Genomic DNA, 144,179 nt, shown 5'->3' with positions numbered 1-144,179 from the left:
TCCTGCATTCATTACCTATGAAGAGGAGGAATGAATTTTGCCTTACAGAGTTTTGATGACGATAACATGATAACACAGGATATTTCTGGTGCAAGAATGCACCAAACACCACAACTTCTCCTCAAGCAATAACTCAGCATTAGGGACATAAGCTTCCCCTTACTACTATGTCGTGCCTCTGTCAGTGGTCATATAAATAAGCTGCCTTCTCAGGTGGACACTGTACCATGACTTGAAAGAGACTTTGTCTCTTTTACATACAGCCAGTGTGCATGCAGCCAGAAGTAAAGCACACTGACATTTTTATATTTAACCAAATGGAAAGGATACACTTAAATATGCTGTCTTAGAAAATACCTTGACTAGACCTGGAAGAGTCAAAAATGAGACAGTTGACATACCCAAGGTCGCATGACCTACTTGTCTCTTTTCCCCCCTGCCCTTGATATTTCCTTTCTTCCTCCCAAATAGCCCCTCACCTTCTTTCATGTCTGCAAACTTCTGTGCAACCTCAAACAGGCAGTTGTAGGAGTTGAACAAGTGCAGAGAAAGTATGTCCTTTCTTTCCTTGTTTTTTTCATTTGTTGATTTGGGTTTGTTTTTGTGTTGTTGAGGATCCAGCATAGGCTTTTGTGTGTACTGGGCAAATGCTGTACCTCTGAGCTATATGCCCAGCCCTAACCCACTCTCCGGAGTGAAAGAACACTGAGTTTAAGCACTAGATCTTTAGTGGTTTACCACTGGCTGCAGGCTAGCTAATTTCTTGAAAGTTTATTTAAATACTGGAGTTATAAATTGTGAGACTCTAATGAACCAACGTGAACTCATTTACATTTATGACAAAGAAGATGGCAAAATGGAATTAAAGGTGTAAAGTTCTTTTTAAGGATGTGCCTGTGAGAGAGGAAACCAGTGGGGGTTGGGAAGAGCAGGACAAGCATCAGAAGGCAATGCAAACCTGAGACCAGTGAAGGTACAGGAAAAGAGATGGAGTGAAAGCTCCCCAGGCTACTGTTTGGTCTACTGAAGGTGTGGCAGGACCCTGGGAAGCTCTCCAGTCTCAGCTGGCCTGCAAAGGAGCTATGGTTCTAGGTCTCTGGGTACTGTTGACCTAGGGTCCCACTGCACTAAGTCATTGTTGGAGGGAAGACTGGGACCGTGGCATAAATGTGGTAGCAGGTCTGGGTAATAGCTAGCACCCAAGATCAGCTGTGTTTCTGGTTTGTAAGGGGCATTCTTACAGTCCCTTCTACATGTGAAATGGTTTCTCACACACAGTGATAACTGGATGACACAAATCTGAAATGACAGTTCATATCTGACCCAAACTTTCAAGGCAGAGGTGTTACCCCACAGAGATCTTCATTCTGATATAGAAAAAAAGAAGTGCTAAGTACAAGAAGAGGATTATGGGAAATGTCTAGGAATATTAGAAAAGACCCAATTATTAGAGAAAAAATATGCCAGGTCCCTAGGACCCATCCTGTTATGTATCTTGGAGCAATTACCCCAAGCTGCTTTGACCTGTTGAGCAGAACTAGTAACAAAGGAAGATGGCAGTTCCAGACACAGAGGACCATTCCAGGCCTGCCCTCCTCCTCTTGTTTTAGATGGTCTCCTTGGCTTAGATTAGGAGTTTACTGAAGCACCTGTCCCAAGGGTCAGCATTCAGGTGTTGGTACTACATATCTAACCTTGGAAAGAGTCTGTACCCTGTTACAGAGAGTGCTGCAGGGGAAAGCTTACTCATGATGCCGTGATACTGGGATTTCATAAACCAGACATGTAATTGGGCAGGGAAAGGCTCCTGGAATCTTTCACAGATCTGTCCATTCATTGACCTGTTCTTAGCACCCTTCCTTGAGATGTTTCCTGTCTAACAAGGTTATCTGATGCTTAGCATCCATTTTCAAGTTTCTATGTGTGTATTTAAAAAAAAAAAACTATTTGAGAACCTGTTCTTTGCTGGGTGTTGTGTTGGGTGTCAACGTCATGAAAATATTAGAAAGACTTTAGTTGAGGCTCCTCTAAGAGCCAAACAGACACAGAGTGTGGTTGCAAGTCTCTTAGCTGTGTGGGTGGGTGCGGGTGGTACAAAGAAACAGAGAAATGAGTCAGAGAAGGGAGAGCAACCAGTAATATGTGCTTCTTCTGTAGGAGGAAGTCTTTAGTCCTTTAACAAAGGGTCAGCTAATAAATATTTTGGGCCTGTAGGCCCTATGGCTTCATTGGAAGGCTCATTAGAAATTTTTTTCTGGCTTCTTTTTATCTTCTGGTGGTGGCCATTATTGTTGGACTGTAGTAGCATTATTCCTTTTATATTCATTCTCAACCCATATATGACTCAACCCATAATCCGGGCCAGTCACTACACCAGAAGCAGGGATTGTTAGATGATTGGGGAGCAAATCATGAATTCATTGGGTATTTCAGAAAAAAAAAAAAGACAGATAAAGAAAATGAAATACAACCACCTTCGGCATTTTAAGTTGGTGAAATGCATTTTCTCTTGGTTCCCCTGGTTTCCACTTTTACTTTTCTTTTTTTTCTCCCCCCCCCACCATCATTTATTGATCTCTGAAGCTAGTGGGATGAGGTTTGTTTAAAAATAGTGGCAATCGTTACTTCTAGACAAGGACAACTTCCTCTTTCAGGCTTTAACTTCTTCATCTGTGAAGAATATTTCAGCAGGACACGTTGGTGGATTTTAAATGTAGAATGTACTGGAATCATCTGAGGAGATTTTCACAACTGCTAAGGGGTGGGAGATGTCCAAACATCCTGATTCAGTTGTTCTGAGTTGGATTTTTCTATTTATTTAATACAAACTGCTGTCTAGATTATTCTATTACAAATCTACATCAAAGACTATTGTTGAAAATCGCTGTGGAGCACCTGTTCTGCTATTCTGGTCTCAAGTCCGCTGTACACCTTATCCCCAGGTTCAATACTGCTGTGTCCTGAATGTTTATATTTTCATAAACTTTACATGTTGAAATTAGTTGAATTAGTTCCCAGTGGGGAGATTTGGAAGTGAGCTTTTGGGGAGGTGATTTGGTCATGAAGACAGAGCCCTTTTGAAGAGAACTGGAGCCCTCCTGAATAGACATGAGAAAACCTGCTTCTCTCTCTGTTCTTAATGGGGGGGATATTAAGAGAGCCCATATAAGACAAGGGTCATGCTAACAACCTTGAGCTTCTGGGATTCAATAACTAGCTGAGAGAAATTGTCATCGTTCATCTTATCTTGTTTTGTAGTATCTGTTATGCCATTTAAAGGTGACAGAAGCATGATTTCTTTTGTTTTTATTTTATTTTCTCTTCTTTATTACAGTTATTACTCTTCCTAAGAATTAAGCCTTTACGGCTCTTCCCACTTGTCTTCACATTATTTCTCATTTAACCTCCAAGAGTTTAAGTTTCTCCACCTATTAAGTGGTTAGTAGAAGGGGGTGTGACTCATTAGATTATTATAAAATGGATACAATTGCATAAAACGTCGCTTATAAATTGCTGAGTATTCTACTCGGCAGGTAGTGTCTAATCCGTGTTTGTCATCCTGGATTTTCCTCTAATTCTGAGCCTTGGAGGCGACAAGAGCAGAAGCTAAAGGCCATCAGCACCTACTGCGCCAGACCTTAGTGCTCAATGGCACGTGTGGCATCTCACTTCATGTTTGCAACAAAAGTGGGCTAGGAATCAGGACCTCACTAGGCGTTAGAGATGAAGAAACTGTGCCCCGGGATGTTAATGGCTTTCCAAAGATTTCACCATGGAACACGGAAGGAGTTAAAATCGAGTCATATTCCTTCCATCAACAGTGCCTTTACCTGAATGCTGGTGGGATAAAATGAACAAAAATGATCAGCTCATGACAGGGGGAAGAGTTCATAGAGGATCAGCTCATGACAGGGGGAAGAGTTCATAGAGGATCAGCTCAAGGCATGTGCTTGCATGTTTGTGTGGATGCATATCTTCATACATACTCACTGGGGGACAGCTGCACCTGCACTGTATTTCATGGTAAGCATCCTCTGTGAAGTTGTAGTGGGTACAGTTGGTGCTATGGCAATAGATGAGAATCTTTGTATCTTCTATATGGGTCCTGGGAATCTGTTTGTCTATCCACCTGCAGTCCTCCTGAGGTGTCTTCATCGCTCTGAAAGACGTTGCAATTATCTATCAGTAAGCCAGTTTTTTTATTTCTTTGTTGTGAATCTAAGACTGATTTTTCCAAAGCTAAGAACTCAGACTTCGGCAAGATGGCTCAGTGGGTAAAGGTGCCTGCCACAAAGCATGTGACAACATGGTTTTGCTCTCTGCGACCTATATTGTGGAAAGCAAGAACTGACTCTTGTAAACTGCACTTTGACCTCGACTTTGAGGACCACATATTAAAATTGTAAATTTTTGGAAAATATTAACTCAGACATCAGTACTTCCTGTGCACCTGGATTAGGACCCCTCACTCACCTTCCTGTCACTGCAACCTTGGTATTTTGCCTCTTTGAGTCTTAGTGTCTCCATCTGGTGAGTGTGTAGGGCATTGTTAGGCTGTTATGATCTGGTTAATTGTGCTCCTAAGCTATTTCCCAATCAAATGCAGAGATCACACAGAGATTTGAGGAAGGAACTCAAAACTGGCACAAATGCACAGCCAGACCTTTATTTGGACATAGAAGTGATTTTTAGAGTGTTCATTTTCTTTGCTGATTCTATCCATCAAAGGGAGCTTCCTTTTTATTGACTCTACAGTAAATGAATCTTAGTTATCTCATAGCTGCTATCTACAAGCATGGCCTCTAGCCTTCCTGGGAGGAATAAACAAACAAACAAAGAACCTCTAAACAAAATCATAACAACCAACCCTGGACATTCTTAGGATACCAGGAAGAATGAAGATTCCTCAAAGATGTTTACACCTGAATCCTCAGAACTTATGTGTCTGTGAAGCCCTATGGCAATAGCGATCTGAGATGAGGTTTCTGAGAGAATTCTGGCTGAAAGTCAACTGGCTTTAAGACAGAGAGAAACTTGTACTGTCTCTGTGGACCAATACTATGGCAGAGGTATTGGGAAGAGCTAGCAGAAGTCAGAGAAGCAGGGACAGCAGCACCACATATCTGGATCTGATATTTGCGGACTTGGAGATGGAGGTAGAAGCCCTGTGGCAGAAAGGATAGCATCCAGGGCACAGGGTTTCCATCAGAGCATCCCAGAAATGACAAGCCCAGTTTTAGCCTATCAGATTTATCCATGTTGTACGTCTAACCCATAGCACTATACCACAATATGCTCGCTGTTTAAAGCCACTAAGCTTGTGACAGTTTGCCACGGCAGTGATAGGAAACCATTGAGCTGACATTTCCCAAGGAGGTGGGGTGTAGGAATATCCACAGAGCTTGAGCAGGGGTGTGGATCGTGTGAAAGCAACTGGCATGACTTGTGCAAGCAAGCATGAAAAACACAGCGAAAGTAGGAGCAGAGGCAAGCCATAGTTTCTTAAACAAGACAAAGTGAACCACTGCTCAGGGGAGTCACTGTGGAAAGTGGAGAAGAGCCCATGGGCCAAAGTGATCTGCTTTACAAACCTGAGTCCAGATTCTATTCTGAAATCCCCGCCAGGTGGCTTTTCCATTCTGATTTTCAATTTCTTCATCCATAAAATCCCAAGAAGAGCCTGAAGTGTTCAGTTAGGCAGAACTTCACTGCTTATTCTTAAGTTTACTTGTCAGCTGACTATGGAGCTGTTCTGAATCAATGATAATGATGTGGAGGTGTGGATGCTGAATGTGTACTCATTGGTGTCAAGGTCAACATTCCAAGGTCTGAATAATTAGTACCCCCACCTCTTCCTGGCTTCTCATCTCAGTGGAGAACCATTCACATTTGCCCAGTTGCCAAGCTTGAGACCTTGAGTCAACAATTCCAAAGGGGCCATCATTTCCTTTACATCTTTCTAACTGACCTCTGCACTTCATGCTCAGATCCCTGTTATGTTTTCTATTAATAGGAGAATAAAGGGTACCATAGTGTTTTATTTATTTGTTTGTTTGTTTGCTTGTTTGCTTATGCACAACTCTCTTCTAACATAGTTTCTACCAAGGGGTTGCATGATGGTTCTAGAATCTTAATGTAGCTTTTTGACTTCAAATCTTTCTGTTCCTTTTTTGCTGACCATGAGCAGTAGACATTGGCTGGACTGTGTCCTGATAAGAGACTCAGAATCATCTCAGAATGACTGAATTCTGAGATGGGTGTTTAGGAGGATATTAAGGTTAAATGAGGTTATTGGGGCAAGGTCCTGACATGATGGATTTGTAGGCAGAGACACCAGTAAGTTCCTTTCTTCTGTTACATGAAGCTATTAGTCTAAGAAGGTTCATGTCTATAAAACAAGAAAAGAGCCTTCCCAGAAACTAACTCTGGCAGACCAAGATTGCATAATTCTAGGCTCCAGGAACTTGAAGAAATATTTTTTTTTGTTGGTACCTGTTGTATTTTTGTATGCCAACCCAAGTGGACGAACACAATGAGATAAAGCTTTGAAAGCCCTTTAATTTTGAGGTGTCCACACCCCAGTGTTTTGACCACCTGTTGCAAGTCCTGACCCACTGTGTTTTGTGAGTTGCACGTTCTCCCTTCTCCTAGGAATGGCCTGCATTTGCTTTTGTTTTCCCTCCGTAGTTCATGATCCCTACTGATTGTGATGAAATCTTCATATTGTGTTACACTAGAACTTGATAGAAGCCAGTTTCACCACAATAAAATATAATACTTCTTTATCCTTTCTGTTTCCCACTCAACAAGTCAAGAGGGACAGAGAGATTCTGTCTTCCTTCTTGCAACGCTGTGGACCTTCAGATCTTAAGTATACTCCAGAGGTCTATGTGTGAAGGGTCTTGTCTCTACTTCATGCTCCTGAGAAGTGGGAGACACTTTAAGAGCTGAGGTCTAGTGGAAAAAACATTAGGCCATTGGGTCTATGTCCTTGAAGGGGATAACAGAAAGCAGGTCTTGTTCTTCCTGTCTCTTGTTGTCTGGCCATGATATGACCAGTTTGGCCATTCTGTGGGGATAGCTGCCTTGCCACAGGCCCAAAACAACAGGACTAATTGATCATGGACAGAACCTCTACAACAATGAACCAAAATAAATCCATACTTCTTTGGGGGTCTGGAGATTTTTCACCCAGGTCCTTCTATGCTGGTTAAGCACTCCACTACTAAGCTCCATCCTGAGATCACTTGTACTCTTCATAAATTCTCTCAGGTATTTGTTAAAACAAACAATCCAACTGCCATGCATCTTTACTATGTCTGTGGGACATGAATCTGGATCCTTGCAGGCTTTAAAGAAATGTGTGTTTCATGCAGGAGCTGGTGAATGCATTGTTCCTGAGACAGTTTCCCTTTGCTTATGATAAATCCCAACTCCTCACATGACCCGATTTTACATCAGCTGCTTTAATTCTATCTCTTCTTGTTACTAGTCATAGGAGTTGTTGTCTACTCCAAGCCACTCCCTACCTCAGAAACTATGTGCATTTGCTCCTCTCCACCGGAAACGTGTCTTCCATTCTGATAAACCTCAAGCAGTGAGTAGCCCCCCCCATCATTTTGATTTGTGACCAATTGTTTCCCCATGCCAGGCATTCTTAACTCTAGCTAAGACTGCTCCCTCTGTCCTTTATTCACAGGCCATTTCTGTTTGCTTCTAAATATTTCCTCTGGTAAGGGGTAGCATCCCTGTGCAGTGACAGAACTGTAGTTGGGCTTTCAGGCTGTGCACTGTGGTCACTGAGAATAGGGAAGGGAGTTTGTTTGCTTGTTTGTTTTGTTTTCAGCCCTCTGTCTCTAGGGCTTCCAACTGTGCCTTACACAAAGCAAGCACTCATAATAACACCACATGATAGTAGGTAATTGATGGCTGCAGATGCAAATCAGTAGCAATTTTAGCTACGTTTCCCCCTTGCATCGTTTCACTCACTAAAAGTTATCTAACACCAGATCTGTAATGATCAGACCTCAGCTCCCAGTAGCCCAGTGGCTTAACGCTATAGGCCTAGTTATGTCCACACTGCCATAAAGGCTTTAATGTTCAAGGTGTAGAGAAAGAAGTTTAAAACCAAAGGCTATTCATATGATCCGAAGCCTTGCAGCTCTCACAGGGGACAGAACCCCATGAAGCTCCTCTGGTGGTATTAAGGTTTTAGTATGATTTGTTCCCTCGAAGTTCAAATATTTGAATGCTGATACCCGGGTTTTGGAGCTGTTGGTGTGGTTATGGACCCTTTCGGATGTGTGTCCTAGCTGGTGAAGTGAGACACTAAGGGCAGGTTATAGTACCTGTGGAGTTTCTGTCCCTCAGCCAATCCTACCTGTTCTGTGGCTGCAGTTGCGATTTGAACCAGCTTCTGCCTTGTGCTCCTGCCACCACAGGCTGAATTCCTTCAGTCTTGCTGGACTGAAATGAATGTCTCCCAAATCATGAACCTAAATAAACCTTTCCCCTCCTAATTTATGTTTTGTCCGGTACTTTTATCTCAGCAATGAGAAGATGATCCTCTTGCACAAGCAAGGAGACCACAACAGTGTGGAGAACAGAGGTTTCCCAGCCTTGTGTGAAGGCAGAGTCCGGGTAAGAGGAAAGGACTGTGAGAGAAGAACAGCACTCCAGCAGTGTTAGATCCTGAGCATAGAGCACAGTGGATAATGGCCTTGGTTCTAGGTGCCATCTTAAGTTTGACTGACTTCACCCCTCACTTGCAGAGTGATCCCAGGTGAGCGGGTCAACTTTCTTGTGCTTTAGTTTTCTCCTCTGTTAAAATGGATATTAGAAATAGTATATTTTCTATCAGTTTGTTATGAGGGCTAAATGGGTTAAAACACACAGTGATCTTAAAAGAGCATTTGGCAAGCAGGAGGTGTGGGGAACACATCGTGGTACTCGTGGTTGCCACTGTCACTGCTCATAGTCCACATAATCACTTACTGGCTTCTTCTTTATTGAGGCAGAAGCTTGTACTCGCTGGATGGTTTGAAGGTGGCTGGAAGGTCTCTTTCCTTGTAGGCACTATCAGGAAGGGATTTGTGTTCCAAGAACCCAGTTTTCCCCAGATCGTAACTGCTGTGACCGTGGGTAGTTCTGATGGCTTGTGGATCTCAGTGTCTGGCTCTGAGCCAGATTCTCTCACATCTGCCCTAACAATGCTCACACTTTGTGTAAGGTGCCTGCCTTTTTGTTTTCTTTCCCTATGGATTTGGAACTTCATTGGGTGACTACATATTGCATTCTCTTATAGGTCCCCTCAGGATCACTTTTAGTTGGGTGTGGACAAGAAAAAAGGAATTAGTATCTAAACAATAGAAAAATTATGCCAAGAAAGGCACAAAAATCCAATTATTTTCTGGGGTGGCCCTGCCACAATAAATTGGTGTTCCCTACATGAGCACAACTATGGCACTCAGGAAGTGTATAAGCAGTTCTTTCTATCTATAGTAGAGCTGTTACAAACTGTGACTCCCAAGTGACTCACATTAGTGGGGATCTCATGTGCACAGAACCCAAAAGTATGGCATAAAGCAGAAAGGAATCAGGAGCCAGGATGTCTAGATTGGAGAGACAGATACAGTGGATTCCTAGACCAGACAGACCAACTAGTACAGGAGAAAAACTGTGGATGAGATTTGTGTCACAGTGAATAGACTAATGTGTCTAACCCGATTGTCTAAGACATGTTGTAAGCTCTGCTAGGAGAATCTGTATAGCAAAGGCTGCTTTAAGGGCTGGAAAACAAGGGAAAGACAGGCCAGGAGGGATCAGTAGGTCTTGGTCAATCCAAAAGGGCAGAACAATAAAATCTGCAACAGGATAGACACTCTTCTCTGTAAAGCCTGCTAATGTTTTTATGAGTGATAATGAGAAATAAATGGTAGACCACATTTACTTGCTTAATACTTGGGAAATATATAATTTTGTTAAAGCCACTCATTTAATGGAATAATTTTTATAAATATTTCATCCTACAGTGTGAGTTCAGAAGATTTCTACTAACCTGAGACACAGATTGAATGATTCTTACAAGAGCATTTGTTTAGAACAGGGTAGATCCCATGTAGCTTTGGCCACATAACAGGTAGGCAGTATGTGTCAAGCCAACCACGCAGACCATATTTAAGGATATTCTTCCCAGTGTTACTTTAAAATATGATATTACTTAATTGTTGTAAATAATTATAAACCAATTAAGGATCTTTTCTTGGAAAAGATACATAGACAAATGCCCACACTTCACTGGAAATGCTACCCTGTAGTAAGGAGGCCACTTGTTCATTTCCTGGGTTCCCAGACTTCCAAAATAACCACACAGAAACTGTATTAATTAAATCACTGCTTGGCCTATTAGCTCTAACTTCTTATTGGCTTGCTTTTACATCTTAATTTAACCCATTTCCATTATTTTATATTTCACCATGAGGCTCATGGCCTACCAGCAAGGTTCCGGCATGTCTGTCTACTTTGGTAGCTCCATGGCTTCTCCCTGACTCTACCTACTTTTTCCCAGCATTCAGTTTAGTTTTCCCTGCCTTGCTCTATTATACTCTATCATGGGCTCAAGACAATTTCTTTATTAACCAATGGTATTCACAGCATACAGAGGTAAATTTCACATCATTGCCCACAAGGACTTCTATTTTTTTATGGTATTTATTTACTTTTTAATAGAAGGGAAAAGCCACCTATCAATTAGGATGAGTACTGTCTTCCTTCATCTTATCCTGTCTTTCCCCTTGTCTCCTCCTTTCCCGCAGATTCCTTCCTTTTTTCTTTTCCCTACTCACTAGTTCCTGTTTTCTTCCCTCCCTCCTCCATCCCTTCTTCCCCATCTTCCTCCCCCATCCCTTCCTCTGTCCCTTTCTTCATCCCTTCCTCTTAAAAATACAATGTAATTTGATTACCAGGAAAGTCAACTCTGAAAAAATGATCTAATGGACTGATGTTTAGCAAAGGTTTCCTTGTGCTAGAGACATCTAGAAATGGGAAACTGACTAGGAAAGAGTCAAGGGAGAAGTTCTATAATATAGGCTCGATCGTCTCATCCAATCTCATAGGGGTTCAAGAGCTAGACCACACCTTCAGAGCTGTTCTGAATTAAGCCAAGAAAGCTAAGATTATTTTTTTTATCTAATATTGCATCATTGGGTGTACTGGGTGGTTTTCTGCATCAATTTGACACAAGCTAGAGTCATCAGAGGAAGGAGCCTCAGTTGAAGAAATGCCTCCTTGAGATCCAGCTATAAGGCATTTTCTCATTTAGTCACCAATGGAAGGGCAACCCACGGTGGGTGGTGCCATCCTTGGGCTGGTGGTTTTGGGTAGGCAAAAAAGGCCATGAGAAGCGAAAAACAGCGCGTCTCCATGGCCTTTACATCAGCTTCTGCCTCAGGGATCCTTTCCTATCTGAGTTCTTGTCCTGAGTTCCTTCAATGATGAACAGCAATGCTGAAGTGTAAGCCAAATTAACCCTTTTTTCCTCCCCTACTTGTTTTATTGGTCATGGTGTTTCATTTAAGCAACAGAAAAGAAGATGCTGGGTTTAGGCTTTCTAGAAAGTAGTGAAACCTTGGGTGTCCTTGGGATATCTTTGCAACTAAAGAGTCCTGGAAGGGCTTACAGCCATGGACTTCTGCCCTCCACACTCCTGGGCTTTGACAAGGACACAGGCACTGAGAGTCATGTGGTTAGTACATGTATTCAACTCATGGGAACTTTGTGGAATATCTATAGGAGAGACAGCCAACACTCTTATCCTAGACAGATAGGAAGGAGAAGATGAAAGAACTAGGATCGAGAGGCTCACTACAGAGCTGTTGTGAGAGTCTAGAAATACAACAGCATAGAGGGACTATAAGGGAGGGAAAGTTCAGAGGCTGCTCCACAAAAATGAGCAAAGAAGCAAATTTTTGCTCAGTGCGTGGGAGCCCCGAAGTGGCCAGAAGCTGACTCTCCAAATGTCTTACAGTGTGCACTTGAATAGTTTTCTGCACTAGAAAATTCTCCCGGAAGTGTGCCAGTTAGGAGCTGAAACACAGAGAACATGTCATTTTTTTTTCTTTTCTTGCATTTTTAGATAAGCACTTGGGTGGCTTTGTATAAGTGTAGGGTAACAGAAGTTTGTGATTTTGGACTCTCACTAGTTGTTTTTCTTCTTTTCTTTCTTTCTTTCTTTTTTATTTTGCCATAGAATTACTTTTTTGTAATGAATTCATGAATATAAACATTATGTATCGCACAGCAAGATTAAGGTAGTTACTTAAACAAAAAGATGCCCACTTCCAAACTCTATATTAATCTCAGTCTATACAGTTAGAGTAGTCAACAGTTATTCTGATTATTAATACTTGAATCTAGTCAAGTTTTAAAATTTTATTTTATGTATATGAGTGTTTTACCTGCATGTATGTCTGTGTACCACATGCTTGCTTGTTACCCAGAGAGATCAGAAGTGGTAATCAGATGTCCTGGGACTAGAATTATAAATAATTTTGACTGCTATGCGGGTGCTGGCAATCAAGCCCTGATTCTCTGTGAGAAAAATACGTGTTTTAACTTTCTAGCCCTCTAGTCAAAATTTTAAGACCTGTGTGAGTACAGTTTCCTTATCTATAAAATGTATGCTGTGTTACCCACTGTTCTTAGAACTTTACAATATTATGAAGCATATCACAAGGTTAAGGAAGGTTGACTGGGTATGAACAGTGCTGAGTAAAGTGCCTAAGCAAGATAGACTTTGTTTGGCAAAGTCGGTTTCTTTCTGATGGGAGAGGAAACTAGATCAAACATTCTAGATTGTTTCATTGAATACAGGTTTGAACGAGACGTAGGTGAGAAAATGCTTTGGATACTTTCATGTGTAAAACAGTGGTTTTAAACATGTTCCTGGTTTTCAGGTAAAGTAAGTCCTGAAACATTCACCTGTCTGCTTAGACTTAGCATGCTGAAATCAGCATGGAGTGAAATTCCATGCCTGAGAGCCCCAGAAAATAACTCCACAAGTTAGAAGTTCTGCACCAGCCATCACAGTCCAGCCCCATACAGAAGATCCACCATGATGTGGTGTTCAGGCTGATGACAGTGTGTGAAGGAGGAAAGAACATAAGTGGCAAAACTCATCCTGTTTAATAGCATTGCATTTGGGGAAACCAAAGGTGGTCTGGTGGTGTATGGATGTCCATAGACACACGGTACCAACACTGGAGTCTTGTCTCTACAGAGGACTTCAAGACACACCTCTGTAAAATATACCAAGTTTTGACCGTTTAACTCTTCAGACACTGACACTGGAAGCCCTGCCTATACAAAAGACTCTAAGCAAGACCTCTCTGTGAAACATACAAAGTAGGGTGACTGTGGTTCAACCATTTCATTTCATGGGCATCATAAGCAGAGAGCCTACCCAGAGTTTGAATTTATGGGCTTAAATCTATATCTCAAAGACTAGCAGTTCCTTAGTGGGGAAATATGACAATCAAAAAAGAATAAAAGGTAAGTTAAATGTTCATAAAATTTTTTAGTGTTAGCCTGCCCATTGGAACACATGCACACACACACAGAGAGAATATGTATGTATATATAAACATATACGTATATATAAACATATACAATATATATTAAGTTTATGAAATAAAGGTGAAACATGAAGAAAGCCTATAGTTTATAGTTAAATAAATTTGGGATTATTTTCATAATCCATACTGTTCGGTTACATGAAATAACAACTAATTGAATTTAGGAGTCTTTTATATAATAAAGTATGTGGGGTACTAGATATTCCAGAGGTGAAAATGGCCTTTGTTGTAAGGTCCCTGGATGAGATGTTCTTCCCAGACAATGATTGCCAAGGATCATAAGCAAGCATAGATTGTATGTGGAGCAGAGACCATGCTTGGAGCTAGGTCTTACCTTTCTCATGGAGGAGTGTGCTGAAGCCAAAGGTCAAGTTTGTCCACTTATCTGACAGTAAGTTGGATGCTTTTGATTTAATAAAATGAATACAAGGCCTCATGCCAGCAGCAAGTTGTGTCAGCTCTTGACTCTGTAAGAAACTGGACTGTGTTGTGTAGGGTCATTTAATTGCCTTCCGAGTGTTTTTTCCAATTCTCTTTTGCAAAAGGACTAATTTTCTCAGATTCCATAGAACGCCAAAAGAGCAAAGACCAAGGAGTGAGTGGAACAGCAGGTAAAACAAAATAGAGCTCAGAAAAGCACATAACCAGCTCTGGCCTCCCAGCAGAGCACAGAGCTTGTACCTACCTGTAGTAGCTGCCCAAGACAGTGTTTGCTGTCCATCTTTCTGCCTTTTCCCTCAGATAGGAATTCAATGTGGAATTTGGAGCCATGTGATGGTACAGCTTCACTTTGTTCTGTCCTTTAGAAGCAGAGAAATATTGACGTGTTTAATATATCTGGATAGGGTTTTCAAAAGTTGTGTTTAATCAGAAGGCTGTAACTGCTCTGCACACAACAGCTATGTTACTTTCCTGTGTGTTGCTTCCAACACTCCACGGTCAATTATCTCAGTTCATCTAAAACTGATCTGTGTTTGTGGGAACCTGGCAGAAGTTTAATCCATGGATGGCCCAATTATGAGACTTGCTTAACGATGAAGTTCAATAATCTTACTATGTTTACTAGCAATGCTGCCGTGACTATATGGACACACAGTTCCACAACGGTGCAGAGATTGTCTGTAGGACAAATTGTTCACAGACAAATTCCATGAGTTGAAATGCTTATCTAGTTATAATTTTGACAAATGTTATGAACTACCCTGGCTGTCTAACCAGCACTGTTTAAGAGGCGCAGTTTCTTCCTGGTTTCTGTCTGTCCAGGCTAATCAATACTCAGTGACATATTGCTTAATTATTCAGATGTCTGTGTGAGCCAAGAGTGTGTTTTTCTGTTTTGCTGATATTCACTGGATGAGAATGTTTTAAAGGTTAATGGCCAAAAAAGATCAAGAACCCTGTTGAAACATCAAATGGATTTGACTGTAGTCTTAATATCGGCCTATAGGAAGCCCAGGAATCATGAGAGACTTTGTTGAACAAACACAGCTAGTCACAAGACTTTACTGCCTTCATCTGCTCAATTAGAATTCTTATTCTAAATTCCATATTCTTGGCATTCATATTATTACTAATGTATTCAAGACACCTGGCACATAGTGGTTTCCCTGTCAAGGTTCAGTTTTAATGTTAAAGGAACTTTTAAAATCTTACAATGTAGCAGGTAAATAGACTCTTTTGGATCTATCCAGAAGATTGATTTAAATAAAGTTTGATCGATGAGAGAGTTGCTTTTTTAATTAATTTGTTTTATTTTATATGTATTAATGTTTGGCCTGCAAGCATGTATGTATGTGGGAATTGGATTCTCTGGAAAAAGAGGTGCAGACAACTGTGAGCTGCCATGTGAATGCTAGGAATTGAATCTCGGTCCTCTGGAAGAATAACCAGTTTTCTTAACCAGTGAGCCACCACTCCAACCCCTTGATGAGAGAGTTTTAAGGAGGAGTGCTGGAAAATGGGGGAGAAACTATGACTGCTGATTGGTCCTGGTGGTATTTCCATGTCTGAGGTGAGCTGATTGTATTTAGGGTTATTTCCAGAATTAATGTTTCTATACACAGATCAGACTTTGGGTATGATCCCAAGCATGCAGCCCCTAAAAGGAGCATCACCCATGGTGCTCTCGGACAATCCATGTCTTATCATCTCCTTATTCTGAAATGTGGTCATTTCCTCACCTCCTGATATTTCTACTTATGACTTATAAATAAAACGGATCTCAAACAGAGATTATTTTTTCTATTATCAAGTCTCTTACAATGCTAAACATGAAACAATTTATACTAAATGAACCAACACTTTTTCCTAACCCTCGACCCCTGTCAACCAGTTTGTGATTCTTTAAAAATAAGTGTTCTTATTTTTGAGCACTAAAACCTGAAGAAATGATATGCATGGGAGTCATCTTAAGCCAGATGCTTTAGAATAGTGAGAGGTGACTTTAATGGAGCCAGGCTGGTGAGAAAGAAGTCTTTCCTTGAGGTGTGACTTTAGGCATGCCATAGAAACCCTGCACTTTTTTTCCTCTTCTCTATGGGAGAGGATAATAATATTGATGTCGGTACCCAAGAGTTTTTATAAGATGAAACAGAAACCAAGAAAACAAAGCCTGTGACGTCCTGAGAGAAGAGTTTATCACACAACAGTCCTTCATCAAATGGTAGATAATGGCATGATTCCCAAATGACTACTTATTGAGTGGCGGGCATTGTGTCAAGAAATTCATGTGTGTAGTTGGGTCCATAGTTAGCTTGCTTCTTCCCTGTTACAGTTTTGAAGCAATTGAAATATAAGAAAGCAAATTAGCAGACTTGTCATTGATAGGAAAAATTTCTTAGAGAAAGATTGCAAAAGGTCTTGTTACTTCCAATTTTCCCATAACTATAACTAAGCATAGCTCACTCTGGTAAAGTCCGAGTCTCCAGACCATATTCCTCTCATATCTCATTCTTCTCTGATGGGGAAGGGAAGAGGCAGACCTGACCCTTTCTCTGCACTGGAGATCTTTGTGGATGAGCTCCACCCAATGGACCAAGGATGACAAACACTTGTCTGATAAACAAGAACTCCTAGACAGAAGTAAAACGTGGAACAAGAGAAAGTAAAAAGTAGAGCATGGGGAAGAGGCCTTTTAATCTAACAAAGAGGAGAAAGTCCATATTCAAAATATATAATAAGGGAAAAAAAAGGAAGACCGAGATGCTCTAGGAAAACATAAATAATATATTTTTAAATTCTCCACAAAGGATTTTTACGGCTGCAGTCTCAAGTGTTTTTTTCTACACCAATTCCATAGATAAAATGAGAAACAAACAAACAAAGGAAACTATTATTGAAACCGTACAGTTCCTAGAATCTTTTGAGTACTCCCTCAGGTTGTCTTACTTGTTCAAGTTCAGTGTCAGTGGCTAGTGGTTAGGAACCTTCCACATCTAACTACAGGCCAGAGAGAATATGGTGGGGCATTCCTGGAAAAACAGCTTTCAGTGACATCTTATCTATGCTTGTTCTTTCAGAATAAGAATTGTAAATTCACAGCTTTGTTGTTGGAATTAATTTTACTCTATTATTTATTTATTTTTAATACGCTATTTTTGTTAATTTGTTGAAATTTTCACATATGCATACAGTGTATTTTGGTCATACCCATCTCCCACTCCTTCCTCCCCTAACTCGTTCCAGAGCTACCCCTATCCTCCCACAGCATCCCAACTTCCTGTCTTCATTTATTTTTAATACCTACTGATTCCAGTTTATGCTATTAATATACTAATGGGTTTAAAACCATCCACTTGGGTGTGGTCAAGAAACAGTGGACCACATCTTCAAACAAAACTGACTCTTCAGCCAAAGAGAACAAATTAATTGTCAATAGCTACTCAGTTAGTGGTCAGGGTTCATGAACACCTCCCTACTTCATTTTGGAATGTTGAATGCCTTGTTCTTGTATAGTAACCAAATCTGTTGTGAGCTCATGTGTGCCTGGGCATTTACAGAAAAACACTGTTTTCATCTGGTCCTCTGCAACTTGCAGCTCTTATGATATTTTCATCTCTTTCTGAGAGGGTCATTGAGCCCTGGGGGAAGGGTGTGACATAGATGTCCCATTTGTGGCTCAACACTCCACAAAGACCCTTATTCTCTGTGCTTTGACCTGTTGTGAGTTTCTGCATTAGCTACCATCCCCTGCCTGTCCTGCCCCAAATTATCTGATAAGGTCTGAGAACTGCACTAATCTATGGGTAGAGAGGGATATGAGTTTAGTTAATAGTTTGATTAGTAGTTTATTTAACAAAATAATAGTAGTTAGTAGGTTCACAAATTAGGCCTACGAGCTTCCCAGATGCAGATTCTTGGCCAAATTTACAGAACCAGGCTTGAGTTTCCACTTGTGGAGTAGACCTTAATATAATATAATACCCTCCTAACATTCATGCCACTATGGCATCCATGGGCATATCATGCCATATCTGTCACTATTGTGGCTCACAGAGTTTACAGCTGGGTAAAATTGTTGTTGACTTTTTCTCTCAACAACATGCATAACACATTTTGGTAGTATAAAAATTAGCCAGTAGGGAAAAAATTTTCAGGTTGGTACCAACTTGATTTCTCTATGTGATGTAGGAGTTCCTTCTGTTTGTGTGTTACTTTCATTAGATAATGAATAAAGAAACTGCCTTGGCCTAGTTGATAGGACAAAACCTAGGTAGGAGGAGTAGACAGAACTGAATGCCGCGAAGAAGGGCAGAGTGGCAGATGCCATGAATCTCCTGCCTGAGATGGACAGTGGTTAGAATCCTGCCTGTAAGCCACAGTCATGTGGCAATACACAAATTAACAAAAATGGGCTAAAGAATTAGCCAATAAGTTAGAGTTAATGGGTCAGGCAGTGTTTAATTGAATACAGTTTCTGTGTGATTATTTTGTGATGTAAGATAGCCGGGCAAAAAGTGTGTGGTGTTTTCAGAAATAGTGTTTTACTATTAAGATAATATTTTGCTGGGAAACCAAGAATATTGGCAAAAACTTGGGTTTTTCGTTTTTTTTTTTTTTTTTTGGTAATCACTGGGACACCCCTGACAAACAAGTTGAGAGGAGGTGAGAGGAGGTGTACCATACCTGGCACTGATATTTATTTTTGTCTATATCTAACTTGCAGAAAGAGCATTATCCCTTGTGTAGGATAACTTGAACAATTTTAAATGTGTAGAACTACAAATACATATGTGTGCACACATACATGTACATAGTACCTCATGAAATAGTAGGTTTGTATGACTTCTTTCAAATATCTTGTTAGTTATCTTTCTCTCTCTACCCCCTCTTTTGTTCTACTCTCCTATCTCTCTCCTAAGGTAAACCTCTGTCCCAATTCCTCTCCTTTTTCTTTTTTATCACCCACGTTATACTAATCTCCCACGAGTTCCTTCCCCATCAATGTGTAAGATTGCTCTTCTTAAAATTTTAAGTGAGCAATATTTAACATTATAGTATTATAGACTATAGGTACATAGGACAGCAGATATTTAGAACTTACTCATCTTACTATTCTAAAACTTGATGACTGATTTCTATCCCTCTCTCTCTCAAGTCACTGTCCAGCACTATTCTACTTCTTAATTCAGAGAAATTAACTAGTATATAGTAAAATAATTCTGTATTTCTGTGACCAATTTGTCTCACCTAGTATAACGTCTTCAACATTTCTACACTGTCAGATATAGTGTACCTTAAAAAAAATGGTATAGAATAGCATTCCATTGCATGTATGTGCATGGTTTTCTTAACTATTCAATTGATCATAGCTATTGAGGTTTTTACTATACTACTGTGAACAGTGTTACAGCAAACACCAGAGCGCTAACAACATTAGAGAGTTTGGCTTCAATGATTTTGAAAAAATTATTCAGAAATTACATCACTAGATTTCATGGCAGTTCTATTTTTAATGTTTGGTATAATCTTTTTTTTTCTTTTTTCCATAGCATCTATGCCATTTTCCATTCCCTCCAATGGTGTGAAGGCTTTCTATTTCTTCAATATCTCACCAATATTTTTTAATAGCCATTTAGGTACAGTCAACTCTTTGATCCTCGGGATCTTTGAAGAATACTCAATAGCTCTCCAAATAGGTTTTAGATGCTAAGTGAAAGGCAGGCTGTAATGGCAATGAAAAACACATTACCTCTCACCTAAAAGCATATAGTCTTATCAAGTTGCCAGCGAACTTGTCATCAAATCCTCCCGCTGGGGAAGCTAAGCCAAGTTCATGAAGACCAGAAGGAAGTGGCTAGGAGACTGTATAATAAAGGATATGTAGTTGTTAGTTTTAATTGTCAACTGGACATAATCTAGCGTAATTTGGAAAGGGAGTCTCAGGGAAGGATTGTCTAGATTAGCTTGGCCTCTGGGAATGTCTTTGAGAAAGTATCTTGATTATATTAATTAAGATGGAAAAAGATTCTCATTGTAAGTAGCACTATTTTGGCATAGGGTGTCCTGGATTGTATAAGAATGGAGAAAGGGAGTTGACAACTAATGTGCAAGCATTAATGGATTGTTGTCTGCTCTTAACTCTGGATATAATATGACCAAATCTCTACAGTCCCTGCCATTGTGCAGTCTCTGATATCAAGGTCTGTAACCTAGAATTTGAGTCAAATAAACCTTTCCTCCTGTAAGCTGTTTCTATCTGAATGTTTTATCAGAGAACCAATGAAATGCAACTAAGACAAAAGGGATGAGAGGGAGAAGAACATTTCCAACAGAGGTATAGCGTGCACTTATGTCCTGTAGATAAGAAGGGGAGAGGATGTTTGACGTCATCATGCTTAAGTGCAAAGAAAACAATGTCATTATTGTCCCATTTATAGTTGGAAAAACAAACCCAGAGCATGGCGTGGTTTGCTAGTCCTATAGCCACAGGCAGGAAGAGAGGTACCTAGAAACACAAATGGACTCCCCAAGTGTCACAGACACCTCCCCACTACGAGGCTGACCTGGTTGAGGAAAAAGTTAAAGGTGGATGGGATGGTTAGCCTTGACTTCCACAGAGAAGCAGATTGCAGGTGCTTGACTGGTCCACTATCAAGGGGATTGCTAATCATACATACTGAAGCCAGCACATGCCCTTCCCCAAAAAGCTGGCTACACCACTCATAGCTAATGCAGGGCAATGTCATCTGAGCCCCTATGACATTCACATTTCTACTTGAATTTCCTTTGCCTAACTTCTCTCTCTAGTCTTTTCTCGCACACCTTCTCAACACTTTCAAAGAATTAGAAGGAAGAGCCAGGCGGTGGTGGCGCACGCCTTTAATCCCAGCACTCGGGAGGCAGAGGCAGGTGGATCTCTGTGAGTTCGAGGCCAGCCTGGTCTACAAGAGCTAGTTCCAGGACAGGCACCAAAGCTACAGAGAAACCCTGCCTCGAAAAACCAAAAAAAAAAAAAAAAAAAAAAAAAAAAAAAAAGAATTAGAAGGAAGACTCAACCTCCCAGAGAAAGCACACAAACTGCTATATGTGCTACAAGGTCAAGAAAACACACATGCACAAATGCACAAATAGTTACACATATACCACACAAACACACATAATACACAGCATACAATACATACAGATATACACAATGCCCACATTCACATACATACTCACACCACACACATACATGCAAAATGCTCAATGCTCAGATGTTCAGCACACACACACACACGCACCTTCAGTTACTTCTTTGTCCTATGACCTGGAAAGTTCCCCTGCTTGTTGCTCCACTAGTCCCCTAATCTCAAAAAACCAGTGGTATTTAACAGAGTTTACATATCCCATCAAGCAATGGCACCTTCTGCTCTCCAGTCACACAAGCTGGCTCAGTACCTAGTAACCTTTAGGAGCAACAAAGGGTACAGCAAAAAAAGAAAAAAGAAAAAAAAGAAAAAAGAAAGAAAGAAAAGTGCTGAAAACTTGCTTTCTCTACTTTTACAACTCCTTGGGACTCTTGACTCTTCTTCCCTCCTGCTTTGACTTCTGTTCTGAATGTCTTTCTCCCTTGGACACTTGCAAACAGTACCTGGGAAGAGCAGGGTCTTAGGGATCATGCAGAACTTGCCTGCATATACACTGCTTAACTTCCTTGCTCTGGGAACTTGGGCACATCTCCCTCCCTTCCTTTCTTATTTCCTTTCTTCCCTCACCCCTTCCTTTCTTTCTTCTGCTAATCTCTCTTCCCTCCCTCTCTCTTTCTTAGTCTACCCCCTTCTTCTCTCCTTTACTTTTCAGAGAGATTTATTTTTCTGAATATTTACTTTTTCCCTGCATTGTCAGCCATTTCTACGACTTCTTTTATAGGATGAAATGAGTTTCACTACCCCAGTGCCTACCTTGGAGGATCATGGCTATAATGGTTAATGGACACGCTGAGCCTCACATTCACACCTTCTGTCTGTAACTGAGGGGTTCTCTCAGCTGGTCCTGGAGGCTGTCCAGATCCCAGACCTGATTCTTGACTGACTACTTTCCAGCTGTTGGGTTCACTAGTGTCTGATTTCCCCCTCTGACTCGACTCCTGCCCTTCCCGAGGACATGGATTGAGCCTTGAGTACTCTGAGGGCACCCAGGAAGGTTGTGCTTTTCTGGCAGTAGGGGTAGAGAGGGAGTCATGATTAAGAAAGATGGGGATGCTGAAGAGGCCCGTATGGGTATCCCTGGAGGGGAGAGCACACTCCCTTTCTGAATCACAAAGTTGGGCAAAGAGGTACCTTTCCAGGTTGGAGTTGAGCCTAAGGGCGCTTAGGGACCCCAGACAATACTGAGTACCCTGTCTGCTTGCAATTTCCCTTTATGACCTGCAGGACTATTTTCAGCCCAGGAGTCAGGCTTCATTAGTATCACTGAGGATTCCTTTGGGTTTTTTATGCTGTTCAAAGAAATGAGCACTACCCAGGAAGGTAGGGCCGTGGGGTAGGTTATGAATCAGCTTCAGAGCAAGCAAGCTGGAGCTTCTTCCCATCCCAGCCCTCTCTCACTTACCTGTTCTGTTTGTCTGGAGGGTGAGTCAGCCTTTGTAATTCTGTTTTTGCTAAATATACATAGTTGGTAATAACAGTATATATGACTTAAAACTGCTTTCAAGGTGACATGGCAGATTGGCACCATCATGTGTTCAAAGTAGTCAGGCATGTTAAAAAGACAGGATGATATAACTTGGAATAATTTGGGCTACATTTGCAATTAAATACTTAGCTGGCAGAAAGCAGAAGAGTGTGATGGTCACATGAGTTACCTTTACCAGTTTTCAAATCATAGTTGTGTGTGTGTGTGTGTGTTGACTGTCAGTTTGTATGAGATTCTTTGTCTCACTGATTTGATGTGTGAAATGGCATAATAGTATGTATTATGGTGAAGTTAAATAGATAAATTTATGCAGAGTAATACCCAGTGGGTTGAAGATATTGGGTGTAATACCTATTTTTCTATGTGTCTCATGTAACAAGGCAGTATTTCAACCTAATTGGAATTTCATGGCTTTTCGTTCATGATTAAAGTAGCTGATGTTGAAGCTCTAAGAATAAGACCTCACACAACAAAAATCAAAGCAGGAGGAATGGCCAAATTTCAAAGGCCCTAGTCAGCTACTTCATTAATCTCCAGATTAAAGTACGTCCCCCTCCTCCTCATTGGGCAGAAACTTTTTAACTGCAAATGGGAATGCAGTTCTGTGATGATGCCTAGCTGTCATTTGCTCTCTGAGAATGAGCAACTGCCTCAGAAAGCAAATAAAAAGACTGTTGGGAAAGAAAAGGAGAAACACTAGCTCAGTAGGCAAGTAGCAGTGTTACGAACCCCTTTGTTTTGGAAACAGTAACAAATAACTCATATTGCTCTTGTGACTTATCTATGTGACTCACTATGACCACATGATCTATAGGCTGTATCTGACAAATCCTCTGAGCTCCAGTTGTTGTTGTTTTTTTTAATTGCCACACATTGTTTAGTATAAAGAATCAGAGAGAGAGAGACAGAGAGAGAGAGAGAGACAGAGAGAGAGAGAGAGAGAGAGAGAGAGAGAGAGAGAGAGTTGTATTTTGGAATTAAGGCATCATAGACCTTTATCTTAAAGGGAATGTATATTATTTCCAAAGGAAATAGAAGCTTGGGACTGGGCTAAGTGTAAAATTGTCAGATAGTTCCTTTGAATAGCAATTTTCAGCTGGTCACTATTTTGGCTTGTCCATTCATTCATTCACCCACTCATCTACTCCTACACACATGCATCTATCTGTCCATCTACACCCCCTTGTCACCCATTCATTATTAATTTATATATACTTCATAAATCAGTCCACTCATCCTAGCATCCAGCTAGATATGGAATGATCTACCCATCCATAAACTAACATTTCAATTTATAGTCTAATCTATTTTACCTGTCTATGCAAATAAATGTCATCATATTTATCCACACCCTCCTTTACTTGTTTTTCCACCATCCACTACTCTGTTTATTTTCTCTCTAGTCTATCTTCTTTTTTCCTTCTTTCCTTCATTCATTCTAGTTGCTCATCTCATAATTATTTAACTGGATTATTCACTGCCTCATTGTATTAAATGTTGGATATTTTATTTGTAAAGTAGCTTTACAGTTTGCTTTTTAAAAAGCAACTCAACTTCAAATTCTGTTTGAAGAGCAGGCAACTTCATTGCTAACCAGGATACTTAATCTATGTGTTCAATATTCAAGTGACTTCTGTGACTGGGAAGAAAAAGGGCAGTCAGCACGGCTCAGTTCCTCGATTTACAGCATCTTATATGTCCCTTAATGTATAGACTTTGGGCTGAGAGGAGCTGAATGTGTTGGTATAGGCATTCCACCATCCAACACAAAGTCTTTAGAATGAGCAAAACCTTGTAGTTATTCAGATGTTTTAAAAAAAACTCAGCACATCTGGCAAATGTTCCTCCTTGAATATTTAAAATCATGTTTTCTTTAAGGGAAATGACTTTCATAAATTTCTGACCCATTTGAGCTTTATATCATTGTAATATTCTTTAAGAGCCAATTCGTGTCCAATAAGGCTTTTCACCTTGTTTAATGACTTTTTAAAATTCTCTTTTCTTGCAATCAAAACTGCATAAGCTGATCGGAATGCCAGAGGGTTCAAGTTCAGTTCAGAGTGCTCAAGTCATGAATTCTGAGAGAATTTGAAGTTGCTGAAATGAGTTCTTCTCATCTATATTCAACCGTGTCCCCAAGGATTGGCCCTATGCTATGGACATCATCTGAGGCCTGAAGGACCACACTTTTCACTGAGCATTTAATAACAACTTAGGGAAATCTTACCTTATGCATATGTAGCTTATCCCAAGCAGAGAAACTTCACTAACTTTTCTAATTCTGAGTAACTAAAGAGGAAGGATAGAGTCAAGTATGTTAGTTCTGGACAGAGAAATAGTCTGTCTCCATGTAATGAAAGAAGACACGAGCTCAGAATGTTAGGTTAGGTAAAGTCTACCACTAAGATGTGGCAGAAACAGCCATCAGGACTTCTCAACTCTTTCTATCTCTAAAGACTTTGCTCCCCTATTGTTCCTGAAGGAAACTGTTCACCTCATTTATTGATACTCAAAAGGAAATGAAGAAAAGCCTGATGTCCTACAGTTCCCTCTAAGGCAATGTGTAAGTTACCCAAGACCTTCCATTCTTTCAAACCCTAAATACAACAAAACATTCTTAAGCATTTATTTCTTTATTTACTATTTATTAATTTATTTTTGGTGCCAGGGAACATCCTAACTTCTTCTCAGTGAAGTTTCTCCTTCCATGATATTTTACTCAGTACTTTCTCTCTCCCTGCCCACTGTAGATGGCAACTTAGCTGTACCTTCTAGTATCATGTTGCTAAGGGACCACAAAATCTCTGATGTAGTCTTCTAAAGATCTGAGAATGAATTTTGGAGCAGAGAAATAAGAAAATCAAAATATGGGCCTTCTCTGGAAATGGGACTGTGTCAGAGACTCTGCTAGATAATTGAGGCCTTCGCCTTTGGAAAAGGACAGACTCTCCTTCTCTACTGTTGCCCTTTGTAGCTTTCACTGAATCATCTTTCAGATTGCTTCTGGAGACTCAGTTACAATTCCCCTCAAGCCATACCTCAGGTTCACCCCCACCACCCTTTATCTCTTTTCTTCTTCAGCTAGATTACTGGAGTGAGATAACAATGATCAAAAGTGACTAGAGCCACCAGCTCACACCATAACTTGAAGATGACATTGAAGAATGAAGGATTTGCAGAGTAACTATGCAAGAGCAATAACAATTATCCTTCATCAAAGATTCATGGAGTTTGTTCTTCTTTTATTCTTCAGCCTATCCCAGATACCATGTCCTGTCCATATACAATGGTTGATCCCTCTCTAGAGTACTTTCCTCTTTAATCTGTTTGTCAACTAAATGCAAGAGTCATTGTTTGCATAAAACCTTTAAAGAGTGACCTGAGCAGAAATAAATGCCCTCTGTGGTGATATATTTACATAAAATAATGTAACCAATGTCATATATGGAAACACTATGCATTGTCTCTGTTTATTCCGTATCTCTAAGGTTTCTGAGTATTGCTATTTCATATATTAAAGCTACTGATCTTAAACTGTAGTAGTTATTATTATATTCTTTTTTTCATATTTTATTTTTTATTAATTAATTAATTTATTTAATTATTAAAGATTTCTGCCTCTTCCCCGCCACCACCTCCCATTCCCCCCCCCCAATCAAGTCTTCCTCCCTCCTCAGCCCAAAGAGCAAGCAGGTTTCCCTGCCCTGTGGGAGGTCCAAGGACTACCCACCTCCATCCAGGTCTATTAAGGTGAGCATCCAAACTATCTAGGCTCCCACAAAGCCATTACGTGCAATAGGATCAAGAACCCATTGCCATTGTTCTTCAGTTCTCAGTAGTCCTCATTGTCCGTTAGATGCCCTAACATACAACAAAAGTATATGCTCAACTATGTTCATAGCAGCATTGTTTGTAATAGCCAGAACCTGGAAACAACCTAGATGCCCTTCAATGGAAGAATGGATGAAGAAAGTATGGAATATATACATATTAGAGTACTACTCAGCAGTATTATATTCATTTTTAAAGATGAGGAAAATAAGGAAATATTTTGGTGATTTTTTTGTTTATTTCAGAAATGTTGAGTTTCTGAAAGTAGAATTATATCCCTTAAGTTTAAACTCTATGATATAATTTACCTAGGTAATATTCACACTTACGTTAATGGGTTGATCCCCCCCCCCATAGATACAGTCATCAGTCATTGAGAGGTGATTAGATCATGAGGATTCTAACTAATCAATACATTGATCCATTAAAGAATGTCCAATTGAATGGATTTCCAGGTGGCAAAGGAAGCTATGGGCGGTGGGGCCTGGCTACAGAACCTAGCTAGGTCACTATGGACATACCTTTGAAAGGTTTACCTTATCCCTGGATTTTCCTTTTATTGTCTCTCTCCTGCCAACTGTGAGATAAAGGCATCTGACTTTGAAGTGAGAATATAAAATTCATGAACCCAAAGCAATCATTTGCCTTGAAGGGAAGTTTATTAGGTATTTGGTCACAGTCTTGAAAAGTGACTAATACAATTTTGCTATAGAGCAATGGGAAAGACAGGTGCAGAGTCTGGGACCAGTCAATTTTAGAATCAGACTGTGTGATTCCACACATTAAAGACATGGCAATGCTTTTCATAGAATGGAGTAAGGACAAATAAACCTCACAATCTGGGACTCAGATCTAGGTGAGCTAAGAAGCACTGAAATTCGTCCAGAACTAATTCTTACTCTATGGAACAGTCTAACAGCAATTCAACAAACTATTAGTTTTTATTAATATCAACTCTCTTCTTCCCCTTAGAAACTGAGACTTGGTAGCCCGAGTACAGAAGACATTTTCCAACTACTTTTGCAGCCATTGACATGTGTCTGATGATGTTCATGCTAACAGGGCATAAACCCCTGTGTAAATAATTTTTTAAAGCACGTGAAATTTGTCCTTTGTCTTGTCCTCCTCTTCCTGGCTGGAATGCAGCTACAGTGATTAGGGCTATGTCGCCCTAGATAGATCTTGAGAATGAAGTCACACAGAGTAACTGCATGATTGCAAACACAAGTAACTTTCTGCTGAGTTCTACAAGGGCTCATTCTATAGAAGTTAGGGTTCTTGAAAGATTTTAGAGTAAAGTCAAACCATAAGCCCACATCCTGTCTTGAAACTTAGTGCAGAAGGATAATAAACTTTTGTTTAAAGTAAGCATCTATTATATACATATAACTCATTTTGTCTATGCAGTATCTTTATTTTAGTGTCATAAGACTATTAAGTTCATTATGTCAACATAACATAGGACAGATACCACCCATGTGGTCTTTCCATGTACAGGGCATTTTCTAGCCTTATATATGGTATATGATACATATCCAGTAAGCTTCTAAGAATTATAGCAAGGAAAATTTATAATTCAAGAGGGAACTTATACCAAAAAAGTAATTGCTCATCATGGCGATACAGAAAAGTGGTCTAGAAGGTCCTGTCTGGAATGAGGCCATGTCTCTGAAATAAGGAACACGAAATTCATTATTAAAAGACCTCACTATGAAATTCCCTTGGTCATGTGTTGTGGGAGAATTGTCTTTATTCTGTCAATCATGTTTAAGTAAATGCTGATTGGCCATGCAGGAAGTATAGGTGGGACAACCAGACAGGGGAAGTAGAGGTGGGGCAGTGAGAACAGGAGTATTCTGGGGAAAAGGAAGTTCTTTCTGCAGTCCTGCCCAGACCACCGAAGAAGTGACCTGCCCTGCTGAAAAATGTACTGAGCCACATGGCTAACATAGATAAGAATAATGGGTTAAATAAGCTACAAGAACTAATAAGAAGCCTGAGCTAATGGGACAATCAGTTTATAATCTTATGGAGATCTCTGTGTGATTTTCTTTGGGACCTAATGACTGTGGGAATTGGGTAGGACAGAAACCCCAACAAGCAGCCCCTCATGTTACAGTCATGCTTGCATACTGATGATGTGTATCCAATGTGTACATCACCCTCCACTGGTAATATTTCCACGTGGGATGTGTCCAGTCTTTCTTACTTCTTGATAGAAGAGCTGGGAAAATGAAAACCAGGATTGATAAGCAAGGTCACAGAGAGAAACATCACAACCAGAACTCACACAAACTCTTATTCCACACCCTATACTATTCATCCTCTCCCTCTGTACCTGCATATATGATTGTGCGCATTGGTACATATTTGTATGGCAAAACCAGAGGTCAACTTTGGATGACATTTCTCATAAGCAGTATACCAATTTTTCTTTTGAGACAGCATTTTCTTGGGGCCTGGTACTCACTGGTCCTACTACATAGACTGGCCTACAAGCCTCAGGGAGTATCCTGACTAGTGTTTGGGTTTTAAGCACACGGGCCAGATTTTCATGTAACTGCTAGGGATTGAGCTAGGGTCCTCATGCTTACACAGCAAGCACTTTACCCATGAAAATATCCTCCAAGGCCCTTGACAATTGTTTAAAGCCTGAGAAAGGAGGCCATGGTATTAAGAAAAGCAAAACAAAACCCCTCTTTCCTGAGCAAGCTTAGATATGCCTCACCTAAGACAAAGATGGAAAGCACTCACATCTCCAAAGACACTGGCGTTCCCCTCATGGGAGCTGCAACATATTCTGAAGCCTGAGCTCACTGATCTGATGGGCTGTCATAAAGTGGTGATAGGAACTGCATCCTGTCCTTCATCCATCCAATTTGCTGCAGTGACACACATAGCACTGCCCCTTAACACTTTCCCTGACAAATCAGCTGGTGGTTGTCACTGAGTAACACAGTGCTGACTGAGTTCTTCCAAGAACACAAGAGAGATGTTATCCACTTGGCAAACTTCTCAAACGGAAAAGTTCAAGAGTTCCTACTTCCTAAGGCGAAAATACTATTGCTGAGCCTGGGCATGAAAATGACACGTCTGAGTTGTCATGAGGAACTCATCTAAAACATGCTGATGGATCACACTGGATATGAAAATAGAGGAAGGGAATATTGATAGTGGAAAGCTTTAAGTGGAGATGGGGATGGGGAAAATATGGAACTGAGTGAGTAAGAATATACTCACTATTTTGGTAGTTAACCAAAACTAAAGATGTATGAAAATGGTATATGAAATTTTGTAAACAACTTGTAAGAAAACAAATAAATAAACAAAACAAATAACCAGTTTGAGTTGAGATGTACATGGTGTCACTTTTAAAAGTTAGAGGTTGCTAAACAAAACTTCCAGAGGCAAATGGTGTGGAACACTTCCTTAGGCTGTCAGTGACAGTGATCCCAGAGGCTTCTGAAACAATATGGGTTACTGCATTGCCCCTTGCTGTCCTCCAGAATAAGATGGTTAGATGACATTGCTGAAAACACCATATGTCTTGATTGCATGATATAGAGAAATCGAATTGTAACTGAGTTGGAAGCTTGCTCCCTGCTGGCTCACTTTCATAGTACTAGAAAATTCTATAGAGGGTGCTGCAGAGAGAAAAGTCATCAGTAGTCTCACCACCGTGAACCCTTTAAGTTGCAATACTAACCTGGTAGGCAAAATGTATCCACTACTGAAATGGTAGTATCACTCTTATGTGAGTGACTGTCATTTCCTTGTTAGATTTGAGTCCCATTCTATAGGAAAAACTCATCCCTGTTACTGTACACCCATCAAAATCTTATTTCTTGAGAAGTCATAAACCCTAAGGGAGAATTCAATACATTGTTTTGGTATAGGACAAGATGTCACATTGCCATCTAAATGGTCATGTTTATTTCTATAAGTAGAACTGCTCTCAGCCTGAGTCAGAGAAGGTTTAGTGAATGACAGTTAATACAGAGATTTAAAACCAAGTGATGAGAATAGGCAACTGTGAGTGCTCAGGACTAAAGGAAACATTTATATCATACCCCCTATGATCCTAAGGCTCTGGGGATGTCATGGAAAAGGATATAATACATCCCCACCATTCCAAGTCTCAAGCAATGTCATTGAAGAGTATATCACACATCCCCACAATCCCAATGCTCAGGGAATATCATGGAAGCATATATCACACATCCCCACAATCCCAAGGCTCAGAGAATGTCATGGAAGGATATATCACACATCCCCACAATCCCAAGGCTCAGGCAATGTCATGGAAGAGTTTATAACACATCCCCACAATCCCAAGGCTCAGAGAATGTCATGGAAGCATATATCACACATCCCCACAATCCCAAAGCTCAGGGAATATCATGGAAGAGTAGACAGATAGAGTGTGAGAGCTTGAGGATGGCAACGGGTGTCTCGGCATGCTGTCTTCTGGTTATGACATGACTGTTGCTCCTATAAACTCATAGCAGCAGTGGGTACTTGTACAAGAGCTACAAAAAACTATGCCTATCATAATTCCATTCTATGTGGGAAAGTGGCTTAGGCCCTGCTCTTCTCTATGAAAAGATGGTTGCTGGGAGAAGTGCAGCCATATTCCTCAGTGGTGTAGTCACCGGTAAGTTGTCCTGTTAAAGTAAATAGTCCTTCTCCCAGGCTTATGTTGGTGACACTAATTAAATGCAATCCTCTGTACAAATAAACAAAAATGATTTAAAGTAAAAGGAGAATTTGTTGAAAGGAGGGGTTTGTTGGAATGAGGACGGGAATTAGAGAAGATAATAATAGTAGATATGGTCTAAGTTCATTATACATGTGTATGTGTGTGTGTATATATATATATATATATATATATATATATATATATATATGAAATTGTGAAAGAATATATCACATTACAAAGGGATTGATTAAAATTTACTTCAGAGGCAATGCTGTGCTGTAATAATGCTCATGTTTCTCTCCTGCCCACACTGTGATCATGTCCTTTGTCATATAGCTGGTTTTACCTTTCTTTGATGGATATAGGCTTTCTCTCCACTCTGTATACCTAGCAGGCTTAGTGATATTATTTGGCCAATAAATGTAGCAGTAGCTGTGAAGTGCCAGCTCTGGACCTTTCCTCGCTCTCTTTTGAGACTTTGCCGATCTCAGCTTAAACAAGCTGGAGCTTGCCTCCTAAGAATGGGAGACTTTAGGGTGCAGCAATATCTCTGTACTGAAGCTACCTCTGGTTAGACCTCCCAGGCCCGAGCTGAACTGTGGATTTATGGACCATGCTTTACTGTTACTGTTTTAAACATAGCATTAAACACTTATAAAATGTTTACGGCAATAAAACCAATGCAATACAATAAAAACAATCATTGAACTGCGGGGTAATTGACTATGAACCAGCCAATGACACAGAAGTGTTCACGAAAGCTTTTCTACCATAGCTGATACTTGCTATATGCACTGTTAAAGGCAGCCATTACTTCATCTTTTACATTTCATTTTTATTTCCCTAAGTGTTCACTTTCTCAAACATTTACTTGGTCCCACATGTTGGAATTCATATATATTAAAAGGTATAATCCTTATACCTACCATACTGTGAGAAATGTCTTATCACTTCCAATAACAGAAAAATAGTCTGAGTCTCTGGAAGGTTCAGCGAATTGATTAAGTCTACAATCATTAATTGAAAAGTGGGAGAACCAGGCTTTGACTTCAGGTATGACCCAAAAGTAAAACTTGAGGTTTCTTCCTTTGTACTTCCCTGGGTCTTTCAAAGGGAGCACTTTTATCTCTTATTTATAGAGAAAGACAAGGAGTTTTCCTAAGATTATTCAATTAACACATAGAAGATTTAAACTTTCAACCTTGGACCCACTGACTCCCAAGCCCCAACTTGCAAATATTCATTAGCAATAAATATGTTTGAAACAGAGAACATGTTTATATCTATGTGCCTTCTTTGTTTTAGAAACATGTTCTGTTCTGTTTGGGTGTTTTAAAAGCCCATGTTTTGCAAACTTCAAGTAGTAAGAGAAAGCAGGTTGGGAAGGCACTGGTAGGGCTGGCTGCCTGGAAAAACCAGCTGGGAATCTCAGCACTGTCAATCTTATTCCAGCTTTGAAATTAGCAGTGACTTCTAAACCTTTTGAAGTAGCTGGTATAGGATCCTAGATTGGGAAAACAACCATGACAGGGTAGCAACAGCAGGCATGAGCTTCCAAATAGTCCCCCTTTGGCCTTGGCACTGGGCAAGGATGGAAGGTAGGTAGAAGCATCTTAGCAGGAAGCTCCTAGCTGATGTGGGTTGGCAGGAGGACCCAATTATCCTTCCCTTTTCACCAGCAAAAGCCCAAGCATAAGAAATGAATTTTTTGTGACAATACCCAAAAGTCACTGACAGCTTCTGAGACCACCTCGTGTCCTCTGCACACTGAGTTGACAAGACTACCTTGAGAGGCTATGATGCAAGAGGCTTCACAGAGTTTAACCTTAGAGCAGAACTTGGTTAAATTGTACTGTGCTTCTCCACTTGTCAGTCAAGACACCCATCTCATTCTCTGAAGCTTTAATAACCAACCTTGGCCAATAGCTATGACTAGGTTTGGAGTATAATTTGCTTTTGAAGCTGTTGACATGTCCTGGAATTTCTCACTCTTCAAACAGAACTTATCTATCCACGATCCACCCATCTGTCATCTACCCAACAAGCTAGCATCATATGGTTTCCTACTTTGTGTCTGATTTCTCCAGATGTTGTTGATACCACTGATCCTCAAGTAAACAAGGTCTCCCTTCTCCTTATGGTGCTCAAGTTTTGTGATAGTATACAGACACTGAGTGGAAATTTCAGGAATGTGCCCAAGGTACCAACATAGCCCAGTTGCCAAGGAACTCTCTTAAATTAATCTAATATTTAAACATGTACATACACACACTTTAATTAACATTAAAAAATTTCAACCTGGAAATCTCAACCTAGTTGCATTTCGTGATTTTTTTTCTTGCTGTTGAAGAATATTTTTTGTTCAATTACATATCTAAAGAGGAATTGTAGTCTTCAAAAGCTCGTGGTTTCAGAAGATTCTGCTTTGTTCTTTTAAAGAGGAGACAGTCTATAAGCAGTTATCTAAATTCTCTGATAAAGGATGCTTATGTCCTAACTGGAGAGATAGATCAGTGGTTAAGAGCACTGACTGCTGCTACAGAGGACTTAGGTTTGATTCTAGCACCCACATGAAGGCTCACAACTGTAACTCCAGTTCCAGTTAAGGCCAGATCTGACTTCTTCTGGCCTCTGAAGGCACTGTACTCACACAGTGCACAGACACACTTGCAGGCAGAAGACCCATACACGTAAAGTATAAAATATATCTTATTAAAGAATGCTTGTCGACTATAAAATGATAAGCCTGTATATTTATATACATGCATGTATGTGTGTGTTTTGTTGTGTGTGTCTGTTTCTAGGCATGTGTGTGTGCACATGTAGTCATGACGTAGAGAGACAAATAAGTACCGCTTCTTTCCTGTAGATGCAGTGGGTCCTCTATTAGCTCATATTCTGACAACATTCCACCAGGATGTACCCTCAGTGTCTTACTGTAAGGACAATTTCTGTCTGATTTTTTTTTCTGTATCACATTTAGGAACACCAGAAGTGCCAAAAGGGTGGGGTCTCCAGGAACTACCTGGGGACAGTAGTCTTCAGCTAATATGGGTGTAAGGAAGGGTATCACAGTACATGAGTCTTGTGGGCAGAATCCCTCAGAGCCTATTCTTCAGCACAGCCCAGAGTTGCCTACAGAGTGCTGAGTCTTTCAGTCATTCATCATTTATGTCCTGACAATGCTAAACCATGATGGGTATCCCATATATGGCAGTTCTCCAGTTGTTCCTATACTGGGCAGTCCTAGACCCTTATGTTATCATCATAAACAAGGTTTCACAGTCTTTATTTAGGCTGTCTAACCACCATTTTTTGGGCCTTCTTTGCCTTATCCCATGTACTCCTCCAAGCAGTGCTTTCTTTGTCATTCATTCTCATAACGTGGCTGAAGTATCTCAAGCACTGTTACCATATCTTGTAGTTTACTTCCTTCTGTAGATGGAGATCTTTCTTAATGTCATTGTTGTGCCATAGATCTCTTTGTGCGAAGCCTAGAATCCTGAGACATGTCATTTCAAAGCTGCTCTTCTGAGAAGTGTTTCATTGTCCAAGTTTCAGAGTTGTAAAGAAGACAGCTCAAGATAAGTGTCTCATATACTTGTAATTCTGTTGTTGCGTTGTGTCTCTTCCTGACCAAACCTTTACTAGTGCCTGGAATGCAGCTCTTACTATCCCTATCTGCCTCTGATGTCTGAAATAGTTCTTTTCTTTGTAGTGAGGTTGCCTCCCAGATAGACAAAGGTGACTGCTTGCTTGACGTTCTGATTCTTTATTACAATGTTAGAATCCTTGTGTACCCTTCCCATGTGTTGTATCTCAGTCTTCTAGATGTTTATTCATCTTCATCAACTCAGACCATGAAGTCCAATATGGGCATGTTCAAGTAAAGGCCTTGCAGTAGCCAGCATAAAAACAGACCCCCTTTTAATTCTATCCCTGCACATCTCTTTGTAAGCGGAGACCACTCTTTCATTTCCAGAAGCTCAGTGCCAAATAATCATACAGAAACTATATTAATTACAACACAGTTTGGCCAATGACTTTACCATATTTTTAGCTATCTCTTACATCTTAAATTAACCCATATCTACAAATCTGTGTATCGCCATGAGGGTGTGGCCTACCAGTAAGGTTCCATTAGGCATCTCTCTCCTTTGGCAGCTACATGGAATCTCTTTGACTTTTCCTACTCTCTCTCTATCTCTGTTCTGATTTGCCACCAGGCTTTATTCTGCTAAGCCATTGACTGAAACTGTCTTATTTATTAACCAATGGTAATAAAACATATCCATAGCATACAGAGAAGAATATCACATCATCTCTCTGTCAGTTTTTCTACCAGTTGTCCTTAAATATCTCAAATAAAAAAGTGTGACCTTAAATAAAGCTCTTGCAAGCCTGCGCATCTGTGTCCAAGCATTGCTCCTGGAGTCATCAAAGCAAAGCCAGTAACACTCCTCAAGTGACTACTGAGACAGTACTAGACTTAATAAATGCTGAACAAAGTAGTGACTAGTAGAATGAAGAGGACAGAATGATTGATGACAGTCCTTCTTCCTTTTTGTTTTTAAAATTAAACCATAAAGCATCACCAAATACCATCATTTTGAATAAGAAGGGTGCAATCTGCTTTGGACAAACTGATTCAGGATATGGCCAGCACAGAGTGGAAAGTGCTACGACAGGTCTTGGAGGAAAAGGAGAAGCTGTGCTAATGGAATTGTTCCTTTATTCTTTTCATCCTGTACCCTCCTCCCTGACCATGCCTACACAGACCGAAATGACTGCCTGCCTTCCCTTCATGGTAATTTTGATCAGAGTTAAAAACTTCTTAGAGGATATGGTCTAGAATAAGACTAAGGATACAAACACAAATCCTATATAGTTCTCAGGAAAGTGATGGCATCTGTTGATTAGTTTATATATTTGTAAATGTATAGTTACCTATTTATGAGCTTTGTTGTTCCTTAGCTGTCCCTCCTTCCTTCTCTAGTTGACTCAAATGCTTTTGTAAAAAAGAGCTGGTTCCTAAAGACATAGTCCCAAGGGAGGTCAAGATGCCTAAGTTGGCATCCTGACTCTAACTTTGGATTCATTCTGTATTGTTGCTTCAATCTTCTGCTATATGAACTAAGGATAAACAATAACTCCATGGTGAAAAGACTGCATATTTAGTAGTATATACACATAGCTTACTTAGAACAATGCCTACTCATAATCACTGTCAATGGCAATTGCCTCTGTCCTGTTTTATTTTATATTTTATTTATCTGTGGGTATTTTTTCTTCACTGCTTCATTCACTGTTCTCATGTTATGAGCTTTTCTGTCTACAATAGAAAGAACACATTGTCCCAAGGGACTACTTCATGTCCAGATTCCAAGTTAATTCTGAATATTTTACCTTTACATGTCTCTATTTTGAGTATAGCAAAAACTAAGAATACCATCTAGGTAGACAGTGTGTGTCCTTTTTTAAAAATTGATTTGTATTGAGCTCTACATCTTTCTCTGTTCCCTTCCCTGCCTCTCCAATGGTCCCCATGCTCCCCATTTACTCAGGAGGTCTTGTATTTTCTACTTCCCATGTAAATTAGATCCATGTATGTCTCTCTTAGGGTCCTCATTGTTGTCTAGGTTCTCTGGGTGATTTGTAGGCTGGTTTTCTTTGCTTTATGTTTAGACACCACTTATGAGTGAGTAAATGTGATAATTGTCTTTCTGGATCTGAGTTACTTCACTCAAAATGATGTTTTCTAGCTCTATCCATTTGCCTGCAAATTTCAAGATGTCGTTTTTTTGTTTGTTTGTTTGTTTTTGCTATGTGGTACTCTATTGTGTAAATGTATCACATTTTCCTTATCCATTCTTCAGTTCAGGGGCATTTAGGTTGTTTCCAGGTTCTGGCTATGACAAACAAAGCTCCTATGAACATAGCTGAGCCCAAGTCCTTGTGTCGTCCTTTAGATATATATACAAAAGTGGTATTGTTGGGTCTTGAGGAAGGTTGTTTTTTAATTTTCAGAGAAATCACCATACTGATATTCAAAGGGGCTGTACCAGCTTGCACTCCCACCAGCAATGCAGGAGTGTTCCATTTAGCCCACAACCTCTTCAGCATAAGTTGTCATCAGTGTTTTTGATCTTGACCATTCTTACAGGTATAAGATGGACTCACAGAATTGTTTTGATTTGCATTTCTCTGATAACTAAGGATGTTGAGCATTTCCTTAAATGTCCTTCAGCTATTTTAGATTCCTTTATTGAGAGTTCTCTGTTTAGCTCTGTACTCCATTTTTTTAATTGGATTATTAGTTTTTTTGATGATCAATTTCTTGAGTTTTTTTGTATATTTTGGAGATTAGACCTTTGTCTGATGTGGGATTGGTGAAGATCTTTTCCCATTCTGTAGGCTGTCACTTGGTCTTGTTGAACATGTCCTTTGCTTTACAGAAGCTTCTCAGTTTCAGGAGGTCTCATTTGTTAATTGTTTCTCTCAGTGTCTGTGCTACTGGGATTATATGTAAGAAGTGGTCTCCTGTGCCAATGCATTCAAGTGTACTTCCCACTTTCTCTTCTATGAAATTTAGTGTGGCTGGCTTTATGTTGGGGTCTTTGATCCATTTGGTCTTGTGTTTTGTGCTTGTTTCTTAGGTCTATTTGATTCGAAAATTTTTTCCCAACCCTTTACTCTGAGGCGATGTCTGTCTTTGAGATTGAGGTGTGTTTCTTACATGCAGCAAAAGGATGGACTCTGTTTTGATATCCAATCTGTTAGCCTGTGCCTTTTTATAGTTGAGTTGAGTCCATTTCTATTAAGAGATATTAATGTCCAGTGATTGCTATCTCCTGTTAATTTAGTTTTCATTGTTGGTGATTTTAATTTGTGTGTTTTTCCCTTCTTTGGGATTTGCTATTGTGGGATCATCAATTGTCTGTGTTTTTGTTATGTTGCCAAACTTCCTGGGTTGAAGTTTTCCTTCTAATACTTTGTGTAAGGCTGGATTTGTGGCTAGGTATTGGTTAAATATGGTTTTATCACGGAATTTCTTTTTTGGCCCTTCTATGGTGATTGAAAGTTTGCTGGGCATCCATGGTCTCTAAATGTCTGCATAATGCCTGACAAGGACCCTCTGACTTCCATTGTCTCTATTGAGAAGTCAAGTATAATTCTGATAGGTCTGTCTTTATATATTATTTGACCTTTTTTCCTTTGCAGCTCTTAATATTCTTTCTTTACTCTGTATGTTTAGTGTTTTTATTATTATGTGACAAGAGGAATTTTTTTTGATCCAGTCTATTTTGTGTTCTGTAAGCTTCTTGTATCTTCATAGGCTTATCTTTTTTAGGTTTGGAAAGTTTTCTTCTATGATTTTGTTAAATATATTTTCTGTGCTTCTGAGTTAAACTTCCTTTCCTTCTTCTATACCTATGATTCTTTTTATGGTGTCCCATATTCCCTGAATATTTTGTGTTAAGTTTTTGTTAGATTTAATGTTTTCTTTGTCTGATGAGTCTATTTCCTCTACTGTAGCTTCAGCGCTTGAGATTCTCTATTCCTTCTCTTGTATTCTGCTGTTTATGTTTGCATTTGTGGTTCCTAATTATTTTCTCATGGTTTCTCTAATCCCCTTGGTTTATGCTTTCTTTATTGTCTCTATTTCAGTTTTCAAGTCTTTAATAGTTTCTTTCATCTGTTTAATTGTTTTTCTTGGTTTTCTTCAGGAGATTTGCTAATGTCTTCCAATTTTTTGTTTGCCTTTTCCTCCATTTCTTTGTGTGAATTTCTGGTTTCCTCTTTAAGAGTCTCAAACATTCTCCTGAACTTATTTTTTAGATCATTTTTTTTCTGCTTCATCTGTATTTGGTTGTTCAGGTCTTGCTGTTGTAGGGTCACTCGATTTTACTTGTGTTGTATTGTTCTTTGTGGTGTTATGTGTGTTCTTATCTTGTCTACTCATCTTTTCCTCTAATTGGTGTAGTTGGGGCTGTCTAACTCTGGTGATTAATCTTCCAGGTGCCAGTGGATCCAAGGCTCAGATGGTTTTTCCTCATGGTGCAGTCAGTGCCACAGTTCCAGTCACCCTGTTAGTCACTCCATGTCCCTGGAGCTAACTCAGTGCTCCCAGGGTTTGTTCTGTTCCATGGAGTTCACTGTCTCATGACTGCTCTGGCCTAGGATTCTGACTCAGGCCTATTTCTATAAATGTCCTTGGCAGGATATGCTCCTGCAGAGGTCTCTGCCTTGGGCTTGGTCCTGCAAAGTTCTCTGGCTCCAATCTACTTCCTCAAAGGTCCCAAACTTGGGTGTACCAGGACCCACCAAGGAACTAGCTCAGGCCTACTCCCTCAGAGGTCGTAGATTCACTCCCGGACCTGCAGAGGTTTCTGGTTCCTGTAGACACACTTGGATGTCCCAGACTCACGTCCAGACCTGCAGAGGTCTCTGGCTCTGGCCCACTTTCTCAGCAGTTGCTCCCCTGTACTTGCCCCTGCAGAGTTCACTGCTTCAGGCCTGTTCTGGCCTATGTCACTGGCCCAGTACTGCTTTTGCAAATGTCCCTGGTCTGGATCTGCTCCTGCTCCCATGGAGTTCACCATTCCATACCCACTCCAGGCCAGATCACTGGCTCAGTCCTGCTCTTGTGGAGTTTGCTGCCTCAGGCTTGCTCTGGCCTAGGTCACTAGCTTAGTCCTTGTGTGTCCTTTTGTAACCCCTCTTATTTCCTTTGGAAGATGCTTGTCCAGGACCTCAAAACAACTCATTAGCCATCTACTCTTACACTGATGCTCTGATTTCCAAGTAGTCTCACTTCTGCCTCTCTCTGTGACTCATCTCTTTCCTGAAGGTGAGGAGAGATTAACCTAAATTACTCCTAAGCTAGAAGCTTAATGGAGCAGACATTTATTAACCCACAGATAGTTTAATCACCAGGCTTCTTGGCTTTACTTGCAGATGCCTGTAAGTTTACTATTCCTCTCCCCCTAGTTTTATGGCTATCTGAAACTAAAAGAATTGTTTGATATGTAGTACTATTACTCCCATTTTAACAGACACTTTATCTGATTCTAACATTGCAGTTCATGATGATGGATGTAGGATAGGCTGTCATTTGTCAAGACTTTCAACTATGGACATTTAAGAAGTCTAGGTGACAGGGTGGGGCAAAGCAAAACTACTTTCTGTGATTTTTTTTTTACAGTTGGCTATGTATTATTTGATCTTATTATGTTTTGTCGAACTTTGCTAAAAGAGACAGATGATATCAAACTTATTCTCATTCAACCTTCAATAGTTTGATGACATTCATCTTAGTGATTACTTTATAATGAGCCATACAGTGAGCTTATTTCTTTATATTCATATACCATCTGCACTACTATGCATAATGTGTTTTAACTTATTACTTTTAAAACATAACTATATCTAAAATAAAACTGTATTACCTTCTAGTAGAAAGCCATGTTTGTTTTGAAAGTTATAGAAATAGAAAATGAAGTGAAATTTTTTTTTAAAATGAAGTAACTCTTTTAGACTCCGCACTCATGTAAGATCATACAACCTGTAATTGTTTTCTGTACCTGACTCATTTTACTTAGCACAATAGTCTCCACATCCATCAAGGTTATCACAAATCATGCAATTTTAGTCTCTTTTATAGTCGAAGGGTATTACATGCTGTATAGGTACATCCTTCACCATCTTTATCCTTTCATCAGCCAGTGGGCACTTAGATTGTTTGTTTCCTGGATAGTGTGAATAGTGCTGCAATAAATCAATAAATAAAAGGCTACATGTTATTTTTAAACATGTTACCTGTAATTTTTTATAATGAACTACCCTATAATAATAATAGGCAAAAAACAATGACTCAAAGTAGAAACTGACTGACAGTAATTCAGTACCATTGTCATGGTTGATGACCATAACAATAATAGCTGCCAAGGACTGAGGGTTTTCTGTACAGCAGGCATACTCCTAATCACTGACATTTTCTCAGAAGTGACATACAATCACTATTCCAACTTTTCATAGGAAACTGAGGTACCCAGAAAAAATGACAGCCCATGAGTGATAGTGAAGTCCACATTAAGTGAAGTCCATCTTAAGGTCCAATTAATCACATATAGCTCAAGTTTTGGGTGTTGCTGTAGCAACCAACTAAAGCAGCTGTCATTTGACAGCATTCCTTTCTGGGTGTTCTATAGCATGTTCTGCTGTGCCTCTTTCCCAAGGCTTCCTTGTGATTTCAACCCCACAGTACACCCAGTTGCCTAGGCCCACCAGTCCAGACAACTGGAGGAGTGCCCTAGGAGGAAAAACTGACCAGAGAGAATTGGAACCATGTGAGCTGATTCTTCACTATTCACTCCCTGGAATGTTAAGAGAGGTGTTTTATACATTTTCTTGAAGAACAGGACAAACTTGTATTTTCAATGCTACAGGTAGAACTCAGGGCTTTGTGGATGTCATGCAACCACTGTGAGCCACAACTTTAGCCTAGTTTTCTCTTCAAATTCATTTATTAATTGTTGTACATAGTTCTGCAGAAGAGTGACACACTCACACACAATGTGTAGTGTAAAAAGGGGGCAATTACTATATACCCCACCTAATACATTTATTGTGTCTTATGTTTTGAGAATATTCAAGATTTATCTTGCTCTTTGGAAGAATATAATACATTATTATTGCTATGGTCATACTACTATTATGCTATAGAACAAGAGAATATTTTCTCCTGTCCAGTTGTATTTTTCTGTCTTTTGGCCTACTTGTATCCTCATTCTCACTCCTCACAACCTTTGGAGCAATTGGGTATTCTCTACCCCAGTGAGAACAGTGTTTTAGTTTCCATAAATGAGTAGGATGAGATATCTATCTATCTATCTATCTATCTATCTATCTATCTATCTATCTATCTAGTTCCCTTAATATAATATCATTTACTCCCATCCATTTTGCTGTGAAAGAAGTTCATCATTCTGTATATGTATTACATTTTCTTTATCCATTCATTGATGGTCATCTAAGATGTTTCATGTCTTGATTGTTTTGATAGTGCTAAAATGAATGTGGAGTAGTGATATCTCTTCAATGTGCTGATTTTATTTCCTTTAGATACATATCTAATAGTGAGGTTACTAGATCAAAAAGTAGATCTATATTTAGCTGTTAAGGATACATTAAGCATTCAACTAGCAACATAAAATACATTAAGAATATAGTTAAAATAAGAAAATATTCTAAGTGACCTTTCTCAAAAGAAGTCTTAAAAAGGCCAATAGATGTATGAAAAGGCTCATTTTTGCTCATTATCAGGGAGATGTAAATATACTGGCTAGTTTAATGTCAACTTGACATAGCTAGAGTCATTTGGGAAAAGGGAACTTAAATTGAGAAAATGTCTCCACAAGATTGGCCCATGGGCAAGCTTGTGGGTACATTTACTTGATAATTAATGTGGAAGAACCCAGCTCACTGTGTACAATGTTACCCTTGGATTGGTGGTATTGGAGTGTATAAGAAAGCCAGCTGAGCAATCCATGAGGAACAAGCTAGTAAGGAATACTCTTCCATGCACTCTGCTTCAGTTTTTGCTTCCAGGTTACTGCCTGGAGTTCCTGACTTCCCTCAGTGACATACTATATTATGGAACTGTAAGCTGAAATAAACACTCTCTTCTTCAAGAAGTTTTGGGTCATGGTGTTCTATCACAATGATAGAAAGACAGCAAATAAGAGATACAGTGAGACAACATCTCATCTAGTTAGAAAAATTAAAAATCAAGGAAACAAAAACAACAAATGCTGGTAAAGAAGTAGAGAGCAAAAATTTCTTTATTATAGTGTTGGTGAATAAACAATTTAATTCAGTCTGTATGTAAAACAGGAGCTATACCTCCTATTGACCATCCTCCTTTACTACTTATCTTCTTCTTTTCCCTCCCTCTTACTCTCTGACATTCGTTTATTTATTTATTTATTAAAGATTTCTGCCTCCTCCCCACCACCACCTCCCATTTCCCTCCCCCTCCCCAAATCAAGTCCCCCTCCCTCATCGCCCAAAGAGCAATCAGGGTTCCCTGCCCTGTGGAAAGTCCAAGGACCACCCACCTCCATCCCGGTCTAGTAAGGTGAGCATCCAAACTGCCTAGGCTCCCACAAAGCCAGTATGTGCAGTAGGATCATAAACCCATTGCCATTGTTCTTGAGTTCTCAGTAGTCCTCATTGTCTGCTATGTTCAGTGAGCCCAGTTTTATCCTATGCTTTTTCAGACCCAGGCCAGCTGGCCTTGGTGAGTTCCGGATAGAACATCCCCATTGTCTCAGTGTGTGGGTGCACCCATCGCGGTCCTGAGTTTCTTGCTCGTGCTCTCTCTCCTTCTGCTCCTGATTTGGACCTTGAAATTTCAGTCCGGTGCTCCAATGTGGGTCTCTGCCTCTGTCTCCTTTCATCACCTGATGAAGTTTAATATTCAGGAGGGTGCCTATATGTTTTTCTTTGGGTTCACCTTCTTATTTAGCTTCTCTAGGATCACAAATTATAGGCTCAATGTCCTTTATTTATGGCTAGAAACCAAATATGAGTGAGTACATCCCATGTTCCTCTTTTTGGGTCTGGCTTACCTCACTCAGGATAGTGTTTTCTATTTCCATCCATCTGAATGCAAAATTCAAGAAGTCATTGTTTTTTCACTGCTGAATAGTACTCTAATATGTATATATTCCATACTTTCTTCATCCATTCTTCCATTGAAGGGCATCTAGGTTGTTTCCAGGTTCTGGCTATTACAAACAATGCTGCTATGAACAAAGTCGAGCATATACTTTTGTTGTAAGGTAAGGCATCTCTTGGGTATATTCCCAAGAGTGGTATTGCTGGGTCCAGAGGTAGGTTGATCCTGAATTTCCTGAGAAACCACCACACATCTTTCCAAAGTGGTTGCACAAGTTTGTATTCCCACCAGCAATGGATGAGTGTGCCCCTTTCTCCACAACCTCTTCAGCAAAGGCCATCATTGGTGTTTTTTATTTTAGCCATTCTGACAGGTGTAAGATGATATCTTAAAGTTGTCTTGATTTGCATTTCCCTGATCGCCAAGGAAGTTGAGCATGATCTTAAGTGTCTTTTGGCCATTTGAACTTCTTCTGTTGAGAATTCTCTGTTCAGCTCAGTGCCCCATTTTATAATTGGGTTGATTAGCCTTTTATGGTCTAGTTTCTTAAGTTCTTTATATATTTTGGAGATCAGACCTTTGTCAGTTGTGGGGTTGGTGAAGATCTTCTCCCAGTCAGTGGGTTCCCTTTTTGTCTTAGTGACAGTGTCCTTTGCTTTACAGAAGCTTCTCAGTCTCAGGAGGTCCCATTTATTCAATGATGCCCTTAATGTCTGTGCTGCTGAGGTTATACATAGGAAGTGGTCTCCTGTCCCATGTGTTGTAGAGTACTTCCCACTTTCTCTTCTATCAGGTTCAGTGTGTTCGGACTGATATTGAGGTCTTTAATCTATTTGGACTTGAGTTTTGTGCATGGTGATAGATATGGATCTATTTTCATTCTTCTACAGATTGACATCCAGTTTTGCCAGCACCATTTGTTGAAGATGCTCTCTTTTTTCCATTGTATACTTTTAGCTCCTTTATCACTCTCTGGCATTCGTAATGAACAATGTTCATGCAGGTATTTACCTTTGAATCCTTTTCGAGGAACCAAGGCTATAATCGCTTATTTGATTCCAAAGCTCATGTTTAGGTCATTGTGCTATTTTGATTCAAGGTATTTTAGGTTAAATGAACTAAGCACAGATAGTCAAATATTCCATGTTCTCATTAATTCATGGGAGCATTCTATTGCATGGTGGAATGACTGCATTTTACAAGTCAAATGAGCTCTAAAGAGTGACAGAAGAAGTTTATGTACTCTCAATAAAAAAATGATTGAAGGAGATGGAAATATTAGTTACTTTAATCTGATAATTATGCATTTGATAAATTTATCCAATTATCTTGATGTACTTTGTAAATTTGTACAACTGTTAATTTGGTACACATGTATCTCACATACATATATATGCATAGTGTATGTGTATTCATGATGATTTGCCTTGTTGGTTGGTTGGACACCAATAGCCTATAGCCTTTTGACATCCTGGTGATCCATACTTTCCCTTTTCCATTTCTCTAGCTCAAATCCTAATCTTCAAGCTCTGTCCTATCAATGAGATCTCTAGACTCTTCTTTCGTCTTTGTCCTTTTAGGGTATTTTTTTTTCTTTTTGCTGCCTTCTATTCTTCTACTTCCTGTTCTCTCTTCTGGCCAACCACTGTTCTTTCAGAATTGAGTCCTTTGGGTATTGTAAGATTCCTCTTTTTCCATTGCTCTCAGATGAGACTAGGTCTGTCTTTTATATAACACTCTGCTGTGCCTTCCTTACATGGTAAGATTCTCCTCTGTGGCCTTTCATTCCTGATAGGGGCAGTCATTCCTGTGAGCACTGGACCAAGTTGAGAGTCTCCTCTAGAGAAGGGAGGAGTAAACACTCACTTTATGGCCAGAGAGATCCCCAGAGGAGACATGACATTCTGCAAAACACAGAAAGTATGAAAGACACAACAGTACCTTGCCCTGGAGTCCACTGGCAGTGTGACTGATCACACAGTCTAGGGAGGGAAGTGGGCATCATTGAGCAGACAAGCTGAGGCTGGATGTCAAGGGTGTTCTGCTAATGAGGTTTCTTTCACGTCAAAGAAACCCAATTAGAGATGGTTTAGCTGAAATATGGGTCAATTTGTGTGGGAAAGGGATGGAGATGGTCCCAGAGCATCTGGACCCAAACAAAAGTTCAAGGTGTTACTTGTGCTTCTGTGTTGGAATTCTTGTCTTACTCTCAGCATAGTTCAGGAATTCCAGAAGAACAAGGGTGTCCTTCTTAACGAGGAATATAGAGAAGTGTGGAATTATTTCTCTTCAACATGATGACTTGAAATAGAAATGATGTTTTCTATTATATCAGTACATTAAAAAAACTGGTTTGTTTCTTTATGTTGAGATCTTTATCATCAACCACAGTGACTGGTGGGTGAGTGAGAAAATCTGACTGACTCAAAACTGGAGCCATTTACTTACCAGTATTTGAGGTAACAGGATTTGTTTACAGAAATGTTCCTACTCAGACCCAGACCAAATAATGTGTCTAGAGCCTTGATTGTCATACAGAAGAATCTCAGGTCTTTCTCAGGTTCTAGATAGGTGTAACATGAGGGCCTACTTGTTGGGGTTTCTGTCCTGCCCCATTCCCACAGTTGTTAGGCACCAAAGAAAATCACACAGAGTCTATATTAGATATAAGCTGATTGGCCCATTAGCTCAGGCTTCTTATGAGCTCTTATAACTTTTATTAACCTGTTGTTCTTATGTATGTTAGCCACATGGCTCGGTACCTTTTTCGGTGGGGCAGGTCACATCTTCCCTTTCCAGTGTCTGGGACAGGACTGTCCAAGGGAGCTTCCTGCTTCCCAGAATACTCCTGTTCTCATCGCCCCACGTCTACTTCCTGTCTGTTTTTCCCTTCTATACTTCCTGCCTGGCTATCGGCCAATCAGTGTTTATTTAAAATATAACTGACAGGACATAAATGATTGTCCCACCCCAAACAGGGAATTGTAAAGCAAGGTGTATGGTTTTTGAAGTCAAATGAGGTACTGGGTGGAAATGTGGTTGAGCAGTGGGAGGGTGGGGAGAAGGCAGGAAATGCAGATCCATTGAAACATCAATATCAGGGTCTAAGTAACATCAGAGTTGCACATGGGTTGTGAGAATGTGGGAGGCTGAAGGAAAAAAACATCCATGCCCACCACGTCTTTCCCATGAGGCTGTAGGGGAAATTTGCATATTTTCAGTGAGGTGTGAGTAGAGCTACGGTCTCTGTAGAAATAGGGAGAGTCTTCTCCCGTTCTGCTCATTTCAAGTTCCGGAAACCCACAAGTTCCAATTCTTTTCCTTCCCACAGGAGTAGTGGGCTGATCCATTTCAGAGGACAGGCTCTTTGAGATTTCTGTGGTGTAGATACATCCAGCATGGTTGTTACCCTCACAGCACTGATTGCAGAGTTGGGGAGAAATGTGTACATTTTAGGTGCTTATGAACTGAGAGTAATAACCTCACCAGATAGACATAGCTTGTAGTGTGGAGGAGAAGAAAATCTATCTTATTAGAGTTTAGTATACATGTGCTTTTTCCCAAAACCATGTTGAAGTCTTAACATCCATTATCCTAGAACACTGATTTATTTGAAAGTAGAGTCATGGAGATAGTTGCTTAAAATGAAGTCATAGTGTAGCAATGTGAGATCCTTCTCTAGCGTGGCAGGAGTTCTTATAAGGATGTAGCAATGTGGAGACAGAGACACAGGGAATACAGAAGAGTGATACATTTGCAAGCTGAGAGGCTGAATATAAGAAAATAAAATGAATTCCAAATTATTACAACTATTATTAACTATCACAAAAAATTACTAGTAGTACTAGGAAAAGCTAAATAAATCACAATGTGTCTCCTTGACTCTGCATTGTTGAGTGTATGTATGAGAAAATCAACTGAAAAAAAAAACTTCTATGGAGTGGAATTTCCAAGGTACAAGTATTTTCATAGATTCTGACCTTTTGTCAAATTGACCTTCAAAGAAATTATGCCAATCTATAGTCCTATCACCACTGTGAGAATATCAGTTCCTGACAAATCTTGTCAAACTCATATTTTATAATTCTTTTTAGTCATTGACAATCTGAAAGGCAAAATTGCAATATCCTGCTGTTTTAATTTACACTTATTAGATTGATGAGTGAGGTTAGACCTTTCTTCTTGTGGTTATATTATATTCCTTTTTCTGAACAAACACTTAATAGATACACAATAAACACTTTTGAACAATTGTGTATCAGACTATATTATTGATCCTTTCATTAATCTGAATAAATTCAATATAAAGTAACAAATTAACATTCTTGATACAGCTGTTGCATTCATTTTTATGTTTGTTATTTATCCTACAATTTTGTAAATGATTTCTGGGGAAGTACTCATTTAGAAATTTGATCTTCATTGTTTAAAATAGTTGCATTATTGATTAATTTGAAAATAATTTGTACCTTTCATGCCTTGGAAAGTTTTCCTGAAATTTTCTGAGTAAACACAGAGTTCTTAACAAGCCTTCTTTTGCCTATGGAACATTCTGTGTGACATCCAAATTGTCAGAGCTCAAGATGTCCCTTTGACTACCAGTCTCCCTTCCCATCCTCTCAGTAGATATTATGATCAGCACTTGTGAAATCAATGTAAATATTTACCTGTTCCAGGAATCCTAGTCTTGGTTGGTTGTTCCTGGGTGTACATGCCTGTCTATCTCATGCAGCAAGTTCAGAGGGGTCTCTTTGTACAGGGAATATGAAGGTTGGAAATTACCCTCAGAGTAGAAATCGTCCACTCCAGAGAGCCTCAGAGAGCTATTCTATCATCAGCAGGAGTTGTAGCAGAGGACACTGGTCTTTGGGTTTTATATCAGGTGCTAGGAATTCATGCGCACACAAATGTTCTCCTTAGATTGGGTTGTTTCTTCGTCTGGCTTGTGTTTTCCATGGCTCCACGTGTGAGTTAGATCTAGAGCATTTCTGACTATATACAGTTATCTTGGTCCTATCTTGGGTAAATGGGCTGTGATACCTGCCTTTGGGCAATGGCAAGTGAGTCTCAACTCCTTGGCTCTGTAGGTGTGAGCCCAATTGTGTGAACCGATGCTTCTAGTTGTTCAGAACACTATCTCCTCTCTCTGCTTCTGAGAGCAGCTTTCTTAAATTTAAAGAACTGTCTCCTATTTATAATTTGCTTTATGTAAGAGGGAAGATGACTTCATCTACCGTAAAATGGAATCTTGACCGTAGACCCATACACCATGATCTGTCCATACTGTGAGGTTGCAATCGTAGTAACTTTCCTTTTCTTGAGTACTTTAGGTTCCCATTCCTTCCTTCCATGGACTTCATCTTATTCTGTCCTGCTAATTTTCCATAGGTTATCCCCGAATCCATCCAATATGCATGTCTTTTCATTTGAGTCTGGGTCAGATCCTGCTATGAACTGTAGAATTATAATAGATGTGAGAGCTCACCAGGTCTTCCAGGGCATTGATGGTGAGGAAGGCCCAAAGTTTCTGCCTTGGTTTAGAGCATTGTTCTCTAGAAGGGTCTTTTTATTGGCCATCCAAGTCCATGGCAGGACTTCCATGGTTTCTAGACCACAAGTTTGGGAAGATTGGGTTCCCCTATCATCCCACTAAATCCAGTCCCATGGGTAGTTAAGGATTTGCCAGAACTGGCAGAGTCCAGTACAAGGTTCGTCAGATGGAGATTTTGCCCAAGTTAACAGTCAACTGGTGTTTGGGACGTTTGCTGGCTGTTGGAGTCAGAACCAGGAATCCCTGCAATCTGTTTGTGATTCTAAGGCTCAGCCGGCTTCACCAAAGGCCCTCGGGCACTTTTCCTCCCTGAAAACACATTCAGCACATTTTTAGAAGCCACAATGAAAAGCCCTCCCTGAGAAAGTGACTAAACACTGCTTAATATTCTGAAAGCATCAACAGCCACTGAAAAGCCAGCCATAAAAAGTTTAGGAAAGCTGACTTGGCACTGGGGAGAAGCCAGCTGTTGCTGGCCTTTGATTGGTGAAGGTTGTAAAATCCTTTGTAATGCTTCATTGTCAATGGATCCATATTAAATTTACTCCACATCTTGCATATTGGAGCATTCTGGATGCATCTGTCCTTCTGGATACTTTGAAGAGATAAGATATGCCAAGGGACTCATGTTCCCTTCTCTTGCAGAGTCCCCCAACATTACAGAAAATGGGCTGGATTATGATCCTGCCAAAAAGAAAGTCTCAATCCCCCAGTAGTTTAGAAATGAACCTTAATTAAAAATATTGACCCCACAAATATAATTGTGACGAGTTCAAATTGGGCTATGATGTTTTTTCTGTATTCAATAGGAATGACATCATCAGAGGCAAAGAAAGAAACCGTGTGGACGGGTGATAACAATGAAAAAATTAGTGTGATATAAAACAAGTCTTTCTCTGCACCACCAGCTCCCATAAGACTTAGCTTAGGCTTGTCCCATTAGCTTTTATAACTTAAATTAATCCATTCATTTTAATCTACATTCTGTCTCATGACTCCTTTTCTCATCTCTTCATACTGCTCATGGGCTCCTACCATGTCTGGCTGGCGACTCTGCTTTTCTTCTTCCCAGAATTCTCTATGTCTCCTGCTGGAGGGAGGCTACTTGTTTGTTCCTGGATGCTGAGCCCTGAAATAATCACATAGAAACTATATTAATTAAATCACTGCTTGGCCCATTAGCTCTATCTTCATATTGGCTAACTCTTACATATTAATTTAACCCATTTCTATTTATCTGTGTATCACCACGTGGCTATGGCTCACCACAGGCTATGGCTTACCTGTCTCAGGCAGGGCTACATGACATCCTTCTTCGTCCTTCTTTCTCCAGCATTCATCTTAGTTTTCCCTGCCTAGCTGTGTTCTTCTATAGCTTTGCAATAGGCTCCAAACTGTTCCTTTATTTATCAATGGTAATCACAGCATACAGAGGGAAATCCCACATCACTCTCCTAAAGTGCCTCCTATACCTCATGCCTAGCTATTGGCTATTCTACTTTTTACTATACCAATCACAATAATATATTTTCACAGTGTACAAATATCCCACAAAAGTGATACATACACAGCCATGGATCAGTGACTATCACCAGCATCACCAAAACCCACTTGCTTTGTAGGTCAATCACAGAGATCCACCTGCCTCTGCCTCCTAAGTCCTAGGATCAAAGGTGTACACTGCCTCACCTGAACTGATTTCCACAGCCTGGCAACTGCACTTTTCCTTCATCTCTTTGACTTCATTCTCTTGCTTTTTCTGCTCACTCTGTGCCTGCCTATTGGCTGTATTGGTTAGGATTTCTTTTGCTGAAGAAAACACCATGACCAAAATGCAAGTTGGGGGAGAAAAAGGATTATTTGACTTATACTTCCATATCGCAGTTCAATATGGAAGTACATCAGGACAGGAACTTAAACATGGCAAGAACCTGGAGGCAGAATCTGATGCCGAAGTCATAGAGGGGTGCTGCTAACTAGCTTGCTTCCCATGGCTTGTTCAGCTTACTTATAGAACCCAGGAACACCAGCCCAGGATGGCACCGCCCACAATGGGCTTCCCCATAAAACATAATTAAGAAAACGCCTTACAGCTGGATTTTATAGAGGCATTTTTAACTCTAGCTTGTATCAAGCTAACAGGAACCAGCCAACATAGCGGCCTTCTTGAATAGTTGGGAATTTTCAACTGTGGGACTATTCTGCCTGGAATTCTCCTTCTGAACACACTTGTGTGACCTGCTCTGACTTCTGTCACTTTGGCCAGTTGTCACCGTCTTAGTGTGTTTCTGTTCCTTTTGTCTGTTGCTCTGAACCAGTAGCTAGAACTGCCTTTGATTCTAAATATTTGTAGAAAGAAAATATTTGTATATTTTTCAGAAGGAACAATGGCAGAGAGGGTGACAAGGATGTGGATGCTCGCATGTCCTGTAAAGAAAGGGCTACAGTCGGGTGTGTGCCGGGTAAGAACAACATACTTGCCTTAGACAAAGGGTTACTTGGTAGCCCAGGTTTCAGAAGGAGCTGCAGCATTAGGGTGAGATTTGTGGAGACTTAGCCTGAAAAACAACACACTGGAAGCAAATGGCATTTCCTACCCATGGTCCTCGGTACTTGTTAAAGAAAGAAAGCAACTGGAACCCAGAAGAGGTTGAGCATCTGGGGAAAGATTTAGCTGATGGATCTCAGAGAAGTGCAGAGGTTAGAGTGCTGTGGGAAACTCAGAACTGAACAATCACTTTGGGAAATAATGTAGTATTTTCAGTAAAACACATACTTTTCAAAGCAACAACAAGGTCACATGCAGGAATTTACCCAAGATAAATGAAAACATATGCCCATACTACAATTTGTCTATTCCTAGCAGCTTTGTTCAAAATAACTGGAAACTGGACACAACCCAAATGTCTATCAGCTGGTTATGGAGAAATAAATCCTGGCATACTTTTGATAGTGATAATAAATGAAGATATTGTAGACAAAGCAACATCTCGGAACTCTCAGAAACATTGTGCTAAGAAAAACTACAACACATTGTACAGTTCAGTGGGAGAAACAAAGAATGGTGGCAGGAAGCAGATCCCTGGTGGGAAGGAGTGGGTGTGGAGTAAGAGTGACCGAGTTCAGGGGACTGTGAAGTTGTTTGGGGGGGCTGATGGCAATGGTCTACGGAAGGTATTGGTATGCACATAACTGGATTTATTTGTCAAACATCTAAGTTCACATTTGTGATCTTTTAAACTATATTTAAGGTTGATCAAAATAATGGTGCACTTACGTTTTATTTTCCTGTGTCCTTCCCTGGGATAGAAAACACAAGCTTCTTAAAGGCAACAAGTAAAATGAGTATCTTATTTACTGGCGTACACCGAGTGTGGATATTTTTGAAACGAATACAAGTTCCATTCTTCTGATAATAGCTATGGACCAAAATATTTTTTTGATTAAATTTAACCTTTATCTTTTAACTTTTGTCGCAACTTAGACAATATACTTTGTGTCCCTCAACCTTGGTATTCTAATATATCAGGTTGAGAATAAAAATGGAATTATTTTTATCTAGTTATTATGAAAATGGAAAAATAGACTTCGTGTTCTTTTGTGAGACTATAATAAATCACACCAAATTATTATTATTGCCATCATAATTATTTTATATGAATATTTTTATATTAACTTCTATTACTGTTAACTGTAGCTCTCATTAATATTATACATATCTTCTTTTATTAATAAATTTCATACCTGACATTTCTTACCTGTATCTAATGAATTCTGGTTGCTCATCTCTTCATCTTCTTTTCTTTTTCTCCAACTTGCACCAGGCCCCCTCCCTTTCAAATCTCTTTCCTGTTCATCACTTTTTAAAATTTTGTGTTCCACAGAGTTTAACAAGGGCCATCTAAGCTAACCTGGGTTTGGAAATATCCACTGACACCCTTCGTGGTTAAAAGATGTTGTTCCCAAGATCTTCTCTCTACCTCCTATCTCTTGAATTCCTTCTGACTCCTTTTCTACAATGCCCCCCAAGACTTTAGAGGGGTGGGTTAAATCTCTTGTTTAGAGCTAAGCCATCAACTATCCTTTATTCTCTGTATTTCATAAAGCTATGGATTCATATATTGCCTTAATTTATCACAAGGGGGAGCTTCTCTGATAAGGCTGAGAGTAGCATTCACTATTTGGTACAACACAGGTATGTAAAAGGTGGTTTAATGAGAGACACTTTAGCTAAGCAATAGTATTTTAAGCACCCCATAGAGCCGAAGGCCTCTTTGGCCATGGGTTTTGGATTAGTTTTACAGTACTATAAATGAATTCCTTCATGTGGAACAGATCTCAAATTTAATTAGGGAGCAGTAGGTTAACCCACCAACAACTGTGTTGGAATTGTATCAATAAGTATTGATTTAGTAAGTTCTCATTAAATACTTGTTGGGTTGTGTATGAATTTTATGTATTCAGGAACCAGCTTTCCTTATACGGTTCCTGGAATTGATACCCTTGTGTACATGCCTCCTCTCTCTTTTCTTTCTCTCTCAGACACACACACACACACACAAACACACATTTTATTTTTTCATATATATAAAATATATATAGTGGTTTTCTTCCATCTACTCCCAATTCTTACCCAACACCCCTTTCTATCCAAATCCCCCATTTCTGTCTCTCATTAGAAAACAAAGAGGCATCTATGAGACACTAATAAGATAAAACAAAAACTAACACATTGGCATTAGACAAAACAAATAAACAAAAGGAAAGGAGCCCAAGATAAGGCACAAGAAACAGAGACCCACTCATTCATATACTTGGGAATACCATAAAAAAAAAAACAACTGGATACCATAATAAATACACAAGGGACACGTAGAATAAAGAGAGAGAAATAAATGTATAAATAAAATAATAAAAAACAAGAAGGTAAGATTAAAAAAAAAACCAAACAAACAAGAGCCCTGATAGGACATTTTGAGACAAGAAACCTTCAAAGACGCCACTGAGTTCATTTTCTGTTGGCTATCTAGTGCTTTGCTGCAGCCTACCCTTAAGAGTAGCTTGTTTCAGGCTGAGTGTGGTGGTGTACGCCTTTAATGCCAGCACTTGAGAGGCAGATGCAAATGGATCTCTGTGAGTTCGAGGCCAGCCTGGTCTACAAAGTAAGTTCTGGGACAGCCAAGATTATTACACAGAGAAACCCTATCTCAAAAATTAAAATAAAAAATAAAAAAAGAACAGTTTGTTTCCCTAGTGACACTCCCTGGAGGAAGCTAAAATTTCGTTTACAAGTGCTTATCCCTTGGTAATTGCTTCCGGGTTAGGGATGGGGGTATGTGTCCACTTCTTTTAGATCTAGGGCCACATTTTGTGCAGAGCCCTGCAGGCCCTGAGCCTGCTTCAGTCTCTGTGAGTGCAGATATGTATTAGTTTGGTTAATTGTTAGGGCTGAGAGTTCCAAGGTCTCCCTCCCTCCCTCCCTCCCTCCCTCCCTCCCTCCCTCCCTCCCTCCCTCCCTCCCTCCCTCCCTCCCTCTCTGTCTCTCTTTGTCATGTCTGGTTGTGGGTGTCTGTATTTGCTCCAATTTACTGCAGTAGGAGTTTCTCTCATGATGGCTGACATTATTTTTCCCCACTTTTATCAAAAAAAATTGTCTTTTAAATCTATGCAAGTATAGACAGTAAAATGCAAGTAGACAGTTGTACTCATTTGCTAAGAGCATTGTTTGGAAGGGGTGCAAGTTCAATACATTTTTAGGAGCCTTGAAGAAAAGATGAAGGTAACCTATAAATATCAGGACGACTTTCGCAAACATGAACTGACATAAGCCAATGATTAATAGTCTAAAAATGAAAATGTCAGGCTTTTCAACTAAATATTAGCCAGCGAACTTCAATTTATTTCGGCTAAGGATTGACAGTCATGCATGAGGCAGAAGAAGAATACCCCCGACCCCACAGATCCTCTCTAAATATCAAGACCTCCTTAAACAAGACATCCCAAGCACAGGCAGGCTAATTAATAACCCATTACACGGGGAGCATTTGCTTGCTTTAATTACTGGAAACTCCAATTAGGTGTCTTCCACTGCGAAAGAAAACCACAGTAAGACATCCAGACCTGTTTCTCAGGTAATGGTCTGTGGTTGTGGTTCTTAGAAATCTTTGTACCTGGTGGTGACTCAGTGCTCAAGGAGAGGCCATGGAAGAAAACAAACCTGGCCAGGCACTCCCACCACAGGGGAGGGCCAGGCTTTGTCTAAGCAAGCTTGACAGCTAAAATCCAGGCTCCATTCCTCTCTCTATATAAAACTTACTTTTGCTTTTAGAGTAGAGCTCAGACCGATTGTTGCTGCTCATCAAATTTCTATCCATGGGGCTCCTTTTCACTCTTCCTATGTCTCTGCTACCCTTCTGCAGGCTGAGGCCTACTTTCACGTCACTATATGAAGTTCGCTGAGTTCTCAGGATATTACCTGTTTTTGTTTGCTTTCTGGCTTTCTGCCCATGTTACTTTTCTTCGAAATTTTATTCAACTCTTCTTCCCTATAAACCTAACTCAGCATTTAGGGATGGCTTCAGTATTGGAAACCTGTAAAAAAAAATCTCTCATTTCTGCCACACCCAGGCATCACTCACAGATGGTCAGTGGCCCAGACTCTTGTTTGACCAGTTACCTACATCTGGAAGAACCACTCCTTCCTGGAAAAACAAGCACTTAGCCTAAATTGGGAAGACTACATCTGTGTCGACAGGTCTCCTGAGGATAAAGAAAGGAGCAGTATGAATCAAAGAGTGTAACAAGTGAAAGAAAGAAAAATAAATTTCAAGTGTACCTTAACAGTACTCAAAGGCCGGCTGGCAAACAGGCGATCTTACAGTGACCTTTGCAACTCATAAATCATTAAAGACACAGGAAAGTCAGTTTGGAGTGGACACTGACCTTCTGACTGCAGAACAGCCTGCGGCCAGTGTGGGCAACAGCAACTGTGGTGGATGTGCCAATGCTATCAGGAGAGCGTCTTTCCTTGCTGAGCATAGCCTAAGGTGGCCTCGTGCTTGCGAGAGCATCTATATCCCTGGAAGTGTAGAGGCTAGTTGTCTTCCTCGACTCATAGGAGTTTGGGGAATGAAGGAGTATCTTTCTCTGTTTTGATTGCATGATGATATCGATATTAGCTACTTTTCCCTTGTAATAAAACATAGTGACCAAGTGTCTTAGAGTTTCTGCTGCTGTGAAGAGACACTATGACCACAACAATTCTTATAAAGGAAAAGCATTCAGTTGGGGTGGCTTACCTTTTTAGAGTTTAATCCATTCTCATCAAGGTGTGACATAGTGATGATCAGTCAGGCATTGTGTTGGAGAATGAGCCAAGTGTCCTACATTCTTGGTTTGCAGGGAACAGGAAGTAGTCTGTGGCACTAGATGTGTCTTGGAAAAATCTGAGACCTTACCCCCCCACACACACACGATGACACACTTCCTCCAGCAAGGTCATACCTCCTGCAACAAAGTCACACTTCCTTAATAGTGCCACTCCTTTTGGAGGTCATATTTTTTTTCAAACTACCACACCAAGGTAACTTAGAAAGGAAAGAGTTTATTTTTGGGTTAATGTTCCAGATGGCTAGAATCCTTAATGACAGAGCAAGAGGCTTAATGACTGGAGCAGGAAGCTGAGAGTTCACATCTTTCAGCACAAGCATGACAAAAAGAGAGCAAACTCTAAGGAGGGTGAGGCCTTGAGCTCTCAAAGCACATCCCAGTGACCTACTTCCTCCAGAGCGGTCATACCTCCTGAACCTCCCTAAACGGTTGCCACCTAGGGACCAAGTGTTCAAATGCCAAGGGAAACATCTTATTCAAACTCCCACAATCCCATACACAATATAGGCTATAAATAACATCTAGTTCTCTTGCTTATGTACATTGAGAAGTCCAGGATGATGAATGAGTGATTGCAGCGATTCCGAGCTTGTTTATCTTATATTGACTTGGCCTCCTTACATTGCGGTTGTATGGAGCTCCATGGACTCTTAGAACATTGCACACTCTTTCTTGTTTGGCTTCAGACTTTTGTACAGTCTAACCATGTCTGGAAAATCACTCGATTTTGTGAGTTCTTATATGGGGAAGGTGCACAGGGTCTCTTAGACATATCTTATAAAATACTGATCCAATATATGGGTACTCCACCCCCTTGATCTCATAATCCTAAAGGCTATTCTTTCTAGATCTACACCTTGAGACTATGCTTTCAATATATGAATGTTAATAAGTTCCAAATAGTCATATCACAATAGGGGACATTTTTGTATTTTGCTTAGGAGGAAAGAATTTGAAGGGATTGAGCTATTATGGCATACCTGGGGGTTCTTTATTGAACTGCTGGCCTGGAAGACAGTGTAGAAGCACACAGCTGTACACTGCTAAGTATGCTGGCTGTCTGGGGAATGAGTGAGTGATAGGGATTCTAGACTCAGTTCTTCCTCTGGGTAAAGGCTATGGGGTCAGTACTGGATGTTGACCCAACACAGAATTCTTAGTGAAATGGGAGACTGTGGATTGGTGATTAGCCAGCAAAATGTCAAAAGTTAAATTTCATACACATTTTTTTTGTTTTATCAGGACAGTTATTTATTTATCTATTTATTGAACTTCTGCCCTTTGGAAGGCAGTGTTCTGGGCATTGGGATCGACTAAATAGGGGAGAAAGATGCTTTCCTTACTGGGCTCAGAAACTTGATGGGGTATGATACACAAATCCAAATGCGAAGAGAGATGTATCATTATTTCAGGTCACAATAACAACCATTCAAGAAGTTAAGGTGAGCATTTAGCTAGTGTGGCATGAGATAATTTGTATGGTTGTCAAAATGGGAATGCTGGAGCTGAAATATGACATGTAGTGACAGTCATGTGACGATATGTATGTGATGGATTGCACAATTAAAGGCCACAGATTAATATAGAAAGGCTGTGTAGTCTCCATTAGGAGAGTAAGAGGAGAGGGGTGGGGGAAATATTGAAAGAGGCTAACATCTCAAGACCTTCATGAAGACTCTGTGTTAGAAACAGAAGTATCAAAATGCTCATGCAACGAAGAATGTGGCTTACCTTTTAGAAAGACATCTGTCTCTTCAGGGAGAACAAATTTTTCCTTGAATGGAAGAAATACACCCTTTGTAATAGTAAAATTATAAACCATGAGTTATTGGTGTTTGGGTCATCTCAGTGGTAATGAACTGGTTGGATTTAGGCTGTTGAATGGGTAGATGGGGAAAAGATTTATTACTTTTAGCACATAGATTTATATTTTTCATGCCACAGAGGTCATCTCATCAGAAGCCTAAGCTCAGTTTTGTGTGGTCATGCTGCATGAGGCATCAGAACAAGCCCTAGCCTCCATTTACCAAAGCCAGTAAGACTGAGAGTTATGGCCCTGGAGCCTGAGTTGTACCCAGCAGCAAGTGGGAATTTGGGGAGAGAATCAAAGTGGCATTCTTATAGGGAAGAGAGGAGACAAACTCCATCATTACCAGACTCTGTAGAGGAATGGCCAGACGAACAGAGGAAAAGAAAAGCAGTATGTCATCCTGCTAAACTGCCATAGTTTCATTTGCCATCCAGGAATGGAAGGTGACTGCAAAGCCTGGAACTCTGCCATATTTACACTTGCATTCTCACATGGCATGGTATCTGGCGTCTAGTGCTCAGCAAACACTCGCTGAAGCAGTGAATGGATGTTGGAACTTTTTATTGAAAAGCATTGTCGTGAGTAGTTAGGGATTTGATTTTTTTTTTTTTTTTTGGCTCACTAAGCAAGTATGGTGGAGACATTATTTGAGTCAGATTTTTTTTTTTCTATTTTTACTTCTTAGCAAATATGCCACTTGACCACTCGAGCTTCTCCCACAGTGACCTCTTGAACCTCTGGCCTTGAACGATGCAATTCATATTGGCTAGAGGGAAGGCGTATGCATTGGCACAAAATGCGAATTTGCCTATTAACATTCTCGCAAAGAATGTGGTGCACTTCGGAAATCAGCTCAGAGGTTCAGCAAGGGCCCTGGTCAGCACATTCTCAGAACTCTTGGAAAGGGCAAGCGGAGAATACCCATAGCCATGAAGAAAATGGGCTCATATAAATGCATAAGAGAGTCTGCACAGAATGAGGACTTGGATGAAAAGAGCAGTGTTTACACACTGTTACATGGAAAATATTCACACCTCATCAAATAATCAGTCTTGTTTGCTGGCAACCGTGGAGTTTCCCCTGTAAGGTTGTAATAGCTCTCAGCAGAGCATGGTGCAGAGCATCTCTTAATCCTTCCCAGATCCTAGCGAGGTGGGTGGTGAGGGTGCACATCCCTGTCCTTTCAGAGGACAGCAGAATGGCACCTGCCTTTCCCGATGACAGACGATGTTTGTCACCTACTGCCCTTGAGATCCTGAGGCCTAGATGGGGAGAGTCAGTGTTCCAAAGCCTTTCGGCTATTTAGTGGAAACCCCAAGCCTGACTCACTACTCTTCTCTCCAGAAAAAAGAAGGGTGAACAGTAACAGCATGTGTCTTGTGTCTGCGAGCCTAGGGAGCAAGCATTGTACTGTTTGTATTCTTGCAGTCGCTGCAATACCCTTTTGAGGCTGGGATTGTTATCGTCACTACAGTTGTCCAGACGGGAATTTTAAAGGTGCCACATAAGCTTTCCCAATCTTAAATATGAGTTTATTTGATGCCAAAGCTGACGGGGACATTACAGTGCCCTCTGCAATATGCCCACCCGGGGAGATGGAGATTATGTGGATGCTTCCCTTTCTTTTAAATTTTTTTTGAAAATTTTATACATATGTATACTTTATTTTGACTGTATCCATCCTCCATTTCTCTCCCTTAAGCTCTCTCAGGGATTTCTCCCCTCTGATCTCCAATGCATCTCACTCCTGACTTCATATTCTTTTCATCGTCCCAAACTGAGACAAATTAGTGCTGCCCATGTGTCCATGCATATGAAGTCACCCACTTGGGTTATAGTGCTTCTTTCTTGAGAGATCCATCAGATTAAAAATGGTATTGAAAACAGACAAACCTGGATTCAGGCTCAGATATTGTCATTGCTAGATGGGCGTCCTCAGTGTGTTAGAAACCTTTCATTCATTAGAGATGTTAATGAAATATGCAGAGCAAGATATGTGGATGTGAAGGCACAGTGAAAGAGTATAAAGGAGCCTGTGTCACTAAGGGACTGCTCTGTCCTTGCTGGCTCCCTCTGCCCCTCCCCTGACGGCTGATTATGTCTTTAATAACCCTGTGAGAGAACAGGTCAGCAATTTCTGTATAGTCTTGGCTTCCTTGTCCTGAGTTGCTATATTTATAGTATTCTCAAGTGAATAACATCTTACTTGTTGATTTTCATTAATTATCAGAGCCAACTAACATCATCAATAAGAGTCATCAAATGAATTGCTCAAATTTCTTGGTCGCAGTTAGCCCATTGACCACTGAGTGCATTTTACAAATACTTCCTTTATTGCTTTGAGATTATAATATAATTGTATCACTTTCTCTTTCTCCTTCCTTTGTCTAAATACTTCCATGTACTCTTTCTTGCTTTCTTTCAAATTCATGACCTCTATTTTTCATTATTTGTTTTTATATGCATACATGTTTAAGTATATATACACATATATTCCAAAATACATAAATGAAACCTGCTCCGCCAGGATAGTGTCACTTGTACATACATTTCAAACATGACCATTTGGTATTGGATACTCAATTGGTGTGCTGTTCCCTGGGAAAGACTACTTCTCCCACTCTCCACATTCCTTATTTCTGGATTTCTTTGTGTATATTTTGAATTTCTAGGTACTTTATGGGATGCTGAGAGACATGGTGAAAAAAATCACATCAACATTTGTGGAACTTTGCACTGTGTTTTCTGTGCCAAATCTTCACCTCTGTGTGGTGGAAATAAGAAAGAGAAGACTAAATGAGATAATGTATATATAGCACTTACTCAATGTCTGACATAGAGTAATGATTTAGTAAGCATCTGGGACACTCTCTTTGTTTATTGTTATAATGAAGAATAATTTCCAGTGTTTACTCTTTGCACATGCTCTTTCATGTTTTGAACCTCTTTGCTACCCAGATGTTAAAAAGAAATTCTGGGATTTCCTTGTATTATATTCTGGACCCTTTACAGTTTTGCCTTTCACTTCATCCTGAAATTGCTTTCTTTATGATATGGATGGTCAAATTTCATTTTTTGCATGAGTAACCAATTGCTCTAAGAGTATTTATGAAGCAGTTTATCTTTTACCACTGATCTTCAAAACCATAAATCAAGTTTCTATGTATATGTGGGTCTATTTTTCTCACTTCTCTTTCTTTGCATGACATCAGTATTAAGTCTCATCAATGATCATGACATATAACTTATTAAATTTTATTTTTAAATGTTTTTCAATAAAGTTTTAGAAGATAATCCATAAAGATTTCTGACATCTGCTAGTTTTATATCTCAATACCTGGTATTTCATGGCATTATAAGTTGTTTCTCTTTTTAACTCGACTTTGGTTTTTTGCTCATTTTAGTATTAATTTGTACTAAGAACCTTGGACACCATGGTATGTCTAATGATCAATTTATAGATTTTGGTTTTGTTGTATTCAAAATATTATCATCTGTGTATAGTGAGATTGATTCTTTCACTCTTTTAGACACTTGTAGTTTTTCTCATGACTTAATATTCTACTTAGGACCTTCAGCATTGGAAAAAGAGATACCCTCTATTCTCTTATTTCTGAAACAAATACTCATTGGAAACCTCTTCTAAAACCATGTTCCTCTAAATGAGAAGTTTTCCCCCTTGCCAATCTGTGATCCTTTAATCTAAAAGTTCAGTTAGGGGTTTTCAGACCACCCAGTTACTGAGACGTGGAAGAAAACTTGCTGAAGTTCAATTATAGTTCAGGAGTTTTAGAAAATTTCTTCTCTTTCATATAGTGCAGAGCTTTGAGCCATGATCACACCTTACAGTAATTTGAGGGGTGGTTTGTTTTATGTTTATCCTTAAGCTAAGAACATAATACTTTAGAGTTCCAAAGTTAGACATGTGGGAATTGCTTACCAGATTAGACCTGTCTCCTTGTTCAGTGAGTCTCACAACCACTGGAATTCAGTGAACACTTCCAGGTAAGAGCTACTCCATGCTCTACCTCACTTTCTCAAGTTTTGCTCTTTGATTTTTATATACTATTACTTCCTCAGCAACCTTTTGATTCATCTAAGAAACATTTTTTTAATTTTTAGTATTATATTATTTTCTTTATAATTTTAGCTTCTTGACTCACAAGTTCCAGAAGTTCCTTTTCAGTATGCCCTGGGCATGGAACACCGAATGTTGAGACATTATCCTTATCCTTCTGTAGTCCATGGTAGAGCTTAGAGAAAGGCACATGGCTTCTCATGCAGTTGGCCTTGTAAAAGGGAAGAGTGGGGCACCATATTCATGACAAAGATCTTGAGGTGAAAGAGAAAAGTCAGGGGGGTCTTAGGCAATCTCTGTTTCCTAAGGACAGCATTAATAGATCTTCATTGTGATTTCAGGAATTAAGAGGATCTTTACTATTTATATCTATATAGATGTACATACAGATATAGACATAGGCATAGATACACACACACACACATACACATATATATCTATATGATGTGAATCTCACTATAATTAGCTGACTTGCTCATGAGTAACATGCAAAAAGTAAAGTCTTTCCCTGTAGGTTCAACATTTTTTTTTATATTTATATATCTAATGCTATTGGGTCTTGAAATACGAGATATATAATCTCTTATGATAGAATCAAAGATCCTAGTCCAATGAACTGGCAGCAGAAGGCACATGATTGGTGCTTATTCACCACCACAAAGTTGTTATGCTGTGGAAAACCTCAGCAAAGCTGCTCATTATATGTAAGGAGAGAAACTGCTAGGATTCTGTGACCGAATTCTATGCTGAGCTCTCCCATGTGCTGGTCTGGAGAAGTTCCATGAACTTTTGCTTCTTGACTCTCTCATACTTTCTGCAAGAGTTAAAATTAGCTTGAACAACTTTAATGACTTATACTTACCCAAAACTTTAACTTTCACTGTCTGCTTCTCTGGACCCAACCAGTATTTATTTTTCTGATTTATTTATATTCACTGTGCTGACTTGCCCATATTTAATTTCTACTGCCCATGGTTGTGTGTGAGTAGAGTCTATGCTGTATATATAAAGGGACCCAAGGAAATCAATCTGACAAGAACATAAAGGTGAAGAATATTTCTTCAACTCTTTTGCAGCTGCAGCTCACAGTGTGAACTCAGATTACTTGGCTCTGTACTACCACTTTTCTATCATAAATAATAGCTCAGAACTGCTTAACTCACTGGGCTCCTGAAAGGGTTAAATGAGACAAATTATGCACAGAATTTTTAAGTGCATGTGATATACAATAACTAACAGATACAAGCTAAAACTTATGATTTTTATTATTAAATTTCTAACTTGGAGTCATGAGTTGTCCCATATGGCATTCCTGAAAAAGAGGGTTAGATGTTTCCCTGGCTTTTCCAGCACTGCCTGTAACTTCCTCCATATCTGATTGACAGTAGAGTGTAATTTAAGGTGGGAAGATGCTTCTCACTTGTTCTATATTCATCTTAAGTGATTATAAGTCCTAAATTGTTTGTTAGTAATTTTAAATATTTCGCATACATCCTGAGTTTCCTACTATTAAAATATAGTCATCCCTTAACATAGACAACAAAGCCATAAAATGAAACACGGGATCAACAGACTTCAATAGGCTCTTTGTTACCCATATGACTTTGAGTAAGGCTAGTTCTTTTCTCCTTATGAGCAACCACAGTTAAGAGGAGACTTGTTTGTGCTTCTCCATGATGTGTGAAAATAAACCCTGCACTTCTCAGTGTGAACTCCTCCACTACTCCTCCCTTGCCAAAATTATTACTGAGGTCTCATGATAAGATAATCGATTGTAAAGGAAAAGTGTCATAAGCACACTATGCCAAAAATATGGACAAATCTATATGTGTCTTTCCACAAAGTCGGAATTTACTGACTAGCAAGAAATTCAGAGGGTTTAGTCATTTCATGACTGCTGTTTGTCATTGCATTGGTAGCCTTGCCACAGGGAACGCAGGTTTTTTATTCCAATAAGAATTGTGCCAGGGGGCTGGAGAGATGGCTCAGTGGTTAAGAGCATTGCCTGCTCTTCCAAAGGTCCTGAGTTCAATTCCCGGCAACCACATGGTGGCTCACAACCATCTGTAATGAGGTCTGGTGCCCTCTTCTGGCCTGCAGACATACGCACAAACAGAATATTGTATAAATAATAAATAAATAAATAAATAAAAGAAAAAAAAAGAATTGTGCCAGACCCAAAAAGAGGAACATGGGATGTACTCACTCATATTTGGTTTCTAGCCATGAATAGGGGACGTTGAGCCTATTATGCGTGGTCCTAGAGAAGCTAATTAAGAAGGTGAACCCAAAGAAAAACATTTAGGCGATGAAAGGAGACAGAGACAAAGACCCACATTGGAGCACCGGACTGAAATCTCAAGGTCCAAATCAAGAGCAGGAGACAGAGCACGAGCAAGGAACTCAGGACCGCGAGGGGTGCACCCACACACTGAGACAATGGGGATGTTCTATCGGGAACTCACCAAGGCCAGCTGGCCTGGGTCTGAAAAGGCATGGGATAAAACCGGACTTGCTGAAAATAATGGACAATGAGGACTACTGAGAACTCAAGAACAATGGCAATGGGTTTTTGATCCTACTGCATGTACTGGCTTTGTGGGAGCCTAGGCAGTTTGGATGCTCACCTTACTAGACCTGGATGGAGGTGGGTGGTCCTTGGACTTCCCACAGGGCAGGGAACCTGGATTACTCTTAGGGATGATGTGGGAGGGGGACTTGATGGGGGAGAGGGAGGGAAATGGGAGGTGGTGGCAGGGAGAAGGCAGAAATCTTTAATAAATAAATAAATAAATAAATAAAAAGAAAATAAATAAAATGCAAAATTTAGCAAAAAAAAAAAATTACTAGTAGTAACTCTCTCATGCCAACAGAGCACATAGTGAATAAATCTAGTACATCCATGTGGGTTACAGAATAAAAGTGCATGAAAGAGTACAGAAGATTCAAGAGGTTTCTTAAGTGGGCTGAGAAAGAGTAACGATAAGAAAACAAACCAGACCAGCGTCGGGAAAAAGCTGCAACAAGAGTTACTAGAGTCAGGCTTGGGAATGAAACTTCAGAGTATAGCTGCAAGATAAAAAACTGAACCAGGATCAGTGCAGGAAATAGGTCGGAAGCAGAAAATGGTTGCTCCAGGTCCACATAGGTGAACAGGTAGGCAGGTAGTTAGTGAAAGAGGCTAGGTCAATGCTACACTGGAGCTCCTGGAATAGTCTGGACGTCTTCTGCTGGCCAGTCTTTGATGCACATACCAGGTCAGTGTGAGGCCATACCACAGTAGTGTTTGGTAACCATTACTTTATGCCAGCTAGGTGAGTCTTGCCATTTAAGTGGCCTTGCGTATCTGATAAGTTCCTGAGCCCGATTTTCCTGATATGATCTTGATATGTACATGTGCCCCCCAAAAGTCTCAACTCTTCACACTAAAGTTATACAGTGGTTCCTAGCAGACAGTGCAGTCTCTGGGTCCACCCAGGGGCTATAGTCATCTTCTCCTCAAAATGGAGTCACATGTTACCTGTAAAATGGAGTTTGCTAACAAGACACAGCCTAGACAACCACTATTTTACAGAATATGGAATAGCTAGAGTAGAACACAGCTATTTCAACAGTAACTGGTCAGTTTGGAGGGTCAATTACCACATGGAGGAAGAACGTTTTAGAGATTTCTCTGGAACCAAATGGAATAGTTTTTTTTTTTTGTTTGGCGGTTTGTTTGTTAAATTGAAATAACAGCACACCTTTGCTTCATAATATATATTAATCTTTTTAAGCTGTAGTTTCCCTACCCTGAAAATAGACTCATCTTTAGAAGACTGTGAGATTTTTTTAGAAAGAACAAATTAATCAAGATAATATGACAAGTTAATCAAGGTAGCATCTAGGTATGAAGTAGTTGCATATGAAGGGCAGTTTTTGCTGCTGTGATTAAAATGCAATGCTGGGGGCTGGGGAGATGGCTCAAGGGTTAATACTACTATATGTTCTGCCAGAGGACCTGGGTTTAGTTTCTAGTACTTCCTTAGTGGCGTACAGTGCCAGTTCTAGGGGATTTGGAGTCCTCTCCTGGTCACTGTGGGTACTGCACACAATGGCATACCTGCATATCTAGTGGCAAACCACCTAAGCACATAAAACAAGCAAATCCTGAACTGCAAGTGCAAAGCAGAGATAGTGAACTATCATTAGGTGAGGCCTTAGGTTCTCAAAGCCTACTCTTGGAGGACCAGTTACTCAAATGCCCAAGGCTGTGAAGAACATTTTTCATTCAAACCACCATAACAATCAAGTTCAGTTTGTGCCTTTCCGAATATTCTTGATTCTTGGATGTGTGGTCTTCTATCAGAGTGTGGTTGACTTACCAGGGACACTCTCTTAGAAAAAACTGACTGCCCCTCTCCCAAAAGAGAGAACTATTGCCAATAGTTCCATGGTGAAGTGCTCTCTCTCTCTCTCTCTCTCTCTCTCTCTCTCTCTCTCTCTCTCGCTCTCTCTCTCTCTCTCTCTCTCTCTCTCTCTCTCTCTCTCTCTCTCTCTCTCTCTCCTAGATGCTAGGACTTCATCTTGCTTGGACTTACAACGGTTCTCATACAGGCAGTCAAAAACAGTGAGAGTTCAATTGTGTTGCTGCTGTTTTGTGTCAAGAATGTTGTTTCTCTGTAGTCATCCACCACCTCTGGCTCTTCGATTCCTTTGGTCCCTTCTTGCTCAGTGATCCCCAGCCTTGGAAGGAGGGAGTGTTATATATCTATTCCATGTAGTGTTCAGTATACTGCAATCTCTTTGTTTTCTGAACCTTGGGCAGGTTTTTATTTTAAACTTGTGTTTCAGGGGTTAAACCCAGATCCTTGTATGAGCAGAGCAAGTCCTTTTTGTCCACTGAGCCTCACCCCTTCCCAACGACCCATCCTAAGAACTTTGGTTGTTTCCCCTAAGAATCATAGATGTGATTTCTGTCCTTAGAAGTGCAGCTTTGTGTTGAGTTTTATATGGCTTCCTGAAGTCCCCAGTAACCCCTGCCAATGTTTTGAGTCTTGCTGTAAGGTTTGGCTATGTGGGAATTTACTGGGATTTTCTGAATGCTACATAGCCATTGAACTTTTCAAAAAGAACATTCAAGCAAACAATAAAATGTCTTGAAAGCAGAGATGCAAAAACACATTCACATCTCTGTTTCTCAAGCCGAGTCAGCACTGCTTAGAATGTTCATTTCTAGGGTTGGGTTGGAAAATAGCTTTTTCCCCTTTGGATAGATGAAAGCAAGAGACAGCATACATTAAATATAATGTAAGCTATTTATGTCTGCCACATGTTAAAATCTTGGGCCCTAACTAATTTTACGTTAGTAATTTGTGTCTTGAATACATCGACTAATGTGATATTAGTCCTACACCAAAGACTTTTTATATTTTTCTCTGGTTATTTCTTTTGCTTTGCTTATTCAACAAATTGTACTTTTAAAATCTTGGCTGAGGAGACATAGATAACTCATGAAAATAATGAAAAGCAGTAATAAGCAGCAATTTTAAACAGGAACCATTTCTCTTTTCATGACGGTAGATATAGGAGTTGTAATAGTATCATGATGGCTAAAATGTGCCCTATCATTATGCTTTCTGTGATATTCAAATTGGCCCAACTGTTTTCTAATACAGTCTTCATGAATTCACAGGGTGCATGGACTCTAAGGAGGCTAGTCACTGACACGTTATAATCAAATCAACAGACACATTCAGCAACTGCCATGAAAGCTGTGGTACTCTTTAGTACTGGGGATCGGGGCTATGGAGTAGCTTTTCTATGGATGGAGCCTGCATTCTCCTGGCTAGGTACACATTTAATCCCAGTAGCTACACTAGTTTGCCATACAAACCGGGCGGTATGGAGCACATCTTTAATCCAGTCCTAAAGAGGAATATAAAACAGGAGGAGACAGCTCCCAGACACAGTCTCATTTTGAGGATTCCTCTTTGAACTGAGGTAGAGGTAAGAGCCAGTAGTTGGTTGTTTTGCTTCTCTGACCTTCAAGTTGAACCCCAATATCTGTCTCTGGGTTTTTATTAATCGTGCTGCATAGGTCTGTTGATAAAATGAATAGATAAATTATTTAGTATGTTAGGAATGAAAGGTATTAAAGGACAAAGGCAGTGACGTGGGTGTCAGGGAGGGCTGGAGTGTGTGAGGGTTTGCCATTTTAAACAGGTTCAAGGTAGGGGCCGAGGAGATGGTTCAGAATGCGAAGGCGCTTGCTGCCAGCCTGTCTATATGAGTTCAATACCCATTGACAGAATAAGAGAACTGACTTCTACTAGCTGTCCCCCACCTCCTGTATATAAGCTGTGCTGTATGTGTGAATATTCATGTGCATACACACATATTCAAGTCTAGTAAAAAAAACTTAACAGGGTGAATGCACTGGGGATGAAAAGTAGAATAACTTTCCAACAGTCGTACAATAAAATAAAAGATACAAATAGAAGCCTAACTCAATTTTTAACCTAATTGCCCCAAAGTCCTGTGAATCTTTTATGAAAATCATTCCCAGGACAAATCAACAGAATGGAAGTATGCACTGAGACATTCTATGGGATTCTTTATTTTCAAGACATAGACACATGCTTTGAATTTTCTTGAGCAAGTGAATCCTAGATCTCGTGAAACTCAGAGGGGCTGGGAGAGGTCTGGCCCCTGGAGATGTGGCTGCAGCGGAGGCCGATCATACATAGGCTTTTGTTGATCCTTTCTCATGAGCCTGACCACCCAGTTGGGTTCTGATAGTCAGCAACACTGCTCTCAATGCAGGGGAAATCAGCAATGCTTGGATCGTCCATGCACACCAGCACTGAGGAGCTATCAGCCTCCCTGCTTCTGTGCTGTCGCTTTCAGTGTTTGTTATGCTATCTGGTTTGGACAATCCTTGGGATGCTTCTTTATTTCTGAACCTCTTGAAGGGCAGACTTAGTGCTCCCAGGAGCTGTAAGGCCCATGCATATGTTATCTTGGACTTTTTGGGAGGACATCGCAGCAAGCTAGTGCCCCTTGGTTGTATTAGCTATTTTTCCTGTGGCTACTATAGAAAACTCTAACAAAAAGCAACTTAGAGGATCAGTCTGATGGCTCTAGAGAGCTACTCCCCATCATTGCAAGGAAGGCATGGTAGCAGATACCAAAAGCCGTTCGACCACATTTTGTCTGTACACTGGTAAGCAGAGAACAGAAATGGGGCTAGCCACCAAAACCCTCAAACCCTCACCATACTAGCAGACTCTGTCCAGCAAGTCTCTACATCCTAAAGGTTCAATGTCTCCCCAAACAGCTGGAGACCAAGTGGTCAACACATGAGCCTATGTGGACACTACACATTCAAACCACAACATTGGTGAAGATCAGAATTTATTTTGTAGTATTATTATCTGAGCTTGGGGTACTTAGCTGCTTGCTGCGTTTGTGGGGGTGATTCTCCCTGCGTGTCAAAGGGCATGCTTCGGATTCTGAGCTACCTCTAAATTATTGACGGTATTGATCTGAGCAGGTGTGTGGAGCCTTCATCAAGTGTTCTAAGCTGTCGTGCCAAGGATATCAACTCCAATTTCCAGCATTCTGTAATCAGGAACTCAAAGCAATGGACTGGGATTCTTCAGTGATATGGAATCCAGATTTTACTGCAGCATTTTATTTGGCATTTTTTACTCTCATTTTCTCTATATTCAAAAGAGCGAAGAGGGATTTTAGTGAGATTAAGATTGGGAACTACTGAAGGCAGGTACAATTTCAATCATTGTTATTGTTATTACTACTGTGCTATTGAAAAGACAAAGTGAGGCGAACACATTTTGCTCAGTGTTTTGTAGAAAGCTAGATTCTGTACCTTCTGCTCCCTAACTGACTAAGAAAAAAAAGTGTCACATTCTCAGGTTAAAGTGGAAAGTGCCCCTCAACACAAATGCTGTGAAGTATCCTTGTGTGTCCTGTCTAGATTTTTGTCATCTTGACTCAACTAGAGTCATCTGGGGAGAGGGACCTCAGGGTTCTCCATCTTATTGTCTGTGGGCGACGATGTAGGCATTTTCTTGATAATCAGTTGCTATGGGAGGGCACAGTCTGCTGCCAGCAGTGCCATTCCTGGATAGACAGTCCTGGGTGGTAGAAAAAGGCTGCTGGATCAAACTGGAGAGGGCAAACCAGTAAGCAGCACTCTTTCATGGCTTCTGCTTCAGTTCCTGCCTCCAGGTGCATACCCTGACTTCTCTTCATGATGGACTGCACACAAGAAGATGAAATAGACCCTTTCCTCTGCAAGTTGCTTTTGATCATGGCCTTTATGGCAGCAATAGAAAGCAAACTAGAACACCTTGTTAATGGCATCTTTTTGCATAAGAACACCTGGAATTTCCTGTTCCTGACATGAAAATATAATTTTTAAAACATAATGTAAGCTCACTAGGCTCCAAGCATTTGGCAGAAGCCAACAAAACAAAGCAAGCAAGCAAGCAAACAAAACAAACAAAAAAACCATTATAATTTTGTTAAAAGTTTTCTTATATTAGTCAAAAAACCCACAAAAACTTAATTGACACTTTCATTCACAAAACATTGATAATTAAGTAAATTTAGTTCATAAAAAGAAAATTATATCAAAGACCAAAATACTGGGAGAAAGTAATCAGTCATATACCTATAGTTCATGCACTGGTAAATTAAACTTTTGCATTTACTCGTACAGCATTCATGCTGTGATTTTAATTATCCTCAGATCTACGAATCCTGAGTCAAAGTTTTCATAGTGGCTGTAATTCTTGTCCTACTAGCTGTCTAATAGAATCAGCTTCGTGTAACAGAGGCTTCAGTTCAGAAGTGACTATCGAGTCGCAGTTGCGGCGACAACTGGAGTTACAAAGGTGTCTTAGATACCGAAATGTTCAGTGTGGAGCTTTTAAAAGGACATTTCTTTTTTAAAACAATTGTGTTTCTTACTAGAATCTGTCCAGTTTGACAGTCAGCCAAGTTGTATTTACTGGGTGCTTATGATGTGTCAGCCTCAATATCAAATATTCCAAGGAAAGACAGGAAGAGCAAGAGGAGGGAAAAAAGCAAGGTGTAAGAACTCATTAATTAGTTACAGTGTGTGTGTGTGTGTGTGTGTGTGTGTGTGTGTGAGACTAAGCACACCTTTGCATATTCACTCAGGTGTCATGTGTTCACTTAGGAACCTGCTGGGATGGGGAAATAATAAATGAGAAACTTTTCATTTGTCACTAGTCAAGTATGTTAGTGGCGGGATACAGCTGTCATTGCTAGTGTTATATGTACGTGAATCACCTTAACAGATTAACTGCACCTAGGTAAAGTCACAAAACAGACCCAAACTTCAAGGGACTATCATTTTAACAAGATATAGTCTGTACGTGAAAAGAATGTAGGACGCCATCAAGTTCAAAGGTCTTCTGAGTTACTAGGAAAATGATTTTTCTTCTTTATGAGCCTCTAAGCACAAAATGCAATTGCAAGAGTACCCTGGGGACATACATGAGTAGAATTGAGCGTATTGTGCTGGGAACACTGGTGTGAGACAAGCCCTTTCTCAAGTCACGCAGCCTCTGGGCTATGCCATGCATAACACGGGATATTTGAGATTATAGAAGTAGTCATAAAAATACAATTTGTAGAATAAAAACCATTCTAAATCAAAGTAATTTGGGGTCCTTTTAAATGCATGCAATATTTGAAAGAATCTGACCTCATGACTACATTTTCACCTGTATTATTTAGGACTAACTCCTTTACAAGGCACCAAGAAATATTTTTGGAAAGACTCTGAAAAGCTAAATAGCATCTGTCCTCTGTATGTCAATAAAGGCATAGGAGACCTTCCTTTGGACCTGAGCTCTCTAACATCAAATAAAATGATTTCTGGGGTAACAGTGGACAGAATCTATCCACCAAAGCCAGATCTGTATGATTATCATATGTGCAATTCAGCTAGAATGGCAGCAAGAATACCTTGACCCATAGGGCAGCGGGGGTAGTCCCTCGCTGCAAAGGGGTAGATAACAGGAATGCCTCCTTCTTTTCCTCTCTTCCTCCTTTTCTCTCTCCCTTTTTGCTATGGCTCATTCCTTCTCCCCCTCCCCTTTCTTTTCCTTCTTTCCTTTTATTCTCTAGTTAACAAAAGTGGAGGATTAACCATGTGGAAGAAAATCACCATCTCTCAATTAGATTAAGAAAAAAACAAATAAAAGGAGTTAATGAATAGACTAAAAGACCTTTAATTGAACCAGATTTTTGTTTCCAAGGGCAGTTAGAATGGGTTATGGATGAACTCAATGCACAGTATATCTCCTCTGGTATTGGTTTTACTGTTTGAGAAGGCTCTGCAGCAGATTGTACTCGGAGGAGAATTCAATCATTTCCGACTGGTATCAAACAAAGCGAGATCATGCTGTGCATGTTTTATATCCCACATTGTGGATCTTTGGATCACCTTTTCTGCTGCAGCAGCCGCTTCCTTCCATTCAAGAGAAGTTTGGTAGCATCTGTTCTCCCTGACAAGACTTGTCTCCATGAACTGTGACATGGAAGAGTAAGTGAAATAAACCCTTTCCTCTCCAGGCTTTTTTGGTGTGGTGTTTCATCACAGCAATAGAAACCTTAACTAATAAACATTTTTTCCTATGGGTTTCTTCTTTGGCTTCTGTGAATTTGCCTGGTTTTTGTATTAGAGTAATGCTGGTTTCATAAAAGGATTTCAGAGTACTTACTCCTTTTTATCTGTTATGGAATAATTTGAGAAGCATTGGCTATAGGTTTCCTGTAGATATTTGGTAGATTCCAGTCATGGATTCATCTGGGCCTGGATGGATCCAGGAAACATTAGTAAGAAGACATTTGTTAGAGCTTCAACCTCCTTACAGCTTCATGTTACAGGTCTGTTTAACTTACTGATATCATTCTAATGTAACTTTTATGGTTTGGATACATCCAAAAATCCATATATTTCTTTCTGGATATTTTTTTTTCAGTTTACTGGAATATTGCTTTTTAAAGTATGTCCTCATGATTTCCTGAGTTCCTTTGATAGCTTCCTTTGGTTTCTAATGCTATTGTTTCAGTCTTCTCTGTCTTCCTTTTAGATTAGTGTTTGTCAATCTTGTTTATCTTTTTCAAAGAACCAACTATTAATTTCATTGATTATTTAATTTCTGTTCTTGTTTTATTTCTTTCCATGCTTTTGGGTTTTATTTATTCTTGTTCTATTTTTCTGTACTCTTAAGATGCAATATTAAGTTATTTATTTGAATTTTCTCTAAGTTTAATTTATGCTGTTATCTCTAAACATCTCTCTTGGGGCTACTTTCAGTTCATCTCAGAGATTTTGATAAGATATGTTTGCATTTTTATTTAGTTCTATGAATTTTTAAAATTTCCTTTTTGATTTTTTCAATGATTCATTCATCTTTCAAGGATGTATTATTTATTCTGTATGAGTTTGTGCATTTTTGGAGGGTTTTGTTTTGTTTTTTTTCTTTCTATTGATTTCAAGCCTTGTTCAATTGTGGTTAGGTAGGAGATAAGTGATTATTTCAATTTCCATGCATTGTTGTGATTTGTTTCATTTCCCAACAAGTGATCTAGTTTTGTAAAAAAAAAAAAAAAAAAAAAAAAAAAAAAAAAAAAAAAAAAAACCTCCATAGTTGCTGAGAATAATGTATATTTGTAGTACTGGAGTAGAAAGTTCTGGGGTCATCTGCTAGGTCTATTTGACCTACAATGTCATTTAACTCTGTTATTTCTCTATTTGTATTTTGTCTAGGTGACCTATTCATTTGATAAAGTCCTGTTTGAAGTTGTGCACAGTTCCACTTTTGAGGTTAATCTGCTGACTCTAATCTTAGCAGTGGGTGTTCTGTGTGAGTTAGCAGTGAGTGTGTGCTGTGGAGTTCGTAGGCTGTGGTCTCTAAACTATTAAGATCATGGGTGCTCTGTAGCAGACTTAAGATGGCAGGGATTTGAATGTTCACCCACATGACAGCAGTCTCTGATGTGCAGAACTCAAGTTAAGGAGTGAGAAGGTGAGCAGGGATAGATAGGATGGTCAGCATTGTAGAGGTGTGACCTCCAAGGGCGGGGGGGGTTGCACAGAACTCTCACACACAGATGTTTGAGTGACAGCGGGCAGGGTGACAGGTGATCTCCAACCTAGAAGATGAGTAGGTAATCGGTACAGAATATCCTTATGCAATGGGGTTAGGGTGCTAGGAAGGGAGGAGGTGAGCAGCGACCTCTGGAGTGAGCAGATGCTCCACACAGGTCTTCATATGGCAAGGGTAGAATATCAGAGGTGCATGGAAGTGAGGGCTCTCTCTTCAACTGTGTGAGCAGATTCTGGTGCAGGCCCTCAGATAACAGGAATGGAGCGTTAAAGAGAAACAAGAAAACCCTGGGGTGGCTGACTTAAATGCCTGAAAAAAGTGGGTGAACACTACCTACAGGACAGGAAGTTGATGCAGATCCTCAAGAGATGGGTTGCAATGGCCAAAGAAGAAGCAGACTCAAGCTGATGAGCTAAAGGCAGAGTCAAGGACAGCTGCCCAGAGTTCTAAAGTGATGGAGAAAAACAGCCGAGGAAGGAGGGCATGAGGAACCTATCTGTGAAGTGAGCCTTGTGCACCCTTAATGATGGGTCATAGGGGTCTTAGAGAGCAGGGTGGGAGTTCCCAAAGAAGAAAAGGGCAGCAGTCCCATCTTTTCATGCTCTTTGGTGTCCTGGAAAAGTGTGAGATGCCTGAGGGAAGAGAAAGGGTAATATGTTGCAGGCAAGTTAGAGGAAAAGGGATTTATTGCTCTAAAGGACACTGGAAACAGGAGACAGATAGATAACAGGATCAGTAATGTACAGGAACTAACATTTATTGACAGTGTGCTGAGGACAGTAGGTTTGAAATAATAAAATAATATGCTTTCTTTCTGTTAAAGTTTCATTTATCCATGTCTAGTTACACATGAAAACACTGGGTTTCAGCATTTCAAGAGGAGAGGCAAACTACTGTTTAAAATATAAAATTATTCCTAAGAGTGTCGAGCTAGGTTTTCGTTATTATACAGGTCACAGAAAGATAATGTTTTAAAAGCCAAACACTGAAAGATCTTTAGGCATTAAAATATAAACAAAGGAATGCAAACCAAATGAATTTAACTGTCACCCATAAATTGGGTTAAAAACAAGATACGCAATAGGTGTACTTAATGCTACGCAAGGGGAGAATAGAAAACTCAATTTCTTCTAGTGCAGCAAGATGGATGAAGAAATGGCAAGCCATAACACATGGCTCCTTTGGGTGCCACATTCAGCCCAGTGCCGGGTCTCTGACAGTGATAGACATTGTAAGGAGTGAGAAGCTACCCCTGACTAAAGCAATGTACTTATTTTCATTTCCAAAGAAAAGCTTCAAAACAAACAATGATTTATATTTCCTGGTTTCCTGAAACAAATTCTAACATTCTCAACTTGAGGAATGGAGCATACTGTTGTTAACCAGCTTTCCAGTCAAGGGGCATGTGCAGTTTCAGAGGATGGAATACCATATCCAATACTCAGAGGTGAGTGAGCACAAAGAAAGGGCATTTACTCCAGAATTTTCTCTGATAACTTCAAGGATTCATAATGGCCAATGCGCACTGAGGTATGACTCCTTCCCAGCAGGGGGAGACACAAGTTGCCTCTGTCACCGCTGAATTCAAACAGGTAGAATCAACACTCTATAGGTCACAGTAGGTACCATGGGACCAATAGAGAATGGGAAGAAGTGAGGATTGGATGTCAAAGACCTAGCAAGGGGTACTTTGAATCCTCCAGACAAATCTCCTGAGAGAATCCAGCCACGTAACTTTTAACAGCCTCATCTCCTAAAGGAATGAATCTTTGTCTACAAAGACCCGAAGAACTTGTCCAAGGGTTCAGGCTATAGAAAACCAAAACATTGATATGTTTGCTTTAGTTAGCCTTACTATTGCTGTGAGGAAACAGCATGACCAAAGCAACTTGGGGAGAAAGGAGTTTATTTCACTCATAGTTCATTATCGAAATCAGTGAGTTCAGGAACTTAAGCAGGACATGAACCTGGAGGCAGGAGCTGATATAGAGGCCACAAAGAAGGCCACTTACTGGTTTGCTCCTATGGCTTGCCCAGCCTCCTCTCTTATAGAACCCAGGACCAGCAGCCCAGGGATGGCACCACTCACAATAAATACCCCATAAATCCTTAATTAAGAAAATGCCCTATAACCTGATTTTTCAAATAGTTTTATTTATTTGCTTACTCATTATGTATACAATGTTTTGCCTGCACACTGGAAGAAGGCACCAGATCTCATTTTACACATGGTTGTGAGCTACCATGTAGTTACTGGGAATTGAACTCAGGACCTCTGGAAGAAGAGCTAGTGCTATTAACCTCTGTGCCATCTCTTATGACAGTATTTTCTCAATTGAGGTGCCCTCCTCTCTGATGATTCCAGCATGTGTCAAGTTGATATAAAACTAGTCAGTATATCTAATCACATATAATATTTAGACAGCATACTGGCATAGAGGATGTTGCATGAAAATACTAACTTTCTATAAATATGAAAGTGACTTTTTAAAAACTTGCTATTCCATATTGACTCCCACAGCGCATCACAGACTTGCAAACAGGTTGATCACCTGCCAAATTTAAGTAAAATGTCTAAGGTCACTGTGTGTGTAGACTGTTTTCTGTTTCTGTAACAAAATACTTGATGCTGGATGACTTTTAAAGAAGAGAGTATGACTTAAAGCTTTTTGTATCTAAGACCACGGCACTGACACCAGCTAGCGGAAGATGGGACCTTCAGCTAACGTCACATCCTGGAAGATGTTTTCAGAGTAGCAGTGTGTGTATGAGGCAGAGATTCTGTAGTGAGACATAAATGCAGGTGATGTAGAGAAGACAATCTTATCCTTTTGTTACAATGCCATCTACTCTGTATCTGAATTCTTTCCAGAGGTGTCTCTCCTAATGACCTAATCCAATAAGCATCACCTTTTCAATGTTTTGTGACTTCTCAAAATCAGCTCACTGAGGATGAAGCTGCAAGCATGCAAACTCTTCATGGACACACCTAAACCTTACCTAAAGGATGATATTAAAGTTCACAGCAGGGTGAGGATGAAGCTGCAAGCATGCAAACTCTTCTTGGACACACCTAAACCTTACCTAAAGGATGATATTAAAGTTCACAGCAGGGTCATTGTGGAGACAGCTGCTTCAAACATGGAGCTTTTCAGATCAGAACAGTACATAATAGCCTTATATACATTGGAAAACCAGATATTGCTAAAATGTCCTAATTTGAAAAAGCCCTAAATTCCAAAGAGTTCATACAAATAATTGATATAAAATATCATTTTATATCAATTATTTTTAAAGAATATTTTTGATATATATTATGCTCAATAAGATGTATATTTCTTAATTGAACTGAATGTGCCCATTTTATTTTATTTTTCAAAATATGATAGTAGAAACTGTTGAGTCCTTCAGGAGCTTGAATTTGCAGTCTGCATTTTTGTCTGCATTATGTGAAAGGCAGAGGAGACACATCAGAGCTCCACCTTCTCAGGTACTGCGTCATTTTCCCTTTAAGCCAAGCATTTGCAAAGTCACAGCAGGGAAAGGTAGATGATGATCCTGGAATGACAGATGTTCATTGGGGCTGACCTCGGCCAGGGAAGGTATGAAGTTATCTTTCCAGTTAATATGGTGGGTGTGAATACCACATGGCCAGGTGAGTGCCGTGAACGAAGACTTTGTTTGGCAAGAGAATCTTTTTCAATTTTGTCAAACAAAAAAAAAAAAAGTATGGCTTTTTTCCCCCACCTATTTAATTTTCTTCCTACCTTAGAACAAACTTGCAAATTCTTATTTCAAGAGAAAGAGTGAGGGAAGAAAATCAAGGCTCCAGAGAACTCTGTGAGTGGCAGAAATTATTACATAGCATTTTGGATATAGTAAATGCAAGTGTATTGGAAACATATGGATTGCATTTCCTTTCAAAAGACATACATGTTTAAAACTTAATGGGAAAAGTACTTGGCAGAAGGCTGCCATCGGCTTTCCAGATCCCTAGTGTTTTCATGCATATATGTCCACAAACCATTTAGAGAAAGTTCTTCCCACAGAAACCCTGCAGGCCTTCCTCCGTTATCACCGCGGCTGTCTTCGCGCATGCCCACTGCCTACAGACAAGGATTCAACGATCCTGAAGAGTAAGAACTTTCTTTAAACATAAACATGAAGAATTCAAAGGGTGGTGAAAGAATCTGACATCGGAAGGCGGGGCAGTTTTTCCAGTGTGTCCGCTTAAAATAAGAGACAGGGACAGGGCTGTGGGGAGTACGGAGCACAATATTTCTATCCCCAGTCTCTCTCTCTCTCTCTCTTTTTTTTTTTTCAGAGTGTTATGGAGTCGCCAAGAAGGCTACCAAGGTGCTGAGATGTCCTTAAATATTATGCTTTAACTTACGACTCACAGCAGCAACACAGTTAAGTCTTGAGCCTGCAGTGTCCACCAGTGGCTATCATCACATCTCTCCCTTATCTTCTCAGCTGTCTCCTGCTGGCAGCCCTGGACATTCCTCTCAGAGGAACCCTTCCCCAGGATGCTTTTCCTGTCTAATTCAGAAGCGATAGACGAGAGAGATACTGTCCTAGGAGGCTTCATCAAGCCTCTTTCACCACCCTTGATCCTGATGACTGTGGTCATTAGTTCTCTTGGCCACACCCTCACTGCACATGGATTCCTTGAGGGAGTGAAGGATTTGAATATCCTCAGTCCTCATCCCAGCATCTCTAAGTCGGCCATGGCATAGTGGTCAATAGCCACCCATATTTATGTCGTCCTTTCTATGCTGGACAATCACTATAGTATACAAAAAACAACAAAACAAAACAAACAAACAAAATAAAAATCCAATCAACCAACCAACCAAAAAATAACGCCCCTCCTGAAACACGGCAAAACCCTGCAGAGGGTGGCAGGTGATGAGAAAATCCCGTCACGTTCTGAAGTTCTTTTTTTTCTTAAATAGTTTATTAATTATTTGATAGTTTTAAGATGCATTCAATGAGATTTTATCATTTTTATTCTTACCAATTATTTGCAGAGCCAATTAACTCCCTTAAGCATCAAATGTTCATCTTTAAATTTTTTCTTAATTGAAAAAATTTCCGCCTCCCATTTCCCTCCCCCTCCCCCCACTCCTCTTCCCTTCCCTCTCCAGTTCAAAGAGCAGTCAGGGTTCCCTGCCCTGTGGGGAGTCCAAGGTCCTCCCCCCTCCCTCCAGGTCTAGGAAGGTGAGCTTCCAAACAGGCTAGGCTCCCACAAAGCCAGTACATGCAGTAGGATCAAAACCCAGTGCCATTGTCCTTGGCTTCTCATCAGCCCTCCTTGTCCGCCACGTTCAGAGAGTCTGGTTTTATCCCATGCTTTTTCAGTCCCAGTCCAGCTGGCTTTGGTGAGCTCCCAATATATTCTGAAGTTCTTAAAAACTTCTTGCTATCAGTCTCATCAGACTGCAGGGCACAAGAGTTGAATCCAATATTGTACTAGGTTTTTTTTCCCCCATCACTAAATATGCCTGTTAAGATGAGTTTAATAAACACAGATGCTTCAGGCCACAGACAGATACACTGTGAATTTTAGATCCAAAATTATCTTGAAAAATGTTTTGATTAGAGTGAAGGCTGATAGTAAAATGTAAGAAGGAGTGAGACAAGTTTTCTGAAGTGGTAATACCACATGTTATAAAGAAGAGGCTTAGGGCTATGGACAAGGTGCCCAAGGCCAATGAGCACTGTAAAACCTGTAGAAATATCATGTTTCTGGGTCATCTTTGTCCTGAGAAGATTGCAAGACTTTCTCCTGTTTTCAAAGGGTGATCTCATGAGTAAAGTTGACAGTACCCAAGGCCTCCTTCCGTTTCAGGCAGAAGGGATGTCTTGTACCCTCTTGGAGACCAAACTTCTGTTCAAGGATTAGCTTTTTCTTTTAGACGCCCCCCCACCCCCCCACAAGGCAGTGAATGGCAGCACCTCTGAGGAGGTTCTCTGTGTCCCACTGGCATCCTGGGTATTAGCACGTGTACACTTCAGGCAAGCTAATCCCTCTCTTAAGCTCCCTGGCTTAGCTCATTTGCCAGATCTGAGAGGATGTTTTAACCTTTTCTTGTTTCCCTCTTGGCAAACTCTCCACAGAATCCAAATAAAGAATTATAAGGACTTGGAAGGAACTTTCCATCACAAAGAAATTTGGTTTAAATTTCTAACATTTTGTCTACCTTTTTTTTACATGCCTTTCTTTCTGGTCACCATTAGGGACTCATGGCTGGCATAAATGCCACTGGGGACATGTGGAAAGAAGAGAGTAGGATCATGAGTGGAATTTTCCAAATTAAGGTGGCTTATTGGCTCTTTCTGCCAAGCAAACTGTGGGAGCAGGAGTGCTTTGACATCTGGGTTAGGCTTTCAAGCCTAGAGCCACACATACGTCAGCTTCCTTGAACACTGTGTGCCTGGTACTTCACGTTATATCCACCTATTTCTAACTGCTTGCTCCTGTTGCTACTAGAACCTAAGTTCAACAATCACAAATGAAAAGCTGTGGACAGAGAAATTGTTCTGTGATCTCAGGGTACTAAGAGTCATGAGAATTCATGGAAGCCTTCCCTGTGCCCATGTTAGGTGAGTCCAGCAACATACAGAGGTGGATCCAAAGATGCTCCATACTTGTTAGCTAAGAACACTGAGACACAGTAAGCAAAATGCCTCTTTAAACCTTCACAGAGATAACGAAAAACAAGCAGACACAAGAAGTGAATAAGACCCAGGCAGTTTGGACCAAGATCCAGGCAAGAGTAACCGGAATGGAAAGAAAATGCCACAGGGCATTGTGAAGGAACAAACAATTATACCTTTGGCAGTAATCGGAGAGAACTGAATAAGAAATCAATGTGCACTATACAGCTCCATCTTAAAATATTTGTTAATTAATCTTCTAAATATAAGACAATAAACTAAGTTTATTATCAACATGAGAAGATAAAGATTCACCTAGGAAACAAGTCTCTGATAGGTGCATAAGGGAGTATCTGTATTGGGCTATTAACCTGGGAAACCCCACCCTGAATGTGGGCTTCATCATTCTACAGCCTGAAGTCATAGAGTGAAGAAAGCTAGCTGAACACCAGCACTCCTCTTTCTCGGCTTTCTGATTTAGATGACGTGTGACAAGTTAACTCATGCTTCTATGGCCTTCTTCACCATGATGGAATATTTCCTTAGATTTGTGAGCCAAAATAAAATGTCACAAAAGTTGCTTCATGTCAGGCCTTTCGTCATAACAATGAAAAAAGTAACTAAAACAGTTATGAGAACTTTCAGATTATCCCCTTCAAAGTCATCAGATAGGAGAGACTTTAGATGCTTCTTTAAAATATATAATAATAGTCAATGTGTATGTTATGGAAAGAGATGTAGAATTCTGATTGAAAAGTTTGGTGCCCTTTATAATAAAGAGAGCTAACATTTCTTGCATGCTCACCAAATGTCAGCTGCTCTTTGGAGCTCTTCGCCTATGCCACACTCTCAACAGTCTTGTGACTTATTTGCTGCTATTATTCTACTATGATGCATGGTACAGAGTAACTTGCATAAGATGATGAGCAGAGAATGCGTGGCAGAACAAGGGTTTAATTCTATGAAGTCTGCGCTCAGAGCCCATTCTCGTAGTTATCCAGACAGTGGCCAGAGTCTCTAGTTCTGTGGTTATTCTTTTCCATGTCTCTTATAGGCATATAAGGTTTGGAATTAGCGTAATAGTTTTATTCTGCTTGTTTGTTGGTATGTTTTTCTTGGGAACAACAATAAAAGTTAAAGGAAGTGTACATAAAAGACAGAGAGAGAGACAGGGAGGATGTGTCCATCCTAAAGGGGAGTTAATAGACATTCTTGCCTAATGGTAATCAATTCTATTTTGACTGCACCTCCATGTGCGATGTACCCTATTAACAATTTTTCATAAGTGAATAAAAAATGTATATAGCTGACTATAAAAGTACTGAAGGCTAGCAGCTAGAAAGACCTTGACATAATGCAGGGTTATCTATTGTTCCATCTTAGTAGAGTTCTGAGAAGGCAGATTTGGAGTTCCTCTGATTCAGGGGTCCTTTGCTGATAGTAACTCAGCAAGGAAAAGTCAGCCTGAGTGGAAGGCAAGTCTGAAACTGTTGGGTGGTAATGAGGTAATAGACCGGATCCTTTTCCACTGCGTTGTCTGGGACTTTCAGCCTCACTGCTGAGGTTGAAGCACATCTCTAGACCTCTCTGCTAGTTCCAAAGCTCTCTAGAGCCGCAGGCATCATTAATTTTTTGGAGCTAATTCATATTTAACATAGCCTCCATGATGTTGACTCCTACATCATTATGACAGAACAAAGTCAAAGGTGTGTGACCACTGCACACACTGTGAGTATCAGATCTGCTTTCTGAGTACACACATTTTCTAAGCCACTATGCTCTGTTAGGTTTCTTTGGATTAACTCTTACTGGTATCAGACAGGGACTCAATGAATTCCTTACTTAAAGAGTAGGTGCAGTAGTTTTAAAAGATTCTTTTTTTTTCTTTATGATTTATTCAAACAAACTAACAAACAAACAAACACAGAAACAAACAAACAAAGCAGACCATAAGGTTGAATTTTGAAAGGCAAAACTGAGCAGGTAGGACCTGCCCTCTATGTTGTAGTCAAGGAGAACTATGTGGCAAGACACAGGCCTCCTTTCATTTGCCACTCAGCACTTCTGTGGTTGTGCTTATGGCCTTGTTGTCCAATTCTATGTCTGGAACTGGGAGGGACCATCCATATACTTACATCAATGACCTACATGTAGGCTCCATCTCCATTCTGAAGGCAATGGAGATGTCTTTCAATTCCTGGAGTGACTGATACATTAAAGTCAAGCTCAACCCTGGCTTACAACCCACTAACAGGTTATAAAATACATGTTTATGAATCCATCTCAGGCTGAATTCCAACCAGTTGTTAAAAAGGTTCTTTTTAAGCATGTGTACATTTGTATCATAGAATGTTTGCCTTTATTATTCAATTTATTAAAATTGTGATTTAATTTAGTAATATGAGAAAAGTCTTTAAAAAGTCATGGCTTATCATACAACATGCTTTTCTGACCTATGTGCTATACATAATCCATTCTTATTTAATCTTATATAGTTTAGGTGTATGGTTGATTGGTAGGTCATAGCATCTCTCATAGCCATATAATAATATAGCTATATGGACCTGCAACTCTACCTCACTGCAAAATTTTAATGATTAATATTTTGAAAGAACCTTCCTAGCTGTATATAAGATATACATCCAGTAACTGCATGAGTCATTTGTGCTAACGTTAGGAAAATGTTAACTTATGTGCACATATATTTATATGATATAGCAAATAATTTTGAAGGCCCCAACCCCCACCACCAAAAAAAATTGTGTTAAATGCCTTGCGTGTATGGATTAGTCATTTTCTGCTACGTATCCAATTACTACAAGTTGCCAGCTTAAAGCAGAGAACACTGTTACCTGTCATTTCCTGTGGACGAAGACCAATGCTGGTCCTTTGGTCAAGGGCTCACTAGACTAAAATTAGCTTGTTAGCCAGGACTGTATTCTCTCTTGCAGGTTTACCCAGGAAAGCATTTTCTTCCAGGTACCTTTGCATTACTTCCTGTGGCTGTATAACTGAGAGTCCCAGCTTATCACTGAACACCAACTGGAGGCCACCTTTCCCTAGTCCCAGGCCTTCCTGTAATTCCTGGCCCTCTTCATAGCACTTGACTGCATGGTGATTTGTTTCTTCAGGGTCCACAGGAGACTCTTCCTCCATCCCCACTCTGCTTTACTAAAACCATGTTTTCTTTAAGGAAAATCACTGGAGCTTCTGGCATACATATTAGAAGCAAGCCAGCTCTTTATCACACCGAGGAGGAAGAAGTCATGTATGCTATGATACCAGAAAGCAGAAATTATGAAGGCCATAGTAGAAGTCTAAATATCAAAATGCATAACCTCATTTACATATTCCAACAACCCTATAAGGTAGATTCTTTTATTATTATTAGTTTTCAGAGACCGTTATGTTACCCAGAAGAAGCTGGTATAACAAGTATATTTGATGATAAATCCTGGTATATGAACCAAGGCCTTAAAACCTCATCGGCGCTTTTGCTTCATGAAACAACAGTGATCTGATATTTGCTGGATGTTGGATTCTCCCCCAACAGATGTTTCTTCTTCCTCATTTCATTCTGACAGTAATCCTGGTTTTGTGGATGTGACAGGTTATAACGAGAGAGGTTATTGCTTTGGAGCCTTGAACATGCTATTTTATTTTTCTGATGTTGACGTTACTCACCTGTAAAAGGGTATTGTGTGGATTAGATGGGGGGAGAGAGGAATGCGTCTTAGCAAATTCTCTAACCCAGATTAATAATTCAACACCAGGGAGGTAGCATTGCTTCAAAGAGCAGTAGAATTTGCCTGCATATCCGTGTAAAGTTGTGTAGTGCGGCCGAATGAATGATGTGCGTCACTCGAGAGCGCCTGTGCTACCTTTATGTCTGGCAGATAATTGGGAGTATCTTGTAGTACTCTTCTATGGCTCGTGACTTCTCATTTCGCATTATCCCTTTTCACTGATTATTGTGAAGGTCTTTTCAAGGTCACCCAAAGTCTAAGTGAACTTCACAGCTGCTGCATGTCACTAGTGTTCTCTGTGGGACTCTTGTTTCTTTCTGCCACTCCCTGCCTCCATCTCTTCCTTTTTTTCTTTTCCTGTGGTGTTACCCACTGGGGACTAGATCCTCAACGACAAGTATTATTTTGTATCCTGCTATCCCTTTCAGTATAACCGGACAGTATAGGTTGAAGAGACCCATCCTCCCATCCCCCCCACAAGAGAGTGCTCAGGCCCTCAGCCAACAGTGCTTCCATAGATTGATGCTGTGTTGTGACTTAGCGAGCCCTAAGAACTCCGCAGGAGCTTCGGTGTTCCAGGACTGTGGAAGGAGAACTAAGAAATCTTTACTAAGCATGGCAGATTTTCCGGGAGATTTCCTGAAGCTGACAAGGAGATGAAAACGAAGACCTGGTGATAATAAGGATTTCTGAAAAAAGGTCTGAGCTTTGGCATTGAACCAATCTGGGCTCCATTCCCAGTTCTGCCTCTTGCTAACTGCATGACCTTGGTCGAGAAATTGCTCAATACCCCTGTCAGTTTCCTCATCAACAAGAGGGGGAAATAGAAATTCCTCCTTCGGATATGAGCGTGATACCCAACTGATGAAATCATTGCAAAAGTGAGTCATGAGTTAAAGATGCTGCTGCTGATGGAGACTGCAATAAAAGACTGAAGTTGCAAAAACCAGAAGAAAAGTCAAACTGAAAAAATCCTAACCTTGAATAAATAAATAAAGATGAAATTTACATTTTCTCTCAAGTCCATTACTATTGCATCATCTTTTCTTTTCCAAAGCATATCTTTAGAAATGATGATTCTACCGACCATGTGTGATTTGCAAGAAAGGAAAATGTCCTTTGACACACAAACCCTCTATTGCTATTGTAATTGTTGTTTAGATTAGGATGTAGGAGCACTGCCTACCTCTGGAGGTATATTGCCTTGGTCATAAAATCGCTACACATTGAGAGCATCGCTGGGATTCTGAGAAAACATAAAGCATTTTAAACATTGGCCATTTATAACCATTTGCAACAGCTATAGTAAAAATATCACACCTCCAAATGAGGAGCCTGTGGATAAAAAGAATAAAATAAAAAGGCAACGTAAGTCATGGGAAGAATCCAGCGTGGTGAAATATGGGTTGATTTTGTAGATGTGATTGGATCTGGCATGCTGATTTGTCATTTTGTCAACAGATGGATTTGTTACGATTCTATGCTAGTTTCTATGTTCCAGTGACAGGAAGCCTGCATTTTTATTTTTGATTTCTATCAACTTTGTTTTAAAAATTTAAGTTTTTCATAAAACATATAATTCGTAGAACTCATAAGACCGTGATTTTCTTTGTGTTTTTAAAGAATATTCTTTTTTTTTTTTTTTTTTTTTTTTTTTGGTTTTTCGAGACAGGGTTTCTCTGTGGTTTTGGAGCCTGTCCTGGAACTAGCTCTTGTAGACCAGGCTGGCCTCGAACTCACAGAGATCCGCCTGCCTCTGCCTCCCGAGTGCTGGGATTAAAGGTAAAGAATATTCTTAATGTTAGCAATTCTTTTCCTTACCTTTATTCTGCCCTCCTCTCCCATTCTATCCCCCAAAGTCTGAATCCTAGTTTGGTTTCATGCAATTTTTTCATGATACTGATTTACTGTTCCGTTTGTCGATTGTCTTAGTTAGGGTTTCTGTTGCTGTGACAAAATACCATGACCAAAAAGCAAGTTGGGGAAGGAAGGATTTGACTTACATTTCCTTATTGCTGTTCATCACTGAAGGAAGTCAGGACAGAAACTCAAACAGGACAGGATCCTGGCACCAAGAGCTAATGCAGAGGCCATAGAGGGGTGCTGCTTACTGGCTTGCTTCTCCTGGCTTGTTTAGTCTGCTTTCTTCTAAAATCCAGGACCACCAGCCCAGAGATGGCACCACCCACCATGGACTAGACCCTTCCTTATTGATCACTAATTGAGAAAATGACTTACACGTGGATCTCATGGTAGCATTTCCTCAACTGAGGCTTCATCCTCTCTGATGACTCTAGGCTTTGTCAAGTAGACACACAAAACCAGTCAGTACATCCAGCTCTTACATAAAAAAAAATATCTAAATTGTTTTTTCTCTCACCTGGGCTTGACTTGTGTCCAGACTGTTTCATAGAAATCACCAAGAGAGCTTGACTCAGGCCATACGTAGAAAAGATCATTTTATCTTTGTCAGAGGACATTAGACTATTCTATTCTCAGGACAAAGGCCGAGTGACAGACAGAACTGCCAAGTCCATATGGAGAAAACAGGAATGAACTTAACTTTTTTGATTTGTGAAATCTCCAGGGCACATGACCTTCCATGACTGTGTCTTGGGCTATGTCTTAGTCACTCTCTTGTTACATGATAATACACTCTCACAGAAAAGGAAATGGCTTATGTGGTCTTCCAGTTCCATGGGTGACATAGTCCATCCTAGCAGTTAGACATGGAAGCAAGTGAGGAAAATAAGACTGTAGCAACAGGGGACAGCGTGTCTAACTTCCACCCCTCACTCAGGAGCAGATAAGGAGCAGGAAGTAGGTCTGGGATATAAAGCCTTGAGGTATACCCTCTGTGTCTCACTCTCTCCAGTGAAGTTCAGTTTACTAAAGGTTCCATAACCTTCCCAATAGAGCCGCCAGCTGGGGATCACATCTTCAAACACATGAGCCTATGGAGGACATCTCACATTCAAACCATAATATCCAGCCAATGTCTTAACTGTTGGAGAAAATATAACAAAGGGCAGTGGGTGGTAGACTGGGATAAAGCTGGTCCTTGTTAGAGGTCCTGGGACCATTTTCTTTCAAACCACCACAGTCTACTTCCTGACCCTCAAAGGCTTGTAGCCATATCATAATTCAAAAGCTTCACTGGTTCACAGTCTCAACAATGTTTTAAGTCCAAAGTTCAAAGTCTCTTCTGAGATTCATGAAGTCTCTTAACTGCATTTTTCTCTGAAATCAAAATAATAATAATAATAATAATAATAAACAGACTACATACTTCCATCATATAATGGCACAGGGTACACATTACCATTCCAAAGCATAAGGAAGGGAGCAATAGTGAGGAAATACTGGACCTAAGCAAGACCGAAAATCAGATGGACAAACTCTAAACTTTCTATTTCTATATTTGATGTCAAAATGCTCTTCAGATCTCCAGCTCCTTTCGGCTTTGTTGACTGCAACACACTTCTTTCTCTTAGGCTGGTTCCACTCCCTGTTAGCAGCCTTCCCCGGCGGGTATTCCATGTCTGTGGCATTTGCAAGATCTTGGTCTCCAAGGCCATCCAGGCTTCAACCTCATAGCTTCATACAGTTCTCTCTCTAGGTCTCCATACAGGGACACTCCTGACACATGCCTGGTCTCAATGACTTTCCTTTGTCAGTCCTTGACTCTAAAGCCAGAACCACATGGCCTAAGCTGTCAAGTTCTGCCACTTGCTGAAGGCTTGGAACATGGTCCCCTGGTTCAGTTACATTAATTACATTTTCACCAGGTTTCTGTTTTCAGTGGTTACCTTCACTGTCTAAGCTTGGCTATCCTTGAACTTGCTCTGTAGACCAGCTGCTCTCGAACTCAGAGATCTGCCAGCCTCTGCCCCCTGAGCACTTGGATTAAAGGCGTGCGCCACCACAGCCTGCTCTAAGCTTTTCTTTTATTCCTTTTCACGTGTTGGAACCATAGCTGGGGGGGGGGGGATCTTACCCTGAGGTCACCATTTCCTTTATTCCATTTCTTAATTGGTTTTATCTCCTTGAAAATAGAATTTAGCTCTGTTCCACATCCTGGTGCCCCTTTTTTTCAATCTGTACTTTTGCATTTTTATTAGCTCAGCTTACTTCGCCATCAGAATTAACACAATCACACAACAGAGTCTATACTAGGCTGTTTTGAGATTTCCTCTGCCATTGGAATTAATCCAAAATTCTTCACTTTAGCCTCAGGCAGACTTTTTGGATAGGGGCAAAAAGCAGCCACATTCTTCACCAAAATATCCCAAGACTGGTCTCTAGGCCAAATACTCCTCTCAAGCCCCTTGAACCAAGTCCCCACAGTTCAAATCATACTCAGCTCCATGGTCTTCCATGTTCCTACTGTGATGTCCCACTAAGCACTCCACTGCTTACCCAACCCAAACTTCCAAAGTCCATATTATTCCAAACAAAATCATGGTTCACCTATCTCAGCAATACCCCAGTCCCTGGTTCCAGCTTCTGTCTTAGTTAGGGTTTCTATTGATGTGAAGAGAGAGATGCCAAGACCAGGACAACTCTTATCAAGGAAAAATATTTAATTGGGGTGGCTTACGTTTTCAGAGGTTCAGTCCATTATCATCATGGCAGAGTACATGGCTACATGCAGGTAGACATGGTGCTGGTTACATCTTGATATTAAGGCGACAGGAAGTGGACTGTCTCTCACTGGGCTTGGTTTGAGTATATATGAGACCTTAAAGCCCATCTCCACACATGTCCTCCTAATAGTGCCACTCCCTTTGAGAGCCATTTTCTTTCAAACCACTATAGTAACATTTCAACAACTTATTATATGTATCTCTTCCTTACAATGATCCTATTCGACAAGCAGTGTGAGCAGGGCACATTTGCATTTCATAGACAATCGAGAGGATGCGAATAGAATCCACTTAATCTGCAGCATCCCCGGGGAGGACACACCTGGCTGGAACAGCGAGTTCCCGGTTCCCCACAGTCAGGGGAGCACAGCGACTCTGGCAACCAAGATTTCAAGAAGCTCCTGCATGTCCTCAAGTGCTGTTTGCTTGTAGTCACGAAGGAATCAGGCAGAAGTTCTAGCTAGATTAGGAACTATAATTAGGATATGAAGTACATTGTTCAAGGTAACAGGGTGACAAGATTCATCAGTAGGTTTCCCTCAGTCAGATGGCCCTACCAGTATTCTATCTGTCCTCCTACTGAGTATAAATTGGCTCTGTCTCACTAGGAAAAGAACAAATGTCCCTCATGCCTAGTCTCTTCTTGCAGATTTTTTAAAATGTAGACACTTAGTCTATGTCATATGAACATTTTAATTTTCTGAAATCTGGTATCTTCCATTTGGGTCTCTTTCTACTGGCTCTGAAAGCCATTATAAAGAGAGAAAATTAACTTTCCTTCCTGGTCTCCCATTTGCATTTTGCTTATTCAACTGCTCTTCTGCCAGATCTCAGTGTTATTAAAGAATATTTTGTTATTCTCCTGCAAGCATCTGAAGTTTTAGGAAACAATATTCCCATATTTATCTCTCTCTAAGCCACTGACTCAGTCTCTCAGCACTGACTCCACCATCTGTATCTTCCTACTAGAGCCGGGACTGGATTTGCACATGTTTCTACTTTGCCAGCTGTTGGGGTCCACCATTGAAAAATGCTAAAAAGAAAGGAAGAAAGGAAATAATAAAGAAAGAAATTAATAAAAGAAAGAAAAAAGAAAGCAAGAAAGAGAAAGGAAGAAAGAAAGAAAGAGAGAGAGAGAGAGAGAGAGAGAGAGAGAAAGAAAGAAAGAAAGAAAGAAAGAAAGAAAGAAAGAAAGAAAGAAAGAAAGATTAAAGGATTGTAGGTCAGAGGGACTGGCTCTTCTGTTTGCTTACAATTTTTCTGTAACTGCCCTAACAATGCATCTCAAACCCCATATCCCACAGCTCCTTGCTTACTTGGCTGTTTCACTCACCTTCACATAACCTGTTTTTTTTTCTCCAAGTTGCTTTCACTTTTTTTTCATTATTTGAAACTCATTTCACTAATTTCTAATACCAACTCCTTCTATTAAAGTACCCAGTGAAAACAGCATGTAGGAAACAATAGAAACATTGTTCCTGGTTCCGAACTGAAATCCCTTTAAGACTTGCTTCTCCCGTTTTCCTCTCCGAAGCACTAACAGAGTCTGCAAAGCTGAAATTATTTTAGAATTGGCAAAGTCCAAATGTTGACATTTGAAAGATGCGATCTGTGTCTATTTGGGAGATATACACCTGCGGATAATTTTAATTATAGGACGCTTCCATAGTTCTGAGTTTTGGAGAAGTTTGCATTATATGGGATTTTTATTCAAGAGAAGATTGTGTTTACAGAGCAGTATCTTCTGTGGATCTTGTCATATGGGTGCTCTACATCTCAGTCTGAATCACACACTCCTGTCTGAATCAAGGAGAATGAATTATGGCCCATTGTGATTTACTTCTGTGTGACTTGTATTGGTAATGACATCTTTAAGATTTAGCAGAGATGAGGCTGGTTGCATACCCTTATCTCCCAGGGGCAGATCCATTCCCTTCTCTTCCTTATTCAGCTTATTCATGAATTATTTCACCTAGAAAATTTCCATCTGTCCATTCATTCTTTTATTTAATTTATTTTGCCAATTTTCCCTTAGATTCATGTTTGCCCTGGATATACTACTAAAATGGGATATATAATGAGAAAATTAAAAGGACACTGAGTTCAAGGAGCTCTGCAGATTAGTGGGAAAGTTCTACTTGAATTAAGTCTGGACACTAAGAGAAATAAGTCTGATGAAATTTAGCCCAAAGAAGTACCTGCAGTGAGAGAAAGTCATGGATAGATTCACAAGTGTATATAGATGAAAGGATATAAAATGATTAGGAAACTCCTTGGCTTAAACCTAAGGCATGCTGGGAAATAAGAATGGCAAACAGCACAGAAAATGCAGTGAGTCATTTTGAAAGAAAGAGAAATGTGCCCATTTATGTATACTTAGTGGGTATGTATTGCTTTTGAAGTGTGTTGCAGACACTATGATAAAAACTCAGTCTATCAAAATTCAGTAATAGGTACGAATATGGCCAAGATCCTCTGCTCTTCATTCATACTCACCAATCACAGAAAATAATATGTTAAACCACTGGTTTAATAAATAGCATTTATCCATTTATTCCATAAATGTTTTCCTAATTACAATTAAGTAGGAATCTCTAACCAACCCCATAATTATAAAAAATAAATAAGACCGCCTTAAGTCTTAGCCCACAGTCTCACTCCAGAAACAAATGATTAAATATAATTTTCAGGGATTTGCTATTAGTATTATTTCCGAGTAAGCATTGACTGCTTTGGGAAGATATAAGCAGTGTCACTGAAGGTTCAGGACGGCATTTAGAGAAGGCCGATGGCATAGACCAGAGATTCAGTAGGAGGTCATCACACGAGGATGAAGGAGTGATAACTGAGTGCTTACTGGAAAATCCAAGACTTGTCATTTTTGGAATCCACCGATAGTTTAGAATTCTGCAAAATGGAGAAGTTTCTCATGATTGGATTATAGGCATGGCCCAGAGGCTGCAGAGATACCCAACTGGCAAACTTCACAAGATTGTTTATGTCACGGGGAATTCTGGGGAAGTTAAAGTGAAGGAGACATGCCAGAGTTTCTATCTGGGGTCACTGTATATAGATCATGTGCGGGAGTACAATGGAAGCAGGTAGACCAGCGTGAAATCTGAGCTGCTTCTTTAGATCCAGAAAGATCTGGCGCTATTCCAAGGTGTTCAGTTCTTGGATTGAAGACAAAAAGGCACATAGACCTATGGTTGCTGATGGAAGGCAAGGTATGATTAAATTCTCTCTTGATCTCAAAGTGTGTTTGCATGTGCCAGCATGTGGCTTAGTGGAGGGCCAAAGTTATGGCTAGATGGCAGTAAACCTAGATAATTCCTTTAATATTTTTGGGATGAGGCAATAAGGTGGTGGGTGGGTAGGCCGGGTGGTAACTGAATGCAGGTATGGAGCAAGAGAATATTTTTGTTTGATTTGGGTAACATTAAGGTTCTTACCCCATGCGTGCAGAGAAATAGGAGGAAAAGGAATTGAGGAGTTTATTGTAGAATGTGAGATGCGGTCTACTGTGTAGTTACCTGAGGGTGGAATCACACTTGAGATGGCAAAGCACAAGTCAGTTTCACTGTTAGAGATATGAAGACTGTGTGTGTTTGGGATTCAGTTCTGGGTTTTTGGTTATTGTTATTTTTTAGAACTTTTATTGTGCTTATTCACGGGCAGTTTCCTCCATCTATAGCATGTAGTTTGGTTATTATATCCTCCCCTCTACTCTCCTCCCCACTCCATTACTCACCTACTTTCTAGAGGCACCCTCCCATGACTTTTGGTGTGATTTGCTTTGTTTGATTTAAGAAGCCCTGAGTAGATTCAGGATCGATTGTGTGACCATAGATTTAGAACTATCTACTGGAGTCTAATGGGTAGCTACCTCAACAACTGAGTGACAAAATCTGGCTAAACATTTGGGTTTCTCTAGTTTCTGTTCCCCTTTAATACAGCATAGAACAATATGAACTTCATGCATTGTGTCTCGGTATTGACCACCATAGCCTTGTCACCACTGCCCAGAAGAAGCTCAATTTGCTCTGTTTACAGGACTGAAAAGAAAACATGAATACTTTTATTCTATTGCTGAAATTTACTTTGCAGTCTACAGTAACAAAACATCAGAATATATTTACGTCCTTGAGTTAGGCTGATTGTATATACACTACAGGTTGGAGTGACAGGGACACATCCACCCCTTATTCCCTAAGCAGCTTCTCTGCAGGAGTTATCATTGCAGGCATATGGAGGGAAATATACATAATTCATAGACTTTTTAGAGGTTTTTGTTTGTACTGGAAACCATGCTAAATAAAAGAAGCATGAAACATTTGTGCTGTATATATGGCAATCTCACAGGTGACCAAGAACTTACCTCAAACATTCTGAGAAAAACTCATTCAAAAGATCAGTGATACAAGAGCTGTTTGGGCCAAAAGGCTACATCACCTCACTGAGGGGATTACTGAATACTTCCTGGGGTCTGGAGATGTAGAGCAGGCATTTCCTATCTGATTCACTTCTTAGAACACACAGAGCATGTGCGAATACTGTATCATACACAAGATATCTCCGCAGGAATCATTAGTTCAGTGGGAAGCAGCAGGTAAGGTACCCAGACTGGAAGCTGGATGCCAATGTGGGTTGCAAGTTGTTCAAGAGTGATTTGAAAGAGTGATAACAATACACACTGGCTCCCAGCTATCCCTGAGATTAGGTGACCCAGAGTTCTTAGTTTGTACACAGCAAGGAAGTCATGCGGGAAGAACTTTAATGATCAAACCATTTTAGGGAGAAAATGATACAAAATGTGTTTCACATGCATTTCCCTAGGTCAAAAGAAAGATAACAAATAGTGTTTCATAAAACCTTAGGGGACTGTGCTCTCATCTACCAAGTCATTTGCTTTTTTTCAAGTGTATAGATGAAGACTCGATCAAAAATAGGCAACAACAAATTTGGTCACAATAAAAACTGGTTAATATTAGTACGTTATCTCCACATTCTCTATGAGAAATATAGATGATTTTCATTTTCTATGGAGTACAGTAAATATTAATACATTTTATAATTTTTCTTTCAGAAGTAGTAACATTTTTTTAAATATGAATCCCAGGCAATGGCTGAGTCTCTACTCATTAAGAATAAAAGTGGAGACTCCAGTTTTATCCCATGCTTTTTTAGACCCAGTCCAGCTGGCCTTGGTGGGTTCCCAATAGATCAGCTCCATTGTCTCAGTGTGTGGGTGCCCCCCTCGCGGTCCTGACTTCCTTGCTCATGTTCTCCCTCCTTCTGCTCCTCATTTGGACCTTGGAAGCTCAGTCCGGTGCTCCAATGTGGGTCTCTGTCTCTATCTCCTTCCATGGCCAGATGAAGGTTCTATGATGATATGCAAGATATTCATCAGTATGGCTATAGGATAGGGCCATTTCAGTCTCCCTCTCCTCAACTGCCCAAGGAACTAGCTGGGGAAATCTCCCTGGACACCTGGGAACCCCTCTAGGGTAAAGTCTCTTGCCAACTCTAAAATTGGCTCCCTTAATTAACATATATACTGTGGACAATGAGGGCTGCTGAGAAGCCAAGAACAATGGCATTGGGTTTTGATCCTACTGCACGTACTGGCTTTGTGGGAGCCTAGGCTGTTTGGATGCTCACCTTCCTAGACCTGGATGGAGGGGGGAGGACCTTGGACTTCCCACAGGGCAGGGAACCCTGACTGCTCTTCAGGCTGGAGAGGGAGGGGGAAGGAAATATGAGGCGAAGGTGGGGAGGAGGCAAAAATTTTTAATAAAAAATAAAAAAAATAGAAAAAAAGAATAAAAGTGGAGAAAGCAATGTTTCATGCCAAGATAATCTTCTACAGTGGAATCATTTTAATATCCCCTGCATTGCATTTTACTACATTTCTTTTATTTTTCTTATTAAAAGATAACAAACCTTACTAAAGAAACATCGAAAAGAACAGTCATAATCTACTTCATAATCTGTTGAAACTATTGTTTGCACCTAAGATCTTCCCAGAGAACTTTACACTTTATTTCAATAAAACAATGAGACTTAATATTAGTATGCTTTTTCATATTCAATAATTTATATTTTCACCTAGCTGATCATTGTGTTATTAAAGCTATTTCAACATTCCTTAACATAATCTATGCAGAGCAGGAAGAACTGACCAGTCAAGATGCAGAAACAGATAACTGAAAATGCAGAACTCATCTGAAACATTGAGAGAGGCACATTTTTATAGATTAATGAGTGTAAGGTTTCTTAGTCACCAAATCTATTTCAGAAAAGTCAATTACTGTGAATATTTTAGATTACTTTACTTTCTTATCTATTCAACTATTATCTATCTATCTATCTATCTATCTATCTATCTATCTATCTATCTATCTATCTATCTATCTATCATCTATCTATTATCTATCTATCTATCTATCTATCTATCTATCAATCTGTCTATCATCTACCTATCTATCTATTATGTATGTTTCCCTCCATGAATTCATGTGCACCATTTACATACCCGATACCTTTAGAGACCAGAAGAGGATTCAGATTTACTGGAACTGGTGTTACGGATGGATTCCAGCTTTCATGTGGGTCCTGGGAAATGACCAGGGTTCCACTGCAATTGTAGAAAGTGCTATCAACCTCTGAGCCATCTTTCTAGTCACCATGTGGATATTTAAAAATAAATCATAGTTTTAATTCATCAACCAGCTCATGCATGTGTGTGTGCACATGCCTTTTTATATGCTTGTGGATGCACATGTGTTTGGGTATGTATGTAGGTCCAAGGTTGAGTTGGAATCTTTTTCCACCATTTGTATTTAACTGGAGTGTGGGCTGTCACTGAACCCATGGCACAAAAATTGCAGCTAGTCTAACTAGCCAGCATGCCTGGGGGGATTCCCTGTCTCTGCCTCCTGAGCATTGGGATTATGGGTTCTGGAAGTACATGTTTCTGGGGATATGACTCCTGGTCTTCAGTTTTGTGCAGTAAGGCTTTATCCTGAGTCATCTCTCTAGCTCTAAAATGACTTTCACAGAAGTCATGTACTACCTTTCAGGGAAGATGGAGGTTGGGTTCATGGTCCGTTCACCTTTGCAACCATGCAGGTACTGTTACCAAAGGTGCTTTCATTTGTAATCCAAGACTGCCTTGCCTCTGTGATGGGTCAGCAAATAGTCCGGAATCTACTGCTTCTCAGCACAGTCATGTTTATTCCAGTTAAAGTCACTGCCACCACTCTAAGTTGGTCTCCTCTTGAATCCTTGATTATAATTTATTCATCTTTTAGTCCAGAGTGATCCTGCTAAATTCTAAGTCAAACAATCCACCCCACTTAAATCATCTTGCTCTCATGCAGAACAGATTGCAATGCATTCTCTGGCATGGAACCCAACAGGGCCTACTGTTGACCCTGTCCTTTTTCTCCTTTGTCATTTTCTCCTGCACTGACATCACCTCTAGAGTGAGGGATACCCCTGACCACTCTAGTTATCTTTCCCATCTGCCTCATATTGCTCCACCCTTCATGTTCTTTATTTTCTTGACACTTACTAACTCTTTTATGATGGATTCCTGACTGACAGATGGGTTAATATGTGAGCTCCCCCATGCAGAATGTTGGCTTTCCCGGGACAAGAACTGGTTATTTAGTACGTGAGTTGATTCCTCACACACACGTTGTGCCAGTCCATTTTTTAAAAAGTATTTCCTTTCCTGTCTTATTTGCATCTAAAGCAGAGTCTTTCTGCTGTTACAATGTTCCTTGTTATCATTGCTGGATCAACAGAGTGGGGATGGAGGAATAGGGACAAATTCCCAGGGTCCAGTGGGTAAAGGATGGGAGCAAATATCATATGTATATGTGTGTGTATATATATATATTCAATTTTTTTGAGACAGGGTTTCTCTGTGTAGCCCTTGCAGTCCTGGAACTCACTCTATAGACCAGATTAGCCTTGAACTCAGAGATCTGCCTACCTCTGCCTTCTGAGTGTTGGGATTAAAGTGATGCATCACCACTGCCCGGCCTCTAGGAAGATTTTTAACTAATGGGCCTTCCCTGGGAAATAAACTTGTTTCTCACTGAAATTCAAGCATCATCTTAGCTGCTGTGGTCTACATTCAATAATCTCTTCATCATTTGTGTCCCTCCTCAAAGAGACAAATGAATTAGATGCTTTCAGTAGGTTGGGCTGCTGTTATTAAAAATGTATGCAAAATGCATAACATAGCAAAAGTTATAAAAGCGGTATTGAAGTTCAGTTTTTTTCTTGACCAAAATATGGTACGGTTTCTGCCACTTTAGCTGTTTGAAATTAAGTATGTTTACTCACTGCCTCAGGCTTATTAATGCTGATTATAACAGCCTTTACAAAAGAAAGGGATGGGGGAATAATTAGAAAATTCATGAATAACAAACACACAACAGCCACAGCTTGGAGCAAAGTGTTTTCACTCTCACTGTAGCTGGGCCAAGTGGGGAACTGTGAGCACCCCATCATATGTCTAACATGCAGTGACGGAATGAGTCAGAATTCACATCGGCACAAGGACTTCTGAAGTCTTCGCTGGGGCTAGGCTGTGTTCACCAGCTCGCTGTTTCATACCCCACTCAGGACAGCAAAAGTTCATGTTTCAGCAGCTGCTGCGTGCAGCTTAGCAGATGGCTAACTATTCTGCTAACAGTGGAAGCTGTGAATGACTATACCCAAATCGTCTCCACAGCCTGGAACATTACTGAAAGAGTTGACTTTGAGCAAATTCAGGTAGAACCATCTGAATGATGCCCTGTCAGGATTTTCTATCATCCTGTCTCTTTCTCCCCCTCTCTTTCCCTTTCAACCTTCCTCTCTTCCTTTCTCCTTCTCCCATCCATCCCTTTCTCCCTTAGAAAACCTTCCTCCTTTTGTCCCCAACCCTGTCTTTCTCTGTCTCACCATACCCAAAATTTGTTTGGCTTGGTGAGGATTTATTTACTTTCAAATTTACCTTTCCTCCCATAAAACCACGAGTCAAAGCCAATGTAGTGTAGAGATTTCAGTGTTTCAGAAGGCTACCCTTCTTAGGGGTTCTTGCAAAGGTGTTAGAGAGATCTGCTGTTGGCTGATGTTGGCCCACATGTCTATTCTTAAGCAATTTCCTTTCCCTCTAGTCCAGGAAAGGAGTAGAGTAGCTCGATACCTGTAACAGGTGAGGGAAGCAATTGAGACCTAATTTTAGAGCATTTTATAGTTTTATATTACTACATAATGGGAGAGATTATTTTCTTTCAAAAGTGGAGCAAATGGAAAGGAATCATTCAGATATTATCAATAATAGTAATAAGAAGATTTCATTATATAATTTGTTTTTGTCATTTTGCAAAGTTTATAAATGATATTTAGCCCTTATCCATTCAGATTGGCCCCCAGAAGCTGGGTGACCTGGTGATCCATATAAATGGTGTATAGATGGGCACCTGGGCAAGAGACTCAGATCTGATATCTAAGCCCTTCTCTGGTCACAGCCCTCACTGGAGCTGAAGCAGTTAGGCATGCCCTCCTACTCCTCGTTTCATCCCTTCTGCTCCAGTTTTTAGTGCAAAGGAGTAGCATTTGGTACTAAAAGTTCCAGGGGTTGGTGGTCCTGGAAGGAATCCCAAACCAGCATCTGGGAGATTTGCTGTGTACCCACTTTGGTGGTAACAGCTGTGCCAATTGGTTCAGACACTGCAAGGCTGCAGGTCCCTCATCTATAATCAGGAAGTTTATTTTCAGCTTTAACAATCTGTGATTATTATTTCCGTTTACTGCTGGAGTAACTAATTACTTCATTACAGAATTTTTCAAGACCAGTTACCTCCTGTTTGGTTCAATTAGCAAAACGCCAACATGATTGTCATTGATTTTGATGGTTGGGCTGCCAGGGAAGAGCCCAATGGGGACTATTTCAGGGTCTGAAGCAGAGTTTGTATTTATTATTCTGAAATGGTAAATAAAGAAGCAGAGCCTGTTCTGTTCTTTTTTTAAAAAAGATTTTGTTTACAAAATCTCCACTTTTTCCATTGCCATGTATCCTGTGAGGGGTCTGGGACTTCTTTACTTTTTCTTCACTTAAGAGCCAGAGAAGAAGGACCAACCATAGCAAGAACTGTGCCTTGACTGAGCAGAGAAACACAGAACATCAGAAGGAATATGAATTTCCAAGTTCCTTCAGGCTAAGCCTTTGGATTTATGTGCAAACTGTACTGAATGTCTTGGTCTGTAGTCTCAGAAAACACCTATCATACAGGCAGCTTTTGCTTTTATTGTTGATCTTTTACTTCCATATATGTGACCTTTGGGGAATTCCTTACTTTTTCATGACTTATTTTTATTTAGTTTTTATATTTTGACCTTTAAAATGGAACAATGATAAAACCAGCTTTTAGACTGTTTGAGTATGGTGGACCAATTAACGGCACCCCCATTACCAAAGTTTATGCTCTAATCCCCACAACCTGGACATTTGTTATATTCAATGACAAAAGACACTTTGAAGATGTGATTAAAGATTTTGCTTGCTGGAGAGATGGCTCTGCGGTTAGAAGTACTTGTTGCTCTTCCAGAAAACTGGATTTTGGTTCTTAGTGTCCATATCAGGTGGCTTATAACTCCAGATTCAAGAGATCTGACACCCTGAAGGATATGTGACTATGTACACATATCCATAAGTATAAATAAATAATGAAATATTAAAGGAGATGATAGCTTAGTTGATTCTGTGGGTTGTGTCCTTATAGACATCTCTGGCTCCTGTAATCCCTCCTCCTTATCTGCTGGGTTTCCCTTGCTCCACCTAGCATTTGGCTATGGGTCTCTTCATCACTTGCAGGATGATGCCCTTTTGATGACAATTGGGCCAGTCACTAATCCATGAGCATAGAGTGACAAACAGGGACCCTGTATGGGTCTGAACTACGTTCTCTGAATATACCTTATGGTTGTGTAACTTGGTGTTTTTGTGGGACTCTCAACAACAGAAATGAGAGGGTGTCTCTGACTCTTTTGCCTGGGCTTGGGACCCCTTTCCTCCTACTGGGTTGCCTCATCTAGCCTTAGCATGAGGGTTTGTAACTAATCTTATTGTATCTTGTTAGGCCATGTTTAGTAGATATCCCTGGGAAGCCCACTTTTTTTTTTAATGTTTTAAAAAATGGAAACAGGGGAGGAGTGAATCTTGTGGGGAGGGAATATGGGGAGTGATTGGGAGAAATGGAGAGAGAGCAAACTGCAGTGAGTTAATATATGAGAGAAGTGTAAAAGAAGAAAAAGAGAAAAAAGAAAAGAGCTCACCCTGTAAGCACTTCTTATCTGTCAGATACCATCTCAGGAAATTTTACTCATGACCTGATTTAATCTCCACAACTCTTTGAATAAGATTCTGGCACATCCATTTTACAGATGAATAAGTTGAAGCCCATTGAAATCAGATTATTGGCTTCTAGACATCTGAATCTTAGTGACAGTTTTGAGACTATCGTATGTCCTCTTTGTCACTAGTAGACAAAATTTGCTGTCGGCCTGAGTGCCGTGTATGAAGGCTTCCCAGAGTTGGGTTTCATTGTACTCCATTTTCATGGCAATGATATTTCCTGGCTGGGTTGAGATGTTACACTTCTGTGGGATGGATGTTGTTGTCCCTATTTGTAGGGACATGGGACTTATAAAGGACCTTGCTCTACTTACTCACACATGAAACCGTAGAACAGAGGGAAGCTACACAAACTGAGGACCAAGGCCAGGCTTTCTCAGTCTCCATATTGCTCCCATACCAGGTATGAAAGATAGTTATAATAATGGACTCTGTGATTATATAATAATTTCATTTCCTTCCTTGCCCCTTCCATACTCTTTCTTATCCTCACATATTTTTCATATAAGCACCAGTACAATATCTGTAATGGGGGATTTTGTTCCCTTAGTGTAAAGAACAATCTACAGACATAAGGTAATATGGAACTATGATCCCTGGGAAATAGAATAGTATTATTTACCTATGCCACCAATGTGTCTTGTGACCACCTGTGCTCAGACTGTCAGCAGAGTGTGGGAGAGCATTTCTGCTCTGGGAACCTGCATAGAAGATAGCACGTCTGAATAAGAAATGGCTTGGTTTAGAACTGAACTGATCTAGAACTCTCAGTTCCTTACGCGACACAAGAGTTGTGCACTTTGGGGCAGTACTCTTACATCTGTGAGCCTCAGTTCTCAGGTCCGCTAATGTACAGGCCATTACAGTCTTGACTATGTGGAGAATTAGGAGTCCGTACAAACAGAGGTGGTTATAGGGGTATGAAACTTTGGTTCATGTGTCCTTTTTTCCTTCTGTGATTTCTGTAACTTCTATGTGTGGCCCCCAGCATGCCCTGGGACTTGGAAGTCATGGAATCTTCATTTTCAGCTTGTGTTTCTCTCAGCAAATGCAAGGGAAGATTGTGTCAGAGAGTTATTGGAATAAATCAAAACTGTACATTAGTTCTGATATTCAAGGGATTTACATTCAAGAGTAGAGAGATTGACAACTCTAAACACATCTATGTTACATCATGTAACAGCAAGCAGCACGAGATGTTGGGCTGAGCATGAAAGTAACATCACAGAGCAATGACATTGGGAATACTTAGGCTCTGGAGCTCTCGGAAAGGCCTAGTAATGCCAGTAGTATGTCACCCTTTGCATAGCTTCAGGGATTGCCCTGTCAGCCTGATTGATTGATTTGGTGTTGGGATGAAGAAAGGAAAGATACACAGATACATGCACACAAAAGCTGGGATCAGGCAGGCTGTTCTAGCTCTAATGAAGGGCACTGACTGCCGTCCTGAACCTCAGTATGTTTGCTGTAAACAGCTGAAAGAGGAGCAGGTTTTGCTTAGTACCGTAGATCTCTGAACCGGAGCAGTCTCAGGTTGCAGACATCCTTGTGCAGGAAGTTGTGGCTGCTAGGCTTTGCATACACTGGCCAATCGTTCCGAAACATTCATACTTAAACCACAGTATGAACTGCCATTCCTCTGAACCTCATCTGGGACTTTGTCATGGCCCTGAGGCATTGGTGTTCTTGACATGACAGTGCCCACACTTGCACACTCAGGGCTTTGGTCAACACAGTAACAGAAAACTGTATTTCAGGAGGTTGTCAGTGAAGGCCTCTGGAAAATAGAGAACAAAACATGGAGCTCGTCTTGTGAAGTTCTAAGAGAATACAGGAAGCAAGGGAAATGCATGTTCCAAGGCTACAAGCTTTGTTGCCCTTTCCTCGCATCCTGGATGCTCCAAGTTGTGGTTTGCACTGTTGCTATTGCACCTTGACAGCTAGAGCCAAAGTTAGCCTTTGTGAAAATCTACCCAGGAAGTACATATGAGTAAGTGGCTTCAACATGTACTCTCCTTCTGGAGTCTTCTTCTGTGATCTCCGTCTAAGATTGTAAATGTAAATATCTCTTTAAGGAGATTTTCCTCTAAAGAATGGAAATTGAGGTCAAGATTATTAAAAATCCCACAGGCAAATCAGACTCAACATTTCCCACACTGAGCTCATTAACATTTTCTGCTCAAATTAGCTTCTCTTCCAAGTCCGCTCTTCAGAGTAAAATGTTGCAGTATTAATCTGGGCAAAGGTAGAATCCAGGGTCACCTTATCATCCTCTCTGGTCAACATTCAAACCTTGTGACTTCTGCCTCCTTCACAGTGAATATGGGCAGACTAGCAAGGGCTCTGCCAGGAAGGAATTCTGTCGCCCTGGTGACAGTAGGAACTGCTGAGGCATGCTCAATCTTGTTTACTCAAATAGAACTTCAAATGAACACACCCATCGCTTTGGGACTCATACCCCCTCTAGCAGTCCTTTCTAAATGTTACCCATGCACAGTAATGTCAAATGCATGCAAATTTCAAGCAAAACTGCAAAGAAAGACAGGCTCTGCATCAAGACCTTGAAGAATGCTGCTAAGGGAATTGCACCCTTATTGCCCTTCCTTCAGGTTCAGAGGAAACAAATATAATCTGTTGGGAAATGCATTACTAAGCTTAATAAAGAACAAAGGCAATAGGTGAGATTTCAGAAGGGAAATTAATTAAGCCAAACTAAAATGAATGGTTTGGGCTTTGGGATCTTAGGGGAGAGTCTTGGCTATGGAGAATTGGAACAGATAAAGGAGCCATGCTAGCAGGGAACTGATTCAATGGCCAAGATTAACTATCAGTCACCATCTAATTATACAGTCTGAGGTAAGCACCCTGCCAGTGCCTCCAACATAGGGATGGGAAAAGGCTGCTTCTGGAAGCTGGGGGTCTTTGGTTTTCATTTTCACTTAAAACATAAAAGAAAAGGCTCCCCTTGGTCTTTTTATAATTATTATTTATCATTTTAATCTTTCTCAAGGGTTGTTATCTTCAAGATTGCTTCCTATTTCTTCATCAAATAAGCTTTTATTCCCCTGTACTCTGAATATAAAAATCACAGATGTATTCCCACTGGATACACAGTTTAGACCAGGTGGCATATAGCATGGCAAGTCTTGATTCAGTTCACCTATTTAGATGACCCATGTGGAGGATGTATCTTAAGGGTCTTCACTTGTTCTGATGGTGTCGGTCAATCAAAGATAATGTTATCTGGCTTCAAGCCATCTGCTTCTACAGGAGAAAGGAATTAACCTAAGTTCACTTCATGGATCTTTACATTCATGCCAGGAGTTTTAAGCAAGCTAAAAGCTAAAAGTTTCCTGAGTAGTAGGCAAACAGAACCTATGATTCAATGTGCCTTTTCCACCAGAACGTTGTCTCCCATGCTGCTGGTCCCACATGAGAAGGTCCTCCCATGCCTCTAGGTTTTTCTAGCAAAAATGTGTCAATGCTGTTTTCATCAAGCATTAAAATGAAAAGAAAAATGAGAAGCCTTTCTTCATGGTTCCTTTGCTTCAGCTCACAGGTGTTTCTATTTCCTGTAAGGGTATCTTAGAATATTTCCATCAGTGACACTTGAGTATGTTACATGGCTCTCTGACTCGATCTTACCACGTAAAGTGAAATCATATATATATTTGCTATTGTTTTTAACTCAATCGCAATGACCTAGCCAAATCCTCTTTTAAGTTTTCTTTTTTAAATTTTCTGGGATACGAGAGATGGCCTCACAGTTTAGAGTGTGAATTGCTCCAACCATTCTTAGTACCCATGTTGGAAAGCTCATACCTACTTGTAACTTCAGTTCCAGGACAATCTAATGTCTCTGGCTTCTGTGGGTATTTGAACTCTTGAACACACACACACACACACACAAGGTAGTCATTATATCTGCTGCCTGATTAATGTGAAAAGTAAGTGTGATTGTTCACGTAAATATAAAGCATAGTATTTGGCACATGGTGATGTGTGAGTTAAAAGCTGTTAGTACCCTGACCAAGATCTCTATTTGTGACACCTTTCTCTCCCACAACCCCTGAGATTTCTCAAAGCTGCTGACATCTTATCTCCTCCAAGGAGTTGCTCCTTATCTGATCCCAGTTCATCTGTTTCTCACCCGTAGCATTCCTTTCATAGTGGTGGCACTCTGTCTATTGGCCATTGTCCTGCTACAGATGACATGTGCAAGCGGTAACATTTGGGTGGACAAGGCTCATTAATTCTCAGATGTCACTAAATATCCAGAATATCTCACAATCTTTGTCCTCGGAGGGACTGTGACAAATGGGCTTGTCCTGAGCCTATAGAAAATAGCTGGAGGTTGTTGGAATGTTCTTTATTATTAATTGGATCTATGCCAATGTAAGCTCCAAGGGACATGACCCTTGGCCAAGTGCTGGGAAGCTGAGGTGAGCTCACTATACTTCTTTTTACATCTATTTTTGTGGTGGTCAATCCAAGGGATACACGTATTTAAAATGTTAATGTATATTAGTTATGCAGGGGGGTTCTTTTATGAGACTTCATAACTTCTCCAGTACTTTCTTCTCCAACCTCTTCTTCCTTTAGTCCCCCTCTTATTTCCTATCCCTATTATTCTCCCTGTTAGCTTCAAGTCTTTAATTTTATTCTTGAGCTTCCACATATGAAGAAACCTGTAATATTTTTCTTTGTAGCATTGACTTATATTATTTAATATGATGGTCTCCAGTACCAACCCATTAATGACATAATATTCTTCTTTATGACTAAGTAAATCTCTGATATGTTTTCAGTTTCTTTATCCATTAATCTATTGATTGAAATCTAGGTTGCTTTTATAATATGGTTCTAGTAAATAATGTTATAATAAACATGAATGTGCAGGCATGTCTATAGTAAGGTGACTTTGGACCTATCAATAAAACTTTCATTTATGTACCTAGAAGTAGTATAGATGTATCATTTGGATATTAGAGTCAAAATTTTTTAAAGAAACAACCATTCTTATTCCAGTAATTCATATTCCTACTAGCAAGATTTTCATAATACTTTTATTGATTATTTGGAAATTTCACAACATGAACCCTGAGCACACTCCTTTCTCAGTTCTCCCAGGTCCACACCTTCACTATTGCCAGTCCCCCCGCCCCAGAAGAAGGAGAGGAGAAGGAGGAGAAGAAGATGAAGAAGAAGAAACAAAACCAAGTCCAATTTGTGTTGCCTATGTGCTTATATATTCCTATATTCACTGGAACATGGCCAAACTCCCATTCACCAGCTCCTTAAAGATAGCTGAGTTCTTCCCCACCCACAGCCCTGCCATAAGCCATCTATTATAGAGAGCTACACTTCAGCATCCTTATCACAATTGTTAAGAGTTCTCTTTATTGGCTTTCTGTTACTTTTTAGGGGTGGGAGGATAGGGATAGCGGTTGCCACAGAAGACTTCTATGTCCCTCTTTCTCAACTGTAAGTCTGCAGTAATCAATACCATGGCAAAAGTAGCTTCCCTGCCCTTTACAGTCAGCAGGTGCCTGGATTATGGACTTACACATGGTTTTTGGTAACAGCATGAAGAGTTTCTGGTGACATTATGGAGCACAGACATCCACATGGCCTCCAGGGTCAGCAAGTTGTCACAGACTTCAGCATGGTCTTCAGTGGCAGTACAGACCACAGACATCAACACAGCCCTCTTCAGCTGCGCAGAGCAAGGACTCTATCATAGCCTTGATGTCAACATAGTCTCAGGTGACACGCAGATATCGTACATCTGCATGGCCTTTGGTGGTAGCGTGGCCATGGACATCAACTCCTTGGCTGAAGTAGAACTCCACATCTGTGTAGAGCCATCATGTTTCTTCATGATAGCCATTATGACCAGGTGCATTTTTCTGATGCCAAAAAGATGTTGAACAGTTTCTAATGTATTTAGTCATCATTTGTATTTCATCATATATCAAAGGAGTTATAAATGTCTATGCAAAGAGTCTAGCTACTCTAAATCTATTATGGTGATCCTGGTACTCAGGTACTGAGTTCACTCAACATTAGCATCATTTGTGGACATGAGTGGTGGTCTAGAGAATTACATCTCCCAGATTCCACCTGAGCCTTATATCTGACTGGGCTGCAACTAACCTCTGCAGGGATGAACTGAGGCCCTAACTTCACCTAGATGGGCAAGTAAATGCTTTATTTTTTTTAAGTCACTGTATTTGAGATAGTTTGTTACAAAGGAATAGCAAATTAATGCACACTTTCTAAATTCCGTTTAGTAACCTATACATTCTTTCAACAACTCCAAGAGACATATTATCCCCATTTTACATTGAGCTTAAATCCTGTCTCAGAGAGAAGAATTCATGAAACGGAAGCTAAAATTCTAAGAATTATCATTTTATTAGAATGACAAGATTACCAAGTTGCTGCTTTCAAGTGCAGTTGATTATTTAACTCAATCCCAGTTATTAGCTTTTCAGGACTAAATATAAACTGAGTCTTCTTTTTGTCTTCTATTCACTTGCTGGATATTTTGGTTCTTTTAAAGGGTATTTACAGTTACTCATTGGCATTTCATTATTGTAACTCTCTTATATCACTGTCTGACCTTCTAACATCTGTGTCATATTAGTATCTGTGTTTGTTGATTGCATTTACTCATTCAAGTTGGTTTTTTTCTATTTCTTCATATAATAAATAATTTGAAGTATTTCCTGAACATTTTGCCTACTCTATCATAAGACTCTAGTTTCTGTCTAAACTTGTTTAGCAGCTAATACACCAACTTTGGCACATAATGTATGTTCTGCTTCCCTTTTATGGTTCAAATGTCAGTTTGTTGTTTGAAGTTCATGACATGATGTTCTAGTGTTACTGGTTGACACCATCCTACCACACAGTCAATAGTGGCCCCTATGCAGCAGGACAACACCCACTCAGCTTCTCCAGTGTAGAGTACAGGTCAAAAGAGAATCATTAGGTTTCACTCAGAACTGATGCTTGTTTTCAGGCAACTGTGGTGACCCTTGGTCAGGCATCTTTTTTTTTTATTGTAGTTTTAGTGTCTTCCTCTATAGAATATTAATTTTATCTAGGTTTAAAGAAAATTGTTATGGGGAGAGGGAGGAAAATGGAATGTATATTACACCTTGAGGACCACAGTCTTTTTTTACTCTATGCTTATCAGTATTTCATGTCATTTTTGTGTCTATGATAGCCTCAAAGAGTACTTGGCCCGCCAAGCTTGAAATTTTATCCCAAACATTTTGACATGTTTTTCTACTGTTCCTATTCTTTCTGTTTTCCTCTACTGTTCTAGCTAGTTTTATATCAACTTGATACTATCCAAAGTCATCTGAGAAAAGGGGACCTTGATTAAGAAAATGCATCCATATGATAACACTTTAGGTAAATCTTTAAGTTATTTTCTTAATTAACGATTAATGTGAGAAAGCCTAGCACATTGTATGTGGTGCCAGCCCTGGGATGGTCCTGTGTTCTATAAAAACGTAAGCTGAACAAGCACAGGAGAGCAAGCCAGTAAATAGCACTTCTCCATCAGCTCCTGTCTCCAGGTTCCTACCCTACTTGAGTTTCTGTCCTGATTGTCTTCCATGATGGACTATGATGTGGAAGTGTAAGTCAAAGAAATCCTTCCCTCTCTAAGTTACTTTTGGTTATAAAGTTTTATCACAGCAATAATTATGCTAACTAAGCCATCTACATAATACCATGTCATATACTATATATGAACCTTCCATTTTCCTAAAGACTGAGATATCACTGATATTAATCACATTCAGTCCAAGGGTAGATTGGTCAATGGTGGCATTACAGCGTTGTAGGAGTGGATGGATAGTATTTTCTTTTCTGAACTGAGAAAGAGTAAAGTTCTGGGGCATAACCTGGGAGACACAAGGGCCCTTCTCTTGATACCTGTCTTTCTTCTACCACATCAATGCACTCAGCCTCATTGATAAACTAATGTATTGCTTAAAGTAAGCACAGATTGGGCACTCTCTTTGTGGTGTTCTCTCTTTTAAATATTTCTCTTATGTAAATGAGGAGGAGTGAATTTATTGTCAAATATAATGTCTTAAATTTGGTCTTTAGTCTTCTTTATGGGCATCCCGAATGTATATATCAGGACTAGGATTTAGACACTGAAGGCAGACAGAATTTGGAGATTGGAAGTATTAATTTTACTAGGTAAAAATGAATGTTCATTTGCTTTCATCTAGATCACAATTAATTGCACTGACATTGAGGACTTTTCTTATAAGTTCACTCTAGCCTTCCCATGGATTAGCTGCACCTAATGTGTGTGTGTGTTATCTCAGTATATTTTGTGCGGTTGTAATAGAATAATTAAGATTGGTTCCTTTACAATAAATTAAAATGTATTTGCTTGCAGTGCTGTATGAAGGAAGGCAAAGGTAAAAGAACATCACATGATGAGGGTCACATTATCACATCATATCACAGGTAGAAGTACACAATGAAAGAAAGGGGGGAACAGAGAACCTATTTATAAAAAGAACAGCAACATTTATACATTCATGACAGAATCACTCTTAAAGATACCACCTCACCTCACAGGGACTTCTAAATAGGATGGTAGATTCAAAGCCCCTCTTTGTGAATCAGAAAACTTAAACTTTATTCCAAAGGTATTCACAAAGGTAGTAACTGCATATTCTAAAAGGACAGTTAAAAGGAACAATGCTTAGAAAAGAAGTCAGTCTGAGGATAACTCTAGCCATATGGTTTCCCAGTTGGATGAAGGAAAACACAAGATTCTTTTAAAAGTGATACTGTGGATTGACCCCTCAAGAGGATGCTACTCAATAAGATGCCGAAATTAAACTGGAAGTGATATCCAACTCAACAGATGCTCAAATCACATGAGACCTGAAATATATAAAAAATAAGACAACATAGCTCCTCAAAAAGAAAGAAATCGCCGGGCGGTGGTGGCGCACACCTTTAATCCCAGCACTCGGGAGGCAGAGGCAGGAGGATCTTTGGCAGTTCAAGGCCAGCCTGGTCTACAAGAGCTAGTTCCGGGACAGGTACCAAAGCTACAGAGAAACCCTGTCTCAAAAAACCAAAAAACCAAAACCAAAAAAAAAAAAAAAATCTCACTTTGAACTCAAAGATATGGAATGATAAAGATAAAGAGATTCCTTATAAAAATGATAAATAAGCCCAAAAAGCATACAAACAAGCAAATGAATACAATCTAGAACCAGGATAGGAAGTTTGGTAACATTAAAGAAAAGCTGTAGAAATTAAATGAAAAATTGTTAATAGGCACCAAAAAATTACCAATAAAAAGTAAAAAATATGAGAGTTTTAAAAATAGCAGATAACTCAACAAATAAAATGAAACAACTACAGTGGTAAAACATCACCAATAGACTTAGCTAAGCAGAGGAAATAGTATTAAGAAGGAATAGAGGACAAAGGAATGCTACAATAAATATTAATGAAAAAAATACACGACCAAAAGGTTCAAGCATTCTGATATATTATCAGTACACAAAGTTTAAGAAACCCTGGGATGAAAGAAAAAGCTGAGGAAAAAACTAGAGTCATTGATAATTTATTCATTGAAATTATGACACCAAATTCAACATAGTTATCATTCAGAAAAATACAAATAAAAAAAACCAACCAAAACAAAACCAAAAAAATAAATAAATAAATTCTGGTGAGAAAGTGGAAAAAGAGAACCCTTACTTGCTATTATTGAGAATGAAAATTTGAGCAGTCACTATGAAAGCCACTGTGGAGTTTCTTCAGAACAATAGAAATTATGACTATCTTATAATCCATCTCTATGACTACTGGGTATATATTTTATGGGTTCAAAATCAACATACTCTAAAGATATGGGCTTCTGTAATGCTATTGCTAGACTACATCAAAGAAATGGATTCAGCCCATTCAGCCTATATGTTCATGAATAGATAAAGAAAATGTGGTTTATATGTGTCATGGGGTTTTATCAATGCACAAATATGAAATCATTACATTTGCAGGAAAATGGATAGAGCTGGACATCATAACCTTAATGAGTTAGACTCAGAGAGTAAAACTTGCTTAAACCTAGAATGTAATTGTGCGTGTGTGTGTGTGTGTGTGTGTGTGTGTGTAACATATAAGTAGTGAAAGCTGGAAGGGGACCATAGGACCATAATAGAAAAGAAAATGTCTGAAGGTAGTAGAGAGGAAGAAAAAAAGAAAGAAATGGAGTATATGTGATGTGAAATCAGAAGGGGAGGAACTATTTGGGGGAAGAAGTGGACCAATGAGTTAGGGATATCCTGGAGCAGAAGTCAGCAGGGGAGAAGGATTAAAAACAAAGTAAAAGGACACACACTTATGACAGCAGCTGAATTTCAAAATGCGTTTTGGAAGCCACAAGAGCAGTATGTATAGCTGCATCACCTTCCAATCTCTTAGAATGGTTTTAATGAATAAGGCAGAGATAGACAGTCACTGGTGGCTTCATGAGACTATATTCTGAGGCACTCCGCAGCATTCTAAGGCCTCTACTAATTAGACTGTCTTGTCTAATTTAGAGAAAAGATCTAAATAGTAGCAGAAAGATTTAAAATTTCTTGTTGCTGTTCATCATGTCTTTATTAGATTCAACATGTTGATATATTATTTTAATTTTAATTATTTGAAAGTTTCATATGATGTATTTTCATTGTGTTCACCCCGTTCCCACTACAGCCTCCCAGATTCACCCCTACCTTCACACCTTCTCTCCTGGGGCTTGTGAAGTCATTAGCCATGAGTTACTAGACAGGTTTATAATGACTGCCATGTTTTCCTGGGGAGAAGGCCTTAAGTCCAATCAGAAAGTGCGTGGTCACCTCCATAAAGCTGGTGTCACTGCTGTGCCCATGTCCGTATCTTCACATGTTGGTCATTACTGTAGTTCTTAGAGTTCACAGGTGGGTGTGACTGCTGAGCATTTTTCTCTAGGAGACTCTTTGGCACCTCCTGTTACAATAAAAACTAGCCAGCAGGGAACAAACTTGGTCAACACCAACTTGATTCTTCATGTCCTGTGTGGTGTCTTCATCTTCAGCAATAGTATCATACCATCAATTTCTGGTGGGTGCCTTCAGTTCTTAAATAGTGTGTGTGTGTGTGTGTGTGTGTGTGTGTGTGTGTATCTGAGGGTAGTAAGTATTTTTTTCAGATCACAGTACTTAGAAACAGAGGTTTGCTTTGCTCAGTGGTAGAGCACTTGAATAGCACATACAAGGTCCTGCGTTCCTTTCTCAACCCTGTCTCTCATGTTAGTTTCAGGAAACATCCTACACAGTCTATTAACTCCCTCATCAAAGGCTCAGATCCTTAGCTTGCTTTCCTGGATTCTGCCCTTCCATTTTGGAAAAAATAGTATCTTTTCTTTTCTCTTAATTTGTTTCTTTATTGGCATCCGACTTTCAGAAGTTGAACATCCAATTCTTTTTCCTTTTTTAAATTTATCTATTTATTAAAAATCTCAACAAACTATCTTTTCTCACTTTATATACCAATCACAGTTCCCACTCCCTCCCCTTCTCATTCTCCCGCCACCTTCCATCCCAACCTTCAGAGAGAGTAAGGCTTCCTATGGGGAGTCAACAAAGTCTAGCACATTGTTTTGAGGCAGGACCAAGGCCCTCCACAATATATTCAGGTTGAGCAAGGAATTCCACAAAGAGAATGGATTTCAAAAAGCCAGTATAAGCAGTAGGGATAAATCGTGGTCTCACTGCCAGTGGCCCTACAGTCTACCCAGTCATACAACTGTCCCCCACATTCAGAGGGCCTAACTTGGTCCTATGCTCACTCCCTTGCTGTCAGGCCAGAGTTAGAAAAAGGAAGATGGGGGATTAGGACCTCCACAAAGATGTATAGACTACTGCAGGAGACTGTCTCTGAGGTAAGCTGCCTTCTGTGGCAGTAGACAAATGAGATCAAGAGCCACCATCTTGACCTTGTTTTTGAATGAGCCCTCTCCACCTTTCCAAGACATCTGAGGAAATCACAGTTCATTCTTCCAGCTAAGTTAACCATAGCTTTACAAAATTAAAATTAAAAACAAATAAATAAAAAGAAACAACAGAAGCTGAAGCTTCTGTTTCCACTTCCCCCTTTCTCAGCCCTGCCAACTCCAGCTTCCCCTTCACAGAGGTGGATTCAGCATGAAACCAGCAGGTTCATTTACTCAGCAAGGGAGCACTTTTCATGTTTAGCCTTTGAAATGAAAATTGTCTTTGGGCTAGCTTCTCTTATCCCCATCTGAAATCAGCAGGATCTGTCATCCCAGCCTTGGAATAGGGGGAAGGGGACCATGCTTGAATGGGAGGCGTGTCCAAACCTATTCCCAGAGGAGGATTTGGACAGGTAAAGCAAAGAAACTTTTGATAAACTGGACACCGAGTTCTGATGTACCTGGGATGACAGTGTCTGCGCTATAGCCCACAGACATGAAGTAAATCTGTCCCTATGGCTTCCAGAAGTAGATTAAATAGAAATATGATCACCAATCCCAGTGTCTATGCTAGGAAAACTTAAAGTCAGTTTTTGTACCACAAACCTATGGACTTACTTAAAGCAAAAGGAGAGGTATTTCCTCAAAGACAAAATCAAGTGTGAAAGGTTTTTTTTTTTTTTTTTTTTTTTTTTTTTTTTTTTTTTTTTTGGACCTATAAACCTCTCTGCTGACGCAATAATACAAATCAGGCCAAACTAAAGCGAATTAGAAAAAGCCCAGGTTTAATGGATGCCAGTGCTCCCAGGGGCCCTGGAAGCCCTCCTGGAAAGAAGACCTGCAAAGCCACAGAACAGGCAGAGAAGACCACGTGTTTGTTCTCTGGCTGGCAGTTTAAATACCCTGTGGGAGTGGTCTTGACTCTCTCTGGGGAGTGGGTCACTATTTGGCGGGCTTTCTCGGAGGTGGAGTCTGGACTGAGGCAACTCCCAGAAGAGGGGGCCTGGAATGAAAAGTTCCACCCAAACATTCCAAATTCCTTGGATATAGGTTTGCCCAGGCACTGGGGTGAAGCCTGGATACAAGTATTCGAGACTTCTTGGTGCCAGGGGGCTGGGTGACACTTCCAAGCAAACATCGTGTCAAAAATATATTGCAAGAAAGTATTCCTTTGTGTATGGCAAATGCCCAGATAATAATGTTTTTTCTCTTCTCTGTATTTGAAATTTTGATGTCATCTAAATGAGTAGTTGTCAGGTACTCGGTGGTTCATTGTAAACGATTCATTCACCCGGGATGCCAGTAGAGACTGTGCAGGGAAAGGGTTGGTCTGCTGGGACATCTGTGTTTCCGGTTTGAATTCTGACCTGTGCCTCCCATTAACTTCATGGCATTGGTCAAACTGTCCATCCCTCATAAACAGTTTTCCCATCTGCAAAATGAGAGCAGCGTAATGTAGTCTGTCACATAAGATGGTATCCTAGTAACCAAGCAATGGGCATCCTCAGATGTGCAGCCAATGCTCAAAATGAAGCAGTTCTACATAAAACCCTTTGGAATTAATTGTAGTAGAAAGAAACAATAATTATAGTTATCTATAAATCTCCTTTCCCCTTCCCCTACCTTCCTCCTTCACTCTCTCCCTCTCCTCCTGATAAGTTTTGAATCCCCGGCTATTGAATATCCACTGAAGCTGATATAATCAAGCAGAATTAATAAATTCAGGTTTAATGAATAGATAACAGCACTCCAGGGTGACCCTCAGAGGGATGGGAGAGGAGCCATGTTGCAAATATGAGTACTAGGTTCTTACTAAGTCTATAGGCATGGTCTTGAACAGCCCCTGGGGGAGGAGCCAATCTTTGGGCTTTCTGAGGGAATGGGAGGAGTGAGACCTGAGTGTGGAATGCTCTCCCTCCCCCCCCCACACAAAAGCTTCCGTTCTCTCTTGATATAGCTCTGGACTGATGCAGGAAAAGGTACCCCAAAAGTTAGCTTGAGGAAACAATAATAAATTTCAAATAATACAGTAGGCTCTTGCAAAAATACAATGTAGCCAATAAAGGATTTTAAGAACCTCGCTGAAGAATATGCTCTCCACTAAATATGCAATAGGAAGTCACTCTGGGCTTTTGAGTTGGAAAACGGCCCACCAGGGCTTTGCCTCCCCAGGAAGCTGTGAGTAGAGTGGACAGACTGGAGGAAGGGTCTGAGCAGGACTAAGGGAGTCTTGCGATACTGATAGTAATGACCTAACAATGAGAATGGTTTAGTTTGCACCTAAGTAACATGATTCTCACTTTGCTTTTATGGAGGAAAAGTTAATTCTTGCCAATGAAGTCCAAATGTGAAAGCTAATAACCAGAATGGGGATGACAAGGAGACAGAATGTTCTTTCCTGCCTGCTTCACACCAGGGTGTTGCTCCGGTAAATCATCCTGCAGAGGCAATCAGCACACCTGTTAAGTGAGCCTTGGCATTTAATTGGCATTATCAGCCCCTGCGCAGACATTGACAATGGATGGCCTCGGTGTGTGAGCAGGGCGCATTTGCATTTCAGAGACAATCGAGAGGATGTGAATAGAATCCAGTTAATCTGCAGCATCCCCGGGGAGGACACACCTGGCTGGAACAGCGAGTTCCCGGCTCCCCACAGTCAGGGGAGCACAGCGACTCTGGCAACCAAGATTTCAAGACTCCTGCATGTCCTCAAGTGCTGTTTGCTTGTAGTCACGAAGGAATCAGGCAGAAGTTCTAGCTAAATGGAGCCTGCCAGGGCTGATGAGTAGGAAACATCCGGTTTCAGTCCTGAAGGATTTGGTTCTCGCTTTGATGACTCCACTAACTTACTACACCCTCAAACTTGGTTACTTAACTTATGTGTTTTACAGATTCTTTTCTTCTGGAACAACTTGAATAGTAAGAAATCTAAATTGTACTCTATGGGGTAATTACTCTCTGGTTAATCTAAACTGGGTATCAGTTATTCATTAGACACTTAAAGAGCATCTTGGCATCCACATTCTAGGATCATTTAGACACAGGAGTTCTTTCAATAAAGTAGGATTTTTTAAAATTTGGTAGCAGTGCTAGGGATTTTAATGGGTATAGGACTGGCATACCAGAATCCCTAGGTTCATTTCTCAGAACTGCTTAAAGTGGGGGGTGGAGGCAAGTCTCTCTGTTGTTCTACATACTACAGAGACTGAAGCTGGAGGATCAGGACTTCTAGCTTATCCTTACCTTGGGCAGCTCCAGGGTTAACTAGACTACATATCAGAGCTTGTCTTAAAACAATGAACAAAAAATCAAGTCTCTTTTAATTCCAGCACTCAGGAGATAGACACAGACCGATGAAGGTCAAGGCATGTTGCTCTCATCACTAGATCAAGAGCAGCCTGAATTATATGAGACCCTGCAAAAAGATGCGTACCGCAGAGCATAGTGGGACTAACATTTATACAACTACAGCACGGTAAGTTAGGCATAAGCATTGCCAGGCTGTATAATCAGCTAAGTCCCAACTCCAGCCTCCCCCAACAACACCACTACTTGGGGAACAGTGAATCTACGGAAGACATTCTACATTCAAGCCATAACAATCCACTTCCCCATTGTCATTTTGATGTTTATGAGTTCTATAATGTGTTCTCTTTACTTTTCATGTTGATAATTTGAATACTTCCTGTTTTTTCTTTCTGAGTTTCACTTTGTTCAAATTGATGCTTATCAATTTTGTTTATCTTTCTATAGAACAGCTTTCTCTCATTGAAGTTTATATGCAATTTTCTTCTTGTTTTCAATTTCACAGATTTCCATGATCTCTTTTCTCTGTTTTAGGCTTAGATTGTTGTACTTCTTTCTATAGTTTCTCACATTAGAGTCAGAATACCAATTTTCATTTATTTTTATTTTTTATATATGGTGAAGGTTTTCCTTTGAGCACTGTTCCTGATTTATCTTTTTCATTTTGGAAATTTGTACCCCATTTTTATAAAAATTTCTCTCGAGATTTTTTTGGTCCAACTATTATTAAACAGTGTGCTTAATCTATAAACAATTGGAAGTTATCCATTTGCCCTGCTGTTATTTATGCTCATTTTAATTCCATTCTGACTAGGAAGGCTATTTATTTATTTATTTAAAATTTTTATTGTTTTAAATTTTTCAAGTGGGATCTGAGGAGATGGTCAAGCAATGACAGCATGCCTCTAGTCTGTACTTCAGGGCTTAAGAGGCAGAGATGGGTAAATCATTAGAGCTCCCTGAACATACAGGCTGATCAGACTGGAGAGAGGTCATGGCTAAAAACTAAGGTGGAGAACAGCGAAGAAGACACTCTACTTTGACTCCTGGCCTCCACACATGTATACACATAAGTATACATGCCTTCATGTGTATGGACACACACTCACACAAATGTATACACACAGCACATACTCTGCTTTGACCCTTGGCCTCCACACAGACATATACATAAGTATACATGCCTTCATGTGTGTGTATACATACTCATGCAAATGTGCACACATACGGCACATACACATTGTTAAAGTTTTTTTTTCTATGAATATTCTCTGTAAGCCTGAGAAGAATTTGGATCATGCTGCTATTGGGTACAGTATTCTGTAACTGCCAATTACATCAAGTTCAATATTTCAGGTTATTTCTATTCTTACTGATATTTTTGTCTTCATGATCTAGCAATAGCAAAAAGAACACTGGCATCAACAGTTAAAATAGTTTCATATACTTTACCTTGTAGTTCTATAAATTTTGTATGTTTGAATATAGTGTTATTAGTGGCAAACAAATGGAAACTAGTATATTTCTTCAAAAACAAAGAAGATACTACAATAGATGTGGTGGCAAAATGCCATAGGAATCTGGGCTGGAGAATGGGGCTTTCATGCTGAAACCTTAAAGCATTAATCCTTATGTACTGAAATCTCCAGCTGTATAGAATGGAATAGCACACTACGCAGATACAGCATCCCAGATGAAAGTAGAGCTCTCGAAATGTAAACAGTTGTAAGGCTGTTACGTTAACAGACTTATTGAGAGAAGTATGGGCTTGAGGTTTGGAAAATGAATAATGAGCATAGGTTATTAGAATTGGAAGCCTTCTGGTTAATACCAATAGGAACATTGGGATTTCTTCAATCAGGATTAATTTTTGATGGAAATCACTCAATGATATAGTATTGAACACTTGCTCTAGGCAAGGCCCTCTGAAGAATGAAGAGTAGAGTATGGTTTATCACTCTCCCATTAGCCTGCCTGTGAAGGAACAAAGAGATGTCAGCCTCACGCAGTCGAAAGCCACCCATTCTTCTGTGCATGTTATCATTCAAACATTTATAAATCTTTAGTCAAATGGCACATATAGGATTACTTATCCATAGAAATGAAATGACTTTGGCCCACATTATTACATAGAAGGTCCTTAAAAAGCATATTGCTTAGTAAAGAAGTTATTCATGGTAAGACAAGAATTCTAATGATGCCACTTTCTTGAACTACTTAGACAGGCAAACTCATGGTTACAGAAGGTGGAAAAGAGGCTATCAGGAACTCAGAGAAGTAGAAACAAGGCATTATTTATTTATTTATTTTATAATGATACAGTATATTCATTAAGGAGAACTTTACAAATTTGGGATATAGATATCAGGGATGGTTACATGATAATGCGAACAATTTAATGTCACTGTGTTGCATGCTTATCAATTAAACGATCAACTTACTAAATACATTTTAACACATAATCTTGGTTTTGTTCCTCCTGTTCTGGTTGCTTTTTTAAAGTGATGTGACTACCTATGGTCTTTGTTGGGTGCAACTTCAGGCATGGTATTATTCATGTGGAATTTTTCAAGTGGTATTTTTCATGTATTCTTTCTTTACAAATCTATTCTCTTGATGACTGAATATAACATCAGGCTTTAGCCCTATTAATTTGCTGAATGCCAGACATAGCTTTCAAATCTCATGCTCATTATTCAACTATTCATTTTACATTTCTATTGCGATGTCTAATAGCAGCTCACACCAATCATGTTTATTTTCTCATTCCACCCTCTCAGTCAGCTCTGCTCTCTCACCTTTCAATTTTCCTTACAGGAATATCTTCCTCCCACTTACAAACCCTGGGGTTCTTTTCTAGGCAAACAACCAGGACATCCTATTTGATTTTATCAAAGAGTTTTGCATTCTCACAATGCCCAGGGAAGATTGCCAATATGATAGTTTTCCGTTGTCTCTCTCTGTGTGTATGTCTGCTTTAATTTTCAGCTTCATTGTGCTACCAAATTCTGGACATTAAGAATTTTTCTTTGTGTATTTAAAGTATCTGACATAGATACATGACATTTTCTATGATAGATGTTTGTGGAATAAATTAATGCAAACATAAGGCAGTGGAAATACAGTAAGTGGATCAATGTCTCTCTTATAGTTACAGAATCATGCATGGTCCTAAAGACTCAGACTGGCTTCTTCACTCTGCTTAGCATTTTGCCCAACACTATCCACCATTGATTCTTATAATTTTTGCTTTATTCCTTGCTACCCATTGATGGGGAAATCCTTGCATGTGTGATGGTTGGCAGAAAATCAATCAATACTTTAAGTGCAAGTTCTGCCCACATCTCAGGATGCTAGTACTTTCTCAAGATTCCTGTCACCTGAATAACTGGCAATAGTTACAGGCCTGAGTAGCCCCCAAAGTCCAGACTTGGGTATGCTCTGAGGACAATATGTAGGAACCCATTTTATTAGTATGCTAAGTATGTTACAAACACTAAAGTTTTAGAGGAAAACAGAAGTACAGAGGGCAAACCTTAATCTCATAGAAGGCTAAATGCTCAATTCAAATGTAGAGCCTTCTCTTCTGTCCTGTGCTAAGTTCATTGCCTTTAGATCCTAGTACTGACACTGCCAAGGCCTTCAGCCTGGCAGCAATATGACTGGAGCCCTTAGGCAGTCATGTGCTGGCCTTCCCACACCTCCTGCTTTAAGTCTCAGTAGCCGAATATATAAAGGACACAGCGAAAGGATCACAACCTATACTTGTCTGTGTTTTCAGTGCCTTGATACCCTAAAGTTATTTAGAGACACGATATAATCAACATTTTTGGAGTATCTGAGTCATTACTGGCTTCCTCTTGCTCACTTAGACGATCCCTTATAATGCTACGATATGCAGAAATGCAATCTTCTTGAAGCCAGAGGCCATGTCTAATTAACTTCTGCATAAATATTACGGCTGAGTGAACTTAGATTTTAATTCCAGTTGCATGATTTTTGGCACATTATTTATCTAACCTGAGTATGACTTTGTTCATATTTAATTGGAGACTTAAATGTTTAAGCAACAAGACGATTGAGGGAAACTAATGAGACCCTCATTCCCTTTCTCTCCCTCCCCCTCTTCCTTCTTTTCTCTCTTGCATTTGCCTTCCATTATTCTGTCTTATACATCTGGTCTTTATCTTTCAACATTGCTTGTGGAGGAATCCCTATGTGCATGTCGTCATAGTCTGTTGCTTCATGTTGTGTGCAGTAATTTCCTTAGTGACCAATCTCATGCTGATTGGACTAGTTTTACCAGATGTAAGCACCCCAGTCCCAAGGTGACACTCTGTCACTTCCTGCCTTGTACTTTCTACGATCCTGAAGATCAGAATGCTCTGAAGATGGTTTGTAAGTATGGGAGAATCAGTAACTCTGGATCCATCCTAGACCAATGGGGAGAGGGATGAATGAATAGTCTCTCTTCACAATGAATAAGCTTAGGAACTATTTCCTGAAGACCCCTAGAAACTCTAAGAGCTGATCACTCTCTTGTTTTATTTCTTTTTCATATCATAAAGTTCATTCCTAGGATTATATTCTTAAATAATCTCCTTAAATACAAGTCATGTTTCTGTTTTCATAAATACAAATTCAAGATCCACCTGACCATACACAGTGTAATGTCTGGTATGTCAACTATCCCTAACAAATGGCAAGCATAATAACTTGCCCTCTGTTTTGCAATGAAAACCAATCGAAAGATATAGCCATGCTCCCCACTGGGACTGAACACTTGAGTACTCTTTATCTTCTTCTCATCTGCTCCATTTAAATTCCCTCTTGATTTAAACAAGATAGCCTAGTAACCCTTCAGCTGATTGGCTGAATTGTGAGAATCTGGACCAGAGACGGCCAATCCAGTCTCTCAGCAGGGCTAAGGCAGTCATACTGCTTTCTAGAACTTGGCATCAGTATAAACTGACCATAATACTTTTGCTTGTCTTATTAGCTAAGTAGCATGTTGATTCTTAAAACATGTACGAGACAATACAAGGCATCAGAGAAAGTTAGGACATATGGCAGGACCAATGAAAAAGTAATTGCGAAGGTAGAAGTGATTTCTTAGAGCCCTACTATCCATGTCTAATATCATTACAGAGAAACATATTCTTGTTTGGTTCTATGAGGTATATTCTTGTCTTTATTAAGTTCTCTGGAGTTTGAGGTAACCTCAGAAGTATAGAAGCTTTCCCATAGAGTCTGGTGCATTCTCAGACAAGACACTCAAGGTGAGGGTTGGTTTCTTTTCCATTGCATGGAAATATCCTTGAAGGCAGAGTTGGTTTTCCTCAATGTTGTTTCTTCCTTCTTCCTCATGACCCACCTGTAGTGGATACACAACATATGTCTGATGAAGACTAGGTTAGGAAGAATAACTCCAGAACCCACAGGTAATGGGACATGTTGCACAAGCCTAATGACCTGAGCTGATCTCTAGAACCCAGGTAAAGACAGAAACAATCAACTGACTGCATGGAATTGTCCTTTGACCTCCAAAAATGCCTCTGTCGTCTGTCTGTCTCTCTGTTTCTGTCTCTGTTTTTCCCTCCCCATCATGGGCTTCCTCCCCCCCCCGTCTCTCTCTTCCCCTCTTCTCTCTACCTCCCTTCTCCACAATAGCAAAATAAACTTGTAAAACAGAATCTTTTCCTTGTCCCCCTGCTTATCCTCATCCTCTTGGCTTTCCCCTTCTCCTCTCATCTTCCCTGTGATCTAAACATCAAATCACAGATCAAAGTTATGTCTTGTGAGATGCTGGTACTTTCTGGTTTCATGTTCAGCCTTCTCCATTCTCATCCTTTCTACATACTAACTCAGGTTGTCCATTGTCCAGTGTTCTGGCGTCTGCTCTGCTCTGTACTCACTGCTATTGCTGAAGAGAGCCACACAGATGTGATTTCTAGGCCTTGACCAGCTGATTCTCTTTAATCTCAACTGGGCTGTGCCAACACTACAATGGTCCTTTTTTATGTATTTTTATGGATTTGATATACTCCAAAATCTATATTTTTTGCCAACTGTTTTTTAAAATTAATTACTCACGGTTAACTCTCCCCTCTGAGAACAAAAGTTGGTGACCTACACTCAGGATTTTCTTGATTTTGTTATATAGTGTTCCAAGTAGCTTCCTCTTGTTTCTATGTAGCTTTCTCTGTTTCTTTCTCCTTCTGCACTTCTCCCTTAAAGTAGGGCTTTCACATCTATTGCAATTCCACTTCCTTTTCCAGATGTGATTCATTTTTATTTTTGCCTTGGTATGAGAGTCTTGAAACAACTTACATGTACATTGCCTATGTGGCACTGTGCCTTGTGGGAACTTCAGAATATTCATTCTCTTCATAACCCTTCACCAAACATGGTGTATCTAGAGAGATACATGTGCCCTTGCATGTTTGAAATCTGGTGGTTTTAATTCTTCCTCATTCTCACTCATGTCTAGTCGTGCTGATGACTGCCCCCTCCATTCTCTAGAATTCTGTACCACTTCTGTTCATTGTCTTACCCTTCCTACTTCACTGATTTTCTGCTTTACATGGAAACTTTCTCTAAGTTTACATTATCTCTGTTATTCCTTAGGGTTGTTTCCTTCCTAGTATTGCTATGACGTAGATGCCTTCTCTCATGCTGATACAGGAATTAGCTTCTTACACAATTTGTCCCCAAATTTCTAAGTACATGCTGGACAGCTCCCCTGGTTAGCTCTTGTGACATACCTTAACTGTCAAATACTAAACTTTTCCACATTTACCAAGAAGACTAAATCTGTTTGCTTTTGAACGTGTTTAGTGGGGGGATGATAGAGAAGAGAGAATGGAAAAGTAGAAAGAAAATTATGAGATTTGTCTAGCCTATTTAACTTGCTGCTGATAATTAATAGACACAGGAAAGTCTGCTCACTCTCATTCCCAGAACAATCTAGAAACAGAAAGAGGGTTGTTCATTGCATTTCCAATAAATTACTGAATTTGCTATTCAGAACTAACTTTGATTTTTTTTTAATCTGAAGAAAACAACAAAGCCTCAGAGCTTCAAGATGTTAGGTAAGTTTTCAAAGTTAAATATCTAGGTACAGGATTTGCTCCTACATCTATTCAAGTTTAAAGCCATTGTCTTTCTAATAGTGATGCATGCATAATATAAAAAAATCAAGAATTCATGCAGGCTCAAAAACTTAAAGCAAAAATTATTGACTGATGAAATCTTCATTTTGACTGAAATAAACAGAAGTTAAAAGGTGTTTTTTGATTTTTAAACCTGCAAGACTTATACTCTTATAGATTGCAAACCCTGGTCCTTCAATATGAAATGTTCTTTCTCACATATTATCAAGAATCTGTGTTTTCTGCCAGGCCCAACTTTTCAAGTAGAACTTAAAAATTCTTACTTATTTGTACACAATGTATATCTCAACATCTCTGGAAGTGCTATGTCTTTTCTTTCTGTATTGTTCTTAATAACTACCCCTGGACCCAGCAATACCACTCCTGGGAATATACCCAAGAGATTCCTTATCATATGACAAAAGCATTTGTTCAACTATGTTCATAGCAGCATTATTTGTAATAGCCAGAACCTGGAAGCATCCTAGGTGTCCTTCAATGGAAGAATGGATGAAGAAAGTGTGGAATATATACACATTAGAGTACTACTCTGCAGTAAAAAACAATGACTTCTCGAATTTTGCATGCAAATGGATGGAAATAGAAAATACTATCCTGAGTGAGGTAACCCAGACCCAAAAAGAAGATCATGGGATGTACTCACTCATAATTTGTTTCTAGCTATGGATAGGGGGCCTCTGAGTCTATAATATGTGGTCCTAAAGAAGCTAAACAAGAGGGCAAACCCAAGGAAAAACATATAGTTATCCTCCTGGCTATGGGAAGTAGACAAGAGTGCCGGGCAAAAAATTGGAATCTTGGGGGTAGGGTGGGATGGGGGTAAGGGGAGATGGAGAAAGAAAAGTGTGAAGGAGAGGATGAGGGGAACTTGGGGAAACGGGATGATTGGGGATATAGGAAGGGTGGATAGGGGAGCAGGGAAACTCATATCTTAGTTAAGGGAACCACCTAAGGGTTGGCAAGAGACTTGAACTTGGGGTGGCTACCAGATGCCCAGGGCAATGTCCCCAGTTAGTTCCTTGGGCACCTGAGGATAGGGAACCTGAAATGATCCTATCCTATAGCCATACTGATGAATATCTTACATGTCACCATAGAACCTTCATCTAGCGATGGATGGAGATAGAGACAGAGACCCACACTGGAGCACCAGACTGAGCTCCCAAGGTCCTAATGAGGAGCAGAAGGAGGGAGAACATGTACAACGAAGTCAGGACCATGAGGGGTGCACCCACCCACTGAGACAGTCGGACTGATCTATGGGGAGCTCACCAAGGCCAGCTGGACTGTGACTGAAAAAGCATGGGATAAAACCGGACTCTCTGAACATGGCGGACAATGAGAGCTGACAAGAGGCCAAGGACAATGGCACGGGGTGTTGATCCTACTTCAGGTTCTGGCTTTGTGGGAGCCTAGACAGTCTGGATGTTCAACTTCCTAAATCTGGATGGGTTGGGAGGACCTTGGACTTTCCACAGGGCAGGGAACCCTGACTGCTCCTGGGACTGGAGAGGGAGGAGAAGAGGAGTGGGGGAAAGGGGAAGAGGGGCGGGAGGAGGGGGAGGGAAATGGGAGGCGGGGAGGAGGCGGAAAATTTTTTTTTCAATAAAAAAAAAATTTTGTCTTTTTTCTCCCTCCTTTTTGATCTCCTGCCTAGTCAAACCCAATATCTAAGTTTTTATCTTGCTATTGACAATCTAAGCTTAATAATTATTTTCTATGGATGTAGCCTATTCAGTACATTTATATGCGAACATACAGACGCTAATATTCCAGTCAAAACTCTCTATGGAACTTGTAGATTGTCTTCTTTGAGTCAAAATTACTGTGGTTGAGAATCAATAGTCTCTGTCAGTATCCATCCACATCCATACATGTATTCAAATTTACATGCACAGAATGCATCTTAGCTTGATGAACACGAGGATGTGTTAACCTTGGTCTTCTCTCGTTCCGTACCTGGCATGCACTTGCTACACCTGCAAAAAATAAGTAAGGAGGGAAGGAAAGGATTTCTGTGGAGAAGTGACTTTATGCCAAATCCTCTCTAAGTTCTTCTGCATTAACTACTGAGGCAGTAAGAAGTTTCTCTGTTGAAGATTGGACACAGCATTAATTTATCACTATAAATGTTAGTATTGCCAGGGCACTGTGACTACATGCAGCAAAAAATGCATATACACACTCTCATGAGCTCCTCCTTATGCATTCTTACATCTTTTTCCAAATCCTTTCCAAGAGTCCACTTTTCATGAAGGCCATGGAAAAGATACTTGTGCTGATAGTTGCTGCCCCCCACAGTGTAGAGAAAGAGAGATAAAGGTGGCATCTAGACCTGGCTGATAAAAGCCACCGAGTCCTTTCTGTCTGGGTGACTGATATACAAACAACTTGGGAACATGTTTACATTATCGAATGATTAAGCAGTAGAGAAATGTATTCCTGTAGAAGCAATGTAAGCTCATAACTGCAATGTTTTCTGTAAAGAGAAAAACAGAGAAATGAGGGTACCATCTTGAAGCAGATCCTAAAGCCCATCTTACTCTTCACAAAAACTTCAAGCATTACATGGATTAAAGTAAGTTACCAGCCTGCAAAGTGGATGGTGTTGTGTGGCAGTGGAATTCTTTTGCTTTACAACTGAAAGTTACATGATTATAAGTATAATGATGAAAAATGATAATTAAAAACATCTAAATGCTGTAAACAAGAAACTCAGAGTAGCCTGCTGGGAACAATTCTAACAAATAGATCAGTGGTGTGTGTGTCAAACAACTTCTAAGGTGATGTAGACCACATGCACACACACACACACACACACACACAGAGGAGAGAGAGAATTTTAGATTATTCTCCTTTCATTTTATTTAACACATCATTTCTCCTCAAACTTCAATGAGCAAAACTACTAAAACCACAACTCAATTGTATGTAATCTTGGCAACTACTTCCCTGCTAACAGTGTGACAAAAGAGGACGTGTATCTTTGGTAGTTGGAATTTGGGTGGGGTGTTTTCCAAGGCTCATTATATGTCATTTTGTTGCAAGCTAAGTATCATGGTTTTAAATGCATTTTTTTTCTTCTGCAAAGGGTTGTAATATCGATTAAATAGGCTAGTTAATACAAAGTCCTAGAATACTGACTGGTTCATAGTAAATATGGTAATAAATATCTGTTATTTTGTTAGTTCTCCTAAGAAATAACCTTTATCCTCAGCACAGTAATTTTATACTCATTGAGGGATTCTAGTCAAAACCTCTTCTATGCTGATTTTCAGTTTGGCCCATTTTGTATCTCTGCTGTTTATTTAATGCTTGCTATAGCTGAGTTTATTTCTCAGGAAGGCCTATGGCTGTTTTGCCTTCTTTGATCTATTCTGAAAGCCCCTAAACGAAGTGGTCAGTGGACAGATGTTATTAAGGAATACTCTGCTTTTTGTTTAGTAATCATTGCCTCTAAATGGACAAGACTGATAAATTCTAAGATGGTTTCCATGCTAATTAAGCAATCCTAGCAAAGTTTAACAATAGCTTCCCAAACCTTTGTATCTTATGACTGCTATGAAATTGTTGGAGGTTCAGTGGCTTAAAGAAAGATTTATTGCCTCAAACTTCTAGAAGCTGCAAATGTCAGCAGAGTTTATTTCTTCTGCAGGTTCCCAGGGAGATAAGGATGTTTGACTCTCTCTTAGCTGCTGCTACTCATGGCAATGCTTGGTGCTTTTTTGATTTGTAGTACCATCATTTCAGGATCTGTCTTTGTCTCTCCATATCATTTTTTTTGACTGCATGTCTGTGTACATTTTTTTGTTGTTGTTCTGGTAAAGACGGTAGGCATTAGCTTAAGCCTCACTGTCTCCCAGTGTGGTCTCTTCTTAACTTGATTACATCTAAAGAAATTTAAAATTTAAATAGCATCATATTTATAGATGGTAGGGATTAAGACTTCATCCTATCTCTTTGACATACATCATTCAATCCACAGCATTAGCTATGCTAACTTTTAAAAAATATAATAATGTAATAATAGCAAGAACTTACATATACTTGGTCCACTAGGCATTGAATTAGATATTTTATATAAACTGACTTAGTAAACGATTTCTTGTGAAGTAATCTGTTTCCATCACCATCTCCATCATCATCACCACCATGGTCACTGCTTTAGCCATTTCCTCCAGGTGAAGAGCTTGGTTGGTAGAGCTGGGCTTCAAAGTCAATTTAAGTCCATAGCCAGACATCTCATCCAACCCAGAACTTTCTCTCAGAGTCAGTGACAACTTAAACCCCCATTCCAGGTGCAGGCTAAACTGCGCTTGTATTCCTTCTTGTTCCTGGGTGAAGCTTGGATGTGCTTGCCTGAGGTTCTATGCAGAATCAGTGCTGGTGTTCTTCAGTGTAGCTAGCTGCAGTAAAAGAAGAGTAAGCTGAAGTTTCCGTTAGCACTGATCTCTTTCTCAGGGCATAGTTTCAGTGCCAGCTTCTTCCTTCAGAATCTGTGGCTGATGTGCTGTGTGTTTGCAGAACAGCAAGAGACCTCCTTGCCCTGCCAATTTGGCTCTAATGTTTTGCAAAGTATTTTGCAGTGAATTTGTCTTATTATTCTTCTCACCTAGAGGTAAACCAGAAATGACTGTTGGGCAGGGGATGCAAACTGCATTTTCTTTGTTCTTAATTTGATGGTTTACAAATTATAACAATTACCTGCTACAACAAGTAAAAGTAGAAAGACTCTTAAAAGCATAGTTAATCATCCTCTCCATGGGGCTGGTTCATATGCATAATCCTGAGGTTGTCATTGTTAGTAACTTCAGTGCACCCTCTGCTTTCTCTTTCTTCTTCCACACTTAAGTGAGCATCAAACAATAAAGATGCTTAGATTTCTGAATAACCAAAGAGACACATATTATGCATGTAAGTTGATAATTTCTATTTTACATTGTTAACATATTACAGATATATAGTACATTTAGAATGTTGTCATGATAATCTTTAGGTTTTTTTCTAGTGTATTTATTCCCTTGCCATAATTCAGTTAAAGAACTAAGAAGTCTCCAGGTGGAAGTCTCACCAATGCTCACTTTATATTCGCTTATGCAGCATAGTCCTTGTTATTACTCTGTTTCATGGACTGTTGACGTTTAACGCGTCTAACATGAGAAGCTACATGTTTCCCACCTCTCCCACCCTCTAGCTCTACAGGCATGTGCCTTAAACTCACTTTGTGAAAATACCATCGTTCTTTCAGCTCAGCATCCAAAATCCTGTAGCTCCTAAGAAGCTGCTTCCTCTCCTGCACCCCCTGACATCCTTGCGCAAGTCCTTTCTGTTCTCCTTAGCATACATGGAGAATTCACCTCCTCAGACCTCCTCCACCACCTTCACTGTGCGTTATTCCCATCTCTCATCTGTCACATGGCTGGTTCACTGACTTCTGTGTCCCTATCCTTCCACAAGTCCCATAAGGCTTTATTTAAAAATCACCTTTGCAGTGAACGCCTTTTCAGACTCCTTGACTGAAGTCACAAAACTCTCTACCTGTGGCATTTTGTGCAGTTAATACTTGTGTTTCTCTATAGTTCTTACCAAAGTAATAATAATAGTTATCATTCTGATTATACAGAATAATTGTTTTAAATATATACTGGTGGCATTTTTATTACTCTGTCTACCTCACTGTGGCATGTTTTTGTTAATTTTGAATTATTTATTATTTTTATTGCTGTATACTCAGAAAAAATGACTAGATTACTTGCCTTAGTTTCAATGCCTATTTCTGTAATTAAAAAAAAAAACATATAAAAGCAACTCAGGGGAGAAAGATGCTTATTTGGCTTGGCCTGTAATTCCAAGTGACAGTCCACCACTGTGGGGAAGTTAAGGCAGCAGGAACCTGAGGCAGCTGGTCACTTTACATCCACTGTCAAGAGAAGAGAACGGCGAATTGATGCGTGCATGCTAGTGCTTAGCTTGTTCTCCCCACTTTGATGATGCCCAGGATTTCCTACACAGGGAATGGGCTCTTCCACAAGTTTGATGGGTCTTCTCATATCAATTAATGTAATGAAGATAATTGCCAATAGTTATGCCCAGAGACCCATCTCCTATTCGATTTTGTGCTGGCTGGTTTTGTATCAATTTGATACCAGCTGGAGTCATATGAGAAGAGGGATCAATTGAGAAGATGCCTCTGTAAGATAGGGTGGTAGGACAAGCCTGTAGGTCACTTTTAAGTAGTGATTGACATGAGAGGGACCAGCCTACTTGTGTGTGGTGCCACCTTTGAGCTCATAGTGTTGGGGTGTACAAGCAAACAGGCTGAGGAAGCCATGAGAGCAACCCAGTAAGGCAGCTCTCTTTCATGGCATGAGAATGGGAGACCAAGAAGGTTTGAAGGAATTGTCTGACACGATTGTGAAGATGGAGTTCTCAAGGTCAATAGTCAGTGGGTGTGTTGTGTTTTTTTTTTTTTAATTTTTATTACTTTTGTCAGTTTGATGCGAGCTGTTAAGAGGAAACCTCTATTGAAAAACTAACCCTATAAGATTTGTCCACAGGCATGCCTTTTGAGTATTTTCTTAATTAATTAGTGATGTGAGATGGCCCAGCCCATTGTATTTCTATTCCTGGTCAGGTAGTTCTTCACTGTGTAGAAAACAAACAAACAAACAAACAACAACAAAAACAAAAACAAAAAACAAAAAACAGAGAGGCGTGCAAAACAAGGGAGTAAGTAGCACTCCTCCATGGTCTCTGTTGTTGCCTCTCGGTTCCTGCCCTGTTAGAATTTCTGCCTTGGCTTCCCTCAGTGATGGACAGCGACATAGAAGCATAAACTGAGATAAATCCTTTCCTACTTAAGTCGCTTTTAATCATAGTGTCTGTCACTATAGAAAGCTAAGTATGATGATCGCCTGAAATCCAGGATGGTGCAGTCCCACGAAACTCAAGACCAAGAATATCTGGTGTTTCAGCTTGAGACAACAAGCAAGATTCATGTCTGCTCAGGAAGTCAGGCAGAAGGGATCCCTCTTTCTCATGCAAGGAAATTCTCGGACTCAACTTTTTATTCAGGTCTCCAAATTCCTATTCATATTAGAAGGGGACTCTGCTTTACTCATTGTACTTAGGCAAATGTCATTTTCATCAGAGAGTGCTGTGACATATGCTCCTAAAAAGACATTGGACACTAAATGTCAACCACTGTGGCTCAGCTAGGTTGACACATACAATTATATCAACATTATTTCTATTGCTTATGGTTAGTTATATCAATTTGCTTATTGTTCCTTTTTTCGTTATGTGGTAACTGTGGCCTTCCTGATGCTAGAGCTAAACATACATGTGGTTATTTGATTATCTTGGAGTTTTGTTTTCTCTAAGTTTTCCCTATTTAGTTCATTTGTATTCACTTCAAAATGTCCTATTCCTTTTCCATTTGTTTTGAAACACCACCTGTACTGTAGTTTTTAAAAAATAAGTGCTGGTGCTGATTTTGAGGTTTGTCCATTCCCTCTCAGTGCTTCTGGTTTGCAGTCTTTTTCAGTTATTGATGGCTGCTGAGTAGTTTAAAGTAAACACCTTCGCTTGCCCATCCTGTGTAGCGGTGGGGCAGCTATTCTGGTTGAGATCTATTTGCTGGTTTTGCCCATTCACCGTGGTCAGCTGGTGTGTTGAGTGTGAGCTGTCTTGGATGGTGACACCTTTCTGACAAGGGATAAATGTGTTTACACATTGCTTTTGTAACACCTGCGGTGTATTCATGAAGGCTGGTGTTTCCCTAGGAGTCAGGATGTCATTGATTAGGTGACACACAGCAGGGAGAGGGGCAAGAGAACCCATTACACTATCCATTCAAGAGCTTTGAGTTTGACAATGCCCAGACCTGTTCTTTGCTATTTAAAAAGTGGGTAGTTCCGTGCTATTTTAGGTGTTTTATTTCATGTCCATTAGTGAGACTCCAGAAAACAGGGCGGGGGGTGGGGAGTGATGCTCTGGGTCCTATTTATCTGTGTCTGGAAGGCCCATCTGCTCTTTCTCACTGATTCAGCCCTTTAGTTAATTATGCCCACTGTACCTGCAGCATGCCAATTACTGCACTAGGCACTAAAGATGGAACAGTGGGCCATTTCTACCCGTCTCGGCTCTGTGGGTGTTTTCAAGCCCAGAGTATCTTGTTTTACAAGCTCTGCTCTCTCTGTATTCCCTTTGTCCCTGTGTCCTATAGCTGGGGTCACTTTTCAGCTAGCGAGGCTGCCTGAAGCCTTAGTGCACATGTCCTTTATACGGCAAAGTGTGCATAGACACATGCATGTGCTCTCTCTGTCACACACACACACACACAGAGAGAGAGAGAGAGAGAGAGAGAGAGAGAGAGAGAGAGAGAGTCAGAGAGACAGAGAGAGACAGAGAGTCAAAGACAGCTGAGAGGTCCTACTTCTCTATCCAGACACAAACTTCACAATCCTAAGCAATACTTAGTCAGCAACAGAAGTTTCCTTGTGCAGCAGATGGGAACAAATACCCACAGACAGACATTATGCAGAGTGAGACCTTGGAATGCATAGCTCCAAATGGGACATCTCTATCAAATCCCTCCCCTCAGAGCTCAAAGAATCTGAGAGTCAGGGGGATGGAGGGCACCAGAGAGCATGACTCTCTAAATCAACATGAGCAAAGCTGTGGATCAGCAAACGCAGAACTGACATGGGGCTGTAGCAAGTTCTCTGCGCATATATTATAGCTTTCGTCAGGATTTTTGTTTCTATGGCATTCCTGAATATGTGAACAAATGAGTGTCTTATTCTTGTGCCTTCCTTCTGTTCCTTCTTGGTTTTTCCTTCTGTTGGTTTGTTTGCCTTGTCCAACTTCCATGTGATAGCTTTTTGTTTTATCACACTATATTTTATTTTGTTATAGTATATTATTATCTCTTAGAGGCCTGTTCTTTTCTAATGAAAGTCAGAAAGAAGTGGATCTGGATGGGAGGGGAGGTGTGGAGGAACTGAGAGGAACAGAGGGAGAAGAAACTGTAATCAAGAGGAAACTGTAATCAAGATATATTTTAAGAGAAAATAATCTCATTTTTTCAAAAAGAAAAAAATTAAGAACAAATCAAGTAAACAAACTCAATTCACTAAATAAAAGGGGACCTCGAAGAATCCTATAGTGCCCCCAAGGAGAGAGAGGCTTCTCTAAGCCACATGCGATGCTAAGTCCTCACTATTTCTCTGGATATGGGATCAACTAGAAGACGTACCTCTTGTTTCTAAAAAAGTTTCCACAGAAGTTTACCTGAGGGAAGACATCTGGACCAGATGTAAATGGCATAATTCTAGGGTCTGGGGTCTTAGGAAGAAAGCAAACTAAGCATCAGAATTCATCTCCTTCTGCTTCCTGACTGTAGATAAAATAGGAGCATGTATCTCATGCTCCTGTCATGGCTTTCCACCATGATAGACTGCACCCACCAACCCAGAAAGAAAATAACCTTTTTGTTTGTAAATTTCTTTCATAAGTTCTTTTGTTACAGCAACTGGAAATAGTGTAGCATCTACCATGGTTAAGGACATTACATCAGTAAGGAAAAGTCATCTTGGAATCTGAGCCCACACTTAGAATATTACCAGAACCAGAACTTCTTTACTTGGCTCCATCATGGTCTTGGGGGTTTGTATACCCCTCTGATGATTTGTAAAGTACTCTGCTAATTCCTGGACTGACTCTCTCTTCTGCTTCTGGTCCTAAGTGTAGCTTAGGCACTGGACCATGGCACTCTGACTGCAGCTCTGGAACCAAGCCTGATTGGGAAGCAGTCATGCTCCTGACAATGAGCTTTCTGGTTAGGTCCTCCATATAAGAGCACTGCTCTATTTTCTTTGTCTTTTGTTTTTGTTATTGTTTTTATTGAGCCCTACATTTTTCTCTGCTCTCCTCCCTTCCTCTGGAGGCCCCTTCTACACTCTCCTGTGACCCTCATGCTCTCAATTTACTCAGAAGATCTTGTCTTTTTCACTTTCTGATATAACTCCATGTATATCTCTCTTAGGGTCCTCATTGTTGTCTAGGTTCTCTGGGATGGTAGACTATAAACTGAATTTTCTTTGCTTTATCTAAAAGCCACTTATGAGTGAGCACATATTATATTTGTCCTTCTGAGGCTGGGTTACCTCACTCAATATAGTTTTTCTATACCCATCCATTCGCCTGCAAATTTCAAGATGCCATTATTTATTTATTTATTTTTAACCAATGTGCAGTACTCCATTGTGTAAATGTACCACATTTTCTTTATCTGTTCTTCAGTGAGGGGCATCTAGGTTTTTTTTCCAGGTTCTTGCTATTATGAATAATGCTGCTATGAACATAACTGAGCACATGTCCTTATGGTATGATTGAGCATCCTTTGGGTATATGCCCAACAGTGTGTTACCAGTATTACTGGGTAATTACCCAGTATTACTGGTTCTTGAGGTCCTAATTTTCTGAGAAATTGCCATAATGATTTCCAGAGTGGCTGTACAAGTTTGCACTCCACTCCCACCAGCAATGGAGGAGCATCCCTAGAACAAAAAGAAGCAAACTTACCCAGGGAGAGTAGATGCCAGTAAACAATCAAATTGAGAGATAAAACCAACAAAATAGAAACAAAGAAAACAATACAAAGAATCAATTAGACAAAGAGTTGGTTCCTCCTTAAAATCAACAAAATAGACAAAACTAAATTCATACTAACCAAAAGGCAGAGAGAAAATATCCAAATTAACAAAATCAAAAATAAGAAAGGGGACATAGCAACAGACACAGAGGAAGTCCATAGAATTATTATGTCGTACTTAAAAAAACTTGTACTCCACAAAATTGGAAAACTTAAAGAAAATGAAAATTTTCTGGATAAATATCACTTACCAAAATTAAATCAAGATCAGATAAGCAAATTAAATAGACTTATAACTGCTAAGGAAATAAAAATAGTTATCAAAACTCACCCAACCAAAAAACTAATACTAATACTTTTCAAATTGTTCTACACAATAGAAACAGAAGGAACTCTTTTTATGAGGCTACAGTTACCCTGATAACAAAACCACATAAAGGCACTAATAAGAAAGAGAATTACAGACCAGTCTCACTCATGAACATTGATGCAAAAATACTCAGTAAAATACTGGCAAATTGAATCCAAGAACACATCAGAAAAATCATCCACCATGACCAAGTAAGCATCATTCCAGAGATGCAGGGATGGTTCAACACACAATAATCTTTAGATGTAATTCACCATATAAAGAAACTGAAATAAAAAAAAAAACAGGATCATCTCAAAAGATGATGAAAAAGCCTTCCACAAAATTCAACACCCCTTAATGATAAAAGTTGTGGAGAACACAAGTATACAAAGAACATAACTATTTTCTTTTCCATGGAATGTAAAAATGTATTTGAGGCTAGTGAAATGACCCACAACCACTCTGATTCAGAAAGCATTTAAATAGAATACATTTTTGTTTGCTAAAGTATACCATTACTATTAGATTGTCATTAAATGTGTTTTCCAGATACCCACATTTTTTATATCTGGTGTTTACACTATTGTTAACAGTTAAATGCATTATGTTACAGATGGGTAAAGGCCCAGAGAAGAGCTTTGCTCAGATTTTGGGACTCCTCTCTGCTTCTGACTCATACTTCCATTAATCTAAGCCTGGTTTTCATCCTCAGAACTTACATTCTGCTCTTTTCCAAGGATTCATGTGGTTTCCAATTCCAGAGACTTTCTAGAGCCTGGTCTGTTTGAAGACCTGAAGTCTGAACCTCTCATCTCCCTTTTACTCTTTTATATTTCCCTCCTTTGATGTCTTTTTTCATGGGTTGAATTATTAAGGGACGTGGGGGAAGGGGGAGTCTGTTCAATCACATCTAGAGTTCAGCTCCTCAGATTGTGGTCTAGCAATTATAAAGAGTTAATTTGTCAGATAATTGTAAAGCCAGGACATTGCTATTGAAAGAGTCTTGGGATGTGCAAATAATGTCTTAACTTTAGGGGCTGCCATCCCACCCATGTGCACAATTGCCTTTATTTTTGTGACAAGGACTCTATTATGGTGATTTGTAAGGTGCATCCTAGGAGAATATATACTTACAGTGTTTTCTTGAAGGAAGTAAATATGCAGAGTATATTCCCAGGGAGGAATAACTTCCAATTCTTAAGACAAGTTTCTTCACCTGAATGTATTTCCCTCATAACCACACGCTATTCCCCTTGTGCCTCCAACATTTGGAGCTTTCCATGAACTAAGGCACATTTAATTTCAGTATCCCTAAAGGCCATTGCTTCTGTATGTAAGTAGGGGACCTAACAATCTACAAATCAAGTGAGGGCCAGTAGTCACTCTGCATGACTTTAATTTGTGAGCAAATGGGGCCTCTCTATTAGATGAATGGCATCTAGGACAGTTTCAAGACTATAAGCTTTTCTACCTTGGATAGTGCAAGAAGGGTCACTGATAGTCCCTGCTACTCACAGATGTGTGAACTTTTGTTCATACTTTAAAACCTCACAGAAGATCCCAAGCACAGTATTTAGCTTTTTGTCACTTTCCCTCTGAGGATTCCAGCTTGTCATACGTCTTGCCACACATTTGCTTTCAAGTAGCCCAGTGTCCTCCAGCATAGAAGAATGCAATCAAAATAAGCCACATGACCTAAGTGAGACTAATGGAGTTCAGAAACCAGTACATTCATATGCTCTCCTTCACTGAGACACACATTTTACATATCACATGCTAGTTATGTCTATGACTAGAAATTCATGAAAGAACAATAGAATTGGCAAAACTGTACCAATACATAGAAAGATAAGAACACAAAATATACAGGTCCCCATCATTACATAATTGAGTATCAAATACTTAATTTTGAGCCTTAGGCAATAGAAAAATCTGATGTGGGATTCCCCTCTGTATGCTGTGAATATGCTTTATGACCATTGGTTAATAAAGAAGCTGTTTTGGCCTATGGCAGGTCAGAGTATATAGCAAGGTGGGAATTCCAAGCAGAGATAGAGGAGGAAAGAAGGCAAGAGTCAGGGAGATGCCATGTAGCTGCCAATGGAGAAAAACACCAGAACCTTACCAGTAGGCTATAGCCTCACGGTAATACATAGATTAATAGATATGGGTTAATTTAAAATATAAGAGCTAGCTATGAATACGCCTAAGCCATTGGCCAGACAGTGTTGTAATTAATATAGTTTTTGTGTAATTATTTGGATCTGGGTGACTGGAAAACTGAACTGCAGTCTCTGCTCACAAAAATTCATAAAGATTTCTTGTCCATGTTTTTTTAAAACTGAAATTTAAGTCATCAAGTTAGATATTTCCTAAAGATTATTTTTCTACTAAAATTAGTTCTTTTTATTTTTAACAAAAGACCTTCAATTATATAACAGGGGTGAAATTCCTAGTAGCAATTCCATAAACATGTTTGAATGGTTTAATTTGTTTGTTTTCCCAACAATCTTTTACAAAACTGTCGTTTTTAGTGCAATATAGTGATGCTGTTTCCACGGAAGAGAAACACTTCACTAGATTCACGGTGTAGATCTAATTCTCAGCAGCTAGAAGTGAAGCCAGCACTCTCCACTGTGATCACACACACTCACCAGGAGACCTTGTTAATGGTAGGCCTCTGATCCAGCAGGTCAGGGTGGGCTGGATTCCTTCCACAGGTGGGGGTGCTGCTATTGCAAGACCATACAACAAGTGAAAGGACTTAAACCATTTAGCCAGTTTGACTCATTGTTGTGTTGCTCACATCGGGATTCTTTGTAAAGGCAATACAAAGCAAACAAACAAACAAAAACATTAACAAAAAGTGAGTTTCTGGGCTTCCTTTCCATATGTAGAAGGATGCTGAATTCTGCTGCATTAAAGACAACATTGCCTTACGTAGTGCCTCTTAAACTACACTTCCAGAGAGTTTTGACAGCTAGTTTTATGTATGATGGGAAAAAGAGAGAAGGGGAGAAAAAGGGAGAGAGAGAGTGTTTTTAATGTAATGTAGACATTAGTCACTTACTAGATATGCAATTTGACTTAGCTTGTTAATATCTCATTCAGATTCTGTGAGGTGAGAGTTACTGTCAGTATTTTAGAAATAAAAATGACACTCATCACTGAGTATTAACCACGTCTTTAGCCCTGTACTGTACTTTAAAAGATAGATCAGAGAAGAGTTGGGTGCATCAGGTGGTTTAGTGGCCATCTCCACTTTCTAGATGACAGGATGGAGCCTGGGAGATATTCACATGCTCCAGTCTGTCAGGTGTCTGGAGATGCAGTCTCATTCACTCTGCCAGGGGCTCTCTATATGAGGTCACATTAGGAAGCAGTAAGGCCAGGAATCCACTTGGACCTCCTGGTGTACTGTGCCAGGCTGCTATGCCGGACTATTTTATTTGCCAAATTTGGTCAATTGCTCATCTTGTTTTCCATTAGTTTCACTATTATTATTCCATCTTTTAATTAATTTGCTTTGGGGAGTACTAATGAAAAGGTATGCAAACTATAATCTTTAGCACATGTACAATAATGTAGAAGTTTGCAGAGAGTGTACAAAGTTCAGTTCCCCAAACCATATGTATCCACATGTAAAGGACAAGGAAACTGGGCCAAAAGACTGCCATTCATTTGTCTGAGATTCAGACTTCTTATCCCAAATTCGTGAATTCTCCTTTTAGGCTACTCTTCAAACTGATGAGGCAGAAGAAAAGGAGTCTTCCTTTGAGACTGTTTTGGTCCTCACCTTACTACAAGCAGCACGATGTGGTTTATATTCCTTCTATGAAACTTAAATTCTAATCTTAAAGTGAGGAATTAAAATAGGATGTCTATCATATACTTTCCCTGTCAGGTTAGTCTTATAGTTAATGTAATTCAAAATAGATTTATAAATATGACATGCTGATACCTTTTCTCCCCCAGAAGCCTACAGAAACCTCGAACGCTAGCTAGCTTGGGAGCATCTAGTTCAGTTTCAGCTTGATGTTTTTATGGTGTGGTCATTAGCAACTGTATCTTATTGTCAAGTTCTGGTGGGCAACCAATAGCAGCAGAATGACTATATATTCTGAGAAGCATCGAGTTCTCCTTGATCTATGCTTGTAATGAGATATCCTATTGTTGGAATTGGGGCTTTGGTTGAACATCCCATGGCTTCTACAATCAGGTTATTCCAGTCATAAGAGGTACCTCATTCAAGCTGGGTTATTTTTTTATATTTCTAAATAAAGTATATATATTTTTAGCATAGTTAAAAGATTGTTTTCACAAGGCCTTTTCAGCTCTCCTTTGTTTTGATTAACCCTTTCAATACCTTTTATCTTCCCTATTTCCTAAACTCCTTTCTGTTTATTAGTTCTTTCCACTTCAGGATACTCTTACCCTATTTTCATATAAAAAACATGCACTGTCCCCTCTCCTTTAGGGCACCGTCCCCTTCAGTGACCTCTTTCTAGTTTCTGGAATTTCACAACTTTAAAACAAAGAAATGTAGATTAGAAGCTAAGACACACATATGATGGAGAATCTATGAAATTTGCTTTTCAGTAAAAGGATACTTTTATATTAATATAATGTTTTATAGCTCTACCCATTGAAATGAAAAGTTTGTGCTTTTACTTTTTATTATAGTGGACAAAGTTCTGTTGTGCCTCATTTTCAATTATTAACTTTATTATCAATTAAATGGAGCTTGTGATAGTCTTGAGTGAGAAGAACATATATAAATATTCAGGAGAAGTCTTGGGATACACTTTGGGGAACTGAAGGCTGACACAGACAAACAAGAAGCAAACATATATGGTGACACTCTTAAAGCTGAGCTCGATAATCAGACAATTCTGTATTTGTCTAGCACACTGGCAAGCTTTGTGCCTCAGGAGAGTAAAACTTCAGAGATTTCCTCTGAAAAGCTGTATTGGCAACTGTTATGCTTTACAGAGCTGATATAAGAATATGATACATGGGGGCTGGAGAGATGGCTCAGCGGTTAAGAGCATTGCCTGCTCTTCCAAAGGTCCTGAGTTCAATTCCCAGCAACCACATGGTGACTCACAACCATCTGTAATGGGGTCTAGTGCCATCTTCTGGCCTGCAGGCATATACACAGACAGAATATTGTATACATAATAAAATAAAACAATAAATATTAAAAAAAAAGAACATGATACATGAGCTGGGTGGTGGTGGTGCAGGGCTTTAACCCCAGCACTAGTGACACAGAGGCAGGCAGACCTCTGTGAGTTTGAAACCAGCCTGGTCTACAAAGCAAGTCCTAGGACAGGCTCCAAAGCTACACAGAGAAACCATGCCTTGAAAAAAAAAGTAAAGAAGAAGAATGGTACATGAAAACATATGTGCACAGAGGTACTATTTTTTTTTTTTTGAGAGCAGATCTCACATATTCCAGGTTGGCCTTGAACCAGATATGTGTCTGAGGATGACTTTGAAGTTTTTCTGATCCTCCTTTTCTTGCCTTCTGAATGCTGGGTTTACCATCTAGCAGCATCATACACAGATTATAGAGTTCTGGAGATTGAACCCAGATCTTTGAGCATGGTACACAAACACTCCACCAACAATTCTACCTCCCCAGACCTCAAAAGGCATCTTAACTTCTACAACAGAGTGAATAAACTTGCCTTTGTAGTTTGTGGGTACAATGATATTCAGACAAATTTCCACTATTTATATTGCTGTAAGTTAAAACACTAGCTAAGAAGGAGGATGAGAAAGAATTTATAAAACCTTATTCTTTCAAATTTTCTTGCTTTAAAAAGACTTAACTATGAGTAGGCCTACTAAAATTATGTGAACTTTGACCCCAACTAAGACTCTAAGCAATAGTGGAGAGGGTACCTGAACTGGCCTTCCGCTGTAAGCAGATTTCTTTGTTATCGTAGACCCAGTCACTGATGGAAGGCAGATGCAGAGATCCACAGCTAAGCAATGGCCTGAGCTGCCAGAGTATAGTCGAAGAGAGGGAGGAGAGATAATATGAGCAAAGGGGTCAAGACCATGATCGGGAATCACACAGAAACATCTGGTCTAACTAGTGGGACCTCACTGATTCTGGACGGACACCTGGGGAACCTGCATAGGACGGAACTAAGACCTCTGAATGTGAGTGACAGTTATATGGCTTGGGCAGTTTGTAGGGTCACTAGTAGTGGGTTCAGGATTTATCCCTAGTGCATGAACTGGCTTTCTGGAACCCATTCCCTATGGAGGGATACCTTGCTCAGTCTAGATACAAGGGGATGAGCCTTGGTCCTGTCTCAATATGCTGTGACAGACTTTGTTGACTCCCCATGGGAGGCCTTACCCTTTCTGAGGAGTAGATGGAAGTGGGGTGTGGAGAAGATGAGGGGAACCATAAGAGGGGAAGGAGGTTGAACTGGGATTGGTATGTAAAATAAAGAAAGATTGTTTTAAAAAAATTATGTGAAAATTGAATGCAAAATTGGGATCTTGTTGGTAATAATTTGGTTTTATAAAATTATACATTCATTGTTGCAACACACTGATTTAACTCCCAAGGTTTTAGGCAAACTAATTCTGAACTTCTAAAAACTAGAAATGTAGCATTGTTTATGTTGCCACAAAAGTTCATGGTTTTCAAATCTTCTATTTTATACAGATTATTTTCCCAAGTACTTCTCTAAATCACGAACATAAACTAAAATTCTATAGCATAAGTAAGTCAAATAAAACGTAGATTTCTCCAATGGTTATTTGGTAAAAATTATAAGTAAAAAATTGCAATGTGTCTTTATAGATATTGGCCCAAGAGGAAAAAAAACATTAATTCATTATTTATTTAATGAACCTTTGCTTTAGAAAAATGAGTTGTATCTTCTGACTATTTGCCTCTTTTGTGTCATTAAGTAGTCTGATGAGAGAAGCCCACAAGCCTTGTGTGTGGTGTGGAGGGATCAAAAGGAGAGAATTACTCTGTTCTGGATTACATTTTGCCTTGCCCACATGAATTTATTTAGTCCTGTGGTCACTGCTTTGGAGCTAATTTGAATACTGGTCTCACATCATTTATGTTACAGAAGACTCATGGATAGTAACACTCTTCTCAATCACCTTCTAGGCTAAAGTTCTGTGTGAACAGTCTATCATGTCCAAAAAGGCACCCATGTAACTAGCGCCATGCACTGGACTCCTGCTGTAGGACAATCGTTCTACCCTGGGAAGATTTGTTTCTTGTACTTGTTTTAAAAAAATGCTGATTGACCAGTAGACAGGCAGGAAGTAGAAGTGGGGCAACCAGGCAGGAAGTAGAGGCAGGGTGATGAGAACAGGAGAATTCTAGGAAGAGGAAAGCTCAGTCTTCAGTCATCATCCAGACACAGAGGAAGCAAGATGTGACTGCCTCGCTGAAAAAGATACCAAGCCATGTGGGTGACATAGACAAGAATAATTGGCCAATTTAAGATGTAAAAATTAATTAACAAGAAGCCTGAACTACTAGGCCAACCAGTTTGTAATTAATATAGACCTCTGTGTGTTTCTTTGGGACTGAACGGCAGGACAGAAACCTCTGTCAATAGACCGTGAAATCCTAACACTTTTCAATAGAATCTCTCCAAGAAGACTGGTCTTACTGTCTACTCCTGGACCATTTGAATCTGTTATGTAAGACAGATTTCTCTGGAATGACAAAAGTTCCCTTCTTTACCACACTAAACTTCAGTGTCTCAGTCATGGTGTTAGAGCTCTTATATCTCCTAAACTATGAAAACACTTTATGAATGAATGAAAGTGGTAATAAATTTGTCAATATCTTTGTTATATTATTATTTTAACAATCATAAAATAAAAACTTCTAGTTTATTCACATAGACAAAGTATTGTGTTATGGGTAAAGTTCTGCTCGACTAGATTTCTCATAATGACTTTGAGATTATCCCTCTCCCTAATTGCCGACTCCAGGCTGGACATGTGATTCAGAGGAATGCTTCATATGCCCACTCAGCAAAGAAAGAACATAGGCCTTGCTATAGACTAATTGTGTCTTTGTGAAATTCATAAGTTGAACACCTAGCCTGTGATGGAATGGCATTTGGAGATATGCCATTTAGAGAAGTAATTAAGCTTAAATAAGGTCACAGAGACAAGGCTCTAATCAACCTAATAATTGATGTCTTCATAATAAGAGAGGAGAAACTAAAATCTCTCTCCCTGAACCTTGAAAGGTCATGTAAAGTCACAGGGAGAAGGTGGCTGTATAATTGAGAGACAGAGACAGAGACACACACACACACACACACACACACACACAGAGAGAGAGAGAGAGAGAGAGAGAGAGAGAGAGAGAGAGAGAGAGAGCTGGAATTTTTGCCAGAAGCCAGCTGTGCTGGAACTTAACCTTAAGCTTGTAGTCTCCAGAATGGTAAGAAACTAAATGTTAATTACGTAAGTCTCCTAGTCTATGGCGTTTTTTGTTTTGTTTTGTTTTGTTTTTTCCTGTAGCAGCCTTAGCAAAAAGATTCAACTTGTTATCTATATTTACTGAGCATGGATACTAGCTTATTGCTGTAATATATGGAACCAGATCACAGTTTAAATAAAGACATATGATTGTATATATCTCAGTGACATTTCCTTAGCAGTTTGAAATCATTACTAACTACTCCAATAGTTTGCCTGAATGTCACTCACTCACAGGTACACGTGACAACGTTTTGGTAGCCAGCATAGTATTATTGGGAGGTAATGGTACCTTTTATTTTTATTTTTATTTATTTGTCTTTTTTTTTTTTTTTTTTTTTGGTAGCATTTCACTGTATAGCTCTGGCTGTCCTGGAACTAATTATGTAGACCTGACTATCCTGAACTCATAGAGATCCACCTGCCTCTGCTTCTGGGATTAGATGTGTGTGCCACTAATCCCAATCAGAAGGCACATTTTTAACGAGGTGAAGCCTAGTGAGAGGTCCTCAGGTCATTTGGAGTGTGCTCTTAATAGGAGTTATGAGAGTCATTTCCCGGTCTCCTCTACCTCCTGACAAGGGGTGTGTCACTCTCTGGCATATTCATTCTGCCACTGCCACCGGTTCCTTTACCAGAGGTCCAAAGCAATGAGACCACCTGATCTTGAGTTAGAACCTCCATTGATATGAAGTAGATAAATATCTTCTCTTTATAAGCTAATTAAGTCAGATGTTTCCTTGCTATGAGGGCAATCTTGATAATTCAATTGCGT

This window comes from Chionomys nivalis, chromosome 6 (genome assembly GCF_950005125.1).
Source record: "Chionomys nivalis chromosome 6, mChiNiv1.1, whole genome shotgun sequence".
Lineage (NCBI taxonomy): Eukaryota > Metazoa > Chordata > Mammalia > Rodentia > Cricetidae > Chionomys > Chionomys nivalis.
Note: the sequence above shows the minus strand (reverse complement) of the source record.